We start from the raw sequence: 121,896 nt of genomic DNA on the forward strand, positions 1-121,896 counted from the left end.
TGTGTGTGTGTGTGTGTGTGTGTGTGTGTGTATACACACATATATATGTATGTATTATTATATTATATTATATTATATATTATATATTATATTATATTTTTCTTTTTTATCTTATCATAATTCATTTGAAGAAATCAATACTTTTCTATATATACATTTTGATACAGATCACTGACAACAGCACAGGCAGCTCTACACAGGAAGTCATTTGAGAAAAATTTAAAGTAAAAATATCTTCTTGTTGAAAAATAAAATAAATTACACTTTGACCCCAAACATGTAAGTCAGGGCGTTATCACCGCGACAGCGTGGACACATTTTTCCTATTCCAGCTCATGCTGTTGTGTTAAGCTGCTGCTGTTCTGTAAGAGGCACTCGGAGCAAAGATTTATAGCACAATAAAATGTCAGCAAACATCAGGTTGCCAAGAAACTGAGCCAAGGCTTCTGCAAAGGGGATCTATCACTCATATCTACCTTCCTCCAGTGGCGTCTCTTGATGGTGTCCCTGGTTATCATCATCACTGCCCAGAACTGGTTGATGGACTGCCTCAGACGCTTGTAGTACTTTCTAGAGGAAGAGAGAGGGGCAGCAGCACACACGCACATAGAGCTGTAGTTAGCACATTACTCTCACACCTCATTTTAACCTGCTGGGTTAAACCTAACTGTGAGTTAACCGGTTTAGCAGCAAATGGAGTCTCTCCATCTCTCAGTCCAAGTAAGTGAATGTGGTAGCATCCAGAGATAACAAACTGGTAGCAGAGGCATTCAGGTATTGTACTTTGTTACTGCTTTAAGGCACAGTGCTTTATTTGAATTTTCCATTCCTTTTGACTCTACTTCTCCTAATGTTAGAGGGACATCCTGTCTCCAGTTATTAGAAACTTAGCCCTACATTTTAACATCCACTTTTAAGAAAAAAAAAATCTAACCAATTTGCTCAGAGTCCAAAGGTGTAAATACTTGGGAAAGTAGTCTCAACCACAGCACAAAAAAGTGAAGGGGCTGAAGGGACAGTTCAATCCAAAGTCAAAAATACATATTTTTCCTGTTAACTGCAGTGCTGTTTGTTCATATAGATTCGTCTGGTGTGAGTTGCAGAGTGTTGGAGATAACAACCGTAGAAAATGTCTGTCTTCTTTTTAATATAAGCAAAGTAGATGGCATTCGGCTTGTAGTGCTCAAGGTACCGAAAAAATACATTTGAAAACTGAATGGTAATGTCTGTTTTCAGAAATCATGACTTGGTTACTCAAGATAATCCACAGAGCTTGTTGTGAGCAGTTTCAAGGAAGCACTCAGCTAGTTAACGTTACAGTTCAGCTGTGGAGGAAACCAATAATATTTATATCTCCCTCTGTCACAAGTGCAAACCTCTTGACAATGAGAGGATCAGAGATACTCAACTAAGGCCTGCACCCAAATCTGGACACCAACAAGATGCCAGGTGGCCCCCCAACCATTTTCTAATTTACAATACAAATAGAATGTTTTTTTTTAAAAATATAACATAGTTTTTTTTACTTCTAGTACACATAAGGTTCCAGAGTGCATAACAGCACCAAAATAGAGCTTGTTTATCAAGACACATTGGAGGATCCCCTACACCCCCTGACAGGGTCCTAGCTAAGTTCCTCATGTCATAAAATCCTAGAAATGTCCTTAAATCCTACAAATGTTCTTAAATCCTACAAATGTTCTTAAATCCTAAAAATATCCTGAAATCGAAATGTCCTAAAATCCTAGAAATGTCCCAAAATCTTAGAAATGTCCTAAATTCCTAAAACATCCTAAAATCCTAGAAATGTCCTAATCTCATAGAATGTCCTAAAATCAGAAGAATGTCCTTTAATCTTAGAAATGTCCTAAAATCCTAGAAATGTCCCAAATCTTAGAAATATCCTAAAATCTTAAGAAACATCCTAAAATCCTAAAACGTCCTGTAATCCTAGAAATGTGCTCAAACCCGAGAAATGTCCTAAAATCTTAAATAAATTCTGTAATCCTAAAAATGTCCTAAATTTATAGCATGTCCTAAAATCGGAGTAATGTCCTGTTATCCCAGAAATGTCCTAAAATCTTTTAAACTTCCTATGATTCTAGAAAATGTCCGTAAATCCTAGAAACAATCTCAAATCCTAGAAACACGTCCTACTGGTAGGAAGCCCTGGGGCAGACCCAGAACACGCTGGAGGGGTTACATATCTCGACTGGTCTGGGAACAGCTTGGGGTCCGCCAGGAGGAACTAGAAAGAGTTGCTGGGGAGAGGGGTGCCTGGAGTGCTCTGCCTAGCCTGTTGCCCCCGTAACCCAGCCCCAGATAAGTGAACCAAAATGGATGGATGGAAATCGGAGAAACATCCTATAATCCTACAAATATCCTAAAATCCAAGAAACATCATAATATACTAGAACCATGTATGGAGCTGCTGCGACTGGCCCCTGGCATCCTGTCATTTTACAAAAGTGCCCCCCAAGCGAAGCAAGTTGAGTATGCCTGGAGTAGATGCACACTTCCTTCTGCGAGATGATTGGGTTGTGGGGTGTAGTTCAGTAAAACGAAAAAAGTCCCTTCTTGAAACTGTTCTCAGCAAGGTCTGTAGATTATCTTCAGTTATCTTGTCTGGTCAAAAAATGGATTTTAAAAAGGTATCTTTCATCTGCTGTGTTCTGAGCTGTCCAGACCTCTGAAATCATCTGAAACAGGTCTGTTCAAACTAAACACGTTTCAGTTTCCATGCACAACATGTCTGGGACACATATCACCACATTTTAAACAAGTGGCATTTGCAACATTATTTTCCTGTTAAAATGGAAAGAGACAGCTTTTTTAAACATTTCCTCTGCAGCATTTCCAAGTGGTATTGCTGTTGGCGCAACTGTCACAAAGACAATCAGATCGCTTTCACTAACCTCGGAGCCGAGCAACATGTCCACACAAGTCACACTGCATTTTGTTTGCCACAGTTAGTGCAGTTGTTCCACCTTCTGCCATGTCCACTACAGGGGACAGTAACTGCAAATAACTACAAAAGTGCTGTCCTCTTCCTGTTTTGGTCGCGCAATGTTTGACAAACTTCCTTAACCCTCAGAGCTGCTTTAATATTACAGGCACTGGTATCACTCCATGCATTAAATGTGCTTTTCAAAATCAAGCTTTAAAAAATATTATACATTAGTATTATATTATACTTTCTTTTTCTTTTTTTTTGATTATCACAGCCTGGGATATGTCATATGGTAAAAAGGATGTCATCAGGTGGAAACTAGTACAAATTCCAAGGCAAAGGCCAGAGTGCTTTGCATGTTTTTATGCTTTAATGGCTGTGGGATCAAAAATTGCAGTTTGAATGGGTTTCAATAGAGCTTTTTTTTAACCTTAACAGTGTTAATGTAACAATTTAGTTTCCACAGTGTATTTTAGACTTATTGTAGGAGCTGAGCTAGAAATTCCAGTTTTAACAAAATACACAATCTTGCCAAAATGTATGCCATATGCATGAACACAGCCAAAATAATCAAAAAATGAAGAATGAAAAGCACATAAAATAAGTGAAACACTCCCTAAGGGTTAATCACAAAAAAAAAACAGCTAAAGAGCTAAAATTAAAATTCTGAAAATGAAAATGAATGAATGTTTGATATTTATGATTAGGACTGATGTTGGTTTAAAAAATCAAATAACTGAAAATAGAAAATATTATTAACGTATGATATTTTTTAAAGCTTGATTTTGAAAACCACATTTTGTGTGCAGAGTGATACAATGTAATATTAAAGCGCGCCCTAAGGGTTAAAGAGGTGAAGAGTATAAAGAACAGTACTCCCTACTGATCTTCCTCCTGTCACTACCTGGCCTGGTGTCCTCGGATGTGGCTCTGGATGACGATCGCTTTCTGTTTGAAGAACCTGAAGTTCCTCCTGCAGAGGAAGCCTCTGATGTTCCTCTGGATGGTGATGGCTGCCCACGTCTGTGTGCTGCTCCACTTCTCCTCCAGCTGCTGGTACAGAAGCTCCTTGAGGAACAGCTAACACACACACACACACACACACACACACACACACACACACATACACACACACACCTCAGAACATGTTGATATGTACAGTGAAATCTTCTCATCAGTGTCATGAGAGGGCAGTGTGGCACCTTGGTGAGTCCCAGCTGGTACTGTCCCTCCTCTGCACCAATCATGTCAAGCAGAGCCACTGACTGCTCTTTGTCTGACACGCCGGTCAGCCGCTGGCTCAGCAGCACCCCATACCTGTTAGACACAACACATGCTTTTCTCAGAAACTCCTGAGTCCGAATTACACAAGAAAATACACAGTCCTTAGCAGTGGTATTCAACTAAGGCCCATGGGCCAAATCCGGCCCGTGATAGGGTGCCGTGTGGCACCCCAGCCATTTTCTAATTTACAATAAAAACTAAAGTCATTCACACTGGGAACTGTTGTTGTATTTTTAGTATACAGAAGGTGCCAGAGTCCACAAAACAGCATCAAAATACAGCATGTTTATCGAAAAAAAGTGCCAGTGGAGGATACCCTGCACCCTGACAGAGGTCCTAGCTAAAACCCTAATGGCTTAAAATCCTAGAAATGACCTAAAATCTTTGAAATGTCCTGAGATTCTAGAAATGTCCAAAAATCATTTAAATGTCCTAAAATCCCAGAAAAATCCTAGAAAATTCCTTGATATATCCTCAAATGCTAGAAACATCCTAAATCCCAGAAAAATTCTAAAATCCTAGAAATGTGCTAAAATCCTTGATATGTATGTCCTTGATTTGTCCTTAAATCCTAGAAATACCCTATTATCGTAGCAGCGTCTAAAAATCCCAGAAACAATCTCAAATTCAAGAAATGCTTCAAAATCCTAGAAACATCCTTTTATGCTAAAAACCTCGAAACATCCTAACATCCTAAACATGTATGGGGCCTCTCAGACTGGCCCCTGGTCTCCTGTCATTTTTTAAAAGGATAAAATATTCTGACCACCAACAGATTGGGGGCATGACGCTACATGAGTCTGAATCAATCTGAACGAATTCTGTGTTCGAATTTCCATTTTTTTGATCAAGTCAGGTATCACTTAAATTGCCGCAGCTCAGTACTGAACATCCTTCAGTCATGCAGCAGCTGATAAGAAGCAGTATGCAAAAAAAGGCAAGGTGAGGATACCAGATCAGGAAAGTAAAAATAAGACACTGGTGTCACCTAAAGAAGAGAAAGCATCATGAACATTAAAGCACTGTAGTAGTGTGTATGTGTGCAGTACCTCTCCATGAAGTACGAGTACTGTATCCGAACAGGGAAACCTTCTTTCCTAATGTGGATGGTCTCCAACATCCCAGCATGCCTTAACTGGGCTGACACATAGTCCACATCAAAGATCCCAGGAAGCTGACAGATGACATGTGAGACAGGGTACATGGTCAGACACTGTCAGCTGTTGTCAGGATACCAGTTAACATCAGTTTGAAGTATCTGCCGTTACCTTGACGTAGTTTGGCTTCAGGCAACGAATAAAAGTGGTTTTGCATCTAAGAATGAAAGAAAATGACATTGACAAAGGTTATTCATCAAGAATATTAACAAAACAACAACAACAAAAACCCACTGACTTTGAGATAAGGGAGCCAGAGATGAAAACATGCCGACTCATTTCCAGGTTTTCGGACTAATTCTTTTGGAAACTCTGTGTTTCCTGTATTAGACAGAGATTGGCTTTTGTAACACTGACTTACTTTATCTATCTGCACTGCGTACATTTGAATCTGAGATTTTAGGGAAGCACACAGACATCTCCCCCTAACTTTGCACAAATATAAGTCAATATAGTCAAGGTCAGACATTTTCGGGTACATAAATAAAGAAAAACATATATTTAAGTAGGTATGCACGAAAATTATCGGGACTGCTAATTATTGGCCCAATAATGGGACTTATGACGTTATACCCATAATTCCGATAATAAAATTTTTGCCCGATAAATAGAACCAATAATAATAAGCATCAATTGCTTTGATTTTGCCCGCGTTGCCATGGTTTCGCTCTGCAAGTACTACACACACTGCATTATGTTGCGTGTCAAACTGCTGTGCTGCTAGATCAGTCAGATCACAGTCAGCAGTGTATGGCACACTGTTACAGAAGTTATGCAATAAAACAACATTTCCATGTTCCATTATGCAATGATAAAAATTGTGATCACGCTGACGCGAAAGGCGGAACAAATGCGTGTGGCATTTGTTTGCAGTCGGATCCCTATGAGCGCTGCCACTTACTGGCTGAAGTACGGATGACTCAAAAAATAGGCTACTACACTGACGAGAGGCAGACGCAAGAATAAAAAAAACGGTTTGCCAGAAATCACCAAAACTGTAGAATACAGTTGCTGTAATGTGAAATCCTATAAAGGAAAATAGACTGGGTTGCAGAGACCCTCTAGAGTAGCCTTATAAAGGCTTTAGCTGATGCTCTTATTGTTTTATTTTGTTTTCATTTTCAGTATTGTTACTGAAACAAATACAAATAATGGTATTTTTGTTGTTATTGTTCTTAATACTGAACTAAAAATGTTGAAGGCTTGAACACTACTTTGTTGCTGAAGCCAATGAGAATGTTTTATTTGTTTGTTTTATTTTTATTTTTTTGCAATAATGTAGAAAATTGTAAATAACATATTCAAACAAAGCTCAACTGTAACTGGAATACTGTTACTGTACGGCAGTATTTTATATTACTTTATTCTTATTTAAACTAAAAATTCTGAATGCTTGAACACTTGTCTTTATCTCTTTTGTCCAGGTTAGATGTGTCCCTTTGACAAAACCCTTGGCCCCAAATTTTAAAGTCTATCTAAAAGAATTAAGTGGTCCATCAGTATCAAAGGCAGCACTTAAGTCAGGTTGGACCAATACAGAAACTTTTTCATGTCCATATTTGATAAAAACAAAGGTTCTGGGGTGTTAAAATTCATAGGCTGGGTTTTACGTAAATTTAATCGGATGGTTTCTATTTTATTGTTGAGGTGGGCTACAAACTCTTCACATATAGTGTCAGTTAGACTTGGTAAAATTAGGGTTGATTAAATGATCAATAGTTGAGAAGATTATTATTGGGTTGTTCTGGTTATCATTTATCGGTTTCGAGAAGTGTGCTTGTCTTGCTTGTTTAAATGCTTTGTTGTAGATAATCAGTTTGTCATGGAAAATCTGATAACTTATTGTTAGTTTATTTTTTCTCTATTTTCTCTCAGCTATATGACAATTTCTCTTTATTTTTTATTTTCTTCATTCCTCCAGGGAGGTGTTGTCTTAGTAGACTTTTTTTTTTCAATTTTAAAGGGGCCACTGTATCAATGGTTGATCTAAGTTTATTGTTAAAACTGTCCACAATAAAATCACAAGAGGAGGGTAACAAGTCTGCAGAGTGTCACTTAAAAATTTACAGTCATTTCAGCAGTAAGGTAGCATCTCCTGACAGTTTGCTCTGAAATATCCTGTTGTATAAAAGAATTGACAGTAAAAAACACACAGAAATGACTGGAGATGCCCACATCCACAAGTGAAGATATCTGTGCAGACAGGCTGGAAGTTATTATGGGATCTAACGTGTGGCCTTTTTTATGTGTGGGCTGAGTTACGTGTTGGATAAAATTCATGCAATGAAGCAAAAATCACTCTGTTGTAATTGGTGTGGATAACTGACAGAAGATCTGAAAAATCTAAGATAAAAGAAGAGCATTGTTTTGGTGGCCTGTAGACACACATACACGGTATTGGAGGGCTGCTAAAAAAAAAAAAAATTAAAAAAGAGGAATGAAAAGTGCAAAAAATATACTGTTCTTAAGGGTTAAAGTTGGCCCATTGTATGATGTGTCTGATCTTGCGAATTCTTGCAGAATTTATTTTGCTGATAATTCATGCCAAATGGAAACATTATAAACTCAGACCAACTATCATAATTCTCATATTTCTTTCCATGACATTCAGTAACCCACGTTCCACAAACCGCAGCACAGTGAAAGTGTATCCGTTCAAGTGACACTCAGTTGGCTTTACGCTGATCCACAGCTTTGGTGAAGACAGCTCAGCAGCACCCAGCATGCTCAGTGGGTTAGTACCTCTCCAGGCGGGTGGTGAGTTCACTCAGGGACTGAAGGAAGTGTGAAGCGGCAGTAGAAGGCTGCTGACGGAGGCCCCTCCCTCTCCAGCCCAGCTCTCTCTGCTGGATGTAAGCATCCTGAACCTTCCGGAACAACTCCGACACCATCTGACAAACACATTTACAGGTTTCCTGTCAACTTATTTTATGAGTTCACATGTGTACGTGTGTTTTAAAGCCTACAAAAATGTTTTAGATGTTTTTTGATATCACGTGCCTCACACTAGTTCAGAACGCAGGAGCTCGGCTTCTGACTGGTTTTATCATTATTCCAATCCTGGCTTCCCGCCATTGGCTCCTTGTTCATTTTAGAATTGAAGATTTTATTGATCACTTTTAAAGCTCGTCTGGGCCTGGCCTCAAGCTACTTAACAGAAATGTTAATCCCTTATGATCCAGTTTGCAGCCTTAGATCCTCTGGTGGGGCCCTTCTGTCCATTGCAAAGTTGAGGCTTAAATCTAAAGGTGCCTTCACAATCAGGATTTGAAACTCCATGTCCAGGGAAATAAGGCTGGCAGAATCACTGACTTCTTATAAATCACTTCTTAAATCCCATTTAGGAAACATTTGCTTTTATGTGATGTCATCTATTTCAATTTTTCTTTTAATTGATTATTTTATTCTGTCCGAGTCATTCTAAATTCAATTATTTTTTTTTATTTCTCTTTTTTTTAAAATTATTTTTATTATCATCAAAAAAACTATGTAAACACACTACATTCAGCGAAGCAAAAGAGATTTTCTTGTTAGTTGATTTTTTTTCTATCTTGCAACTCTGCAGCCAAGTTGCCAGAATGAAATTGCACATTTCTGCGAACCTCGGATATGTTACATTTGTTCGTTTCAGACCTAGGATGTAGTTCAGGTTAAATGTATATGAGCTGAATTTCTATAAAGGAAGAGGACAGGACGGTGGATATTGTGTTACCTACTGCCAAGCAGCAGATCACTGTTTGAGACCAACAAAAGTGGGTATTTTTTAACCAAAGTCCTGCATGTTTTCAGTTTAGTTTGTTACAACCAAACCAGGTATTTTATGTAAAAATAGGTTATTTTCCTAAACTTAACCCTTAAACCTGGGCAAATTGGCTTTATCTATTTCTTTATTTATTTCTTTCAAAAACAAGTCAGTAGGAACATAAGAAGGAAGGACCCAAAAATTTGCTGAAGTGTTTGAAAGAAAAAAAAAAAAAAAAACAAAAAAAAAAATACATTCAACAACAAAACAAGTAAAAAGAAAAGAAAAACAAGAAAATGACCTAAAAATTGAAAATTGAAATGTAAAGTTATATCGTATCCGCATCATACGAAATGTACAAAGGTAACATATCTGTGGTTTGCAGAAACTAACAATGCTGACATTTATTCTGGTGATTCACCTTTAATCGGCTCCTGGCAAAAAGCTCCACCACCTCTGTCCTGAACTGGTCATGGTTCTTATTCAGGAAATTGTGCACCTGGAAAAAAGAGTATTTTTTTCAGTGCAAGTGTTCCTGCAGCGATGGCTGCTGTATAACGTGTGCTGTTTGTCGCAGAGTGCTGTGCCTGATACCTGATAGGTGACTGCTCCAGCATAGTGATAGACAGTGAAGACTGGCATTGGGTTCTTGGGCTTGGCATAGTAGGGGCTGTTCCCATGGTGGTAGTGGCACTTCTGGAGGAAGGTGTGGTCAGTGGCCTGATGAAACAACACAGAGGAACGGCATCAACAACATATGCATGTTTACCCTTGAATATTTTACAATTCATCAAAGTCAAATGTAGAACAAAATAAAAAAAACTTTGCCTTTACACTCATGAACCTGCAAATTGGCTTTATTTCTGTCAAAAACATGGCAAGAATGAGCAATGTAAAAAACATTGGCCAAGAAATGATCAGGGTATTAGTAAAACATACAAGAAAATAAATTCATGAATAAAATAATTGTTCAATTTAAAAAGAAACATTAAAAAAGGAAAAGACCTGGAATTTTTTTTTTTTTTAAATTATAATCATTTTGAAACATAATTTTAAATATGTAATTTTGAAAATTTTGAATATAGTTTTTTTCATTTTTGCCCTAGATATTTTCCTGAACTTTTTAGGAATAGTTTCTTATTTCTTACAAAGTTGATTGTTTCCCTCTTTCCTGTGTTTTTGAAAGAAACACATCAGTTTGTTTAGGGTTCAAAGGTTTCAACACTTGTAAAAGGCATCTGAAAGCAGCACAAAGAAAGTAATGCTGCTCCGGGTTTCAAAGGGTTAATGATCACAGTTTACTGACATTGTGGTGACCAGTTTTAGTGTGTCTGCAAACGTGCAGGTGTATGAGCATGTATGTGTGTGTGCGTGTGTGTGTGTGTGTAAGTGTGTACCTGGGGGAGACAGGTCTGATCGTCCAGGATGCGGAGGATGCCATGTGGTCTGGAGGAGATCAGCTCCAGACAGGAGTGGAAATTCTTGACTGGCATTGGATACCACTGGATCTGTTCTGCACTGTACTCTTCCTGCATGCAACACACACAGACTACACTAAGTTTACACTAATTTTACATTACATATGGACAACCTTTGGTTTGCCAGGTTGTGAACAACTTCCTATGCAAGTCATTAAAAGCCAAGTCATTAATAAAGCTAAGTCACAAATAGGGTCATTACTTGTTACATTGTACTTCAGTGTAGGGCTGGGCGATAAAATGATAACAATATCAATCTTGAAATAACTTTTCCTCGATTGAAATATGAGACGTAGTAGATATGATGTTGACAGAACACATTCCAGTCATGTTTTGACAGACAACATGAACAGCCAATGATAACAAGAATAGCTCACATGCAAATCAAATGCAGTGAATTACTTTGACTCTAGAATACAGCTGAGTATGTTCTTCCACAGCGTTTCATTATCACAGTTCCTCCTTGTAGAGCCAAAGTGTCTGAAACAGTCAAATTTGCAGAGGTGGAAAGTGACTTATTTAGACATCTATAGACCCCTTTGTGTTAGTTTCAGGTTTAATCAAACTTTGGATGGAATTATTTAGAAACACCAGGATGCATTGCTCCGTTCTCATCCAGCCACTCGCACATAGCTCTCGTTAGTATTACCAGGAGCAGCAAGAGGAGAAGTAGGCCTACTCAAAAGTTTTTTTTTCTTGAGTAAAATGATGAATAGCACAGAAGTTTCACAGAAGTTCAAGTCAGAGTCCTGTAGTCAGAAGAGGTTGGCCTGTTATCAGCCCAATGTGTTTAAATTTACCTGAGGTTTGTTTAAGATGGAGTTTTTAATTTGTATATAATGCCAGAAAGTTTAATAAATTATAATAAATCATATGTTTATTACAACACACCATGGTCAAATGAAACTGTGTTAGTGAACTAAACTAAAAAGCAAGGAAATTTGTGTTTTGTAGATGATTTCTTTGTTATAACAATGCCTCTTGGCAATAAATCTTATACCGTTGGAAAGCCAGTTTATTTTCCTTTTTAAATCGTGCCACGTTTGTAAGGAACATGGATTTGTGGGATGAGCAGCGGAGCTGAGCATGTGGGTTGCACCCATGAAAAATTTGCCAAATCTTCTCTGCCAATGCCAATCAGCTTTTCTTGCTGCTATTGACTCTGGCACCTGATTGTCAGCGCCTGTGAACATCAGCCCTGCCACAGTGGTCAGTTGGTGTCTGTTCCAAGAATTGGCATGCCATGTTTGACTGATCTGGATAGGGCCCGTGCAATAGGGCAGCTTCAAGGTGGTGTTCGGCAAAACCAAGTTGCAGCATTATTTGGATTGAGCCCTAGCACCATCTCCAAACTGAAGGCTGAGTTCCATAAGGTGGTGGATATCAGAGATGGGCCACAAAGTTGGTGTCCCAAGAAGACAACACCCCAAGAAGACTATTTCCTCACCCTGTCAGGAACCATAGGCAGTCTTCTGCAGATTTGCTGTCAAGGTTTGCAGGACGATATGGCCGATGGCTCTCTGCCCAGACAATCCGGAACAGACTGCAAACAGCCAATCTCCGGTCTAATAGGGCTGCCAGGAGGCCTGCCACGACTGCCCTTCACCATCAGGCCCTTTTGCCCTGGTGTCAGCAACAGGTGCACTGGAACCTGAACATGTGGAGGAACTTTATGTTTAGCAGTGAGTCCAGATTCTGTTTATGGCAGTTGGATCATAGAGTCAAAGTGTGGAGAAGACGCGGAGAAGGCTATGCTGATTGCTGCACCGAGAGAGTAACATCTTTTGGTGGAGGCAGTATGATGGTGTAGGGTGGCATCTCTGGAAGCAATCTAAATGCAGAGAGATATCAATATGAGATTCTGCAACCAGTGGCAATCCCATATCTCCACAGTCTGGGACTGAACTCTATCCTCCAAGATGACAACGCCCGCCCCCACAGAGTGGGATTTATCAGAGACAACCTCCAGAATTTGGGAGTGGAGAAGATGGAATGGCCTGCCCGCAGTCCTGACCTCAACCCCATGGAACACTTGTGGGATCAGCTTGGGCGAGCTGTTCGTGCCAGCGTGACCAAAACAACCATGCTGACTGACTTGCGACAAATGCTGGTTGAAGAATGGGATGCCATCCCACAGCAGTGTGTGACCAGGCTGGTGACCAGTGTGAGGAGGAGGTGCCAGGCTGTTGTGGCTGTGTATGGTTCTTCCACACACTGCGGAGGCCCCTGTTGGTAAAATGATTAAATTTTTAAATTGCCAGTATGTCTTGTTTCTTCAGACTTCAACCATCCAATCCACCAAACAACACCAAACAAGAATCAATTGCACAATAAGCCGTTTGGCATTGGCAGAGAAGATTTGGCAAATTTTACATGGGTGCAACCCACATACTAAGCTCTGCTGCTCATCCCACAAATACATGTTCCTTACAAATGTGGCACCATACCAACTGTATAGGATTTATTGCCAAGCATTGTTACAACAAAGAAATAATCTACCAAACACAAATTTCCTTACTTATTGTGCTATGTTTATGAGGGCAAAAATAAAATCACAAAACTATATATATATATATATATATATATATATATATATATACATATATATATATTAGTGCTGGGCATAGATTAATTTTTTTAATCTAGATTAATCTCACTGCAATCCTGTAGTTAATCTAGATTAATCTAGATTAAAATTATAGATTTGAATTTTTGCCAAAGACATTCAAAATAATATCTATCTATCTAAATGATGAAAATGCATCACAAAATGCTTGAGAAAGCTGTTCTACTATAATATTTGGTAAAGAAAAATAATGTTCCATAAGATTTACTTTGGTGTTTAACTTTTTTTTATTTTGTTAAACACAGACATTTAGGAACACAGGTTCTGTCTCCATGTGGAAAAAGCTTTTTCCTGCTAACTGGTATGAACAGCAGAGGGTGCAGCCTCTGATAACATGACCCTAATTGAACTGTGGGCCTACATTAGAGGTCATGAAGAAGACCATTAACAGTCAGTAGCTTTGTGACACGGCTTGAGCCAATCACTCCAGTCTCTGCTTCTCCTTTTTCCACCAGTCACTCAGGCAGACCAGCTTCCGCCTTGTTTCACGCCCCCTCCGCGTAATTCGACCAGGTATACATCCGCGCTTAAACAACAAAGTGCCGCGCCTAAACAACAAAGTGAAATTGGTGCCTTGCTCACTGTATAGACCCAACTTAGTGAATAGTTTATCGCGCGATAAGGAAATTATCGCGCGAAAAGAATCCTGCGTTAACGCCATTAACGGCCCAGCACTAATATATATATATATATATATATACACATAATAGTTCATTTATTGTAATCGACGTAAAATGTTCAATTAATCATGATATTTATTTTAGGTATGAGGTTTGGACCTTTGCTGGGAGGAAATATTCAATGTCTAGCTTTTTTCCTTGGCTTTGAGTCTTTATACTAATGGGTCATTAGTATTGACTTATCACCTTTTGATAAAGCCATTAGTTACAGCTTATAAACCATAATAGGTGACTCATTTAAAAGTGGTTTCTTGAATGTTAGTTCATCTTCATGGATCTAGTATACAGCCCACTGACCTGCTCCTGGGAGATCACTGCCTTGGTAACATAGTGCTGCAGCTGCTCATTAGCAAAGTTGATGCACAGCTGCTCAAAGCTGTTCACTCCCAGGTCCTTCACATGAACACAGAAGCACTGTCACTGCATATCCATCACACAAGCAATTCTTTCTAAATCACAGTCTAGACAAAATACAAACCTCGAACCCGTATATGTCGACTATGCCCACGGTGCTGTCCATCTCTGTGGGGCTCAGCCAGTCATTGATCTGCTCCAACAACCAGTCAAACAGCACTGAGTATAAGGCTTTGGCAATGGCATCTCTGCAAAAGAGGACAAGGAGCAGACATGTCAAATAGCAAAATGCAGATTCTGTCCTGGTACTGGAACAGTGGACCAGCTCATCTCTCTTGTAAGGACACCGGGAGTCTATATTTGCTTTGTGGAGAAAGCTTAGACTACATTCCTTTGGCCATGGGACTCTGGTGGAAATTTTGTTGCTCAGTTTGGTGCTGAGTTGCTGCGAGATGCGAAAGACTTCCTGAACCTTGAGGTTTTGTTCAAAAGTGACGGTAAGATGAAAGATAACAGACAACTGGTGAAACATTAAAAGTAATGTAGACGCTGTAGCAGAATGTCGTGGTGAAGAGGGAGCAGAGCCTGAAAATGAAGCTTTCCATTTATCTGCATGTAAACTCTTACCTGTAATCATGAACTATAGGTAATAGCCAAACATTTGAATGGGGTGTCTCCTGGATGCCTCCTTGTGTAGGTTGGTGAGGCATAAACAGCATACATATACAGTTGGGAGCAACTAAGGATCACCCAGGAAGAGCTAGAGGACTTGTTTTGGTAGAGAGACATTTGGCTACTGTCTATGGTCTATGGACTAAAACCAGGCCCCAGATAAGAAGCACAAATGGGTGGATCAGTATATGTATGGACAAATGGCAGGTGATTCATTTAAATATTGGTTGCAGAGACTTCTGCTATTTGTGCTAATATACAATTTGCATCAATTGAGATAATACTCTTACCTGTATTCTATGGCACTTTCCACAGACAGAGGGCAGTATATCCTGTCGTAGGTCGTCTCCTGTAAACAAGAAAGCTAATCAGTTTAAACACAAGCAGAAAAATGAACCATAGCAAGATACATGACTTGAGATATGAGCTTACTGACTGTGACTCTGTGAGTGATGACGGTCTGAAGGGCCTCAGAGGAAATCTGCAACAAGGAGCCAACCCTCCTGGCCTCAGCCTCACTGAAGATACGAGCCACCTCAAACGACTCGCTCTGTAGCAATAACAATAACTGACGTGATATCAGTGTCTGATCTGTTCAATTCTCACACTCTCTGCTACATACACATACCTCATATGAGCTGAAGCAGACGTTGCCGAGCTGCAGGATAGAGGAGAGGATGGCCCAGACAGTGGAAATCTGGTCAGCATGCAGACCAATTGTCTCAAAGCACTGAACCAAAAGCTGAAAGTCCTGCTTGTCCTGCTTTCCCTTCATATCACATGCACCACCCTAGAGAGGGACAGGGAGAAAATAAATGTATAACACATATAACTGGTGAAGGGGAAGGGAAAACATTACAAAAACAGAAATGAAGAATAATTCCATGTTCAATGATGTGTGATGTACTTGGTTTAGGTAGTAATAGGTCTCGGCTCCTTGCAGGTAAAGCTCCTGTTTGTCCCAGTCATTCATACCTGCCAGCAGCTCATAGAACACATGGTAGTTCCTCTCCTCATTGGCCTACAAGCAAAATTAGACAAGCACTAGAAAGCTACATCAACTGATGTCATTACCCATAAACCCAAACATTGAAGCATTGTATATTTCTGCAAACCACAGATGTGTTAAATTTGTGCATTATTATGAAGCGGATCACTGAAACTTTATATTCTCTATATTTCAACATTGTTGTAGTTGACATCTAGTTAAGGTTAGGCTTAAAAACCACTTGGATATGCATCAGAAAAGAGTATGTTTTAGCCTAAAATACCCAGTTTTGGCAGTGCAATCCAGGCCAGAAACACACTGATGTCTCATTAAAAAAAACAAAAACACTTTTCATGGCACTATCCCTGTTGGACACACAGCAACGGGTTGCTACAAAACACCAATGTTTGGTGGCTACAGTTCCTCAGGAAAGACTGCTATAACTTTGCTTCTTGCCTAGGTGTCATCCAACATGTCCTCCAGCTCCCGGTGACAAAGTCAGCTCATGTATTACGTCATTTTAGAATTGCTGATATGATTCATATGCTGTGTACAAATGTAACGTATCCTTGGTTTGCAGAAGCGTCCAATGCCCACATTTTCCTCTGGTGATAAACTAGATTGCCAGAAACAATATCATGATGCACACATACAAATCTGTGGCTGTATTTTTCACTTAGTTACACAAGGAATGTAGAAATTAAGATTAAAAGTAATCAAGAGGCAAGAGCAATTGGTTATGTATTTAAACTACTGCTCACAAAGATGGTAGTAATAGATTTAGCAACTAATTTTTAACAGTTTATTGAGTTAGTGTAGTACTTTAGCATATCAACATTCTCTTCTAAGCAATCGCAGCTGAGGCTGATGGCAATGTATTTCATTTTTCAGGTGTTTGGTCATTGCCCAATGTATTGGAGAAATAACAATTATGACCTATTATGATGGTGCTAAAGGGAAAGTCAGCGAGTCTTTACAGTTATTTAATAGCAATCCATCCAAAAATTGTCAAGACATTTCACCCAAAAACTGCTAGCTAAAGGAAAAGTCAAGGTATCACAACTGGCATTAAGATTCATCTTCTTGGTACCAAATTAAGTGTCAAGCTAATTACTAGATGTTGAGTGGAGCTTCGTGAGACATCAGCAAATCACCAAGTTCACTAGTACAGATTATTTTGGGACCTTGAATATCTAATTTACACAGTGACAATTTGTCCAACACAATTCACGACGTAGGTGCCAAAGCTTATGTGATATGCTGTTTTTATGTTTCTTGACATTTGCTTCCCTGGTAAATTTGACATCATGGTCTCCTCTATGATGTTTTTCTGAGCACACAGAAAAACCACACTCACTGTCCTCACCTGAAAGACAACCCTGGACTTCTCAAGGAGATATTTGGACAACGAGGTCCCTACTACAACCCCACTGTCAACCAAGATGAGAGACAGTTGACAAATAAAACAGCTGCAACCAATCTTGTAAGTGGAAACAACAAAATTGTCAACATGAAAAGATATTTCTAACATCAGATAGACTCACTGGAGAATATGGATGTGGAGGTACTTGCCGAAGCGGCTGGAGTTGTTGTTGAGGATGGTCTTGGCATTCCCGAAACTCTCCAGGATGGGAAAGACCTCCATGGGCTGGAAAAGAAAGTGGACTGAAATGTACATCAACCAAGGCTTTGCAGTGTTGCTAGGTGATGAAAGCATGCTTTGCTTTAATGCTTTCCAAGGTGAATTACCTGTCGCAGGTTGTCGTTTCTGCCCTGATACATGGAGCTGAGGTAGTGGACTATCAGCTTGGTGGCCTCAGTCTTTCCTGAACCACTCTGGCCACTACACAAGAAATACAAATCACCTTATATATGGCACAGTTTTAAACTGAGTTGATTGATTCATTCATTGATGATTTTGTTACTTTCATTGTATTTTTTGGCCATTAGAAAAATACATCTAACATCAGTGGTGCCCTGAGAAATTCTTCACAGGTGAGATGGGGCCACTGAAAATTTTTGGGGTGGGACACCATAAACCAAAAGCCACAACTACAGGAATTCAACATATAACCAAGTTTCATTCTGAAACCTTATGGTAAATTTGGAGTGGTAATTACCCCCCTTCCCAACAAACAATGCCAACATGGTTGGTACCAATGGATGCCTTAGGTTGCCTATAGTTTCCTAAGGTGCCACTACTGCATTACCTTGTAAAATGAGCACCTCAAAGCCTCTTAAAGACTATAATGTCAGCCTCCTATTATTCTTGGTGGAGAAGGGGGCGCAGGTGGAAAGGCCAGCAATTGTATTCGTCCCCCACACCGCTGTTGAACATAAGCAACCATATCATTTAAAGCCTCTGGAAATGTGGCTGGAAATATCAATTTATTTAATTTTATTTAACCTTTATTTAACCAGGAGTGGTCCCATTGAGATTCTCTTTTCCAAGGGAAATAGTAAGAATGCACCTGATATGCACCTATAATATCAAAGTTGTGTGACTTGATGTGGTTTGATTAAGTATCTACAAAAATCTGAGTGAAAAGAAATGTTCCCAACTATTAGAAAATCAAGTTCAAAACAGCTCATTTTGGGGATAATAGCATTTGTCCAGACTGTGTACGCATGCCAGATCATCTCTGATTAACAACTCCATGGATACCACCTCTGTCAACTGTCTCTCATCTCCATGACGATAGCCATGGACCAAAGCAGAGTTGGCGTGGTACAGCCTCTGTCCCAGCCCTCTGACTCTGGTTGTTTTCCTAAATCCAATCTGATGCTCTACACTAAAATGAGGGAGCCTTTGTTGGAAGCACAGCACAGCAGAATTTACGAATGGTCCAATTTGTGCCAGAGTGCGCTCCAGCACTCAGAGTGAGTGTTTCTCCCTACTGAAAGGAGCATTGAGGGATTTCAATTTGGCATTCAATTAGCATCAACTGACAGCTGACTTTGAATTTCTGATTGGCTTTATCAATATTACATGATATGGATCAGGATCAGGATCAGGAATAACCACGCTCAAATCAACCTAGCTCAGGAATCAGCGAAACAAACTAAAGTGACAATCTTTCAAATTTGGATTGTCTGATCATTTTGATGCTTTTTTATTATGCATGTGAGCTCATATGAGGTATGTGTGTGTGTAGCAGAGAATGTGAGAATTGAACAGATCATACATTGATACCACATGCATGTAGGAGCTTAATTAAGGGTTTTGCACCAAAATAGATTGTACATGATAAAATTGGTGTTGTTGTTAGTACCTTATGATGATGCACTGCTCCTGTGTGGAGATTTGAGACTGACTGAAAGCAGCGTCAGCTATGGCATACACATGGCTGAAGCAGAAAACAACAGCAAGTCACACATTAGCATTAAAAATAAGAAAAGAAAAAAGGCAAGGTAGACAGATGTTGTGAAGGGATTAAAACCTTTGGTAAAACACATACTGCCAGTTGTAATTAAAAGTATAATAGGAGAAAACAAAGGTAACATATTTCTGTGTGAGAATGATTTGCTCACGGTGGGTTTCTCTGCTGCTCTTTGCCCTGGTATTTCTGTCTCAGCTCCTCTGTGTAGATGTTGAGGGGCTTGAAGGGGTTAATGGACAGCAGCATGTTTCCAATGTAAGTCTGGGAATCAAGAAAATGACAGACATTCAGTGAATAAGCACACAGACTATTTATATTTTACTTTTGGAAGAAAAAACAAGTCTGAAAATGCAATTAACAGGTCTTACTAGGTGTAGCTGCTGAGATGTGGGAGTGCACTTTTTATCTGTGATTTCATTTTTATCGTTCTTTATTTTCCAAGATGATCACTATGATAAGACTATCATGAATGCATCTCGTGGTCTTTTCTCACTGGATGGAGTCTGCTTACTTTTGCCTTATTTCTTTTTACAGGTTAGTTGTTTCCAAAACATGTTTTAACATAAAATCCCAGTTGCAGCATGGAAGTATTTCATTCAAATGATAGATCATTTTTTGTGCTTTAAAATGCTTCTATCATAGTGTGAGGTTAGTTATGAAACTTACATAAATACAGTCACGCTGGAACCTCTTCTTCAGATTGAGAAGCACGGAGCTCTCGCACACCTCTCTGAGAACATTAAGCAAACAGGTTAAAAAAGTGAATATTTGTGCTGGACTGCAGGTACAACGTATGTGGGGGTGGGAAGTTTTCAAAATGTCACATTGCAAAGTTGCACTGCCAGCTACTGGCCTGGCATGCATACTACAGCGATTTCAGTTGTTTTTGTGGATCCATGTACACGAGGATCATTCTCATAATGTTATCATATGAACACAGATTTTTTTTTCAAAATGCAAAGGAAAGACTTTCAGTTTTAGTAGGGCCGTTCCTGTTGAAACATGGCTTAAGTCTACATCATTTGTCAAAAAATGAACAAAGTAACATGTGTGGACTCACTCCAGCTGCGACAGATCCTCCACCTCATCCACTTCTACAGCTCTTTTGCTGCCAGGCATCACCACCTGAAAAGGGCAGAGAGATAAGCAGCTATGGAGACATAAGTCAACATCACACAACATCCCTTTCAGTCAGGACCATTAACTCCAGAAAACTTTGCCCTTACCTGCTCTGCGCTCTGGCTTCCTTAGAAAGTAAATGTTCCACAGCCCTTCAGGGTTTAAGCTGTGTTTTGTTTCTGCACTTCCCTGCTGCTAATAGTCCACTCCACTCGTAACCTTTACACAGCAGGTAACCAATCCACTTGCAGTGGTGTGATAGCTGATATACTGCAATCTCATAGCAGTGTGCTGCGGTGTGTTGTATGCTCTATTGTATCTGCACAGACCAGGAAATAAATAAACCAGTAAGTCTTTTATTTCCCATTGTCTTGTGTGTGCACTGGCCATAAGTGAGGAAGTAGAATTGATATGCTAATATGCCAGCCCCTAGACCTTAGACAATGATACCTTGACTTTTCTATATTTAAGGTAATGTTTGTCTCTTACTTGGTAATAAAGTAAAATAAAGTGAAGTCAGAGATGAGTGAAATGGCCATCACTAAGGCTCACCAGTAACCGAATGTTGTATAACATAGAGGATGGCCAATGCGCAAAGTGGTCTTTTGCTGCCGATTACAGAGCCAAAGCATGGGGACATACGCAAGTCAGTTGGTCAGTAATATGTACTCGTACATTCTGTCTGTCCAACACTTTGTTCCAGAGCAAGTTATCTGGATAAGTAGTAACCATTTTGCTATGTATGAATACCAATGAAGATGATACTCTGAGTCTAGTGTTGTCATCAGGCCAACATCAAGATCTCCTAATCTGATGCGCCGGATGGTTTGTTGCACAGAATCATCTGTGAAGTCATCCTATGAAACTGTTTGGAAAAGGACAGGCACTTCTAAAAACTATTGGCAGCTGAATAGAGTATCTGTCTATCAGCATCTGTCATGGGCCAGTCAGGTGAAGAGCAAAAACACCTTTTTCATCAAGAAAAGCCTTTGGTGTCATTTTTTGCTCTTATTCCAATGAAGAAATACTCTCCAGTTCTGATATAATTGTTGCTACAGCAGCATCTACATTTACATTTTTAGGAACCACCATTGTTGTTTTAAATGAACAGTCAGAAATCTCTTCATTTTAACCAAATCCATTGTCCTTTTCTTAATCCTAACCATTAAAGGACTTAACAGCAGAAAGCCTTGAGAGCAAACCTCTCTCAACAGCAATGAACTGTAACCTCACTGTGTTACCACACACACCTAAACCATGTAGACATTAGCTGTCAGTCACTCCTCAGAGGATGCTGACTGGCTTAACCACCGCTTGTTCAGACACAAACACATTACTTGAAGCCTAGCAAGATTTTTGTATGATCTTGTGACATTACAAGTATCCATTTTCAGACTTTTTGGTAACACAAGGTGTATCCATTGCCACTGGTTTTGTTATGCGTCCACTGTTCACTGCCTGCTTTGGAGACAGGCTCCTGGAACTACATTTAGGCACTGCTCAGGAGCTGATACTAATTGCAAGTTCCAGGCACTTACAGGGGTTGATGGCAGTGATGTAAATTCTGATTCCTCAAACAGATATATTGTCATGTCACAACAATGTAAACAAAGCAGACACAACTACAAGGATCACTATTTTACTACTGCATCTGTATCAACATCACATTGTCATCCCAAGATGTCACATACTGCTGCTTTGCAGTGGACCTCCATGTCATCGTATTACATTTTAGGTATCCTTCTGTGTCTGCTATTTACTTTCCAGGATGGCGCAACCATGATGTCAACAAACGCACATGATGGGATGATGTGGCACATGGTTAAGTTTAGACAATGCAAGCACATAGCAACCAACAGCAAGATGTCAACAAACACACATGCTGGTAGTAAACTACCTAATACTACATTTTTACCCACAGTGTTGCAACCTGACACCGTCCTGCTGTGTTTCTATGTGCACACAACAGGTTCCATACGGCTGTGTTTCAAGTGACACCACCCGTTCACATATCAAACGGATGCGGCAGGTGCCATCCGGCCATCCACCGGTGTATACTAACACAACGATCACTTCTGCCCTGCCATGTTCTCACCTAACACAATCCAGCGACGTTGCATGCACATGGGTTTTGCCGTTGAGCTCTTACGCCAAAAGCACTGTCAAAGCAGCAGCAGTGTTTTTCGAGTTTGGAATGAGAATGGGTTGGTATCAATTCCGACAACTAATTCTTCAAGTGGCCTGCATAGTCATGCATACCCATAGTCCACACACATTTTTTTGACCTCATTCGATCTTCTCTGTGGGGGAAAATGCACACTCGTTGATTAGTTTTATTGCCCTTGAAAACCAAATACAGACACCCAAGATGCATTGTGATCCAATCACTCACACTAATTTACAAAAAATGTGGTCAAATGCATCCCAGACAACCTGAGCCAGTGGTTTAAGTACCAATGCATTCTGAGCTTCCCCAAGAAGGACTTCAATGCAGGACATGGTGGTTGTTTTGATTACATTGCATTAACTTGCCCCATTTTTACAACAAATTGGACAAAGTGTTGTGTGACTGGCCATCATTTTGCACTATGGAAAGAGACATATTGAATTCTGCTAACAGTGACATCTCCAGATGACTAGCAAACATACTAGTGAGCAGCTAGTGACAGTGTGGCTATAATAAATATGAGCAGGGTCCTTTGACCTTTCTAGCATAAGTGACATAGGTAGTAACAAAATCTGAACTCAAGTGGTCAGTTGGAGACCCATGATAAAAAATAGGTATGCACTATGATGTGTCTTGACTCCAATTGTGTTTAGACCATCAAACGCATGTTGATATCAGATGTGAACATTGCTCGCCAGCTACACATTATGTCTGCACAGTCAAGAGACATTGGCTCTTTGTGGTGAATAAACATGGACTACACATCAATGCAGTGGCCAAAGGTGATGAGTAAAACTAGGTTGAAATTTTAACCTGAACGTTGATTTCATTGTACCTTAAGAATAGATTAGCTGTTGTCTGATTTTTCTTGTATCCTCTAGGCTAGGGGCGCTAACAAGGCTTCTTCATGATGCAGTATCGATACCTGTGTGCTGACCAATCGACTCTCCAGCATGTCCTGGGTTGGGTCCTCTGATTCCCAGGGGCCCCTGCCATTGTGTGCAGGAATGGTCCTTGCCTGGCCCTCATCATCATAGACTGTCCACTTGGTTAGTTTCTCCACTGTCTGATGGGGCAGCAAGTTCTCAGCACGCAGCCAGTCCTGATCCCACACACAACAAAGAAAGAATTGTTGAATTACACTAATTTAACAAAAATTCAGCAAATTTTTGTCACACTTCTTGTAGTCAGACTCATTTTACAGCTTTCCTATCAAACAGAAACAGAAGAGGAAATGGCTGCTGATAAGATAAGCCACAATTCTAAAACAAATGAAGAAAACCAAAGTTTTAGCGTTACTGTTAACTTTAGCTAACATTAACTGCTAACTGTCAATGCTAACCGTTACCTGTTAACTGAAATCACTCGCAAAAGCTAAAATCAATCTCTGCGAATATCCTCGATAAAAGCTAGAGGCTTTACACTGTGGTTTTCAGTCCTTACCGAGCAAGAGCACAGTTGATATCACTGTCTACAGCCAGTTAACCTTACCTGTTAACATTCATTCATTATATGTCAACTTCCCTAACGTTACCAAAACTCAAAAACATGACTGATGACATACTAGTTTCATCTTGATTTAAGTCCAAAGTCTACGCAGTCCTGTACGGTTTGTTAAAAAATGCCTCATTCAGAACACGTAATACCTTAATAGCCTTAACAGTAGATGTCAACTAGCTAGCTAGCTTATTGCTAACTTCCAACTCACCTTAAGGTCGAAACGACCCTCTCAAAATCTCTTACCTATGTGACTGCTTATCTGAATATGTTCCTACTGCTCTGATCTCTCAGGTCCTCTGCTGCTGGTCTGCTTAATGTACCAAAAGTGAATTACAAAAATTATGGTAAAGCAGCGTTTATGTTTTTAATGGCCTGGAAACAGACTGTCCATACAAATTAGAGAAGCAACCTCTGTAGATAGTTTTAAGAAGCAGCTCAAGAACCTCAAGAATTTAATTAATTAATTTATTTATTAATTAACTCCACCTTCTATTTATTTTTTTATCACATAATTATGGTTGTTATTTTTTTACAGACTTGTTATATTCTTTGTATGCGATTTTACGTTTTGACTTATGTTGTTTGATATGTCTTATATTCATATTTTTTTTTCCACCTCTGGTCTGTCTGCAGCTTATTCCCAGAGTTATTGTATCCATGTGCTATATAATGATTTTGTTTTATTTTATTTTCATATTTATAAATATATATATATTTCTATATATTGTTAGGTTTTAATTTAGCATTCTTGCACTTTGAGCTGCATTTTATGTATGAAAGGCAGAACAGCTACACTGACTACCCCTTTGGCCTCAAAAGTATTTAAATCTTTTTAAAAAATGTTTTAAATTGAAGTCTCCCAGGTGTCTCACAGAAAAAAATGCAGTTGACAGAGGGTTTGGACCTGGAAATAGTATTTTCAAAGGATGTTATGACAGACTTAAAGACCAGATTATTATTTCTCTAAGATTTGTATTAGTGACAATGCAGTTTCATATCAGTGTGTTTTAATATAGCATCTACCGCCAAATATGTAACACATACCTGAGGGTCTCCACTCATCCGTGGGTTCCCAGCCCAGTGCACCTCTGGTTGGGTGATTGCATACATTCCCCCTTCACCCATCAGCTGGGCTACTTCTCTGTCTGCCTCCTCTTCATACTGGGACCTGACACCTGACATCACAGCATTTGCCTCCCCATTTGGAAAGGGCTGAGTGGTGGACCTGGGTATCCCAGCTGCAGCCTCTCTCTCAAGGTCTGGTCTGTTGGCCTGCGTAGGCCCACAGTTTTTTGCTCCCCCTGCAAAGGTCATCTTGGTCAAGTTGATTTTGGAGGGGTCCAGTTTTCCTCTTGCAGCCTGGAGCACACTGGCTCCATCTTGATTGTCAAGGACAGCTCTCTTGTTTCTATCTTCAGTGCTGGATGATCCCTCTGGCGCACCACTGGAACCAGGACTCCTCTCTGCCACATCTGCACCTGTTGTTAACCCTGCTGGCAAGGACTTCTTAATGGACTTCAGTAGGCTGAGATCTGGTTTGACAGGAAGCACAAGCCTGGCACCTGGTTTAGGGGGTTTGGGCTGTGATGTAGTGGGGTCTCCTGGTGGTCCAATGGTACTTGATGGAGGTGAAGGTCCAGGAGCTGCCTGGGGCATCTCGGCAGTCTTTCCCCTCCCCAGTTTGTTCATCCTGGGGAGCACCACAGCATATTTGGCCTCTACCTCTTTCTCCCCAGCTGGGACTATATCCTCCCCTCCCTTTCCCGCCTTGCCCTGGAGGCTAGTGTTCTCTTTACCCATTTTGTCTGCAGTGTTACTTTTACTGGCCATGCTGCTTTTACTGGCAACTCTCATGGCCATCCTCTGTTTGAAGATATTGCCCTTAGATTTTCTGGGGCTTTGCTTCTGTGTAATTGACCGAAGGGAGAGCCAGTGGGAGATCCCAATAGCTTTGGTCCAAGCAGAAAGCTTCTTTCTCATGTTCAACCCCCGTGGCATGTTTTTATTAATCCAACCAGACACTCGGCGAAGAGTGGTCATACCTTTTCTCCGTGCTATCAAACGTTCCTTGGGTTGGCTGGACCCCCCATCGGCAGCCTCACTCACTGATGTTTCCTCATCAGGCTTTGGTAACATCTTATTTGCTTTGTTCCGGAGAGATGCCATCTTCACCTTCCCCAAGAGCAAGCCCTTTGGCCGCCCTTTGACAGCACTTCCCACATCTTGCTGCTCCTGAGGCTCCAGAATGCCCTTGAGATCCTTACCTTTGGCTTTAAGAAGTATAATTCGATTTTGCCCTTTGATGGCTTTGGTTAGTATTGGTTCATCCTCTCTCTCTTCCTCATCTGGATCAACTTCTGGAGGAGCATCTTTCTCATCGATAGTGTCTGCCTTGTTGATGGGAAGACCTTTTGGTGGTTGAATCTCTTCTGCTGGAGAACAGGGTTTGTCCTCTTTTTGTTGTTTCTTTTTGTTCTTTTTTTCTTCTTTTGCTTTTTGTTTGGCTTCCTTTTCTAACCTCTGCTTCTCTGCTTTAGCTCTCTGTTTTTCAGCCTTCTCTGCCTGCTTCTCCGCCTGCTTCTCAGCCTTTGTTTTTTTAAACATCTTGTACTTCGGTCCTTGGGTAGACTTTGTGGAGTGTGGAGTCTCTCTGCGTCTTCTGCAGGCTTTATTGGCTGTTGGCTTTTCAGACGTGTCCTCTTTGGTTATCTCATTTTCTTTGTCTTCATCACTAATGACCGCCTCAGATACTTCCACCTTGTTCTCCTCTTCTTCTTCACTGGAAGTGACTTGTTCGCTTCTAGATTTGGCTTCCACTGAAAGCTCTTTGTCCGATTCTTCACTTGCCGTCTGTTCTGTCTCTCTTTGAGTATCTGATGCCTCAGCGTCCTCCTCACTACTCTCCTCACTCCCTTGTGTCTCAGATGGCTCTGCATTACTGCCCCGCTCCTCCTCTTTCTCATCATTACTAGTTTCCTCCTCCGTCACCTCCGCTGAGCTTCCTGCATCGCTCTCTGATTCCTCCTCCTCACTCTCTGTCACTTTGTCACTTCTCTTGTTTACAGGTTTGCTGGGGAGCTTATTGTTGGTCCTCCCTTGTGTGGTTGAAGCTGCTTTTGGTGGAGTTTTGAGTTTGTTGGTCTTGTTTATGCCCATCTTACTATCTTTGTCATGTTGAGGTGATGATCCACCACTTACAGGTGCTCCATTTCCTCGTGCGATCCCCACTTGTTTCTGTGCTTCTTTTGGTTCTGTATCTCTAATTTTACTTCGATCTGCTCTGTTCCTTCTATGGCTCTTCACCTCACCTGCCCTTCTGTCCTTTGGACTTGATGAGTTTCCTCTACCTTTTTGTTTCCCATTAGGGACTTTAGAGAGCGACTGAGATGCTTTGGAACCATTCTGTCTCACATTTTTTGGTTGATTTCCTTTTTTTTCGGCCTCTGCCCTCTGCTTTGTGGCATTTACTCTACCTTGGGACTTGACTGGTGACATGGCTAACAATTCTTCAGGGATGAAATTACCTAGAGAATAACAACACTCTTTAAGATAATAAAATAAATATCAACAACACATGTTGATAGGGAAGTCAGCCACTCAGTTAATACTTTGAAACCTGAATAAATTGGATTAATTTCTTTCAAAACACGGGAGAAAGGCAAAGATCAACTTAAGAAGAAATCACCCAAAAAATTTAAATCACTATTTTAGTGATTTAAATTACAAGAAGAAGTACAAGAAAATTACCTGAAAACAAGATCAGATCTGCTAAAAATTATAATAAAATTATGGGAAAAAGCGATGAAAGAAGAAATTACCTAAAATTAGCAAGAAATTAGTAAAAAGTACACGAAAATTACCTGAAAATATAATTTAATAAAAAACAAACAAAACAGAACAACCAAGAAAAAAAGAAAGTAAAAAAACAATCAAGCAAGACAAACAGGATTGTGCTTAAGTGCTTAAAAATTATAATGATTCTGTAACACTATTTTAAATGTGTTTTTATAAAAATGATATAACATTTTATAAAGTTTTTTTCTGAGACATTTTTCCCTATCTTTAAAAAACAAAATTTTTCTAAATCTACTATTTTCTTGCAATTTATTGAACATTTCTTACTAATTGTCTGGTTACTAATTGCCCTTTTTTGCCATGTTTTTAAATGGAATTGCACCAGGTGCAAAGGTTTGAATGCTTGTGAAAGGCATCTGAAAGCAGCATAAGAAAAGTGAGGTCGCTCCAAGTTTCAAGGGGTTAAATGACTAATTCTGGGCTGTAAATCGAGTAACATGTCTGTCAAACTCAGTGAAACCAGGTCCTTGGCCTAATCAGTCAGCATCTATACCAGGTTTCACGCTTTAAGTCCCTGATCCTTGTTCCAGGCTAAAGACACACTCAGGCCAGACCTCGTTTTGCCACAACTGACCTGGTTTGCTATCTAACAGTTGCTAAGGTTAAGTTTGAGGGCTGCAGTGCATCCATCAAAACAATCAAGCAATATAACAATGCAAAAATGCAGCAAAAATGATGTATTTAAGCTGGATGAAAAGGACTCCTCTTTTCCTGTTGTAACACCTAACTGCTATTATCTGCAGGTCAAATCTAAACAGCAGTGAAAGGCTATCTTTAGATCTGCCTAAATGCAGTTGTATAGCCTGTGCGCCCTGGGGGGAGCGCAGTGAGAGCTCATTTCAGTGTAATATAACTTACCAGGCTTCTCAGGTGAAACCCAGGCATGTCTGGGGGGCTGCAAAGTACTCCGGCTTGGTCCTCAAGAGCTGGTGTCACTAATACAAACATGCACCCATTCTTAGAGAACTGAGAGGGATGTTACACACCAATATCCCACCCACTGACATTATACAGGACGGCACATGGCCAAATATGCAACACACACCCACCAAATGTGTGTGTGCACTTTATGCATGAGCACAATGTCCCTGTGGACAAAGGTGAGCTGGCGTGCACCGATGTATGCACCCACAAACACAAGGTGCCTTCTGAATAATACAGCTGGAGCTGGCAGGTCACACAGCTTTGCGGCCGTTCATGTGGCCAGCTGGTGAATGCGCGGGAGGAAAGGTGAGAGGTGCAACTCTGAGTGATCAACAATGCGTGTTGATGGATGAGAGAGGGAGAGGAAGATGGAGGAGAGAGAACAGGGGTTCATTAACTGGCTTTGTCCTCTGGGACAAGGAGATTCCATCAGTGTGTGATGGAATGCTGGACAGGCCTTAAATCCAAAATGTCAATATTTCAGTGCAGATCATATACACAGTCAAATCTGAGAAGATAATTTCACTTAAAACAATTGTGGAAATTGATTGCCTTAAAAAAAAAAAAGTACATAAAACTATAAGTATTTATTAGGGCTGGGCAATATACACAATACATACAGTTATCATGATACTGTTTTCTTTTTCTGATTTTAAAGTGGGGGGGGGGGGCTTTTTCCTATCAAGGGTCACTTCAATTTTTTGAAGTCCTCCAAGGGCCATATTAAATTTATGAATTTTGATAGTATGAAAAACAATGATTATTACAAGTAAATTACACACTCTCACCAACTCCTTCTGCATGAGGTTTTAGCGTCTTAGCCATTAATTCACTCACCACAAAACTTGTCTGACATTGTCTCTGTCAGTCTGTGCTTTTGTGAAACTGATTGTTGGGCACCTCAACTCCGACAAAGAGTGTTTGATCAAAATGCATTTGTCCTTTCAACTCATCCAGGTTAACGTGTTTCGAGTTGTAATGACAAACAACACAAACTAGGCAAAGAGTAATTGTTTGTCCATTTTAACTGGAAAAACGCAGTATTTTGCATTTTCCTTTTTTTGGAAACACATGAAGAAGAAGATGGCAGAGCATATGAATCGAGCTAGAAAGGAGACATTTGCCATATCACACTCAGTAGCTTCTGCAGTACGAATGCAACACTGTAATCCGCCATTGTTGTTGTTGTTGTTGTTAGCAGGGTTAGTGTGTGCGGGTTAAGGGAGAGGTGGGGAAAAGATGCGTATGGGTTGTAAACACAGAAACACAAGGGTGGCATCTTCAGATTTGTTCACTGTAGGACCTGGTTTCAAAAATAGCGTATTCGGGCTCCCAAAACGCCAGTACCGTGTGGACGAAACGTCCATACCATAGAAAGCTTTGGCGGATACACCTAAACTGGTCTCCGTATGGACATGGCCTGAAAGAAAGTGGCTTTTACTGGCCAGAGGTACTGTTCGCAGCACAGAGCATCATCATCATCAGTGAAGTACCAAGCATTTGCAAATGTGTCCAGAGACAGCAGTCATTGACTGCAGAGAATTTGAAGGCAAATATAACGAAAAGATTATGTGAAAGGTATATTTCAACCTTTTCAGAAATAAATTTTTTAACTTTTTGTCAGAGAATGAGATGAGGTTGATCTCAGTTTTAAATGCGTCTAATTAGCCCAGTGCAAATCTATCTAACACTAAGCTCAACACCAAAGTCCCAGGTATCCAGGCTCCATTTTATAGCTCATTTAACGTCTTCAGGTTGCAAGAGACAAAGACTCAACTTCTAACAGAGCTGCTGCTGTTAGCCGGTCTCAGCCGGGTCCTTAGAGAGCTCAGGTTGCAGCGAAGCCACAGCGGCTCGAGGCAATTAGCGGACAAAGCGCCTCATTCTATAATGGATGATCAAAACTCTTGGCTGTGCATGTATGACAACCGATCCCTCTTTTATCCACTTCACCAGAGATGGCCCGGGCCGCTGCGGCTCACAAAGACCAAGATTATAAACTGGGCTTTAGGAAGAAAGCAGAAACTTTTGGAATACTCATATGGGCCAAAATTATATGTTGTGCTTTTTTGGGGTTTCAATGAAGCACACAAAGACTGTAACTGCATGCAGACATTGTCGGAGATGTCTTTGTGTACACAGTCTTTTTGTGTCACTCCTGCATTCTACAAGCTGGGGAAGGTGCTGACTAACAAGAGGACTCTGAAGGATGTGGCAAAACTGAGTCCCCACCACCAGACATCATCTTTGGAGGCCTTTCACAGCGTCATCCTTCGTTTTGCACCAAAGAAAAGTAGTGTCCCCTTTTCTTGGAATGTTGTGCAGGTAATGAAGCTGTGATTAATTATAACTTGTGAAAATGTAGAAATTTTGTCATTATTTTAATCTTTCATTTTCTGTGACCTAAACCTCAAGGCTCTACCTGGCTGCCATGTATTACAATGAAAATGCAGACCGACCACAGACCAGAACAGCTGGTTAAGACCCTCTCTTCAAAGTGCATTTTCCTAAGGCCATGAAGGGAGAATGCAAAGCAAAACCAGTAAAAACTGAGCCGACATTCCGTTAGTATTAGTCTACCACAAAAAATGGTTTAGCTTTTGTATAAAGTTATGTACATGTTATATTGCTCTGTAACAGTTGTTATGGTAACAGTTAAATTTACATCTTCTTGGGGCTGAGTAGATGAAGCAGGTGCCCCATGAATAAAGGCAGTATCCTTGCTGCAGTGGCCTTGGGTCGACTCCCGCTCAAGGCACTTTGCTGCAAATCGTCCCCACTCTCTCTCCCTCTTCACACTATTGATCTTTCCTATCTAATAAAGTAAAATATGACCTTAAAAAAATTACAACTTCAATTTAAACTTGTAGTGTGTCAAATGTGCAAAATCTGTAAAGGAAAAGAGTTTCAGTCATAATACACACTGATCTAAAAAAATGTAAATGAGGTATTTTTGTGATATTGCACAGGGTATGTGGCTGACTTGATGTTGTCAATAAATCCTTCACTGTATCAGTAAAAATTGTTTCCTGTGAATTCATGTTTAACATGCACCGTGTATGCTTATTTAGGGGTATGTTACTTCATTAATGGTGTGACAAATGCAGTGTTATGTCCACTGAAGTAATGTAAAGCAAGACATAGAATCTTAAATAATTTTTTTATCATAATAACTATTACATGTAGCTATAAAGATAGAGGTTATGGATATTATATACAGTACCAGTCAAAAGTTTGGACACACCTACTCATCCAATGGTTTTTCTTTATTTTTCTTATTTTCTACATTGTAAATTAATACTGAAGACATCAAAACTATGAAAGAACACATATGGGATTAAGTAGAAAACAAAAAAGTGTCAAACAAACCAGAATATGTTTTATATTTTAGATTCTTCAAAGTAGCCACCTTTTGCTCTTATGACAGCTTTGCAAACTTCTGGCATTGTCTCGATCAGACTCATGAGATAGTCACCTGGAATGGTTTTTCAACAGTCTTGAAGGAGTTCCCAGAGGTGCTGAGCACTTGTTGGCTGCTTCGCCGCATCTCAAACCATCTCAATTGAGTTTAGGTTGGGTGATTGTGAAGGCCAGGTCATCTCACGCAGTACTCCATCACTCTCCTTCTTGGTCAAACAGCCCTTACATAGCCTGTAGGTGTGATTCAGGTCATTGTCCTGTTGAAAAACAAATGATGGTCCCACTATGTGGAAACGAGATGGGATGGCAGGTCACTGCAGAATGCTGTGGTAGCCATGCTGGTTAAGTGTGCCTTGAATTTTAAAGAAATCACCAACAGTGTCACCGGCAAAGCACCTCCACACCATCACACTTCCTCCTCCATGCTTCACAGTGGGAACCACATGTGTAGAAACCATCCACTCACCTTTTCTGCGTCTCACAAAGACATGGCGGGTGGAACCTAAAATCTCAAATTCGGACCCATCAGACCAAATTACAGATTTTCAGTGTACTAATGTCCATCCCTTGTGTTTCTTGGCCCAAATCAGTCTCTTCTTGTTGTTGTTCTTCCTCAGTAGTGGCTTCTTTGCAGCAATTTGACCATAAAGGCCAGATTCACGCAGTCTCCTCTTAACAGTTGATGCTGAGATGTGTCTGTTACTTGAACTCTGTGATGCATTGATGTGGGCTCTAATCTGAGGTGCTTATAATTTGCGGTTTCTGAGGCTTGTAACTCTATCATCAACTATCAACTCTATTATCCTCTGCAGCACAGGTAACTCTTGGTCTTCCTTTCCTGGGGCGGTCCTCATGAGAGCCAGTTTCATCATGGTTTGTTGGGGGTTTTCACGACTGCACTTGAGGATACATTCAAAGTTCTTGAAATTTTCCGGATTGACTAACCTCCATGTCTTAAAATACTAATGGACTGTCGTTTCTCTTTACTTAGCTGAGTGGTTCTTGCCACAATATAGATTAGAACAGTAGTCAGATAGGACTATTCGCTGTATAGAACTGTGTGCCAACTGTACCTCTGCACAATACAACTGATGGTCTCAAACACATTAAGAAGGCAAGGAATTCCACAAATTAGCTCTTAAGAAGGGACACCTGTCAACTGAAAACCATTCCAGGTGACTACCTCATGAGTCTGATCGAGACAATGCCAGAAGTGTGCAAAGCTCTCATAAGAGCAAAACGTGGCTACTTTGAAGAATCTAAAATATAAAACATATTCTGGTTTGTTTGACATTTTTTTGTTCACTACATAATCCCATATGTGTTTTTTCATAGTTTTGATGTCTTCAGTATTAATTTACAATGTAGAAAATGATAAAAATAAAGTAAAACCACTGGATGAGAAGGTGTGTCCAAACTTTTGACTGGTACTGTATATATATATATATATATGAATACTTACTGTTCTATTCATCTGAGCTGTAAAGCTGTAAAGGACCATAGTCAGCTCGGTATACATTGAATACATTCTGGAGGGAGTACACACACAAACTTTTTTTCAACAAAATATGCGAAGGTTATGAGATTAAAAACCTGAGACATCAGACAAGCTGTAAATGAACAATAAGCAATGCCAAATTTCAAAGATATATAATACTGAAACTTTGTAAACACCAACTTGTTGCACTATGTGTGTAAACTGCACTTTTTGTATTTTACGCAACACTGCACTCAGCCCTGAACTGGGAAAACATGATAAAAATAAATCAATAAACTGATGATACTAAAAGACTGTCAAGTTGTTTGTGTACCATAAAACTTATTATTATATGAAAGAACAGGAAAACACAATTTTGCTCAGCATATCTGGGAAAATATGGGAGAGCAACCTTGTCTGTGCAGTGATAAATAAAAATGTCCTACCAGACTTTAAAACATTTTGATAATTTATTCATTTATTTTTTTGCCAATTAACATTCTTAGATTGTGGGAGAAGCAGAGCACCTGGAGAAATCCCACATAAAGGTAAAAGTGTACTCCACACAGAAAGGTCTGGCCTGAACCAGAACCTCACTGCGAGGCCTCAGTGGAAAAGAGCAGGATAATGCTGTGTTCGCACCAAATGTGATATGTTTAGTGCATCAAGAACGCAAAGTAAATGTAAAGTCGCAAATATAGCCATGATGCACTGATGTGACAGTTTAAAAGTGTTACTGTCACTGTGGGTTTACGCTGTTTAAGGGTGTGCAGCCTCCTTTTTTTAACATCTTGCTATCTTTTTTCTTCACTGCAAACTAAATGAGCTGTTAGCCTTCCCCAGTTAGTTAGGTTAGTTTGTTAGATTTTGAATTGAATCAATCTTATTTTTATATCCCTGGAGACTTGTTGTCAATTGTATCCCAATCATTTTCTTCAAATGTTATGTTCAGATCCCTCTTCCATAAGGTTTTCAGAGCTGTGTTGGACGGATAACCAGAATTGCTCATAAACATAGAGTAGTAATGGGAGGTCCCATGTCCAATCCCTGCAACCCGCAAAATCTCTTTAATGAGGTCCATGTCATGAACTGTGGCACACTCAGACCAGGTAAAGGTAGCGAAACAAGGTTTACTCCAGGCAGAGGTATCCAAAACGAGAGGCAAAAAACAAGGTCGATGACAAACGAGATTTAAACACAAGAAAGCTATGACGAGGCTGTGAACAAGAGCTGGAGCGTGGGCAAGGAGAATCGATGAACTGGCAACAAGACAAGACACAAAGGGGGAATATATGCAGGACTAATGGGGCATGATTAGGAACAGGTGCGGGAGACACAATCAGGGATCAGGTGCACACCGACGAGGAGGGGGCAGGGCAGACAGGAACCTGGAACAGATACAGAGGTGAGTGACCCCAAAATAAAACAGGAAGACAAGACATGAAACATGAGGGAGAAAATAAAATACTTAACAGACAGCAGATCATGACAGTCCATGTCTTGGGGTGGTGTGTGTATAGAGCCAAAAGTAGTGACAAGGAGGTGTCTCAGCTGAAGATATCTCCAAAATAGATTGTTGGCTAACTTGAATTGTTCAAGCAGATTGTCAAATGATTTGAGGACACCATCTTTATACAGATCACCCAGAGTATTTACCCCCTTAATCATCCATTCCGTCCATATAGGTGATGATTTTCCAATAGGAGTTTTGGGTTGTCCCACAGACCAGAGGATAAACTTAAAAAGGGGTTGATTTTAAATATACAAGACACTTTTTTTCCATAGTGCCTGTAAATGAGAGATAACAGATGGGATCGAGCATTTGGAGGCATTCTGGCCGATATGAATAGCAGTGGAGGTAAGGAAATACACATTGACCACTCTATTGCGTACCAAGGTGGCGCTCTTAGATTCGGGAGTCCTAGGCCACCTTTCACTACAGGCTTCTGCAATTTACCCAGATGTATTCTTGGCATTTTACCATTCCAAAAAAACTTGTTACAAAGTGCATCAAATTGTTTGACGTATTTTATAGGGATATTCAGTGGGAGAGACTGAAGTAGATAACTGACTCTGGCAGAACAGTTCATTTTTATAATATTGACTTTCCCCCATAATGAGAGATAAAGTGAAGACCACCTTTCCAAATCTGTGCTATTTTTTTCCTCAGAGCGGTCAAAATTACATTGCACTATTTTGTCTAATTGCCTAGGGAATAATATTCCAAGATATTTTATTCCGTTAGGGGGCCGCTGGAATGATCCGGCTAGAAATAATGTTTTTGGGCAATACGTCATCAGAGGAAGAGTCTCAGATTTCGTGCAATTCACTCTATAGCCTGAAAAACTAGAGAAAGATTTTACAATTTTAAGCAATGCGGGAACAGATTTGCCGGGGTCCGTAATGAATATTAAAATATCATCAGCATATAGCATAAGTTTATATGTGGTCCCTGCAATAGGGACTCTGGGGATATTAGGGTCTTTACAAATTGCCGCAGCTAAAGGTTCCAATGATAGACAAAACAGTAATGGGGAGAGAGGTGAACCTTGTTGTGTTCCACGACCTAGCTTGAAATATGAATAAATTATACCATTAGTCTGTACAGCTGCTTAAGGTTCATTATATAACAGTTTCACCCACTTTAGAAATGTCTGCCCAAAACCATAAATCTCCAGCACTTTAAAAAGGTATTGCCACTCTACACAGTCGAATGCTTTTTCAGCATCGAGTGAGATGGCTGCAGTAGGTGTATTATTGTTCCTAAAAACCCACATAATATTAATCAGATGACGAATGTTAGGCAAATCTATTACATATAAACCCAACCTGATCTGTATGTATTAGTGTACTGAGACGATTTGCAAGGATTTTGGAAAGTATTTTAGTGTCTATTGATATTTTAAAAATTGGGCAATAGTTTTTACAATCAGTGGGCTCTTTTCCCATATTTAAGACTAGAGATATTAGAGCCTGAGACAAAGTGGGGGTGACACTCCTCTTTCAAAAGCTTCATTATATGTTTGTAACAAAAGCAGAGCGAGCTCATCTGTAAAGCACTTATAAAATTCTGCCGTCAACCTGTCGGGTCTGGGTGATTTCCCAGATCACAACATTCAAATAGCTTCCTTTATTTCTTCTGCCGTGATTGCAGCATCCAGCATCTCATGGTGTTCTATATTCAAAGCTGGGAGGTCCAACCCTACCAAAAATGAAAGAATATCTTTATTTTGGCAAGACAACGTGAAGGTGTACAGTTCCATGTAAAAAATTCTAAAGGCCTCATGTATTATTGTTTTTATTTGTTTATTTAATAAATAAAGTGCTGAGGTTAGGCTATAATATTCAAATGTACATTAATGTTCGATAATGTTTAGTTAATTTGTGGTACATTCATTTCCACAGTGTATTTTATTGTATTTTTGTTTCACTTTATTTCAAGTCCCTCATTTAGATAGATAGAAAGATAGAAAGGAGACAGAAGATACTTTATTGATCCCCGCAAGGAAAATCATGTATCCAGCAGCTCAAAAAACATATAACAGTTAATAAATAAATAAAATCAGAGATTATAAAAAAAAACCCAAGAACAAGTTAAGAGCAGCATTCATACATCATAAAAAGCAGCACAATTATTGCACTCGACCCAGTCCTGATGGGGGTGGGGGGGTTAAGAGGTGTTAAAAAGCCTAATGGCTGTGGGGACAAAGGACCTTATCAGCCTCTCCATCCTGCAGCGCAGTGAGGTGAGCTGCTCACTGTGCCTACTCCTGTGTCCAGGATGTTGTGGAGAGGGTGGTTGTTATTACCCATTATGACTTGCAGTTTCTTTAAAAAGTGTGGCTGCAGCAGCAGCGGAAGTGTAGCTGCATAAAGGAGACAATGGAGAAGATGCAGCAGCCGAACCCGGACGAGGCAGGGCAGACCCCGGCCACTCTGTCAGACCTGGTGTAAAACTGGCTAAAGTCACTGGCTTTGTCAGCATCCCTCTCCACAGCCTGGCAGTTCTTTCTACAGCCTGTGATGTTCCTCATCCCCTTCCACACCTCTTTGATGTTGTTATGTTGCAGCTTTCTATGCACTTCGTCTTTATAATCCACCTTTGCCTGCTTCAGTCTCCTCCTCAGCTCGTGTTGAACACATCTGAGCTTCTCCTTGTGTCCATTTCTTCTTCTCATTCAGGAGCCCCTTGATGTCACTTGTGATCCACGGTTTATTATTAGGAAAGCAGCGCACGGTCTCTACAGGAATCACAGTGTCCCTGCAGAAGTTAATGTGGACAGACATAGTGTCCACCCTCCCATCAGTGTCCATGTTCATACTGCTTCCCTGCAACTCCCACAGCACATCCCGCTCTGTGCATCCAAAACAGTCCCTCAGAGACTCACTGGCCTCCGGTGACCATTTCAAGGTACGGGTGGTAACAGGCAGCTTCAGGCAGGCAGGCACAAGGTTTGCATGTGGGCTGTAAAAAAAACTTGATCTGATCTGCCAAGTGGTGGTAGAGGTACAGCACTGTAAGCCTCCTTGACATTTGCATAGAACAGATCCAGTGTCTTATTCTCACATGTGGGACAGTCCACATATTGCACAAAACCAGTCAGATGGGAGGTGAGAGTGACATGATTAAAATCCCCTGTGATTGCAATAAACACCGTAGGCTGCTGGGTCTGCGGCCTAGCGACGGTCTTGTAGATAACATCACACACAACTGCGTCACTCACCCTTGGTTGGATGTAAACAATAGTGCCGACTACATGCGAACACTTGCCTTTGCGTCCCTGTCAGCTTGCACTGCAGAGAAGCCAGGTAGGTCCACACATGAGTCAGGCGCGCTGTTGTTCAGCCGGGTCTCCGTGAAACACATCAAACTGCACTTATTTCTTTTCCCAATGCTTTTGAAAGAAATTAAACCAGTTCTCTCAGGGTACCAAGGTTAAAAAACATGTAAAAGGCATCTGAAAGCAGCACAGGGAAGGCGATGTCATTCCAGTTTTCAAAGAATTAAGAAAAGCTGTAAACTCCAGTGCTATCATTAAAGCAATATTAAGCCTGAACAAGTGAAACCATCTTTCCAAGGGAAAAGGCAGTTGTTTTTTTAAATGCTGAAATAGAGTTGGGGTTCCCTTACAGGTACCTTTAATGAATGTGTAAAAACTTCAAGAACAAGTCTCAAAATCTCTTGGTGTGAATGGAAGTGACAGCAAAGCATCAGACAGCTGTGGGAGACAGCTCTTTGTAACACTTTTTAAAAAAGAAATAAGACTTTTTTTACCAACTGTTTTCCTTGAACCTTGGCAACAATTATACCCCAAACTTCATCAAGTAATTGTTATTTTAAAAATGACAGGGATGGTTCCTTCAGATTAACAGAGAGTAAACTGTGTCATGTGTTCTGAATTTCATCAACTCTTATGGGGTCACCCAAACTACAAATTATTATTCAATTTATCTTTCATTTGGGCTTTTTACCCCTGAAAATAAATGTATTTTTTTCTGATTTGAAGGAATGTCTAAAAAACTGGAGAAAATAAGCAGGATGAAGGACTGTGAAAAGATACTGAAGCCGATGCTGTGCATCAAAACTCACATCTACCGGACTGCAGCCGCATCAACCACTGGGCCGGAGGGAGTGGCAAAATGGACCTCCATCCTAAAACATGTTCAAGATAAACACACCCACGAAGACGCCTTTTCCCCCCAGTGCACACATCCACCACGCAAATCAAGGGAAAAAATAAATGGCCGGCACCAGGTGTGTTATTCATATACAGACCAAAACCTTGTACCGACTACTCGTTTTATAATAATTGACAAAAACAAATTCTTTGAAGTTAATCAGAGTTACTGCCTTAATTTATTCGACCTAATTATTAATCACAGATAATTTCATTTTTTGATCTGTACTGTGTACTGTCTTTTTGCTGTGATGTGAAAAACCATTGAAATAAAGACATCCGACAAATTCATTCTTGGGAAAAACGTGTAATAATTATCCACAAGAAATCTGTAGTGTGAAGTTACAAATAAAAACAAAAACAAATTAGGGTTCTTAATCAGTTCACTACAAAAATATATTCTAGGCTGATGCTAAATACCCAGCATTCTGAGACACAGTACCAAAATATTTCCTTGTGCGATCTAAATAGCAGCCAACCCCAGTTACAGGTGTAGAACAGGCCCACAGGTACAGACTGACTCACATACATACTGTATATATTAAAAACATTTCACTACAATAGCTTACAATTACATTCCTAAATTACATTATTCATTGCTGGCATAAAAAAATGGTTTACATAAAAATAATTAAAAACCAAACCCTATAGAAAGCCGTTTCCCCCAAAAAAAGTACAGCACTGTGAGCTCCACAGCAGTGGAGAAGTACCTATGGCCGGTATATGAAGTCTAGAGTGGACGGGAAGGGAGAGGGCTTTGTTAGCAGTATACAGGGGTACATAACTGTTTGTAATTCTATGACTAATTTAATAAACGAAGTCTGAGAAATAAAAAAAACAAGAACAAGTTAACATCAACGTGGTTCACATTACATAAGACAACTTTTGGATTTTTTTTTCTCTTCTTGGGAACCACTTAAAACATCTTCCTTGATAGTTCATCTGAATTGTATGGAAGCTCATTTAACCAAAATAAAAGAAGGGAAAATAAAAAATAAAACTAACGAAAAACTAAAAGCCAAAAATATATATTTTTTAAAAAAAACATTCATAGTAAGTCTAAGGGGCCATTTACACAGAAATGGTTCTTGCATGAAACGTGAAACTTTTGTTGCGGGTGGGCTTTTCTTGTTTGTTTTAGGCATTTTTTTCAGTTGTTTGTGTGGATCAGTGTACGCGAGGACGGTTCACACAGTGTTATTATATAAACATGGATTTTCTTGAAAAAGCAAAGTAAAGAATTTTCTGGGGTTTTTTTTGTGACTAAATCTGGCCAAGTGTTGACCAAAAAAGATGCTATAATTTCATAATCTAGCTTTGTTTTAACTGGCATAAAAAAGCTTTGATTTACCAAGGCAAGACTATGAAATTGTACCATTTTGTCTTACAAGGACTTACTATGTATGTTTTTGTTATAAAAAAACAAAACTATTTAATTTTATTTTATTTCCCCTTAACTGAACCTTTTTTTAACATCAAAATTACAAGTCTCAAAAATGGGTTAAATAAAAAAAAATTCAAGTCAAAATTACAGCATACCAGGTAAAAATAATGACTTGCGAGTCAAAATTACAACAGTGAGTCAAATATAGTCAAGTAGTAAGCATGAAATTTACCACATAGAAATATTTAAAAATAATAATGTTTGTAAAACAGTTGAGTCCAAATTGCAAGACGTAAAAAGTATGAGATTCTAAACCAAAATTATGACTTAAATTATGGCTCTAAAGTAAAAATAATGATGCTACCTCAAAATTAAGATTAAGACTAAATAGTTGAAAGAGCAGCTTTATGACTTACTATCTTACCGTTTCAACAAAATCGACACGTTATAATAATAATTTATGACATAATTTTGATTTACCGCAAGTCAATTATTTCGTTTGTAAATTATCTGGGGGAAGGGGTTTCTGGCAGAAATGGGCTTCCATAGTATAAATCTGAAAATTCTTTAACTTAAATAAAAAGTCAGGCACAAATCAGATGAAATTTAAGGTACAAAATATTTTCGTCAACATTATTCGAACCGTCCCCAGCGTTCCTCGCAGCTGTGTGTCCATGTGGGGAGAGGAAGGCCAGTGAGACTGCACAGCAGAGAGCGTGGTGATTGGACGAGCAGTTTCCGCTGGCAGAGTCCACATGAGAAGGCTGGTGGCGGTGATAAAGGCTCTCAGAGTTAAGTGGGTACGGCTACTTTTTAAGTCGAACAGCTTCCACGAGTGGCGTATATGGCAGATGTGAGATGCTGGTGTGATGCTGGCGTTGATCTGGATGTGATGAATCATGGCGTTGGTCACGTGAGGAATGTGCTTCATGCAGCTTTGGGTTAAATGGTTTGTGACCGTGCTGCGATCGTGTGTGTACAGCGTGTGGTCTTTAGGCACAGGTGGTGTCTCTTCCTTCAGCCTCCGTCTGCACCGTGAGGGAGCCTTCAAACAGCCTCGCGGCGCTCAGAAAGCACGACAGCCGAGAAGCCGCTTGGTGTCTCTGCACGAGGGGTCGTTGTGAGCTGAGAGCGGGGAGGTCAGTCACGCGAGGGGTCGGGGGTCAGTAGTGGTTGTGTCAGCCGAGCAGGAGGCGAGTGCTGCTACAGGACTGCAGTACGCTTCATACACATCAACGTGTCAGTTCACTCTGCGGAGACACAATGAAAAACAATTGGTGTGGTTTTTTTTTGTGGTTTTTTTTAAATAAGACTATGGTCAAGCTACAAATAGAAAAACGTGACGGAATTTATATTTCATTTTCGTTGACAAGATGCGATGAGATGAAAATGTCAACAGCCATTCAAAATGAGATGACAGGAGAGGAGAATTATTTTCTAACGCCATCTGAGCAGCAGTATGAGACAGGGGCGCTGACTGGCTGTCAACTCCAGCAAACAGTTTGGCAACAGGATGTTTCACGAGTCTGCGGAACACAGACCGGCGTCTCCTGTTGGTGTGCGTTGTGGCTGTGGTTGAAATAAGCAGCATGTGTCAGACTGTGCATGGCGGAAATGTCGATGGATCAGAAGAGCGTGTTAGTGGTGGCGGTTTGTTAGCGGAGCGAGCAGCCTTCGGCACCTGTCTGTCCTTCACATCTGTTTCCTGTAGGACTGCACTCAGATACAGCCTGTCCAGAGCAGGGTTATAGTTTGATGCTGTTTGACAGGCAGGTCGGAGCCTCTGATCTGTGACAGGAATTGTGCAGGATGGAAACAGCGTGAAGTCAGCGCAGTTTTCATTTACAGCCTAGAGTTTAGACTGAAACACTGTGAGAGGAGCCGAGTTTCAACCTCCAGTATAATGTGTCGCAGATTCAGCGAGAATTCAAGCTGAAATTGTTATTTTTCTGCTTCTTCACAGCGAGATCAATAAGTCAGAGTTCACAGTGAACCTGGGTACAAACCCCAGTTGTCTCAAATGAGTTACTTGTGGTGTTTGAGATTCTAAATAGAGATATTTTGAGCATTGCAAATTAAATTTTTAAGACCTTTTTTCCCCAAAAAAGTTCTTTAAATGAATTTTATATACCTTCATTCTAATCTCTGGGATCTGTATTAGCCCTAAAAAAACATCTTGACGAAAATGTCATGATTTTTCTTCAGCTGAAGTGTTTCGAGTTTTCATCGACTAAAACTAGACAAAAACTATGAAGGATAAAAATGACTAAAACGTGAGAAAAACTAATAAGCATTTTTGTCTCTAGACTAAGACTAAATCTAAAATCGCTGCCAAAATTAACACTGCCTGGCACACTGATCTGGTACTAAAAGGTGGAGCTAGAAACACTGCAGTCCATTGACTGGTCAGCAAAGAATCAACACTCTGTGGCCGCTTTAACCACTGTTCATACCTCGAAAAGTTTTTTAGAAATTAGTAAACTGTAAAATGAAAGGATGTTTACTCAATGCATGAGTTGTGAATCCATCAGCACACCTTAAATTTCAATACAACTTTGACCCTTCCATCTGTTTTTATTGTCTCTCTTGAATGACATACACTTCTGGAATTAAGTGGATCTTCAAGCATTTAAAAATGTATATGAGTTTCAACTAGATTATGTAAACTGCATATATTCTACTCCGCACTTGGAGAGAAAAACACTTGGAGCGATGCTCTGGAGTGCTCAGGGAGCACTAAACCCCTGCTCTTGCCTGAAAATGAGTCACTGCACAAATGCGCTATTTTTAAATATCCCACAAAGAGAGACTCACTGCAGCCTGCTCTTTTTTGTTCTGAAAATACTGCCGTGCAGCCCTGTTCTGTGAATAACAAATAGGGTGCGGACACTCTGTATCACTGGTGAACAAGGAAATACAGCACGAGCTGCTGGACAGAGCAGTGAGTGACAACAACTCCACTCATGTGTAAGAGTACCTTCTGCAGTGGAAATGCTGCACAGATCTAGACTCTAAGTACATACGTGTTAGAAAGTGTTCGTTTGGTTCAAAAGCCTTTGATAGAAACGCTGCTAAAAGGTTGATAAAAAACAGTCAATGGCGTGTCAGTTTTTAGTGCCAAAGGTAAAACTCTGCCACTACCGTAGTCTTACCTCAACTGTCCAGAGATGTCTCTCAAGCTACAGCACTCTTCACATTATTCTCCACGAATGACCTGCGGCAAACACACAACAGCTTCCATTAGCATGACTGGTACCAGTTGCAAGGCGGTAACTTTACCCTCAGATTACAGTATCACCAAAACGTCATGCCGAGACATTACGCTGCATGCATGTCATATGGGAAATTACATTTTTCATATTTTCTAAAAGTGACATAATACAAGAAAAGTTGTACTTCTAAAAGGATTTATTAGTACATTGGTAATAACTTAATAAAAAAAAGCCTAAATTTCTAAATTTAATTTTTTTTCAAAAATTGAACCCTCTGGGACTATTAGACACATTTTACGCACTTTCCATTATTCATTTTTGATCATTTTGGCTGCATTCATGCATATAGTATACATTTTGGCAAAACTGTATTTTTGTTTCATCTGTGAATTTCCAGCTCAGCTCCTAAAATAAGTCTAAAATACACTGTGGAAACTAAATTGTTTCATTCAGACTGTTAAGAGCAAAAAATGCTCCACTGAAACCCATTCAAAATGACATTTTTGATCCCACAGCCATCAAAGCATAAAAACATGCATTGTATTATTTCTGGGTGTCATTCTTGGGTTTTGGCTTGGAATTTGTCAGTTTTACTATTTCCCACCTGATGACATCATTTTTAACCATATTTGACATATGGAGAAAAACATGCTGTTTCCACTAGGTGCACTGTCATAATCAATATTGCTGGTAATCATTGACATATCCCAGGCTTTCATCATCAAAATGAATAAATAAATCAGCATGTAGCATATTGAAAATAATTCTTTTTTTTCATCTAATAACATAGTGGCATCATGACAGAAAACTGGCATTTAAATGGTTAAAATTCCGAAAATAAATGAATATTTGATATTTATGATTAGGACTGATGTTGGTTAAAAAATAAACTCAATCAAAGTAAAAAATAATGTTAATGTATGAAGTTTTTTTAAAGCTTGATTTTGAAAAGTGCATTTTATGCGCAGAGTCTTATCAGTGTACGTAACATTAAAGCGGCCCAAAAGAGTTAAAATCCAGTGGTAACATTTGTTTTTTTAACTGACTTAATTAGCAATGGCTGATACTTACGTCTGGTCTGCTTCTAGTGACTTCTGGATCTCTTGAAGAACTTCTGCAAGACAATAAAACATGGCTGTAACTAACCAACACAACATTAACTATGCGTCATGACTATGCGTCATGGAGCAGCAGCTGAGTCACATCAGGACACGGCTTGCTGGCATCAAAGGGACGTTATACGACTCATGCGTTGGGGTGATGTTGGGTAAACACTGTGATGCTTCAGGTTTCCAACCTGCTGATGAAGGTGTGCCTGAGGACAATGGGACTAGCAAGCTGACATACCAGTTAGCAGGCAGCACACGGTACTATTACAGCTGACTTTAAAGGGTCAAATACGGTTACAGAGGGACTTCCTGGATTACATTTCTACTACAGAGTTCTCCGTCTCTGTTCCTCGAGTACTCACTCTCGTCATTCAGCAAAGCATGCTCCATAACACGTCTAGCTGCGCTTTCTGGAACACACAGGCAGCAGGCAGAGGACACGTCAGTACAGTCAGCCACAAACGAGTGTGTAAAAACAGACAGCACAAGCACAGGGTTTAACAGCATCACACACAACGCTACATTTGGAAATGTAGCGTTCCCTCAGCCAATGACACATGCATGTTTATGTATGATGCTGGGCTTTTAGCATTTAGAGGTCTCTGACAGACAAGCTTACCTGCATCCTCACTGTCCTGTCTGGTGTTTCTAGAGGGACAAAGACGACAAAAACTCATGAAACTGAAATAAATAGTGTGTCTCCACAGTGAAACATGGAAACACAGAGTGGACTGTGTGTACCTGTAAGCAGATGAAGCTCCATCAGTCTGCGGCCTGTGGTGGGTGGGGGAATGAAGAGGAACCTCCACCAGACAGCGAGGCTCCACCAGGTGGCGGGTGGACAGAGAGAAGCGTTCAAACTCAGATGGAGAGATCAGGTAGAAGCCTGAAGGAGGTCAACAGCAAGGAAAGGGTTTCAAAACACAACGATTTGTTAAGAAAACACAGATGCTAATGAAGAGCCATTTTAACCCTAAAGACACAGCAACAGAAAGTGGACGTGTACAGTAGGACAGATGGTCCATGACTTAAATCGCTGTTTTATGTGGACCTGAAGGTAAAATCAGAACAACAAACTTTCATTTTTGGAAGAATAACCTCTTATTGTTATTGTTTTCGAAGAACAAATTATGGTATATTATGATATTCAACTTACAGCCGGGAATTGTTTTTGTACTTTTAGTATACATAAGGTGCCAGATTACATAAAACAGCATAAAAATAGAGCTTGCTGATCAAAAAAAGTGCCAGTGGAGGATCCCCCACACTCCCCCCAGCAGTCTTAGCTAAGCCCCTTATGTCCGAAAATTGGAGAAATGTCCTGACATCCTAAAAACGTCCTAAAATCCTGGAAATTTCCTAAAATCTTAGAAAGGTCCTAAAACCCCCAAAATGTCCTAAAATCCCTGAAACATGCTAAAATCGTTGAAATGACCCAAAGTTCTAGAAATGGCCTAATATCCTAGAATCGTGCAAAACTCCTAGAAATGTCCTAAAATCCTAGAAATGTCTGACAACCTCCTGCAATCTTAGAACTGTCCTTAAATCCTAAAAACATTCTAAAATCCAAGAAATGTCCTTAAATTCTAGAAACATCCTAAAATACCAGAAATGTCTTTATATCCTAAAAAATGACCTAAAATCCTAGAATTGTGAAAAAAAATCCTAGATATGTCCCAAAATACTATTAAACCTCTTAAAATCCAAGAAAAGTACTAGAAACATGTTCGGAGTTACTGCAACTGGCCCCTGGCAGAACGCACAGCAGCAGTATCGAGACTGTGTCATGTGTCGCTAAGTAAAGGCTTGAAATAGATGGAAAAGGCTGAGGGCCAAAGAATGCATTTTTATCCCTGAGGGTCCTCACAGATATAAAAGAATAAACAGGTGTCTGTGTGCACGTCTTTACCCTGGCCATGCTTGGTGAAGACACAGGAAGCGATGCCGCTGACGTCCTCTCGGCGTATGCAGGGGTACTGAACCTGCATCTTGACTGTGGGCAGAGACACCACATGGACGTCGCCCTGATTGGTCAGGACCACCAGGCCGCTCTCGCCGTAGTCCTCCGACCGACTGCTGCCGAACCAGGCCACACCCACCCTCCGGACTCTGGAGCCATCCATGGCCGTCAGCTTCAGCTTCATCTTGGCGCTCACCTTTGGCAGCGTGAAAACCTGGACGCACAGAAACAGGCTCAGCTCAACAACCGTCGGACAGCTCAGCGTAAAGATATTTTATTCCAAAACAAATCACGTGTATTGACATCTTCATTTTTAATAATCAGAATCTCTGAAGTCTAAAATAATATATAAATTTAAGGCATTCATTGCTCTCAAAAAATGGTTCTAGTTATGTGTGCGCGTGTGTGTGATCCTGACCTTAAACTGCTCCTCAGATATAACCAGCAGGTGGTGTGAGCCGTGCATGTCAGGTGAGCGAGCCAGGTCGTGGGCCACCTCGAGAGGCTCCGGGAGAGGGGCCCCGTGACCGTCCAGCACCACGATGCCGACAACAGGAGCCCGATGCATCAGCTGGATCTCCTTAGCTGGAGTAAAGGAAGAGGAGAAAGACGTAAGAAGAGGACATAGATGAGACAGTAGTCCAGCCCAAATGTCAGAAACTGTGTGTCTCACCCTGCTGTGCGGTGACTGGTTCATCTGCTCTGTGCTCGACGGGAGGGAGGCGGAGCATGTACGCAAACACACAGCCGCCATTGGTCCCTGCCCATAGGGAGGGGGTGTTATGTGAACCTGAAAGAAAATGAGGAGAGATGTCAAAAAACAGAGGTACAATAACAGTGTTTCCCCTGTATTATAATTCATCATATTTATATGCAAAAATGGCAAATAAAAAAATTTTTAAGCTAAAAAATAACACCAAATTTCAATTCCAATGTCTCTATAATCATTCTGGTGCAGTGAATCGCAGCTTCACACACACATGCACAAATCAGACCTGAGGAGAGACAGGTGCAGTGAAGACAACATATTTGCTTCCAGTTACAAACAGGCTCGGTGTGACGGATAAATATTTAAATCTTTGAAACCTGGCCAAATAGGCCTGATTTCTTTCAAAACCATGGGAAAAAGGCAAAGAGCAACTTGAGAAAAAATGACCAAGAAATTAGTTAAAAGTGCCAGAAAATTACAACAAACAGAAAGTAAAAAAACTGCAATAACAACAACATAAAATCAGGTAGTGACCTGAAAAAAACCTACTTAAAAATTTAAATGATCTGTAAATCTGTATTATTACGGTACTATTTATCTGTAAAATAATTTTAAATATAGAATTATGATAATTAGAAACAACGCTCTGAAAATTTTTCCCAATCTTTGTACTAAATAATTTTCTAAATTTACCGATATCTTGCCATTTGCTGGCCATTGCTTGTCTTGCACCAATTTGCTCCAGCTTCTGAGGTTTAAATACTTGTGAAAGGCATCAGTATGTAGCACGAGAACAGTGTTGTCGCTTCAGGTTTTAAACGGTTAAAGAATCTTTTGAGTGCGGTAAGATGAGTGGCTCTCTCGCTACCCAAAAACCAGTCAACCTAAGAGAAACACTTAGAGTTCAGTAAATGTAAACATATGAAGTAACATTCAGTGTTCAATGATGTAACTCACTGTCTGAGAGGAAGGTGTCGGCAAAGTAGATCGTCCGCACGAGGCCGGTGAACGAGTCGTCTGAGGAGCGAGCCTCGATCTTCCTTTGGACGGGAGCAAGCTCCATCTCAGCCAGTTCAGCCTCCAGGCGAGCGTTCGCCTCCTGGAGCTACTCCCACAGAAAACAGAAATGAATGTTTGAAAGAAATAAAGATTTTAGGAGGTGACAGAGAGGTGAGGAGTATCCCTAGTAGCATTGATATTGACCCTTTTGAACCTCAGCAAATTTGATTTCTTTCAAAAACATAGAAAAGAAAGCAATGACCACCTTGCCAAAACATGGCCCAAAAATTAGCAGCAAATTACAAAATTGCTTTACTAAATTGTTTTACACACACACACACACACACATATATACACTTCCGTTCAAAAGTTTGGGGTCACTTAGAAATTTCCTTATTTTTGAAAGAAAAGCACTGTTTTTTTCAATGAAGATAACTTTAAACTAATCAGAAATACACTCTATACATTGCTAATGTGGTAAATGACTATTCTAGCTGCAAATGTCTGGTTTTTGGTGCAATATCTACATAGGTATATAGAGGCCCATTCCCAGCAACTATCACTCCAGTGTTCTAATGGTACAATGTGTTTGCTCATTGCGTCAGAAGGCTAATGGATGATTAGAAAACCCTTGTGCAATCATGTTAGCTGAAAACAGTTTAGCTGGTTAGAGAAGCTATAAAACTGACCTTCCTTTGAGCAGGTTGAGTATCTGGAGCATCACATTTGTGGGGTCGATTAAACTCTCAAAATGGCCAGAAAAAGAGAACTTTCATGTGAAACTCGACAGTCTATTCTTGTTCTTAGAAATGAAGGCTATTGCATGCAAGAAATTGCCAAGAAACTGGATATTTCCTACAACGGTGTGTACTACTCCCTTCAGAGAACAGCACAAACAGGCTCTAACCAGAGTAGAAAGAGAAGTGGGAGGCCCCGCTGCACAACTGAGCAAGAAGATAAGTACAATAGAGTCTCTAGTTTGAGAAATAGACGCCTCACAGGTCCTCAACTGGCAGCTTCATTAAATAGTACCCGCAAAACGCCAGTGTCAACATGTCTACAGTGAAGAGGCGTCTCTGGGATGCTGGCCTTCAGGGCAGAGTGGCAAAGAAAAAGCCATATCTGAGACTGGCCAATAAAAGAAAAAGATTAATAGGGGAAAAGAACACAGACATTGGACAGAGGAAGATTGGAAAAAAGTGTTATGGACGGACGCATCGAAGTTTGAGGTGTTTGGATCACACAGTAGAACATTTGTGAGATGCAGAACAACTGAAAAGATGCTGGAAGAGTGCCTGACGCCATCTGTCAAGCATGGTGGGGGTAACGTGATGGTCTGGGGTTACTTTGGTGCTGGAAAGGTGGGAGATTTGTTCAGGGTAAAAGGGATTTTGAATAAGGAAGGCTATCACTCCATTTTGCAACGCCATGCCATACCCTGTGGACAGTGCTTGATTGGAGCCAATTTCATCCTACAACAGGACAATGACCCAAAGCACACCTCCAAATTGTGCAAGAACTATTTAGAGAAGAAGCAGGCAGCTGGTATTCTATCTGTAAAGGAGTGGCCAGCGCAGTCGCTGTTGTGGGAGCAGCTTGACCGTACGGTACGCAAGAAGTGCCCATCCAGCCAATCCAACTTGTGGGAGGGGCTTCTAGAAGCGTGGGGTGAAATTTCTCCAGATTACCTCAACAAATTTAACAGCTAGAATGCCAAAGGTCTGCAATGCTGTAATTGCTGCAAATGGAGGATTCTTTGACGAAAGCAAAGTTTGAAGGAAAAAATTATTATTTTAAATACAAATCACATTTTCCCTAGTTTTTGGATATCGTTCTAACATTTCTTACCAAGTTGGTCATTTTTTTCCAAAGAAATCAAATCGACTTGGGTTTCAAAGGGTTAAACAGATACTGAAAGGTGAACGCGGCACAAGAAAAGTGATGTATATCTAGGTTTCACAGAGTTAGTTGATGCACTTTGTGTCGCCTGCATAATGTCTCAGCTTACCTTGGCGGCGTTGGTGACATGATGTTTCCTTAGCGAGACTCGGCTGCGTCTGATTCTCCTGAAGGACTGTCGGAGGGATTTCTTGATGCTCTTCACCCTGGACAGAGGGCCCTCCATGGCCAGCTGGTCACTGGGGTTTAGGGTGCATCTGCAGTTGGACAAATAGTGAGTTAACACATAAATGCACTGTTTTTGTACAAAATAATTACTACAGACAATAACATAATATTTTTTTTTTTCTTTTAGAGAACATGTATCACTTTTCTTGTGCTGCTTTCAGACGCCTTTCACGAGTATTTTACCTTTGAACTGAAAAGAAAAAAGCTAGGGAAAAACTATATTTATAAAAGGTAGAAGGTAGATTTATTAGTCATTTTTTTAAACAAAGTTTAAAAAAAGGAAATTATATTTGTCCTTGATCCTGCTACATAATCATGAGTTGATTGAATCATAATTACAAATTAAAATTATGTTACAACATTATCAGCACTTTCCCCCAGGTAACTGTAATTAAAAATGTTCTTTTTTTAATTAATTAATTATTTTTTTATTTAAGTATTTTTATTGAACTTTTCACTATTTTTAAATCCTAGAAACATCCAAAAAAAGAAAAGTCCTAAAATCCTAAAAATGTCCTGATATCCTAGAAATTACTTAAAATCCTAGAAACTCCAGAAATCCAAGGAGCTTGGTAAGAAATGTTCTACATATTGTAAGAAGCTAGTAGATTTATACAATGATTTTACTATAGCTAAGAAAAATGTCTACGTAAAAAAAGAGAAGTCAGGGAAAAACTATATCTATAATGATCATAATGACATATATAAAATTATGTTTAAAAAATCATAAGATTTTTTTTTTTTTGTATTTTTCCAGGTCATTTCCCTGTTCTTTTTTTGAAACTTTCTTCTTTTTATTTCATTTATTTTGAGTGTGAGGGATGAAAAATTCTTTTGCTGACCTGTCTGTCTCACCTCTATAGTGCTATATTTTGACATAGTGCAATCTCTCAGGTCACTTTGCATGTGAAAAATATGAGTTCCTATGTTTAGTCTCAAGGGGACTGTATCATGGAGCAGCTTTAAGGGTCTCAGAGTTGAGGAGAAGGCTTGTGGCCAAAATAGTGAATCCACAAACCACCAAAGAAAACTTGTGGCGGTACAAGGATGCAGTTATGCAACTGCTAAAGTATGAAGCAGAGAATGTCCTTGAGGGTGTAAACTTTCTTTGCAAATTTACAGTTTAAATTTCTTACTTGACAAGGACGTTGTTCTTCTGCTGGTAATCATACAGGCCAAAGCCGTGGCTGGTGCCGAAAGCCACCAGCTTCCACTCTGAGTGTAGGGTGAGGGCGGTGACCACGGCAGGAGGCTGACACTGCACCAGAGCAAAGGGCTGGAAGCCTGGAGGAAACAGCACCGGCTCCTCTCGCACGTCCAGCTGAGTGTGGCCCTGAGAAACAACAGCACCAACAATAAACTTTAACGCTGTGGTGCTGGCATAGTTCAAACCAGTTTAAAACCTGCCTGTTTGGAAGGGGTCAACTGTTTTTTTTCTAATTGTTAATAAAATACAGATATTCACACAGGGAATTGTTATTGTTCTTTTATTATACATAAGGTCACAGAGTGCATAAAACAGCACCAAAATAGAGCTGATAAAAAAAGTGCGAGTGGAGGACCACCACACCTCCAGACAGAGGTCCTAGCTAAGACCCTAATGTCCTAAAATCCAAGAATTGTCATGAAATCCCAGAAACATTTTTAAAGCTTAGATGGGTGCTAAAATCTTAGAAACACTCTTAAATCTGAGAATTTTCCTAAAATTCTAGAAAGATTTTGGAAATGTCCTAAAATCTGAGAAATTTCCTAAAATCCTAGAAAGATCCTAAAATCCCATAAATGTCCACAAATCCTCAAAAAAAAAAATCCCCAAAATGTACTGAAATTGTACAAACGTCCTTAAATCAAAGAAACTGTCCTCAAAGTTGTAGAAACATCCCAAAATCCTAGAAACGTCCTAAAATCTAGAAATTTCCTAAAATCCTACAAATTTCCTAAAAACCTAGAGACATGTATGGGGTTGCTGCAACTGGCCCCTGCCCCCTGTCATATTCCAAAATTGGTTCCCAAGCACACATTCCTGATGGCCAGATCTATGCTGTCCCGATCATGCTGTTTAGCAGTGTAACAGTTAACAGGTCCCCTCTAAATACACTGCACAGTGTGTACAGAACACACAACTCAGAAAAATGTCCCGTAGCTCTCAAGAGCTCGTACAACTTTGCATTTCTTTGGCCCTGCAGCAATACACAATGCAAGTGTGAGGTCAATCTGATGAGCACTTGTTCAAAAAATAAACAGAAAGACAGACTCTTTCCACTTAATTAGATGATACAAGGGCTGTAACAGTAAAGTAAACAACTGTAACTTGCACCGATATATCTTACAGCTCTCAGGGAGCAATGGGTAAAGCACCGAAACAGTTCGGTCATGAGCAGTGTATTAGTTTTTGTAATAACCAGTTTATTACCTTCCAGCGGAAGCCCTCTTGGCCCTGCAGCAAATCCACAACTTTAGCCTCCACCGTCTGCTCTGCTGCCTCATCGTTCAGCTCCAGCACCAGGATCTGCAGAGACAGACATAAAACACAGCTGAGTACAAGAAAATAAGCAGAACATAGCATCTTTGAAAACTGCTTAAAAAATTATCGCAACACTTTATTGTCACAGTATAACCCCAAGTCAGTTAACCCTTTGAAACCCGAATAAATTGAATTAATTTCTTTCATAAACACGTAAAGAAGGCAAAGAGCAACGTCAAAAGAAATAACCCAAAAAAATTAACAAGAAATTATTTTTTTCTTAAATGTGCAAGAAAATTCAAATCAAAAAAATTTAGCAAAAATGAAAAACAAAAGAGTTTTATCCAGTGGAGAAGGCACTTAAGATGGTCATTCCCATGCTCACTTATGTCTCATAAGTAGTTGCAGCAGTTTTTGGGTAAACCTTTTGAAGCCTGAGCAAATTGGCTTGATTTATTTTGAAAACATGGGAGGAAGGTTATGAGTAAAGGAAGAAGTAATGACCAAAAACTTGACAAGAAATTAGGAAAAGTAAAAGTAAAGAAAAGTAAGTAAAATTACCAGAAAAATAGTAAAAATTAACATTAACAACAACAACAACAACAAATAGATGATCTGGAAAAAGTGCTTGAAAAAATACGATTTAGAAAATAAGTAAAATAAATGAATACATACATTTTAAAAGAAAGTAAAAAAAAAAAAAAAACAACAACAACAAGAAAATGACCAGGGGAAAATTCTGTAACCTAATTTCAAATATATAACTATGAAAAAAATAATATAGTTTTTCCTATATTTTTTCTTTTTTTTCCCCTTGCATTTGAAAATGTAAGAAAATGTAAGCATGTTACCTATGTTTTAATGTTGATGCACAGTTAATGTTCAGTAGTGGTCTCACCTGTCCAGCTGTGCCAGCTACAGTCAGATAACCACTGTATTTACAAAGGTGGATCTTCTGAATGCCGAGCCTCGGGTCATCGCTGTAGGGGTCAAAACAGCCCACCTGAACAACAGAACAAAGTCAACGTAATAATAGTTCAAAGTCAAAGCAGCATAAGCAGAGATATCTTGACTTTTATGAATCAGGCTCTAAAAGCTTAACCCTTAAGGCCTGCTTTAATAGTACACACAGTCATATCATTCTGTGCACAAAACGCGCCATAGTTAGGCTGACATAGGTTTAACCTGCCGGGGGACTTCCCCTGATGCGCTGAGCTCCTTTCCTTCTCTCAATGCCGCCATCAGAAATCATGCATGTCTGTTAACTGCATTTCCATGTGCAAGCTTAGCTTAGCTCTGTGATAGCCATGTGGTACTCTCACTACCTGGGGCTCGGGATTACAGAGCCTGGGTCTGTTGAACTGCACTACGCTAATCCTGCTGCCTCTCGGGAGCGTTCCTGCTCCCTTGTTTCCTAGTTTTCCTGGATCCTGGCCGTAACCTTGACTGTGCCTGACCGTGGTGATAGCTGTGCTGATGCTGCGACCCTGCCTTTGGTTGTGCTCGTGCTGTGGCTGTACTGATTCTGTGCCCCCCGCTCGCCCTGATCGTGGTCTGGTCCTGGTTGCGCCGATGCTGTGATCTTGCCTTTGGACAACTCCCTTTCACATATGCATGAGACTGTTATCATCTCTATCAACATCATCATAGAGAGCAATTACTAATTTCACACCTACCATTATTGTAATATGACATGCATCTGTTTCTATTATTGCTGTGCCCCTCTCCCCCTCTCTCCCCCTCTCTCTTTCTCTTTCCTTTTTTGCCATGATTGTATTTCATTTGCTATTTACGACATCTATTGCTCGTCTGTCCGTCCTGGAAGAGGGATCCCTCACTATCCTCTACCGCTCTTCCTGAGGTTTCTTCCTCTTTTTTTTCCCCGTTACAGGGGTTCTTTTTGGGGAGTTTTTCCTTGGGTGATGTGAGGGTCTAAGGGCAGAGGGATGTCGTACACTGTAAAGCCCTCTGAGGCAAACCATGTTTTGTGATAATGGGCTATATAAATAAAACTGACTTGACTTGACTAATAAGTATACATATTAATAATAATTTCTAGTTTGTTTTTTTAACCAACATCAGGCCTAATCATTAATATAGAATATTCATTAATTTTCAGAATTTAAAACATATAAATGTCAGGTTTGTGTCATGCTGCTACTATGTTTTTAGATGTAAAAAAAAAAAGAAAATGTCAATATACTACATGCTAAGTAGATTTTTAGGATTATCGCAGCCCAGCATATGTCAATGATTAGCAGCAACATTGATTTTTAGACAATACTATTTTTTTTGGCAGTGTCAAATACTCACACTCATACTTGCTTTTCACAATCAGGCTATTAAAAATATTATACATTAATATGCTTTTCTACTTTAATTGATTTTTTTAACCAACATTATTCGTAATCATAAATATCAAATATTCATTAATTGTCAGAAAACACTTTAAATGCCAAGCTTTTGTCACGGTGCCACTATGTTTTTAGATGGAAAAAACAAAAAAAGGGAATTATTTTCAATATACTACATGCAAAGTACTGTTTTTATGATCACAGTCTGGGATATGTCAGTGATTAGCAGCAACATTGATTGTGACAGTGTAACTTGTCGAAAATGATGTCATGACATTCAAAATGATAAAAATGACAACTTTCAAGGCAAAAGCCCAGAATGACACCCAGAAATAATATAATGCATGTTTTTATGCTTTGATTGCTGTGGGATCAAACATGTCAGTCTGAATGGGTTTAAATGGTGTATATTTTGCCCTTAACAGTATGAATGTAACAGTTTTGTTTCCACTGTGTAATTTAGACTTAATGTAGTAGCTAAGCTGGAAATTCCAAGATTAAACAAAAATACACAATATTTACAAAATTGATGCCGTATGCATGAACACAGCCAAAACTATCAAAGCATGAAGAACAAAAAGTGCATAAAATGCCCCGAACAGTCCCTACTTGAGTTTAATGTGGTCTTTGTGTGGTCATAAAAGGTAGTGTTATCAATACCTTTTCAATGTTGATCCACTTAAAGAGCCACTTTTTTCCAACTGTTGTATAAGAGACACACACCTTTCTGAATGGCGGCCACTCTCCTTCCGTGCCTTGGTTCATGTTATCGTTGGGGTCGGCGTCTGTGTGGAACACTCCAGCTGTGCTTAACTTATACATGGGATACAGACAGACTCCTGATGCATCCCAGAAACGCACGGTCCCATCCTCGTGCCTACACACACAAATAAACATAACACTGTTAATGTGTCAAAGGAATTTTCAGTAGATATTTGTTATGAGTTTTGAACTGACCCTGTGAGCAGCAGGTCTCTCTGTGGAGGGTCTGGGGCCATACTCTGGCCTCCTGTTATTGGCCATTGCTGCACGGAGAGAGGGGAAATGAAAGTTTAATGATAGTCATACCTACATAATGCCTTTGTTCAACCAGAAGTCAACAAATGTGTCCATTTTCAGAACACAGCATACCATATATAATGAGCAAGTTTAGGGTCTGAGGAGAGTCACATACAGGTATTGCATCTGGGTAAATCCTACAGACAGAGCTCTCTCACCAGAGATACCATTATACTGTTTTGGGCTCGACTGTTCAAACATACTGGTTAAGGTTATTATAGCTTTACACCTAGTTGAAAAATGTCTTTATATTTACACCTATGGTACATGGTACCCATGATTCTCGTCAAAAAGGACTAAACTTAGTGCCAAAGTTTAAAACAAAAAAGTACTAAACTTAGTGTCAAAGTTTAAAACAAAAAAGTACTGAAATTAGTGTCAAAGTTTAAAACAAAAAAGTACTGACATTAGTGTCAAAGTTTAAAACAAAAAAGAACTGAAATTAGTGTCAAAGTTTAAGCCTGTGCTTGGGTTTGAATGCAGTGCCACCCTCTTTAGCTCATGATGATAATGCTGATGATGATCATGCTAAAGCTGCTGATTCTGCTGATGATGATTCTGCTGATCATGATGATGAGAATGATCATGATGATCATCATATTGATACTGATAGTGATGCTGATCATCAACAACAGCAGCAGCAGCAGCATTACGATCAGCATCTGCAGCTTCATCATCATGATAGGCATTATTATCATGATCTGCATCATAATCCTGAAGACTCTGAATAGAATGCTGATCATGATGATGCCAGTGATCATGATGATTATGATATTGATGCTGATTATCACCAGCAGCAACATTATGATGATGATCATCAGCTGCAGCAGCATGATCATCATCATCAGCATCATGATAATCATCACGATCAGCATCCACAGCATTATCATCATCATCATAATTATGATCATCCGCAGCATCATGATAATCAATAGCAGTAGATTCATCATGATCCGCTGTATCATCATCATCATCTACAGGATATACAGGATCATCATTATAATGATCATCATCAAAATTCTCTATGTCATAATGATGATCATGATGATCCTTATGATAACGATAATGATGCTGTCGTCGTCATCATCAGTCATCATAATCATCATTGTGGTGTTATGAATCTGGCAGACCTTTCTTAAGAACAAATTAAAGAGCAAATTTTGGAAGATATTGGCTAATGAGACCTATTAATATTTGAAGAACAGCTTCCGTTGACATCTGCTCAAGGCTCACCTTTTTGGAGTAGTGTGTGTTCTGCAGGTCTCCAGCAGCCATGACCCTCTCCCACAGTTTGAGGGGGATGGCGGAGACGTGGTGGGAGCAGGTGATGGCTGAGCTGTGGAGGGGGACCAGGTATGGTGTCTGAATGACCGGCCAGCCCTCTGTCTGCAGGTCAATCACTACGAGCTCCTCCTCAACCAGAACCACCAGCGCACTGGGATCTCCTGTGCATGGACAGAAAAAAAGCACCTTAGACCTTTCTCTACACTGCTGTACAAGTGTCTGAGAAGATCTGAAAAAGATGTGGGGTGTCAACATTTCTAATAAAATCACACTGAAACAAAGACACAGTTGAAAAAAATAATGTAAGCCACTTTTTTTTTTTTTTAAAGCAAAACCAAAACTGAGCACACGCCTGTTATGAGCAAAACTGGCTGTATGGTCTATGTTAAAGATTATCCACTTTCTTTGCTCAGGGGCCACTTTTGCAAAATAAAATGAGGCCAGGGGCCAGTCGTAGCAGCACCATACATTTCTAGGATTTTAGGACATTTTTAGGATTTCAGGAACTTTCTAGTACTTCATAAAGCTAACAGTAATCAGGTTACTTACATGCAAATAAATGCAATGGATCACAGAGTTTCTTTCAAAATTGAGGGAAAAGGTTGGAATACATAGGAAACAAGAGTTTTAAAAGAAAGAAAAGAAAATATGGATCAGACCTCTTTGGAGATATATTGCTCATCCACTTTTTTTTTTAACTCCACCTTTTTTTTAAAACTTTTTTTAAAAACATACAAGGAAATTACCTGTAAATTAGCAAGATAAAAAGTTAAGAAAAACAATAGTTTACAAAATAGTTTTACAAATGTACTTAGTTCTTGCAATTTTTGGAGAACTTCTTTCTAAGTTGCTCATTGCCGTTTCCCCCATGTTTTTGAAAGAAATCACCTCAACTTGATCAGAGTTCAAAGGTTTAAATACTTATAAAAGGACATCTTAAAGCAGCACAAGAAAAGTGATGCTGATCTGGTGTTCAAAGGGTTAAACCTTGATTAGTTTCTTACTTGTGTTTTTATTTTGCTGACTTGTGAATCACATTGTAACACTGTTTTTGAAAAGTGCTCTGTAAATAAAGATTCTCATCATTATGACAAAAATTGTACAAAATCCAAATCTAAGAAATTTAGTCTGTCAAGCTTTTCCAAACAGCCTCCTCTGCATCGCTGTGTGTGCAGTGTGTGTATGCCATACTGGGTGGTTTGTGTTGGTGTGTGTGTGGCCTGCCTGTGTGCTGTGGTCCCTCTCTGATGACGAAGAAGTCGATGATCCTGGAGGTGAAGTCCAGAGCCACGTGTGTTTTACCGTGGATTGCTGTGATGCAGTGTCTGTCCCCATAGCTGGCCCTGGGCATGCCACCACTGAACAGAAGGAATGGAGGGCTACACACACACACACACACACACACACACACACACACACAGACACACACAGACAGACACACACACACACACACACACACACACACACACACACACACACACACACACACAGGTTCAAGTTCAGTTCAGTTTGCACAGTGATTAATATGTAACAGTAGGTCATGTAACATCTAGGAATTTAAGTTAAACATTGGAAAAAGTGAGGCTGTTACAGCCACTTTCACTGAGGGAGGACAGGGAACAGGTGTCACAAATTAAATTCACTGGTGAGAAAAGTGAACTCACCCTTCTTCTGTCGGTAGCTGAACTATTTTAGAAATGGCCTTGCAGGGGAAATGTCCTACAGCAATGAAAAAAAGAGTCATTATTAGCCTATAAAAAAGCATTTTTCATTCAGAAAAGAACAATCAGCAGTGGACATCTCTTCATCCTCACCATAAGGGATGTCTGATTTCTCCTCTTCATCGTTCACGTCCTCGACGCCAACCATCCATCGACAGTAACTTCCATCACTGTGTGAGCTGAGAATGTAGCTTCCATCCTCCGTCCACCATACGCTCTCCAGTTGCTATAGTTACATGAAAAATACAGGGGTTAATACCAAGATTAACCCTTTGAAACCTAGAGCTGCATCACGTTTACTGTGCTGCTTTAAGACATCTTTTTAAAGTATTTAACCCTTTAAACCCTGGGCATATTGGGGCGATCTCTTTCAAAAACATGCAAAAAAGGCAATGAGCAACATGGTAATAAATGTTTCAGAAATGATAAAAAATAGAAGATTTAGAATTTTAAAAAAATTTAAAAAGCTAGGGAAAAATGTAAAATGTCATTATGTTATAAAATTATTCAAATTTTTTAACCCCCAGGTTTTTATTTTTATTCATCTTCATTTGTTTTATTCATTTTTAAAAGTTCATTATTATTATTCCATATTCAGCTATTTTTTGAGTAATTCTCTTGAACTTCTTACGAATTAGTGAGATTTCTTTCAAAAATGTGGAAAAAGGGCAATGAGCACCTCGGTAATAAATGCTTCACAAATTATATGAAATTAGTAGATTTTTTTAATGCTAGGGAAAAAATGTCTGGGGAAAAAAGAAAGATCCTAGGGAAAAAGTATATTATAATTATTATAACTACATATTTAAAATTCTGTTACAAAATTATCTTAATTATTTTGACACATAGGATTTTTTAAATTCATTTTTAAATCTATTTAATCAATTTTTATTCATTTTATTAAATTTTCAAAAGTTATTTTTTTTAACTCATTTTTTAAAGAATTTTCTTATATTTTTTACTACTTGGTGTAATTACTTTCAAAAACATGGAAAAAACAGCAATGTGCAACTTGGTGATCAATGTTTCACAAAACGAATAGATTTAATTTTTTTTTAATCTAGGGGGAAAATGTCTAGGGGAAAAAAGACTAAAGCTAGGGAAAACTATATTTATGATTATCATAGTCACATATTTAGAATTATGTTGTAACATTTATTTTATTGTTTAACCCCTACATTTTTATTTTATTTAACCTTTTTAAAATATGTTTTAAATCATTTTATTCTTTTTTGGAAAAATATGATTTGATTTTTTATTTTTACAATTTTCTTTTACTTTTTACTAATTTCTTGCTGATTTTTTGGGTCACTTCTTCTTGAGTATATTGGTTATGGCCACAGCTTATCCAGGACTGGCTGCTATTCTCTTCAGGTCACACTGAGCTGCAGGACAGTCACCTGTGTGGCTGGGATGTGCTGGATGGCACACTGTTTTTCCAGATCCCAGATGACCATGAGACCTCGTCCGTAGCCGATTACAACCTGGTTTGGGTTGACTGGGTTCTCCTGTAAGGCCTCCACGTGTTCCAGATTCCTGCGGCCGATGTAGTCGTCTGGGACACTGGAGGAAACAGGAGAGAGAGGACAGGAGAAAGGAAAGAATGAGTGAGCGAGACACAACAGAAAGAACAGAGACAATATCAGCCTGGTTATTGATCTGTTGGGTGTGAGCGGCCGTGTACACAGAGCTGCTTTGTTGATGACAGAGATGTATTATATTGTGTGTGTGTGTGTGACAGCAGTTTACTCTGAGCGATCGATACACATTTACGTTGTTTATGGTCAATCCATTTGAAATACGTGGAACTGCTGTGCTGTGTGTTTCCACAGGGAGAAGAAAAAAATCACCAGAGAATCTGAAAAAGGCAAAGTACTGAGTATTTGTGTAAATTTGTGTTCTTGTTTTTTCAAGCCCATGCACTTCTATTGATCCCTGTCTTGTAAGTCAAACAATTTAAAGTCAGGGAGACACCAAGGTTACATTAATAAGGGCCCCAGACACCAAGATGGTCAACACTGCTAAGAGCCCAGCCATTAATCCTCATGGAAAGACAGTCTACATCAGTGAGACTCAATTTACAACCCATGGGCCACATGTGGCCCTAAATAGGACTCTGGGTGACTCCCAACCATTTTTTAATTCACAATAAAAGTAAAGTGATTCGCACTGGGAATTTGTTTTTAGGTGCTAGAGTGCATAAAACAGCATCAAAATAGAGCTTGTTTATCAAAACACTGAAAAGCAAAGATTCTACAGACAAAGACTCTCTGCAACATCATTAAACACGCTTGAGCATAAAAAACCCCAAAACGTACCATCAGAGGATCCCAGACACCCCAGACCGAGGTCCTAACTAAGCCCTTAATGTCCTAAAATCCTAGAAATGTCAAAAATTTCTAGAAATGTTCTAAAATCCTAGAAACATCCTGAAATCCTAGAAGCGTCCTAAAATGCTGGAAATGTCTTAAAATCCTAGAGACGTGCAAATATCCTGGAAACATCGTAAAATCCTAGAAAGGTCCGAAAGTGCTAGAAACATCGTAAAATCCTAGAAATGTCCTAAAATCATGGAAATGAACTGAAATCCTGGAAATGGCCAATAATCCTCGAAATGTCTCAAACCCAAGTAATGTCCTAAAATCCTAGACACACATGTATGGGGCTGGTGAGACTGGCCTCTGGGCTCCTGTCATTCTGCAAAAGTGGCCTCCAAGCAAAGCGAGCAGAGTATCTCTGCTCTACATCATAAGCACTGTGTCGGTTGTGTTGCAGTTACTGACCTGCTGGCCACTTGGTCGAGACTAATGTTCCTCTCTTCCAGCTCTCTGAACCCTGGGACTTCAACTATAAAGACATGTCCTCCTTCTGTCCCCAGGAGCAGCAGCTCTCCTGAGGAGTGAGCCAACACTGCAGTCACTCTGGTCACACTGGGAGGTGCACTGAGGAAGAGGACAAGAGGAAGGTGAGATTTACTGTTCACAATGTAGCATCATCTGGGTGACTACACCTTTTGTCTGACTGGAAATGTTGGTATTGCCAGTGACAGAAGTAGTAGCCCACTTAAATTTTTTTTCAGAATTAAAACTATTAACTAATGATGGAAAAATCATTAGAACAACACAGTAAAAGTCCTGCACTCATTTTTTTTTACTGAAAGTGATGAGTGAAAAACAGGCAATATCAACACAACATACTTAATTTTACTTCACTTCCATTTAAGGTGAAGTTTTCATTTCTTATATAATGCTGAACAGTACCATGAATGATAATATCATTGACATTATACATATTTTTTCATTTTACTACTTTTTGTGAGCCATCCTGAATTTGCAGGATAACCGGTAACATGTCTTTGTCAGGTAAATGTAGTGGGCTACACTGGTTTTCTATAAATTACAAGAACACGGTAAATAAGTATACCGCTAAGATTCTTTTGGAGCCTTTTGTTATTTTGCAGTACAAATCAGAATAGCAATATGATTTGTTAGTTTTTACATGTAAACCTCATAATAAATCTATAGCTGTTTGGGCCCTGCGGTATTGCTCGGGAGCCAGGGATCAGCAGTGTTGACTGCAAAGTTGTTTGTATGAAGGTTTCTCTAGAAAACCACAGCCAAGCAATCAGCCCGTTCCTAAAAGGCATATTTGAACAGACACTGCACTAGTACTGCAGATAAAATTCAGACTTAAAGAACTAATCGCACTAAAAGGACTGTGAAAGAGGAAAACGTGTATGTGTATGTAAATGTGTTTATTGATACTTAATTGCACTGTTAAATCTGTATTATTTTTATCCTTGCTTAGCCTTTGGCAAAATTTGTTGATTTTCACAGCAATATAAAAGAGATATTAGTATATTTTATATTACAGTAAAGAGGCTTTTGAAGTTCTTACATGTGAAAAAGTTAATTTAGAGTTGTTTTTTATTAATTAGTATTATTGATTTTGTGCTCATTCAAAGACAGTGCATTGTGCATTGTCTATTGTTTGTTTTTGTTGCTTGCTAGATTTAATGCCCTATTTCACTGCTGCTTTTACAGGCACCTCAGTGCTTATCTTCACTCCCTCTCATCAACATCATGTTCTGGAATGACAATAAACCTTCTTGAATCTTGAATGAGTGTATCTGCGTGTTTTACCCCGGAGGCCCTGTGAGTGTGAAGCGTCCTATCTCCAGAAGTTCAGAGAGTCCTTTGTGAGCTCTTAAAGTCCACATGTGCAGACTGTTGTCATCCAGCAGAGTCACCAGTTCAACCTGAACACACACCACAATCAATCAATCAATCGTGTTGAAAGGTTTTTAAAAAGGCATCGACTGGTTTCTAGCAGTGATAACAGTTCCACATTATAGACCGTCTCCTCTATGATAACAAGGACAGGACACTTTAAAAAGCAGAACTGCTGCCGGGAGTGTGTTACACTGTGCAGGTACCTACCTGGTGGGGGAGGAAGTGCACCTGTGTGACGGCAGCATTCTCATCATGTAAACCCATGAACTCCACACCTGGAGCTCCATATCTGAACACTGGTCAAGGACAGACTGGATTTGTCATAGACACAGCCCTATTGGACAAACACACTCACAAAATACACCAGTAGTGTGTATGCTGGTGGTTGACTCTAGCTGAGCTCTCCATTGCAAACAACACAACACATTAAAGCAGTGTGACAAAATGATGCGACACTTGCAGTATATACTGAGGTGAAGTATTCACAACTCAAATCCACTGCAGAATGAGAACCTGAAGAAACTGTAGGTGCAATATTTAAATATAACAAGTAAGGCTGTTTGGTGTGCCTTTAAACCCTTAGGGACTGTTTGATGCATTTTACGCACTTTTCCTTCTTTTTTGACATTTTGGCTGTCTTCATGCATATGGCGTACATTTTGGCAAGATTGTGTATTTTTGTTCAATTTTGGAATTTCATTCTTAGCTCCTATAGTAAGTCTAAAATACACTGTGGAAACTAAATTGTTACATTCAGACTGCTAAGTGCAAAACAATGCTCCATTGAAACCCATTCAAACTGCAAATTTTGATCCCATAGCCATCAAAGCATTAAAACATGTATTATATTATTTCTGCAATAACAGCTCTAGCAGCGCCTGCTGCATCATGCCCGAGGGAGCCAGTTCATGTGACCTAGAAAAGCCAAAAAAGTGTTTCCACTGCAGTTTTGACAAATATGGCTTTTTAGCATCTCGTGAAATCCAAACTCAAGCAAGCATAATAACTTTTTTTTTTTGAGTGTTTTTTTTTTTTTAATTGACATGTTTCATTAGGCATATTTTATATTAACTATTTCAATTTGAGCAATTTGGGTATTAAACACCTGCCTATTTTTTATTTTGGTGTGAAGCACCAACCAGCTCTTATTTTAGTGAGAAATTTTAATTTCTGAAACAGACCACCTTTCGTTCCCACAGTCACCTCCCACTGGATTGTGTCCAGTTAATCAACAAGTCTACATGAAAATGGAAATATAGTTTACCTTTATTTAATACACTGATGCTGATATAACAAAAAACTGTCAACATATGATGTCTTTTATCTTGTGTTTGTAGACTTATGTGTTTCTGCTGACATATACAGTACTGTTAATATGTCATACTTCAAAAAGGGGGTTTGGTGTAGGTGTAATATTTTCCACCAGGAGCAGGATGGGAAATAATCTTAAAAAGGAATCTAGTTGTAGTCTTGGAAATAGTGACTCTGCAAGATCCCCAGTCTTTTTGAAATGTTATAGTTTTTAACAAAACTCCCAGTGTCTCAAGATGTCAGACTTCAGTCTCTGAAATGTTTTCTCATGTCCTCTAATGTACGGACAGCATACCTGTTATCTTAAGCACATCTGGTAGACAGATGCGCTGGAAAATAAAAACATATCAAAGAAAAGCACTGAGTTTCTGCGCACTGTGAGCAGAGTCTATAAGAGACATAACACTGGTCAAAGACTTTTGCCAGGTAACGTTATCACAGTAAAAAGTAAAGGAAGGCTGCTGTAAGAGCAAAGGAGAAAACTACAGACTCTCAGGCTGAAGAATGGAAATGACAGTCTGATTAGGTTTATCTGACCTAAATGTTGCATTTACAATATACTGAGGTCATAGGCAGTGTGGACTTTTTAGGATTTAAAGGGTAAGTGGATATGCTTTTGCACGTTTCAAGTCTCTTTTTGTTTTCCTGAGCGGCAGTGTTGAAGGTAATCCTTGGTGTTTCTGATCTCTTGTAGTTCAGAGCAGGTTTTTTTCAATAGTACCTCATTGTGTTTGACTTATGCATGTGTACCCTCGTGCATAAATCAGTTGAGGTAATATGCATCTTTTGTCAATATTTATTGAATGTAAATTACTGATGGTGAGAAGCTTTGTTGTAAAAAGTGGACACACAGCTGTGTGAGAATGTTTTCTTCCATCCTTGCTTTCCATAATAAGTCAAAGTGATTTTATTAAGTTAACAAAAAGGTTTCTGCTGCTCTTTATCTCTTTTGACCTTATTATGACCTCATTAGTTTTGTCCATCTCAGGATGACGGATGACTTCATGCTGATGGATGTAAAGTAAGGCTGACAATTAACTGTTTTTATATCAAAATCACAATTTGAGGCAATTTTCAAATCACAAGAGCTGTGAGTTTAGGTAAAACTTATTACCACCCAACAACAGTATAAATGCTGCCACACAGGAGAAAGTTTGAGCAGGGGACAGGTCATTTCACCAGTCATTAAGACAACTGTTGCTGGCAGATTTGGCCCACAGCTGGTCAACATAAACGTATTTATTATAAACAAAATGTTTATACTGAATTGTTTATTACACTTAAGTTTTAGCAAAAAGGCAGATATTTGGGGAGAACAGAGCACTATGGCTGGATAAGTAAGACTAGGATTTAATTGCATACATTCTGTGAGATTTTGTAAATAGATGTTTTAGTATAGTCTTGTTAAATGTGGACCCCTAAGACTTCAATTCATTCATAATTTGTGCAGTTTTTGGATTCTTCGCACCCACAGGTATATAAGAAAACAAAGGTAAATTAAATGAAATCTTTTATATTATTTTCTACTTTCATTGAGTTCTTTTTTTACCCAACATCAGTCCTAATCATAATCTTTATTTTAACCCTTTAAATGCCAGGTTTTTGTCATGATGCCACAATGTTTACAGGTGAAACAAAATAACACAAAAAATGAATTATTTTCAATATATTACATGCAAAGTAGATTATTTTTTTGATGATGACAGCCTGGGATATGACAGTGATTAGCAGAAACATTGATTGTGACAGTGCACCTAGTGGAAGTAGCATGTCTGTTCTCCATATGTCAAATATGGTTAAAATTGTCATCATCAGGTAGAAAATAGTAAAAATGACAAATTTCAAGACAAAAGCCCAGAATGACACCCAGAAATAATACAAGTAACAGTTTTGTTTACATAGTGTATTTTAGACTTACTGTAGGTGCAGAGCTGGAAATTCACAGATGAAACAAAAATATACAATCTAGCCAAAATTTACAGCGCGTAAAATGTGCCAAACATTCCCCAAGGGTTAACGTCCCATGCTGCTCAAGTGTCACTGAGCAAACCATTTACCCAGTTGAGCTGCTGCTGTGTATCTGACCCTGACCTCAGTGTGGAGAAACAGCATCATCCCCATGAAGGAATGACATTATGAAAGGAATTGAGTGGCACATAAAAAGAACAGAAGCTGCTCTGTTCTTTGACTCATAATAATCACTCAGAGATTTTCCTTCATCTGTGCCGTCTAGCAGTTTGATCCAGAACAATCTGCTGTATTGTACGAATGGATTACCCTAATGAGAGAAGGTACTGCCGTTATCTAAACCAGTGTGTGTCTCTGTGTCAATGGGGAGAGTGTACTGACTGGCTCCGCAGGGCTCTCAATGAGCAGAATTGTGCTAAAGGCGACACAGACTTCACTGTCTGAGACTGCCAGGCGGCGTTGAGCAACAGCGTGGGAAAAATGAAGCACCTGAAGCAGGTACCCATGTGAACCGCAGACGAGGATTTAGCAGCGTCACAGCCGCTCATTAGCTCTGCCTGCCTCATGTTCAAACTTGATGCTCTGTTTCCTCCCTGACAGCTATGAACACACAGGTGAGGTGAAGGATACAGTTTGATGGCCCCGGAGCGGGTGCCGATGGCCAGCAGCTGCAGGGAGGGACTGTAGCCCAGAGCGCTGGGCTGATGGGGGAATCCATGCTCCACAGTCTGAGGAAGAGACAGAGTGGACAGACGGGGGAGGGTGAGACCAAGCTAAGAGGGCAGAAACAATGTCAGGACAGGATAGAGACAAGAGACTGCAGATAACACCGTGTGGACAAGAAATAGGAAGGACTGCAGATAACACGGAAATATGAATCCTGCCGTCTCAAACCCACCCTCTGTCACTTCCTCTGTCCTGACTGGAAAATGTGTAGCATCTTGCGGGAGAACTTCTTGTTTAGTTAACTGCTAAATAATAAATCGGGATAAAAATGCCGTAACCCTTTGAAATCTGGATCGACATCACTTTTCTTGTGCTGCTTTCAGATGCTGTTCACAAGTATTTAAACCTTTGAACTTTGAGCAAATAGGTGCACTTTCTTTCAAAAACATGGGTAAAAGGCAATTAGCAATTTGGTTCCACAAACTGGAAGAAATCAGTACATTTAGAAAAAGCTTTTTAAAAGGTAGGGAAAACATCTAAGGAAAAGGGAAAGCTAGGGAAAAAACTGATTCTAATTTTCATAGTTACATAATTAAAATTTTGTTACAGAGTTATTATATATTTTTAATAAGCTTTCACCAGGGCATTTCCTTGTTTTGTTTTGTCTTGAATACATTTTCTCATTCTCTTTTAATTAACTTATTATTATTTTATTTTTCTAGGGAAAAAAAAAACAATATTTCATATCACAAGCACATCACACTCACAAGCTAAGGAAAAAAAACTATATTTCTAATTCTCAAAGTTACATGTTTGACATTAGGGTACAGAATTATTATACATTTTTACGAACTTTCCCCGGGTCATTTTCTTTTTTTTTTTCATTCTTTAAATAATTTAGTGATTTTTTATTTATTTAGAGAAAATAAAAAAGGCACAAAAAAACAGTTCTAATTGTCATTATGACATATTTAGAATTATGTTACAGAATTACTTTTTTTTAAAAAAAAAAACTTTTTCCTGTTGTTTTTCTTTTTAAATTTGGAGATTTTTTGGACTTTTTACTAGTTTGTACATCTTGGGTTCATTTCTCCTTTTGCCTTCTTCTCATGCCAATTTACTCAGGTTTCAAAGGGTTAAGTGAACACCTGAGTGTGTCTTTTTTTGGAACATCTGAAGTACACTCCTTCTATACATATGGCATTCTCCAGGGACCAGAATGTATTAAACTTTCTGTATACACAACAACAGAAATATGCTTTGTCACCTTTTGTCAGATTCATAAAGCCCTGTATAAATCCACTCCAGCAAAATATCACATATGGATCTACTATACTACTCTCTTGTTGTGTTGTGTCCTGTTCTGTGCTTTGAGTTATGGGTTCACTTGCCTTGTTGAACTGGAAGAGCTCCTGTTTGAGTCGGTCTCTGTGGGACTCCTGGCCGTGTCGCTTGAACCTCTTCATCCTGTCTCAGCACCAGCGTGGAGCCTGCGGGCCCACTGACACACGCTGCAGGGAGCACAGACACAGGATGTGAGGACAGTCACTCATTATCATCATTTGCACGGTCAAAAGTTTAAAAACATGTCTGTAAGATGATTGATTGTGACTTCACGTGTGTCTTCTATTAATTTCTCTCTTTATCTGACACACAAACTTAAGGCCCTCACACACCAAGTCCTGATTTTTGTCCAGAGTTGCTGCAGATTTTAAAAAGAATACAGCCTCATATTTTTTTTGCATTTTTGTTTAATTTTCTGCATTTCTCCACATCAATCAAAAGCCTTCAGAATCTTTTGGACCAAGAACCAGACAAGATGAAAATGTGGTGTAACGTGCAGGACATATACATACACAACAACGAACAAGACAGAGGTGGAAAGGGGGCCAGAACAAAAAAAAGTGAAAATAAATGGAGGTCATGTCCTCCTCTTTCATGACAAAAAGAAAGTAATGTTAGCCTAACCAGAAACACACAGCATACATAATGACGCTTATAGCAGAGTGCACTTTAATTGCTGCACAGTATCATTGCATACTTTAGGTAGCTGTGGTACCAAATGCAAAACAGGCAAAGTCTGGTGACAGCCAGGGAAATATGTCCTATAACATACATCAAAAAAGAAAAATACAGATTTAGTTTGCAAAGTTCTGTCATTTTGCCAGTATGAAGAGAGGGAAAGTGGCTGAGCTGGAAATGTATTGCATGCAATCCTTATTTCATGAAGATGATTTAAGCCCATTTCAGAGATGCATTTCATTACATAAACAAGGTTTCCAACACATTAATTTATTCCTGGCGGCCTGCCACGATTAAAACATCTGCCACAACAAAAAGATTTTGCCATTTTTGGAGCTGGACCATTCATTAGGAGCACTGTTGATATATATATTGTTCAGTTAAGTATTGCACCTCTTGGAGCACAGAGTGTACTCTTGGCACAGTTGGAGCAGAAGAATATCAGGCACAATGAAAGTGACACAACAGTTTATTCTGCTAGGTCTGAAATTTTGCATTCACTTGCAGCAGCTGCTCCTCTCATCTATTAATCCTTACTGATCGGCTCCTCTCATTTATCATTTCTAACTGATTGGCTCTTAGATCAACAGATACATTTTCCACCACACAACTCACAAACTGCTGCAGAGGGGGAAAAAAAGCTCCCTAAAGCTGTATAACTTCTGTAACACTTCAAACACAGAGAGAATCTAAATTGAACTGGGCACATTTACACACGAGTAAATCATTAATGGAGATGTCAGTAAATAAATAAGCTATAATATTTAAGTTTTCTTGATTGGTTAGTAATAGGAGCTGCAGGGAGGGGAAACACACCAAACACAAACATGAACCACAGCCAAGCGTATCACTAGCAGAGCTGACATACTCTCACAATGACATTAGTGCACATTAGAAAAGCTACAGACTTGGCTTGAGTCTGCCTCCAATGTGACCCCAACCAGAGTGAACACTCTTTGTGGATAGCTGTGTGGCCTTTTTCATTGGTTGAGTGTTAGCAGAGTGGTAACTTCAGGAAGAGTTTGTAAACCTTGAAGTGCATATGTGTGTGTCGCAGTTTATGAACGCTACCATTCTAAATATGTACCTTTGAAAATCAAATATAACAGAATTGCTGTCATTCAGAATGAGATTGCAAGCATGCCTGATTAATTGTGCAGCCCTAACACACACACACACACACACACACACACACACACACACACACACACACACACACACACACACACACACACACACACACACACACACATACATGCGAACATGAATAATAGGGGACTATCTAAGTGTACTATCCAAGAGGGAACCTTTATTAGCAGTCATTTTAAAAATACAAAACTAGAATTGAAAATTTACTTTTGAGGTCTTCTTTCACAATATTACTGCAAATGTGATTTTTACAATTTTTTAAAGAAATTGCCAAGAGGGGACCTGAAGCCTTGAGCGACGTCTGCCTATCAAAGGGGGGACATCCATATACTGCAGTCAAACTAGTTTATCCTGGTTCTCTCACCTATAGAGTGCTTCTTTTTCACTAAAACTTCATTTGTATCTTTAAAAATGGGTATGTAAACTTTATTGCTTGCAATATATCAACATTTTTTGTGATAATAAATATTACAGAAATAATACTTGCCAAAGCAAAGTATATCTTTTAAAGAAGGCTCCCATAATCCTGTGAATTCAGTTTTATCTTACTATTTACTGTTAATAACTTTATTGTTGTCTTTGTTTTATATATGTATATATATATATATATATATATATATATATGTATATTTAGACCAGACCAATTGTAACTACCAATGTATCACCAAAAATTCAGAAAAATAAATCTATAAACGAGTAACATTATACATAAAATGATCAGCAATATAATTACTTATTTTAATAAATAAATATATATTTATTTTAATTAGTTAATCACTATAAAATGATTTAACACAAGTCTGTGACTAATCCTTAAAAGCTGTTTGCTTCCAAAAGAAAGAAATCAAACTGTGACATGACAGATGAGCTCAGGTCCAGAGAGTCAGTGGCGTTTCTGGATTTTGTTGAATCTGGCTTTCACTTAGCATAGTAAGTCTTAAATTGCATTTATAGATGCAGTGATGAACTGTGTTCACTGTCAGTGGTTTTCAGTGTCCCCAAGCTCATTTTGTGATATCATGTTGGTATTTAATGCAGTGCAGCTTTATGGGTCAAAGGTCATGGCCATTCATTTTTGGTTTTTAGCCTTGTCCCTTTTATGCAGAGATTTCTCAAGGTTCTCTAAATCTTTTCATGCTATTATGGCAGATAGTTAATGGATTTGAACAGCAAATATCTTGTTTTGTAATGTATTCCTTTGTGTTCACAATAGTTTTTCAGTGATGGATGAAACACCTGTGTTTGTTAGTGTATTTTAGCATTATCTAATCTAGACCCCATTCAAAGATGTTTGTTTTTTTAATGACTACAGTCTGTAACACATACTACACACACTGGCATGCAGCATTGTCACAGTGCACAGAGAGTGTGCGTGAAGTGAAAGGCACATAATAAATGTTACGATAAGTTCACAATGACACTCAGCTTTAAGGACTTTACATTCCAGTATTGTAAACTGAAACTTTTCTTTAGCACTTAAAGTTTAACTGGTATGTTAGTGTTTTTGATGGGCATTGAAATGGTGATGAGCCACCAACAACTCATCTCAAAACCATCACAACAGGATACACATCTATGAATGGGCCTTCATAAGTCGACTTCTGTTTGTACTCTTTGAACTTTGCACTCTAAAAAGAAAAAAAAAATGTCCACACTCCATTTCCTTTTGTAAGAAAACTAAAAAAGGAGTTTTAAATTAAAATTATGTAACATCAAACTTTGACTTGACCTTTAAAATTGTTCAAATACTTACCTGACCAGTTTTCACAAGTAGTGAATGTCAATCAAGTTTTCAATATACTTGTGTTCTCAGTCTGTACTTAAAGAAATGCAACTTGTTTGTTGGTGCACATTACAGAAGAAGGTCCACCCTTGAGTAGGATATAATGACATGAGTCCACTGTTGGCTGGTACATAATGTCACAAGTTCCTTCTTAGATAGCACGGAGTGACATTCACACTCAACCATGTAAAGCACATACAAACATATTTAATAATACTTGTGAAAAAAAAATCTCATCTGAATAATGTTACATTTCTTCTTCAAATATGATTTGTTAGTATGTTTGTGTAACAGAATATAAAGGCTCAACTTTAGTGGCTGGCTTAACCTTTTTATGGCTTGATACTGTATTAATGGGAAATTATGCCCATTTCTAAAATACATACATATTATTTCTATGATCTAAGGCAGTCTAAAAACATTAGTAAACATGGGCAACTCGCTCCCATATCCAAAAACTGGAGTGCTTGTGATGTCATGTGATATAAAGTGTAGAGTTGCTCCATTGATATGAAATTGTGAAAGATTTTCTAGATGACACTGAGAACAGCCAGAACAATGTTATAAGTATATGGGAACATTTTCTGTTACAGAACTGACAACACCAATATAATAAAGTTCATTGGGTTTAAGGGATAACAAACATTCTGTTGGTCCCCAAAATTAGGCTCTCGATGAGCAGAAGGAGCAGCTCCAGACTTTATACTTCATGACATTACAAGTCTGAGACTTCTTTCTCTAGTGTCTAGATCAGAGATATCACACATACTGGCTGATCCCTTGGCCATGGAAAAAACATACTGGAATTCCTACTTTAGATGTTCACCTTTACAATGAAGGGTTTCCCAGAAAGGACCAAAACGATATAAAGGTCAGCAACAGTATTTGCTGATTAATCATAAAAATAGATTTATTATCAGACTTTTACTGGAAATTCCCATTAAGAGTTATTACAAGCACAGGATCTCTTTTACAATGTATGTGTGTGCTTTCAATTTATATGCATAAGAATGCATTTTCTTTGTTGATCAACATTACAGAAAAAAGGGCCACACATATAGAATAAAGCGACGGTGGTCCCAAGTTGGCTGGTACATAATGACACAAGTTCCCTTTTGGATAGGACAGAGTGATATTCACACTCCACCATAGATTAATGAAAAAGAAATAGAAAGGTGCATTTTGTAAAGAGAAAAATATCTAATACAAAAATGTATCTATTCAGTAAAGCTTCTCATTGTTTAGTAAATTGGCACCAGAAATGTTGCCATTGTAGCTTTTTAAAATAAAGGCTATAATGTGAACACAATTATAACTTGTCTTAATATTCACTGTGACGTGACAGATGAGCTCAGGTCCGGCGGAAGTTGGCAGTGTTTCTGGATTTTGCTGATATCTGGCTTTCACTTTGCATAGTTAAGTCTTAATTTGCATTTATAGATACAGTGATAAACTGTGTCCACTGTCAGTGGTTTTTAGTGTCCCCGAGCTCATTTTGTGATATCCTTCAGTCATGTTGGTATTTAATGCAGTGCAGCTTTATGGGTCAAAGGTCATGGCCATTCATTTTTGGTTTTTAGCCTTGTCTCTTTTATGTATTTCTCAAGGCTCCTTTTCATGCTATTATGCTAGGTAATGGATTTGAACACCAAATATCTTGTTTTGTAATGTGTTCCATTGTGTTCAAAATGAATAGTTTTTTAGTGATGGATGAAACACCTGTGTTTGTAAGTGTATTTTAGCATTATCTAATCTAGACCCCATTCAAAGATGTTTGTTTTTTAATGACTACAGTCTATAACATATACTACACACACTGGCATGCAGCATTGTCACAGTGCACAAAGAGTGTGCATGAAGTGAAAGGCACATAATAAATAATATAATAATACGATAAGTTCACAATGACACTCAGCTTTACAGGACTTTAAATTCCAGTATTGTGAACTAAAACCTTTCTTTAGCACTTAAAGTTTAACTGGTATGTTAGTGTTTTTGATGGGCATTGAAATGGTGATGAGCCACCAACACCTCATCTCAAAACCATCACAGCAGGATACACATCTATGAATGGGCCTTCACTAGTTATCTTCTGTTGACCCCATTCAAAGAGGTTTGTGCAACCCAGAACTAAGTTTTTATTATTGTTATATCTATTTTTTGGTTGTTTTTGATAACTATAGTTGGTAACACATAGAGTTGTAAATTAGTTGGCAAATACAGGGCTGGTATACAGCATTGTCACTGCGGCACAGAGAGTGTGCATGAAGGCATGTGAGATTGCTAAAATAAGTTTACATTGACACTCAGCTTTACAGGTCTTTACATTCCAGTGTTGTCAACTGAAACAACTCTTTAGCACTTAAAGTTTAACTAATGTTAATGTGTTTCTGATGGCCATTGCGTTAAAAATTCAGACAAACAGAGCCACTGAGAGCCAAGATGCCCTACTGCTTTAGAGGGCCACTTAATAAATAATTACCTTTCAATTATTTCAGTGATATTACATACATGTGGTTATTATGTCACTTCCCAGCAGATGTTTCTTCATGTGAAAAACATGTTTAACTCCTTTTTTTGAATAGCTTGTAGTCAATTGTGCAATTGACGACAAATGTGGAATTCTGCTTGTATTTCTACTCTTTACAGTTTAACATTATCTTACCCAACATCCACTTGTTTAACACAGGAAAGAGGAAAAAGCCATGTTTCAGTCAGATCAGATTACAACATCTAGGATATGAGAAGTAAGCAACCCTGAAGCCCAATGTGTAATGTCCTCACGCCCATAACGACCATCGTCAGCTAGAAGAAACCATCCCCCGCACTGCAGGGAATCAAGGCCTGACAGATTTTCACAGGCTGACTTGCAGAGAATCAAACCCCTCACCCACTGCAGGTCACTCACTTCTTAGTGGCAGCAGTCTCCACTGTTCAACACTCAAAGTTAGGATCTGAGAATCATATGGGTGCTGGTCACTCCACCTCTTCAGTGTAGAAGAAATTACATATTTTTGTCCACTTCATCAACTGAAGGCCAAGTAAATATAAAAATATATCTATAAAACTGTGTGTGAATGTAATAAAGACAGATTGCTTTCTAAAGAATGCACAAAGCCATTGAATCAAATGTACATAGATCATACAGAGATGAATAACATTTTTTTTCACACATATGAATACTCAGCCTCTTTTAGGGATGCATCTTACTCCATAAATGTGGTAATTTTACGTGTCGGTATCATCTTTCTGAAGCTGGCATTACTGTATTATAGGCATCATTAATAATTTGTTAACTGACTGTTAATTATACTTTTGTCAATACTCCTTGATAACCAATGAAGAAATGATAACTAATTAACTTTACCCATTATAAGTAATGTTATAGATTGTTATTTTATTAGTCAAATACCAAGACTTATACAGTCTTGTATAAATACATAAACTAAGTATTAATGGTTTCCAACTAATTTGTAAACCTTTGTAAAAACAAAAAAAGTAAATTATACAATATAAATATCTCTTGGATAGATAGACCAAATATTTATAACACTTTGTTAACTATTAATAGTTGGTTTGAAAACTGTTTATAAACATTGTTTGGGATGGTTTCTATAAAGTTGCAACTGCTAATGGTAATAAACTGTTAAACTGTTAACAAATACCATGTAGCAGATCTTGAAATACTATTTGGAAGACCATTATAAAGTTGCAGTTGCTATTTAAATCTTTTGAGTCACTTAATAAATAATGTCTTTCTAAGCACTTTGTAAGGTATACATACATGTTTGCCCTTCATTAAATTTTTAATAGGTTACAAAAGTTGCAAAACAACAATAACCCACTACATTTATCTTTGGCTCAAAGTTGCATGTCAACATTGACTTTCTGTTCATATATGTGTTTAAAATGATAATCACACAATCAGGACACAAACATGTACTCTTTATGTAGCTCACCTATAAAACATTTAAAAGGGCCAAATTAGTTTTACTCCATACAATCAATAACCATTGACAACATTTTAACTATCTAAATAATGTTTGTAGATGCTTTACAGAGTATCTAATTCTGTAGTATTGTTTTACCTCTTTAGTTAAAACAGAACCTTTTATTATTATTAGAATAATGAAATGTAAACTTGAGGCAATAACCTGTGCAACATCAAAATGGTATGTCATGAAATAACAGATGTAATCATTAGGTAACTGAATATGTTCAACTACTTAAATATCCATAATAGTACAAGTTTTGAAAAAAAAAAAAACAGTATTTAAAATGGGAATTAAAGTGGAGAATTGTATGCCTACTCCGTACAATTTCAGGGTGTTCTTCCCAATAATCCAGGGATGTTGTACTAACCAAGATAAGCAGTGTGTGCTACTTGTTAAACCCAGGATGGGGGAATAAGTCACGTTTCAGTCAGTCTAAATCAGATACAGCATCTTGGATATGAGAAGTTAGCAACCCCTTAGCTCAATGTGTCGTGTGCTAATGACCATCGTCAGCTAGAAGAAACCATCCCCCGCACTGCAGGGAATCAAGGCCTGACAGATTTTCACAGACTGACTTGCACAGAGTCAACCCCCTCACTCACTGCAGGTCACTCACTTCTCAGTGGCAGCAGTCTCCACTGTTCAACATTCAAAGTTAGGATCTGAGAATCATATGGGTGCTGGTCACTCCACCTCTTCAGTGTAGAGGAAATTACATATTTTTGTCAGCTTCATCAACTGAAGGCTCATAAATCTAACAATATATCTATAACACCATGTGATTGCTTACTTAATAATGCAGAGCACCACTGAATAAAATGTTTAACATCTTAGAGAGATGAACAACAATTTTTTCAAACAAATGAATATTTAACCTCCTTTAGGGATGCATTTCGCTCCATAAATGTGCTGGTAATTTTACATGTCAGTGTCATCTTTCCTAAGCTGGCTGTTAACAGACTGTTAATTTCACTTTTGTCAATACTACTTGATAACTAATAAATAAATTGCAACTACTGATGGTACGCTGATACACTGATACACTACTGATGGTATATTGTTAAACTGTTAAAAAATACCATGTAGTGGATCTTGACATATTATTTGGGAGGCCATTTTAAAGTTGCATTTGCTGTTTTAAATCTTACAGTCACTTAAAAAATGCTTTGTTTCTCAGCGCTGTGTTAAGCATGCATACACGTTTGCCCCCATTAAATGTTTTATAGGTTAGAAAACTATTTATTTTCATATATAAGTTCAAACTGATTTATGACCAAACCTTTTAAATTTATATCACTGCAGCTCAAATGAAAAGGGTTCAGGAGGTGAAAAATGGACTACATAAATTCAACATTACAGATCAATAACAAAACCTATGTTACAAAACTACAATAATCCACCATGTTTTTTCTTTGGCTCAACGTTGCATTCTGACATTTTATTTCTGTTTCCTGAATATGTTTAACATGATGATCAGACGATCACTCTTACTCTTTAGTTTTGTTTTACTCCTATAGTTGAAACCAAACCTTTTATTATGATTAGAACAATTAAATGTTAACTTGGCACAATAAACTATGTAACATCACAATGGTTTGCCATGAAATTCATGTAATTATTAGGTGATTAAATATGTTCAAATATTTAACTATCCAGTAAAAAAAAGTACTACTTTTGTATCAGTATTCAAGCTAGTGGGAATTTGAGTGGAGAATTATATGCCCAATCTGTAAACTTTTAGGATGTTCTTCCCAATAATCCAGAGATGTTGTACCAGCTAAAATAAGCACTGTGTGCCACTTGCTTAACCCAGGACAGGGGACAGACCCATGTCTCAGGCAGTCAGAGTTGGATGTAACATTCTAGCTAATATAAATTAGCATCTCTGAAGCTTAATGTGGAATGGCCTATTGACCATCGTCAACAACAAAGAAACCAACCCCCACACTGCAGAGAATCAAGGCCTGGCACAGAGCTGCACACGCTGACCCCTCACCCTCTCCAAGTCACTCATTTCTCAGAGGCAACCTTAAAGGCACATGGGTGCTGGACACTCCACTCAGTCAATGTGGAGGATTGTTTAATGCTTACATCATAAACTAAAAACCCTTTAAGGAATTTGAAATTCTTCATATAAACCAAAACTGTGTTGAATAATAATAAGTCCCTCTGGGCACTGCAGCATGCACACAGAGAGATGGCAAATCATTTAATCCAATACAAAATGAGTAGTCAGCCTCTGTTAAAGACACAATCCATAAATGTGCTGGTAATTTTGCATGCCAGTACACCCATTTAAAAACTCTCAGTTCCCTCTCCTACAACAGAAGACTTCAAAGGTCGTACACAGCAGACAATCCAATCCAAATCTCTCAGCGTTATTTTTTATTTTACTTGAAAGTGAATCCTATTTTGATCCTAGTTCTGCAGTTTTTGTATTGTTGGCTGTTTTATATTTCTTTAGTTGTTTTAGTAGTTGTAGTTGTTTTGGTTTTCTTGAGATCTAGTAATGTGTATATACAATTTTATCTGTCTAATGCAGATTTAAGATTAATTTAAAACATTGGAGAAAATATAAAACAAAACAAAACAAAACAAAACAAAACAAAACAAGAAGTGTCATTTTGTACAGGCCAAGAGGGGACAAAGTGTGGACTGACTTTCCTTTTTTAGAATTTAAAGTTAAAGTACAGCCAAAAGTACAGCCAAAAACCTATAGAATTTGAAATAGTTCATCTCAGCAGTTGAACAGAGGGTTTCAGAGGTTAATCATTCCTCTAACTGACTTATCCCTGTAACTGAGACAAACTGATTGCTCACAAAACCTCCCATATTATAAATACCATTAAAGATTGCTCTAGTCATTTATATCATGATGGGTTGTCAATGTGTTTTCAACACAAGGTAAAAAGGAGCACACTCTTAAACAGCAACTCAAAAACTTATTCAGGTGCACGATTCAAAAAGCAATGTACGAAAAAACTAAAATGATATTTCTATCTCCAATTTCCTAAAAAAATAAATAATTTTATTATTACATTTTTGTAAGATTATTTTCTTTGAACAATAATAATGCATCTAACTTCTTTTTTTCCTATTCTTTGTCATTTATCCATGTTGAAATGGGAATGTCACTCTATACTATATATCTAAGATGGAACTTGTGTCATTATATACCAGCCAACAGTGGACTCATGTCACTTTATACAACTCAAGTGTGGACCTCTTTTCTGTAATGTGGAGCGACAAATAAAATGGATTCCTATAGATGGGCACACATACATTGGATTTCAACCATAACAATAAATGCCAAATTCAGCTGATTCCTGTGAATTCTGGGAGACCCTGCAATTTTGTCAAATCACTGCAACTATACAGAATTCTTAACTATTTAAACCGGTTAAAATCTGATTTTCACTGTATGTCTGCCCACAACTAATCCACTCAGTTCCTCAGTTGCCCTCTAAGTATTTCTGAGTGGCTCTGATGTTTTACAAAGAAGACTTTGGACCAGCAAAGCTATTTTTAAATTATTTGCTTCATTTTATGCAAATATTGGCTCTGAAAAAGGCATCATTCAATGATGATGAAACTTTATTCCTTTTTTTTAAAAAAAAATAACATTTTTGTTTTAATATTCTTTTCCCAATAGAAAAAAAAACTTTAAATCCTCAAAAATAAAACCTAAAACTTGCATGGCATTTTTTTTGCTTGTAAAAACTGTTAAATGGAAGTTTTGAGTATGTCCATCCATATTCTCAAGTGATGCTAGCCACGCAAGATGTATGCAGATGTGCCTCGTGCTGTCTGGCTGTCTACTGACGTATAATAACAATGCCGCTGGCTCTGTCCAGCTATGTTCTCATCTCACATCATCCTGCCATGATCCAGATTGATGCAGGTATGCCAAAAGCACTGACAGAGGGAATGTATTTGAAAAGTTAACAATGAGAATGGACTGGGGTAGCTCCCTTTTTAAACACAGTGTCAAGCTATAAAATGGTAAAGACATCCACAACGGCTGAGCCTTTATATTCAGTTACAAAAATACATACTTACAGATCCTTTTAGAAGCAAAAAAAAATTACATGATTTAGTTTAGATATATTTACAAGTAACTTGTGTCATTATGTACCAGCCAACTGTGGACCCCTGTTGCTTTATACTACACAAGTGTGGACCTCTTTTGCCTGTAGAGTAGATCAGCAAATAAAATGCATTCCTGTGATTATAGAGAAAAAAAAACATATGTACATTGTAAGATTGACAGAAATCTAGTGCTTCTAGTGCATCTAAAAACTCAAAGGGAGTTTTGGAGGATTGAGCTAATCTCAAGGTTAAGTTAAATTCTGATAATAAACTAATTTAAGCAATTCATTAAAATTAGTAAAGATCTTGCTGGTATTTTCTCTCCACATTTTCTTCCTACCCTTATTATTATTATTATTATTATTATTGTTGTTATTGTTATTTCTCCTTTCTTTAGATTTAAAAATATTTCCTTGCCCTCTGGGGAAGCCGTATTGTAAAACAGTGTCAAGCTAGATGGTTAAGCCATCCACTAAAACTGAGCCTTTATAGTTTGTTATAAAATATTAGTTATAATTATAATAATCACAGTCATTGTAATCATAGTTGAGGAATAATTTTTGAATTATTGAGGTGAGATTCTTTTTGTGTAAGTCTTATCTATCTCATTTTATTTATTCTTTACATGGTGGAGTGTGAACGTCACTCCATGCTATCCAAGAGGGAACTAATTGTCATTATGTACCAGCCAACAGTGGACTCATGTTGCATTATCCTATGTTTGGACATGTTTTCTATAATGTGCACCCACAAACAAATTACATTTCTATGCGTACAGACTGAGAGTGTATTTTGAAGTATATTGAAAAACTGATTGACATTCAGTGCTCGTGAAAACTGGTCAGGTCAGTATCGTCAGGGACTGAACAACTTTAAAGGTCTAGTCAAGGTCTGATGTTACATCATTTTACATAATTAAACCTAAAAAGAAAAAATCTTACTGCTGATCATTTTATGTAAAGGTTTATTCTGCTTGGATTATAGTTTTCTTGCTTTTTTTAAGGCTCTAAAATACTGATTTCTCTCCTGCCTTCTGGGTAGCCCTTTATTTTAATACAGTATAGAGCTTAAAACTTATGAAATCACCTAAAGCCAAGCCTTGAATTTTAATGCAAAGACTAATAACAAATCACTTTTCAGGAGACTGGTGTCTTTATTAACCCTATCATGCTATTTGTATCATATTTGATACATTACATTCTGTGGTCTTCATGTCACCCACATTAACATTACTAAAGCCTGTTTAACGGCCCATCTGCAGTCTGAAAGGCTGCTGGGGAGAGGAGTGTTAAAAGCGACGTGTGTGAATGGGTCGTTCAAATACCAGCTCCAACCAGGAGGGAGAGCTCTGAATATGGATATAAACACTCACACACACTTTGGTCCCCTCTTGGCAAAATCTGAAAAATTTCACCAGAGGCCATAACACATGATTTTATGATGATTTTGAGCATGTCCAAGTGGGGACTTAAAAAATGTCCCCTGTTAGTTTTGCCGTTCCCTGTTGGTGACTGTGTAACGATGAGTATGTTCCCTGTTATATATATGCGCGAGTGCACACACACACACACACACACACACACACACACACACACACACACACCAGAGTGGGTTGGGCTTTCTTCCCCCATCTTAACAAAAAAAAAACAAAAGATAAGGGCCAGAAGTCAGTCAGGGCACAACTACGAAGCCATTGTTTGGCCACTACACACACACACACACACACACACACACACACACACACACACACACACACACACACACACACACACACACACACACACACACACACACACACACACACACACACACACACACACACACACACACACACACACACACACACACACACACAGCTGCTGTTGAAAACACCTGTGACACACAAAGGCGGTTTCCACACAGGCCACTTCAGAGAAAGAAGGAACGGAAAGGGGAAGCAGGGAGACAAAAAAAGGAAAAAAATATATATCATCCTTGCATTCTTTCCTGAAGTAACACAGAGGAAAACTGAGCGTTGTAAAAGACCACGTGCATCAGTAGTAAACTGGCGGCAAAAAGCTCCACAATATCTGAGAGAAAGAGAGAGAGAGAGAGATTTTAAACTCCATCACGTGAAGGAAAGGTTCAACCACAGAGCAGCATGAGGGCCTCTAAGCCTCACATCTTGTGCTGTGTGGGGCCGGGCCCTCGCCTCTCTGGCTCCTTCACTTACTGACACTCAACTATGCAAAAGAAAGCAGCTCGGGGCAGAATGTTTCTGACAGAGGCACAGGAAAACCCAGAACTGCGGTCAGACATATGATCCACGGTGTCATAAGTCTGTGACAAAGGCCTGCGCCATGACTCACAGTTTTCCGTCCGAACCAGCTCACTCTCCTCGGTCCAAATTCAGACATAGTTCTGCTAGGCTCATATCAGCGGCTGCCTTGACTCACTGCAGCGCTGTGTCACACATTCCCAGCTTCCTCAAAGAAGTCACCACACCTCTGGTGCAGCAGGCTGACTGGGCTCACTTACTGTGGCAGATTAAATTTCACAACTAGACAAATACTTGCTTTCTCCTGGTGAATATTTGTTGCATCACTCTTGACTGTAACAGTGCTTAGATCAACCAACAGTCCACAACACAAAGATATGTCATTAAATTATGTTTAGACAAGAAAAGCTGCAAATCTTTACATTTGAGAAGCTTAAACTATAAAAATGTTTGTATTTTTTAAGGAATTCATCTTATATTAAATGAGTTGCAAATTAATTAACTGTAGACTGACATATCAATTATTTAACTTATTATTTTATGTACTGTATGTATATTGTATGCATTATTATTAGACGTAGCAGGATTTAAGATCAGCCTCAATTTCATTTCTTTAACCACATTTAAGAAAAATGACAATAAATCTACCTTGTATCTTGTACCTTATTACAGCAGCATCACTCAGTATGTTTACATGATGTTAGAAAAAGTTGAATTATTGTGTATTATTATGTTAGTCCAACTGAAATCAGACTAAATTGAATGTCTTGAAATCGGACTACCACACCTTATAATGTGATTGGAAGTTATTCAGTCATGTAAACACCGCAGTTGGACTTAAACTGGACTGTGTGTTCTGCGTGTGCTCCTAGTTGCTGCACCAGCCTCCCTCTGTGGTTATGGACAGGGACTGTTACTTACTTAAGAGGGGCAAAGGGGTGCTGTGAAACGGCACTAGTGTTTAAAAAAAATGGATAAACTGAGGAGGGACTTGTGTTTTAAATTTTGGCTTAGGTGAGGGGCATACATTTTTTAAAGGTAGTATTGATATTTATTTTAAATTTAAAAAGTAACATTCCAGCCAACCCCCCCTCCTCTGATAAATAAAGTACAGTCTCACAACACCAGCACGGAAGCTAAGCGATGTCCTGGGACCACAGCAGGACGATTTCAGTTTGAGTATTCACTATATTGAGTATTGTCTCCTCTTTAGCTTTTACAACAGCTGATGGAGGCAGCAGTAGAGCAGCAGCTCCGTCGTTCAGTGGAGTAATTTTTTTTTTCAGTGGAATCTGGTGTTTTTGATATTAACGGCTTCAAATCCCTGACGGTAAGCGCTGTCTTATGGCAAGGTAAAGTGGTAAAACTATTCTTAATATAGCATACATTTAAACTGATATAGTTTTTTTAGGTAGCTTAAAACTAATCAATGAAGGCAGAGTTTGCTCAGCATTGTTTGATATTATGCACATGACGCTGTGGTTTTCTACCCCGAAGTTACTGTAAATAAACAGTTGTGATTGTGATTCAATCTATATCATAGAGTGTATAAATAATATAGGTTTATAGCAACTAGCTGAAAGAGGGCATATCTCCACCTGCTGTGGCAGAGTCGGACATACTTCCATCACTGAATCTATTGTCCCCCGGTGCTTGTATACTAGGACAAGGACAGTATTCAAATTAAATGGCCTAATAACTTAGGTGTTTTCAATTTAGTTTGGATTCACTAAAGTCGCACAATCAAAAAACAAACTACTTAGGGAAGTGATAGACTATCAGTGTTCAGCGAGGTAAAATTACTGTTTTTAATAGATGGAGTCTGTTTTTTTTTGTTGTTTTTTTTAAGAGAGAAGAGGGATATGTTTCACTTCAAATTAGGAATATTTTAGCAACAATGAATATGTTGAGGAAATACTGAGCATCCCACTAGATAAATGAAACCTGGTTCATAATGCACATGTTGTGTGGGAGTTTATAAACCGGTGATTTTATAAAGCTTTGCTGTGTTGATAGATGTGGACCCCCCAAATGACATCAGTTCATCAAGGATTTTCTTAGTTTTTAGATTCTTACTTCAGACACATGCAAGCTTATTTTGTGAATTAATTATAAACTTGGTATACAAGTTGTCATAATGGAGGTGCGACTTCTTTTTTAAAAAAACAAAAAAGGATTTACATTTATAACATAATATAAAAAAAGGCAAGAAATCAAAATTTAAAAAAAAAAAACAGAAAACTAAATCTATATTATTTGTTTTTTAATTTGATGTCTCTTTTCTCTCTTTGCCTTTTCTTTTAAATAATATAAGGTTTGCTGTGAAAAAATATATTTTGTTTAATGTGCTAAACATACATGACAACTTACCCTTTAGGTAACTTATTTTTTTATTGCTCAATAAATATAACAACGAATTTAGTTGAGTTGAGGTAAAACAAACATTTCCTCATCTCTGTGACAGAGAGAGACTGTAAAGTACGGTATAAATTGGTACAGAGTCAACAAATGTGAGCGCCAATGGTGCGCCGCATCAACGCACGTTACGTGAAACGAGGCATTCACGTAATCGATTACATCGAATACGTCAACGTGTCGCCCCAGCCCTGATTTTTATTATTTCAAACAACGTTTTCTATACATTAGTGTAAGAAATTCTATGTTCACTCCATGCCTTTTCCATTTGTATTTTAACTTTGAAAACCAGAATAACAAGATTTGAGAAAAAAATGATTTCAGTTGAACTTAAATGCTGGCATACCCTTCAGGGCTCTGTCGCTCTTGCTACTTCTGAGCTAGCAAAAATATTCAGCTATAATTTAGACTGCTGAGTCTGCAAGTACATCTGAGCAACCACCTAAAACTGTCACTGTCACCTGTTTTCGTGACAAAATTAGAGGTTGATCAACAGCTAATATGCTTGTTGTTACAGCAGGTTACAAGCTTGTAGTCCTTTCAGACACCATTTGTGTGTGTGTGTGTGTGTGTGTGTGTGTGTGTGTGTGTGTGTGTGTGGAGACGGTCCCAGGAGAGGCAACGGAGCAGAAAGAGGGAGCTCAAAGCCATAAGCTCTGCTGACAATGGCAGAGTGGGAGGTCTGCTTCACAAACACCACGGCTTCTAAGGGCTACGAGAAGAATCTGCTGATAGAAAACAAGGAGGGACACAACCCTCACACATGCACACATGTAAACAGTGACGCCAACAACCAGTATGGAAAGCTCAGGTTGATGCTGTTAAAACAGCCGTCCACACATGCTACATGTCAGCAGGGACTTTCTCTGTGCAGTCTGCAGACATCCTAATCCCACTGTAGTTTCTCTCTGACCAGATTAATTGTGGCCTTTCAACTAACCTGACAGACATTAGAGCACAAATTACCCATTCATTAAAACGCACTCAAGTGTTATTTCTACACCAGCTACTTATCATGGGCCACGGCTGGGAATGAACATCACAATTATGGGAAGTTCAGTTATGTTTAAGGCTGTCGACTCAGACAGTAGATTAACCTCCTCTTCTGCCCTCTCTCTCTCTAGTCAGTCTGGCCGCAACCAGAGAAAACTACAAACAATTCAACAAAATAAACTACTGAGGCAGCACAAATGCACTTTTAAATGATGTAGACTACAGAGATCGCATAACAATTTGCATGGAATGGGTGTTTTTGAGTATCGTCTATGAGACACACTTACAACTTAATTTAAGCCTTTGAAACCTGAGCAAATTGCTTTGATTTCTTTCAAAAGCATGGGGAGAAGGCAAAGCGTAACTTAACAAGACATGGCCCAAACACAGCAAGGTCTAGTCAAAAGTTCTAAGTAATTACAAAAAACAATAATACAAATATATAAAATATAATTTTAAAAAAGCAAACAAGAAAATGATGTGAAAAAATTGCGGGAAAACAAAAAAAAAACATGACAAGACATGATATCCCTAGTTTTTTTTGATAATTTTCAAATTTTCTAATCATTCTCCCCCGTTATTAAAAACTAGTTTTCAGGTCAGCTTCTTCTTTACCTGTTACTAATGTTTTGCATTTTGTGGAACATTTCTTAGCAAGTTGGTCAGAGCATTTGTATCCAATGTTTTTGAAAAAAGTCAAACCTGTTTTTACAGGTTAAAAAGCTTGCGAAAGGTGTCTGAATAAAGTACAAAAAAAACTGATGTTTAACCTGGTTATAAAGTAAGTTATAAAGTGCAGATCACAGAGCACTAGGGGCCAGGAGTGGTGCCTCTGGAGCAGGAAGTGAACCTGTGTTGTGCTTTTAGGTATATAGACAGGGACAGACACACTTCCTGTGTTACTTTGCTTGCTTTAGGAAATTATCCTCTATTCATCTGACCAGAGTATCCTTACTGCAGTACTTCTGACTGAAGTGCACCTGTGTGTCTGCTACCATCCACAGTCTGAATTTCAGCGCAGACTTGCAGGTATTGCCCATAATTCCATTAATTCCTGCATATCCGGCACTTGCAAAGCAGGAAATTACTGCTCACATTTATAACAATGTTGGAGAAAATTGGCTTGATTTCCTTCACAAACATGGGAAGAAGGCAATAAGAAATGAAAGAGAAAATGACCCAAAAATTTGCAGGAGATTATTAGAAAGTACAAGAAAATTACCTGAAAATTAGTAATGTTTTCATGGTTTAAATACTTATAAACGGCATCTGAGAGCGGCACTAGAAAAGTGATGTCGCTCCAGGTTTCAAAGGGTTAATGATGTCCAGTCAACACACAGATGTGACAGTTAAAGATCCTCATATCAACCTCTCAGTGAGAAAACAAAAAGATGTATTTCACAAAATCTCTCTCTTTTCCTTTAAGGATTCACATCTTTGTTGAGAACCAGTGAGGCTTGGCCTGTGAGGCACAGACATGGAAGGGAGGTTAAAAAAAAGTAGGCTGCTGAGAAGCGAACAAAACACATTGTTGGTTGTTCACTGGATTTGTTTTTACAATGAGAACTAGAATTACCACGTTGCAGTTGTGCGTCTTCGCCAACCAGTCAAGTTGCAGTTACAGTTCACATCTGTGTCTGTCCAGATTAAAATGTATCCATGATGGCAATGCTGACAGACAATGCTTCAGAAAAGGATGTTGCTGCTAAGACGCTACACCTTCAACCCAACAGCACAGAAGATCTATACAATCAGACACCCGAGGTCAGTGTGACCTTTTCATTACCTGCCCCAATGTCTTCCCTTCTGTTTCTGAGCTGTTTCACTGTAAAATGGCCCAAATGTGTTTTTGCAGAACATTATGATGTCACAGTGAAGTTGACCTTTGACTTTTTGGATCTAAAAGGTCATCACTACATCACTTTATTCTATTAGATATTTGTATGAAATTCTGTCATAACTGCATTAGAATTATTGAGTTATGGTCAAAAACATGTTTTGTGAGGTCACAGTGACCTTTGACCAGCAAAATCTTATTCAAGGTGGATGTTTGTACTGAATTTGAGGAAATTCCCTCTAGGCATTCTTGAGATATTGTCTTCACAAGAATAAGACGGATGGACGGACAGACAGACAAACAAAAAGCCTCCTGCCCCTGCTGTCACCAGCACTGAGGCATGGAAATATAGCTCTTATTACAATGCCAGATTTATCTTTTTACATGACATGACAATTTGCTTTCTTTTGTAAAATACATAAGGTTATCTGAGAAAAAAAATCTCAGAAACCAACAGCATTGAAACTACAATATGAATGTAAACATAATTATTAGTTTTAAGTTATGTTAGTTTCCATATAATTAAGATACTTTAAAATTGAGTTGTGTATACTAAATTCTGTTAAGTTGTTTAACCTCAAAATGACTTAAACCTGTGCAATTTCAATATCACAATGTGCTATTTAATTATCATAATATGCAATTAATTACAATGTGCAATTATCCATGTGTAAAGGGCGTATTTTATTTTTTTTTAACTGAGGAGTTTAGCGTCTTGTTTATACTGTTTATATTGTTCTTTTTGCTTTATTTATCTTGTACAAACCTTGCTTTGATATCCTCGCTGCTGTAATAATGCAAATGTTCCTGTTGTGGGAGTAATAAATGATTATATTATCTTAAAAATGACAAGTACAATTAACTTTAAGTGTAAACAACTTATGTAAATAAAGTTACTCCGACTTAACTGAAGAGTTAAGTTTCCTCAGCAGAATTTAAGGAACTGATTTGCTTCGATAAATACGCATGTAAAATAAGTATTTAGTGTCATGACAAAGAAGTATTTGCATGTGGTGCAGTAAAGGGAATCTGCACATTCTGATTTATTGATTATTTATTGTTTAAGAACAAATGTGACTGACTAGATTGCAACTATACTGATAAATGGAACAATGTTAATACTTACAGTGCTGTTTTTTTATTACCGTTTAGAGCATATGCATAATATGCATAGTTTGATAGAATTATTTGTGTATTTTACATATACCTTTGGCAATCATTTTGGTCAAATAAGTCAGACTCACTTGGCTTACTTGATTTACTAAAACATATAAAGAACAAGTTAATTGCACTCACCATTTTTACATTTCAACAAGCTTGCAAAATTAAGTATGTTCAACTAAATTTAAGGTAAATTTAACAATTAGATAAAAAGTCAACTTCTCAGATATTAATGTAGCCCACCTCAACAGTTGCTATATGTAAAAAATGTTTTCATTCCAAAATGCTTCATGATTTATATTAGAAAAAAATATTCATAACTACATAAATAATGACACTGTCCTACAAACATAGCCTTTTGCAAGACATTATACATTGCACATTAAAAACAATCCAGAACTGTGTTTTGTTTGCATAAAAAGTCCATCTCCAGCTGCAGTGTTTTTAAAAGGTACCACCTAATATTATCCTGGGTTTAAAGAAACTTCCTCAAATTATGATTCATTCATTCATTCATGGGTATTATTACACTGATGTACAAGTTTTCCATTTTGTTAGGGGGAAAACAGTCAGTTTGACAGCAATTTACATCTTTCCAGGGAGACTTGTTTGGCAGCACTCAGTTGATTTTCACACACCATAAACAAAAGGTTCATTTACACTGACTGGGCTGTGGGCAAGGTTGTTTCTGTGACAGGGAAGTACCTGCTAGTTTCAGGTTAATCGGAGGAACAATGGCAGGTCAGAAGTGACAAACACAGAAACACAACACATGAGGCCAGTTCCAGCAGAGCACTGCAGTGATGAGCCCCAGTTTTACCGTCACACAGGGAATTCAACTGGAATTTCACTTGGCACCACGTTAGTTATAAACTTCTGTTGAGAAACAAGCTAACAGTAATTGACAGTGAACAGTGTGTCTTTCTCCACATAGGTATCAGTCTGATCTATAGTGAGCTCATCTCTCAGTAGGATAACAGACAGTATTTACCTTTGATAGCACATTACACTGGCTTATTGACTCTTCTCAGAGCCACATTCAGCAGCACAATCTGCTCTTCTGTCACTCCCAAACGTCCTTCACTTCAAACATGCTCGCTCTCATTTAGCAAGATTCCATTTGTCATCTTCCACCCAACACTTGGATGATGTCATCAAATTCCCAGCATATCAACCGAGGCATCTAAGCCGAGAATGGAGTCAATGGAGGCAAAAAAATGTGAGTAAACATGCCTGGACACGGCAATAACAAGCTGGAGAGAAGGCGACTCAACCAGCAGAGCTGCTACATGGATTGCGTCTGTCAGCGACATAGCTAGCATAGTGCTTTAGAGTAACGAGGAACGGCCAGGAAATGCCTGGCATCCAAAACATTCTTCTTAAGGACTGCAATCAGTAGCTCTGCTTACACTGGCGGCAAGACAGGAAAAAAGGTGCAGATAATCAGCCCTTTTCTGAGTGATATCAAGTCACAAACTTGAGGTTTAGGACTTAAATCAGTACAACAGAGTGTTAGGGCCGCATTGAGGAAAAATTCAAGAATACAGATGTAATATTGTGAAAAAACAGTCATAATATTACAAGAATAAAGTCCTCGTTTTACGAGAACAAAAGTTGTAATTTTATGAGAATAAACTTGTAATATTACAAAATAAAATCATAGTTTTACCCAAAAAAAACAACAAAAAAAATCCCTCCAAATTTCATGAGAATAAAGTTGTAATATTACAAGAATAAAGTTTAAATTTTACAAGGATAAAGTCATATTTTTATGAGCAAGGGTATATTATCTGACGGAAATAAACATATTGCTAGCAAACCATAAAACAGGTGAAAGCACAGGTCAGCACCTGCTGACTGTGTGTGGCACAGCACGACACCGGGGACAGTGGTTGTCAAGAAAGCTGCCTGTGCTCTCACCTGTTTTCTAGTTTGCTGGCTATGTGTTTACGTCTGTGATATAATATCCCATTTCTCATAAAAATACAAGTTAATTCTCTTAATTACAACTTTTTTTCTTGTAAAATTATGACATCATTCCCGTAATATTACGATTTCATTCTCATAAAATTGTGACTTTTTCTCGTAAAATTACACCTTTTTTTCAAAAAATTCCCCGATTCTCATAATATTACATGCTAATTCTCATAAGACTTTTTTCTTGTAAAACTACGACTTCATTCACGTAATATTATGGCTTTTTCTCATAATATTGCACCTTTATTCTTGAAATTACCCCTTTATTCTCATAATATTATGACTTCATTCTCAAAATCTAACTTTTTTTCCCTTTGACATGGCCCTAATCTTCCACTGTATATTAGTATACATAGTGCTAAAAAAACATAACCACACAGGTGGAGCAGAACCTGTTTGACAGCTGCAGCCTGAGAGAACTGGCTTGCACACGTGGTCTGTTCACAAAAACCCTCTCCCATGCACGTATGCAGTTGATAAGACACTAAATAAAACACAAAGTGCATGGCCTGACACCTCTCTGTGATTCCCAGCTGGACATCACTGAGCTATTCTTGGTTGTGGTGATGGAAATGAGTCCTCTCCGGTCAGCATTGGCAGCGGGTTAGTGTGTGATTTGTGTCAGGACAGTGTAGAGAGAGAGAGACAGAGAGAGCAGGGAGGGGGTGTGTGAAGAGCGTGAAACTGAAACCATCAGGTGTGTTACTCTGACACTTGGCTGAGAGCGAGGAGCATCGGTGAGTGCATGTGCTTTCCTGTGCATCTAGACACAAGAATGCAGCAAACAGAGCAGTGGGAGGAGTGTGTCGTACAGCAAACATTACAAGAAGTGCTTCCTTCCACTGAAATGAAATGAGATCTTATCAATTTTGGGTGTGGCTGGCAGGATATCATATCCCCCCCAACCGACTCAGTCTCTCATTCCTGTAATCAGAACCAGAGGGACAGAGAGAAGACGATCAGGACAACGTTCATGTTAGTCAAGCTTGGATCGCCACTGACAGCGGGGAAAACTGGGCAATTCCCGCACATAATCCTCATGACAGAGACTTCTCACAGCGAGTTTAAGGTGCTCAATTTCTGTGATTCCAAAACATGTCCATGTGGGCAAATATATAACCTACTTCAAGTGTTGTGTTTTACCCTTTTAAACGTGAGCAAATTCGCTTCACTTCTTTCAAAAACACCAAGAGGAAACCAATGAAACCAATGAAAATAAATGAATAAATAACTTTCAAAAAGAATGCACAGAATGTTAAATAACAGCAACTACAAGGAAATTACCTGGGGAAAGATCTTAAAGAATAATAATTCTGTAACCTAATTTCAAATATGTAACGGTAAAAATTGAAAATTGTGTGTCTTAGGTTTTTTTTCTTTATTTCCCTAGACGTTGTTCCCTATTTTTAAAAAATAATTGTTAGTTCTTACAAAAATATAATAATTCTGTAACCTAATTTCAAATATGTAACTATGATTATTACAGTTTTCCCTAGCTTTTTCCCCATGGACATTTTCCCCTGCTTTTTTTTTTTTTTAAATCTATTAGTTATTATATAATGTTTCTGTAACCAAATTTCAAATATGTAACTATGAAAATTATAAATATAGAGTTCCCTTGCTTTTTTCTTTTTACCTAGACATTTTCCCCTTGACTTTTAATAATATTCTTTAAATCTACTACTTTCTTGTAAAATTTGTGGAACATTTCTTCAGGTGCTCATTGGATTTTCCCCACCATAGTTTGGGGGAAAAAAAATCACACCAAATTGCTCAAGGTTCAAAAGGTTTCAATACTTGTAAAATGTTGCTGACAAACAACACAAACAGCACAATTCACATCATCAACTAGATGTGGTACACTCTAGGTGTGACAAATACGAGTGTAAGAAAATATTGATACACACGACTATAGCGATATTATGTTTTGTCATACAGTATCAATGATCAAAAACACTGTTTTTTGGATTTGCTGCAGTGCTTCATTTTGTGTTGTGTCTAAACCCCTGATCGCGAGACTGCAGCTTTGTTATCTATCTTTGGCCATCTGACTCCTCCACTCCAACATAACAACAACATACTGCTAGTGTAAACACAAACAACACACACATAAATCAGCCAGAGTCATCAAGCGGGCACCACTCGCTCCTATGATTAGATTTTAAAACCTGCAATATATCACCTTGCTAACAGTATTGCAGTACCATAAGATATTGATATCACCAGATTTGTGCCAATATGCAGCCCCACTGAGAGCAATACAGAATAACTGCTGCAGCAGTTAAGAACTGATGATGAGGTGAGAGTCAGAACACTGATAGAACAGATCAGACAGAATCCAAATTAGCTGCTGACTTGTGTCTCAATGTGTCAGTGTTAGCTTATAGAGATGGTCATGTTCAGAGCACAGCCGATGCCAATATTAGGCAGTTAAAAATGCTGATATTGATATATCAGCCGTTATTATACAGTATATGTAAATGCAATCATGCAATGCAAATATCCATCAGATTTTGTTATCAAGTACTTGATATTTTACAGTTTAACAATAAACTTTGTTGTCAAAAATGACATCAGTGCACTGAAACAGTAATAATGATTTAAAACTTGAATTTAATCATTCTAAATTACTCTCAGCATCTTTTCCTGCATTATTTTCTCTCAAGAAATGTATAGGCCGATACAGATATACCTTTAATAGGCCGATAAAACCGTGTGACTGATGCATCAGTTGGGCTCTAGTCATGTTGGAAGCATGAGGGTAATATTTAGCCATATTTCTGATTATTGTTGTCTCTTCTTATCAAAAATATAACTATAATTTTAGTGTGTCCACAAAGAAAAGATTTTGAAAATGGAAAAATACACTTGAAACTATACCATTATCAAAAACAAAATACTAGTCAAAAGTACTAAATATTTTTGCTACCACTAGGACTGGGAAATATATCAATATTATGTAAATATTTTTGTATGAGTTTGAATATCATCTTAGATTTTAAACTTCTTTGGCTGTTCTAGCTATTATTTGTCTGAACCCACAGTCATTATATTAACATTACTAATGGTTATTTCTTAAAAATTTCACTGTGTAAATATATTGTGAAAGCAACAATCGTCAACCATACAATATTGTTGCAATATTAATATGCAGGTACTTGGTCAGAAATACTGTAATATTTAATTTCCTCCACATCACCAACCCCCGGGCTCCATATTTAAGGGCTCGACACATAATTAGCCTGGCTGATTAGTGGGACCGATTATTCATCTGTAGCAGCATTTTATTTTAATGATCGCAGATAAAAATCAATTAATTAAAAAGTGCAAAAAATTCCTGGGAACTTGCTGTAGATTCTACAACAATACAACAATTTCATTTAGCAGACGCTTTTATCCAAAGCGACGTACAACACAAGCAAGAATTTAGACTTAAGGAAAAAACCCTTAGTAAGTGCAAAAAGTGCTTCAGGTGTGATTGGTCACAGGTATTGCCGTCTAGTGGCAGAAGAAGTGCCGCACAGCCCCCCCCCCCCCTTTTTTTTTTTTTGGAAACCAAAGTAATAACCAGTAGCGATCTCAGCATCTGAGATTCAACAATCTCAGTATCACTACTTACGATGACAGTCAACATACAACATCACACAACTTTGTCAGTGCTAGATAATCAATAGGTGCTGGGTTTTGGACATTCTGACTTAATTTACCCCAAAGGGCAAAGAGGAGAAGAGTCAGGTTAAGTGCCTAGGTGTTCTCGGAACAAATGAGTTTTCAATTGTCTCTTAAAAGTAGAAAGATGATGCTGAACATTTCAGTTTTGATTAAATATTTGCTAAAGGCATTTAAACACAGTAAAGTTTTAAGTTTTGTGTTGGAGTTTGTTAAACTCCAAACTCTTAATGTTGACAGATAGATTTTCATTTTTTTTGTAAATGCATATCGGTTCCAAATATCATCGGTTTCATTAACCACTAATAATTGGTATCGCCCTGTAAAACGAATATTGGCCGACTCTACAATATATACAAAACCAAGAGTCCCTATCTTGTAGAAATACAGCCATATTAATTTGAAACATTCAAAAAAGGTGTCTTTGTAATATTTTACTGGCCATTGAAAATGATCCCTGGAATGTGGGAGCAAATCACTGTCATTTAACTTTAGCTCAAGAAGCTACAGTGCACAGCTATCAAAAGTAGCATTAGGTGGCATTAAAACATTGTCTTACATGACTGCCCAACTGTTTGTTCATCATACCATAATGGGTCAGCTATAGTGCTGTTTAGGGAAGTCCCTATCAGATTCAAAGAGTCGTAATCAATGCATTTTTAAATTTATCAGGATGGGTTATTTTGATCACACAACCCGCCCAGATCCTTTGTTTACGTTCACCATCACATAGGTGTGGTAAACGGAGAGAACGATTTGCGGCAGATATTCAGGTTTTATTCTAATGCTGCTACTCCAATAAGTAGAGACTGATTATGTATTTCATGCTCAACTGAAGCTGCTACACCACTTAAAAGCTGAATTGACATTTTTGCTGTTCATTATAGTGAACTAGTTTTACTATAATGCTGTAATAAGCAGAACTGTGAACATTTCTTATTTGTTGTGACTGGGAATTTTAGAAGTTCAGCTACAACACTACTTTGAAATGGAACTGTGATTATATTACTCATTTATAGTGTTCTGTACTTCTATTACAATGCTACACTTAGTAGATTTGAGAGCAATTTCTGAAGACACATTTTAGTATGTTTACTTTGTTATTTTGAAGAGACAAATGCTGCACTGAATGGAATTTAAAGATATTTTTAAGTTTTTTTACTTGATAATTTTCTATATTTTTTAAAAAGCTGTAGTAAGGGGCATTGAGAGCAATTTAAAGACATTTTAGGTTTTTTTTACGTGGTTATTTTATATTTAAAAAAGCTGCACTAAGTGGAATTGTGATAAGAGTCAAATAAATTATTTTTTGTTTTTTTGATTTGTTATTTAGTAAAAATAAAATAAAAACCCTTAAGGAACTGCTTGGATACAGACATGTTTTCTTGTATTGCATTGCAGAGCTATTAAAACTGTCACACACATATACTGGGTTGATTTGAATAACTTGAAAGTACTTTAAGTGTGCATTGTGCACTTGTATTATCCAGGCAAATACTTTTAAATATCATGATTAAGTTTAAATAATATATATAGTCAAGTTCAGAATTTAAACTAATATCAACATGCAAAGACAAAAATATAATAAACTTGAAAGCTTACTCCAATCATATCTTAATATTAAGTAGATTACAAATACACACTTGTTGACTTGTAGATAGGCTACAACTGGTGATTCATTTTATCAATTGAAAATTCATCTAACAGCTATTTTCTCAATGAATTGTTCAATGGTTTTACAATAAAATGTAATATAACATATATATATATATATATATATATATATATATATATATTCAACTGCAAACCACAGAAAGTGCTACATTCATATGACAAAAAAAAGGTCAAATCCTCACGTGGGAAGCTGGAAGCATCAAATGTAATCACTGCATCATGAATTAAATATATTAAATAGATGCAACTATGCACTAGGACAATTGGATATTTTCCTCAAATTATTCAGCTGTACCTTACATGTACAATGGGGAGAAATAAAGAAAAATCATTGCCAAAGAGAAATACACTGGAAATGCACATGCACATTAGACTCTCTGCAGTCTGTGAGTTTTTAATGTGGACTTTAATATGCGAATCATACTTTCTGTTTTGATTTTTCCTCAGTTGTTGTGGACCTTTTTTCAATTAAACAACTCATCTATTACTTGTCTAAGTCATTTCATGCATAGCACGCATTCTCACAATGAGTTATGTTCCTGGCAAATTTGCTGGAAAGCCTGATGAACAAGACAGCATTTCTGCTTCATATGCCATCCCATTAGCAAACCACAGAAAGTGCTTCATTTCCTGCCAGATAATGTGTTGCACATTGGGAGCGGTAAAACGGGAATTAAGTTAACAGTTAACAGTGCTAAACACAGCGTGACAGCCTGAGCCAAGTGCTCTGTTTGAAGTTTACGAGCAAGGTACACCTCTTGGACATGTCGCCCGTGTGAGGTTAGATAAATAATTTTCCTGTTCAAAGTTGAAAAAACAAAAACCTTTGTATATAACACTGCAACAGTCTACCCTGTTTATCTGCATCATTTTTACGACTAAGATAGCTGAAAACTTATTTTTGTTTTTGCTCTGGTCTACTCCTACCTATATTTGGGAGGGGCCCTTTATTTTGCCTCCATGATAGTTACAGGTGGACTTTACCATGCAGGCGGAATCTTGAGTCTACTCAGAACAAAGGCTTTTTGTTTGGCTAGTCTTGGGCCGTTGCAGGTGGAGTTGGAAGGACGCAGCCTGTGTCCTTCAGCAGTATCCTGTCCAGATTACGGAAATTTTGAAACTATGACTTAATCCTTTGAAACCTGGAGCAACATCACTTTTTTGTGCTACTGTCAGACACCTTTCACTAATATTTAAATACTTGAACCCCATACAAATCTGTGCAATTTGTTTCAAAAACATGGGGGGGAGAAGGCAATTAACAACTAGGTAACAAATGCTCCACAAATTGCAAGAAAGTAGTTGATTTAGGAAATTATTTTTAAAGAATGCAAGGGGAAAAAGAAAAAAACTAATGAAATAAAACATGTATATACTAAATACATATTCCTTGTTTGTTTCTTTTTTGTTTTGTTTTTTTCCATTTGTTTGCTGTATTTTTATTTTTTCATTTTTTGGCATTTTAATTCAGTTATTTATTCATTTGGTGTCACTGCTACCCATAAGTCTTATCATGTTTGTTGTCTTTAGTGTTATTTTCATTATTGCCCTGATTTTTGCTATTGTCTCTCTTTGAGGGTAAAGGGAGACAATGTGAATAAAAATAAAATTATTTTTGTACTTCACTTTTAGCCACTGTTGTGAACCTCAAATCTAATACTTTTTCCTGGTAATTTCCTCTTTGTTGTTTTTAACCTTTTGATGACTTTTTTAAATCTAATTTTCAGATAATGTACATATACATCTACACATTTTATTAATTTTCTGCGAGTTTTTGGTTTTGTCCATCTTTTATCGCTCAGTGCCTTCTTTCTGTGTTTTCAAAAGAAATCAAAGCGTTGAAGAGGCAGGACAAGGTTATATTTATAGATTTTGGACGTAGTTGACACAGGAAGACTCACATGTATCAATCACACAGATAAGCACCACAACAGAGCTAATCAATGGTTAGATTTGTATGGATGGAGGTGAGTAGAGCTGTGTAATGTCATACAATTGATTCTGATGTCATTTTGTTGTGAATCTGACTGAAACTAGCCAAACCGGCTTCTTGCTCTCACACACACCCCCCTCCCCAAACACACCAGTTACTCATGCTTGAAACCAGACCGTTGACTCAAAGGGCTTACTAACATACCTGCTTGAGAGACACGCCTTGCTCAGGTTAGACGTTTCCGTAATTATGCAACACCATCTTCAGCTACAGCACACCTGGCTGCACGGTGAGGTTAACGAGAAACGTCACGGTTTCTTCGGTACGACCGGCATAATAGGTTAAACCACTAATAAATGTCGTGATAATCTTCTGTTCTGGATTCGCGTTTTGACAATTAAAGGGCTCCAAGCTGCCATTAATACGCCCAGGTGTGTGCTAACGCCTAATTAAGCTAGGTAGTTTAGCATGGAGGCATTGTTTACTGTTGGTTTACAATGAGCCAGTGGTTTGCAAACAACCAGATTTGATTAAAACTAATTCTTATCTACCTTTGTACAAAAAATTGTACACAGAACTTCTTATTTCACAGAACATGACGAGTTTTTTCCAAGTCACAAGGTACAGTCGGCGTTCAGCAACTATTAAAGCGAAATAAAAGCTCTAAAACATAAAATAGCAATGTCAATAGATAACATTTTTGAGAGATAGCGGGTAACTTAAACCAATTCCCGTTCCTGTCTTTCAACCTTTTGTTGACGGTTAACTTAAAGAGTAATGTAACGAAATGTGTTAATTGGCTGATATATACGGTAAGAACACTATTTTCTGAGGGGAATATCAGCAGCACAGATTAGCCAGCTAGCCAGTGAGCATTTTGAAGAATGATGTCTGGCTAAACTAGCAACTTTGTTAGCTTGAGTTAGAGCCGTACGTCTAGGTGCTGAACAAAAATACCGGTGGCTGTGATGGACACGGTAACTTAGTTCAGTTGTTAGCCAACTGCAAGCAAACACCTGTGGGCACCAGCCCCCTACCCACCTGATTCCAAACAGCCGTTGCTCAGCCGATGGTCACCGTGTAGAGCCGCTGGTAAAGATTCCACCTCCGGCCAATGTCTGCTGATTTAGTTGGCTAGGAGCTCAGTCCTCATGTAAAGTCGGGGGAAAATGCGTCCGCACAGTAAGCGAGTACTCCCAGGGTCCAAGCGACAGCGTATTTGCCGAGGAAATATAACAACTGAGGCCAGGTTAAAGACTAAAACTGTGACTGCTGCTCTTTCTTTTTCCACCGCTGCGGTGGTAGCCTCGGTGTTTCCTGCTAGGCTAAACTTCACTGTTTGCTAACTCCTCCCTTGTGATGCGTTCAAGAGCACCTCGTTAAAAGTCCCGCCCCACTTCCGCGTTAGCTTCTGTTCAAAAAGCCCTCATGTAGGTCAATGCAGATTTGCAGGAAGGGCCTCTTATATCACCCTTTCTAAAATTAAAAAAATGTGATACTGTCCGTATTCTTAACAAAATAGGTATATCATTCTGTATGAGTTAAATTCAACCCCCAAGGCCTGCTTTAATATAATACAAGCGCCATTCAAAATCAAGCTTTAAAAAAATATTATACATAAGGATTTTCTACTTTCATTGAGTTTATTTTTTTAATCAACATCAGTCCTAATTTATCATTGTTAGAAATTGTAATGATACATTCAGAATGCTGCTTTGGTCCAAGGTGGCAAAGTTCCAGTCAACTGTTTGTGTCCTCTGGTATTTCTACATGCAAGGCTCTTTTAAGACATTTGATGTTTAGTTTTATGTGTTGCCTGGATGAATCTGAAAACAGCATCATAGAAGCTTTGACAAATCCCAGAAAGAGCTTCACATGCTACACATCAAGACTTAGGAAACACTGGCGAGATAGCTTGCATTGAAACTGTTATTAATTATTATCTGTGGTGTTTTCTTTTTGTTTGTTTTGTTTCATTTTTTTCCTCTTTTCTTTTTAATGCTATGGACCCTTCTGTGTGTCTGTAATAAAGTTTGAATTGAACTGAATTGCAAAATATGGTTATTTATGGTAGAGGGAGGGTCATGCATTTCCCCCCAGTCACTCAGGGAGGCTCAAGGAAAAATATTTGTTGTTCCTCAGAGGTTCATGACATAATTAAAAAACAAAACAAAACAAAACAAAACAAAACAAAACAAAACAAAACACAAAGCCACATCCAGCAAACTCATTCTCTAATTAAAAAAGTTCTTATCACTTTGTAGGTAGTCTAACCATCCCCCTGTTTTGGTGTTTTGGACTCCACTCTTTGAAATCTGGGGTGACATCTCTTGTGCTGCTTTCAGATTCCTTCACAAGTATTAAACCTTTGAACCCTGAGCAAATTGGTGCAATTTCATTTTTTTTTCTTTTTACTTTTTCTTTCTTTATTAAAAACTTATTTTCAGGTAATTTTCTTGTACTTTCCACTGATTTCCTGCTAATTTGGGGGTAATTTCTTCTTCTGTTGCTCATCATTTTCTTCCTGTGTTTTTGAAAGAAATCAGGCCAATTTGCTCACATTTCAAAGTGTCAAAGCAGCAAACTGGCAGCATCAACAATGACAGACAACATGCGCTACCTTTACATGCACACACACACACATAAAAATGAAGATATTACATTAAAGTTACATATAAAATACATATTTACAGAACATGTGAGCAAGCAAACTATTGACCAAACAAAAGTCACATTCATAAAGCCAACAATTTTATTTGACCTTTCCTTTCAGTCAAAAGGAAGGTCTTTGAAAATGTTTATGGATATGAGAACATCTGTAGAGCATCCTTACAGCAGACACAAGACATGGAGCTTGTTTTTTTTTTTTTTTTAAATCAAGAACCCAAAAGCAAAATATAATTTGAAATGTTGTTTATTCCATCCAAAATACAGCATATCTTTTCATTTTGAACAAGGGCAGGCTGAAATAACAGAATATATTGAAAATAAGACTTCCAGTGTGCATTTTAAAGGAAAAGTGCAAAATTTGTCATGTTATTTAGTTGAAAACAACAAAAAGAGCTTAATTGAAATAAACTTCAGTAAAACTACTTAAAGGCCCCTACATACACATGGCTTATCTCACACGTGTTTTCCCTCATCACCTGGGGCAGGTGGAGCAAGGACACCTTCATTTTAAGCTGCAGCATAATTTTTATTGGTATGTTGAATTTACTGACATCCCACAGTTCTTATATCAAGCAGAGCTCTAATTAGCCTAATAATTAAAGACACCTGTGTGAGCGTGCAGGGCCTTTTAAGCATCAATTTTTACTTCACTTTTAGCCACTGTTGAGAACCTCAAATCAACTACTATTTTATTGCCTTACAAAACCGTTAATACTAATTTGTTCACAGGCATTTACACATCCAGCAGACAATGAACAATGTTATCATCACGTGTTTGTGTCCACCAGAGGAATGTTAATAAAATATTCCTTTTAGCTTCGTTTTTGGTCTTCACCAACCCCACAGAAATATGTCTGGTTCGTTAGCTGCTTAATACCCCACTATGTTCACTAAATGTGCTAGTCAGAAGACATTAAATGAAAAAATATTAAGAAATGTCATATTTAAAATGTTTCAAATTTTTTAAAACATGATTTATTTCACAGGGGCCTATATTTTCACTGTATATGTAAGTCCTCATTATGGAAACAGTTGCTGCGAGTTATTTGGGTGATTATTATGGCATTAAATAACTGAAAAAATCAAATAAAGAGAAGGCATTGTTACAGTGAAGGCACTTTTGTTTACCACACATTAACTTTTTGAAAACTGGGCCGACAAATCTTTTCTTGTGCTGCTTTCAGACACCTTTTACAAGTATTTAAACCTTTGAACTCCAAGCAAATTGGTGATGAATTACCCAGTTAAAAAAGAAAAAATATAGGGGAAAATGTATTGATAATTATCATAATTACATATTTAAGATTATTTTTACTTTTTTAAGCACTTTTTCTAAGTCTTGGTTGCCTTGTTTTTTATATATATATATATATATATATATATAATATTTTACTAATTTTTTTTAGGTAAATTCTTGAACTTTTTACTAATTTCTTGCCATTTTTTTTATCACTTCTTTTGTCGTTGCTAAGTGCTCTCTTCCTATGTTTATTAAATAAATCAAGCCAATTTGCTCAGGTTTCAAAAAATGTGTTTTAATCAGTCTGCATAACAGCGTATCATTCTATTTTTGTAGTTAAAATTGAGCAGAAAAATCAAATAGAAACGCCTATAAAGAGAAACAAATGCTTTACGTAGCTGAGATGTGTTGACAAAGGTCAGGACAGACTGAGGGCTCGAGCTCCTTCTGACGGAGTTGTGACATAGAAAGTCGGCGTTCCACTGTATCGCTCCTGTTTTGGAAAAAATAAACACACATACAAACACACACAATGAGTACATTAAATCATGGTAACCTTCGATCAATAATGCATCTCAAAGAAAATTGAAAAACTGAGCTAAGCATTACACAGCAGCTATACGCTAGCAGCTATCCACTGTGCATAATGTGAACAATAACACCAGACCGTCCATCCAGAAGGGCTGCAGAGCCATTCATTGCTCCTCACGTCTCTCACAGTCCGAGGAAGGAAGGAAGTTTAAAAAGGGAGCAAGAGGAAAGAACTGCTGGGTTTGTTTTCACAACGAGACACCTTCCCTTTTCAGTCAAGACGCATCCTTTACCCCTCCAGACAACAATCGTGCTCATAACTCATCCAACTGCCCCTGTAAGTCATTGAAAGGGCAAACAGACAAAGCCCCTCCACAAGGAAATACACAGTTTAATTGAAAATAAGCTAATTTTACTGAGTTGGTGCAGGTTGGGTTTTTTTGTAGTTTGCAAAAGAGTAAAAATCTCAAAAACCTATTCAGTAAGTTTACAGGATTAAAAAAAAAAGTCAAATTGCTGTATTAGTAAAACTAAAATTGGACTTTTAAAATACATGTAAGCATGTTAATCCGACTGCAATCGTACTAAATTGAATTTCTCAAAGATGGACTAACACATCTGGATAAAGTTCATCCTCTTGAAAAAAATGTGAGTTTTTGTTACTCTTAATAAAGTCGTCTTTTCCTTGCCCCATGTGCTACCTCAATTTGTGCTATTGTTCACAGACAAATTAAACTGTACAATTACTTCTTCTTGACAGCTTAACTGCTCATTTCCTCTCTGCTCCAACTGCCAACGCCTGTCTGCTATGACTGCAGCCACCCTCACTCTCTCTGTGGCGAAACCACACACTAGGCTTGGCTAGTGTATCTGTATCCTGTAATTTTACCACGGTATAGGGTTTATGATGGCTAGTGTGCAGATCTAAGTGCATTACTTAATTTCAGCTTTTGAGACTAATAAATACACAACAGAACCACACAAAATGTTACAATAGGTAATATTTTCACACCTATTTTCCCTATAAAACTGAGAAATACAAATGTACACCGTTTAAATTCAACTTTCTTTCTGTGCCTCATTAACTCATTAAACACCACCACAAAAACAAAATAAAACAAACCATCTTGGTTACTCTTGTTAGTAATCTCGTTAGTTAATCCACTGTTCAAACAATCACCAGCTCAGGTTTGGTCGAAATAAATCCTTAATTCACAGAGTTAGATGTAAAAACATGCCATTGTTCTACACAGTCTCTCTCTCTGTGTGCTGTCCACCAGCTGTTTACAGTCCTGTAACTTCTCCCTGCACTACTAGGTGTCGCTGTTGTTTTTCCAGCTCAATTGCCCATTCCACTAATAGAGACCAGAGCCTGAGCTCCGGTGGTGCATGCTGTGCACTACATACAATGAGTTAAATAGAAATAAGAGTGCTTAGATTTATGATGGTATTGAAAATAATACCTTCAGGATTTTTAAATGACCATGTACCATAATACCGTGATACCACCCAAGCTAAGGAGAACGTGGGCATGGTCGCGGCTGGGCAAAAGAGGCCAACTTGGCATACCAATTTTGCAATGAGAAGTTGAATTAAGTACTTATTAGCATCTACTAGCATTTAGCAGTGTTACACTGGCAAATGTGTCATTTCATGCTGCATTTCTATTGGTTGGTTTGTGGACGTATGTTGTAGCAGCAGTCACACAGTGAGATGCTCATCCAAAAAAACACTATGCACTGAGGCTCAACACGACTCTTATCACTTGATGATAGCCTCCCACTACTTTTTGTAACTGATCCAAACCAGCACGTTTACACACCAGAACCAAACTGAACCGTAGTACAGTTTGATTGAGACCACCTCTTTTGGTCGGATCAAGGTTCAACTGTTTGAAGGTTTCACACCTGTAATGTTGGTTCGGATCCAACTGAAAAGTCCAAAAGTCCAGACCAAAAGAGCTAGGTGTGAAAGGGCCCTTATTTGAACACTGCACTATTACTTACTATTTTGCTAAACTCTATGATTGAAGAACAGATACCAATACCACAGAGACATTTTCAATGACCTCAAAGACACAATTTGCATCCTATCTCCACTTTAAAAGGTTAATCCTAACTCTAACCAGTATAGCTATCATTAAAGATAATGAACCACAGTTCATCAGCTTGGCATCTTCTGGTGCTTTCAGTTCATGTTCTCTGCCCGGAGCTCAGCACTTGACAAGCCGAAGTGAGGTGCAGTTAAGAATTTCCGCCGGGTCGGGAATGACCAAGTCAACCTTGAACCCTTCAGCCAGAGACACCTTCAGCAGCTCCTCCACAAACCCCTGCATGTCTGTGATATCACAAGGGCTGCTGTGCATGTTCATGATGTCATCAAACTGCATGACCTCAGGGTTAGAGATGGTCAGCCCCCGGTAGCACTGCTTGTCATACTGCTCCTGCGGGAGTTCATCAGGCTTCGGCACCCACTCCAGTTTGAGCCTGTTGTACCTCGGGTTGCATGGACGGGGGATTGTGAGACCCTGGGATGTTCTGTAGGAGAAGTGCTCGCAAAGAAGGGTCAGGAAGGCTCTCCAAGTACAAAAGAGGTCAACTGTGAAGGCTCGCACTGAGCATGTGCGAAGCTCATAGTTTTCCGGCCCGTGGCGTAAGTTAAAGTGGAGAACGCGGACCTGGAATGAGAGGGCAGATTATGCTGACGACACATTCTCCAGGGTGTACACAAACAAAGAACCGGTCTGTCCATGTCTCTGAATGTGCAAACACACACATCCTCTACTCGTATACTGTAGATATGGTAAACACAGACTGACTACCAAAAGGTTAATAAAGGCCATTTTTCTATAGTTTTGGAATTCTCCACAAAAAAACAGGCTGATAGACACTAAAACATGCTTATGCATTAAGAAAAAAGAGAGATGACTGGTTGCTTGTATCAAGGTGCTCTTAGAAAATGGGAACCAACAGGATTTAAACAGTCGGAAAATCCATGCACTCCAAAAGTGTGCAAAACATGCAGAACGAGGTGGAATTGCATTAAATAACCTTTACTGTAGTGGCTAAATCATTAAAAACGTCAACATGGTTCTCAGGGCTTCAGATATGTTGGCTTTTTTAATGATTTAGCTCGTGTTTTACATTTTTCACACTTTTGGAGTGCCTGGATTTCCCTCCCGTATAATTCATATGCATTTATCCCTCCTGTATAATTAACATGCATTTGTTTGTTATATCCAATCAAAACTTTAATTCAGGTCAAAGGAAAAGTTTGACATTTTGAGAAATGTACTTATTGACTTTCTCACCAAGACTTAGTTGAGAGGATGGATAGTACTCATGCCCGTACATTTTTTTATGAAGCTACTGTCAGCAGCTAGCTAACTTAGCTAAACACAAAGACTTAAACCAGGGAAAAACAGCTAGCCAGGTTCTGTCCAAAAGTAACAAAAAATAGCCTTTCAAGCCTCAAATCACTGTTGTATGCGACTTCATGTGTTTGACTGTTTCTAACACTTGTTTATAGACTAAAGATACAAGGTATAAAATATTCATTAGTAAGCATCAGAAATGCTAGAAGGTGGATTTTGTTAGGTTTAAACAGAACCAGGCAAGCCAATTCCAGCTTTGTGCACATTTTGTGTATGGGAGTACAATGTACAAAACTCTCTAAATTTTCCATGACTTTTCAAGGGCTGAATACACTTTTACCCTTGCTCTATTTGTCCAGGGTTTTTCAAACATATTAGATTCAAACTCTATTCAAACATAATTTCAACATCCCCAATGATGTGTTGAAGGACTGACGAAGATTTAAAAATCCAATAATAATTTCTGTTTTTACAGTTTCTGGCTATGATAAGCGGTGTAATTTTGGTGATGTTTAAAGAAGACATCTATTCTAAAGCCATTTTCAAAAAAAAAATCTTTTTTTTTAGTTTTCTATAAAAATTGCTAAATATATATTTCTATAAAAATAACAGGGGAGGTGGGGGGTTATATATCATATATAAATAAAAAGTATATCAAACATTTTCAAGAAAACATGCTTTCCAAACCCCTGTTTTTCTATAAAAAAAAAAAAAATCAAAAATTGGTAGGAAAATAAATAGAAAATACAGCCAACTGCAGCTGTATGTCCTACCGCTCAGCCAAAAGTCCTTAAAAAATTATTTGAAATGCCTACTGAGCATATATGAAGGGAGATATGGGAACGCAGAGAGAAAATGAAGAAAATTTCATGATAGACAAATAAATAAAAACGATCAATGCGTCACACATCGACACATATTAAACCTACATTACATCGTAAACTATTGAACATACATTCACCCATATAATACATGAATGTTATTCATGTTTGGTTGTTTTTCAAAATTTTTCCAATGACTTTTACTAATTCTATGACTTTTTCATGCCTGTAAATTGTGACTGTGAAATTCCGTGACTTTTCTAGTTTTTCCATGACTGTGAGAAATCTGTATTAAGTGTACTGACATGCAGAAAGAGGCGTCAATCTTCTCATCTAACACACAGCAAGAAAACTAATAAATGTGTTACCCAAAATGTTGAACCGTTCCTTTAAGCTCTCCCGAGTTTCACAAAAACAGACCCGATATGACTCTTAAAAACAATGTCAGCAGTCAGTACTCTGTTGCTTTAGCTTACAGCAGTTCAGAGCCTCCAGATCTCTAACTGATTCTCAGCAATGAGCTGTATGAATAAGCTTCTCTTTAGATATACTACATTTTGTGAAAATTAATTTAGAAACCCATTATTTCTGGATATAGTATTTACTCAAATTCAATTGAAGGTGCGCTTGGACATTAATGGAGACACAGATGTTCCATGGGATTTTTTAAGTGAAGGCATATCTTAATGATGACAATATACATCGATGCTTTCCATGGGGCCCACTGATTTCATTATCTAAAACAAATTTTGAAAAGCATACCTTGGAGTGAACATTCACCACAATCATGGCTCCTAGGGGCCCTCCTCTCAGGCTGAGAGGCACTGACGCCTCATAGTGGCAAATCTCCTCCAGCAGGGGGCGTATCTGGAAGAAATCCACCTCCCTCCGCAGCAGTGCCAACTCGGAGAAGCCATCAGGCAGGTCCAGGGAGCTGGAGCGCAGGTAGTTCAGAATGTACCTGAACACTTTACCGTCGCGGTCTATGAAAACGTTTCCTCTGTTATCTCGCAACACGGGGATTTGTCCCGTGAACATGGCGCCTAGCATGGAGTCACGGCAGCGTGTCAGGGTGTCCAGGGTCGTTGTGTAAATTTCTCCACCAACGTTTAGTGACACGGGGTCCCGGAGAGAGTTCCTGTTGCTGTTGTCGTCTGGTGAGTTGAGATTCAGCATTTTGGAGGCAAAGCTGTCGTTTTTTCTCTGAATTTTGCGATGTTGTTTTTGGGAAGACAAGAATCCTTGTGCTCCAGGCAGGAATGCTGAGGACTGAGGGATGTAGAAGTTTCAAGTGCTTCCTTTGTGTCCAAGAAAGACTTCTGTCCTTTGACAGTCAGCGCGCCACAGTAGTAGCCAGGATACGAGTCAGGAAAGATGCGAGGGAATCTGCCAAGTCTGTTTCCAAAGCCGGAAAAAATGTACCAAACCCCAGATTCAGACACGTAAAAGTCTGCAGCTCTTTTCCTTCATTGCTTTTTCAAAGAAGCATGCTATAAATGCAGGTGTTGCCCTGATTTTCTGCAGTTAAATGTGTGTCTTTGTTGATCTCCTTTGTGTCTCCTGTAGGATTGTGGGTGGTGTCAGCTAACAGCGGGCCCTCAGTCTGACTGGGCTCCAGCAGAAAGGCGGCAGGGCCACAGTGACCAGACCAGCATGCTAATAACTGGACACTTCTGGCTCCACGAAGCTCGCTTTTATTCTCAGCTCATACCCCCGGATCTCTCTCTCCCTCTCTCAAACACACACACACACACTGGAGCTGTCTGAGCAAGACACGGGGGACTGGACAATTTGTCTGAAATGCACCCCTTAAAGTGACAGACTGAAAGTGCTTTTATCTCTTGTGAACAAATGAGCAATGTCCTCCTCAGACACTTTTCTATTTCAAACACCTTTCAGAATGCAAAGATTTCCAAAATATAGAATCACAATAGAAAAAAGTTAAATTTCCAATCTGATTAACAGCAAGAATGACTTTGGTGCAGCCCTGTATTTTGTTGGGATGGATGAAAATAATGAAGCAAGAAACAAGACAAACACAGAGTTTGGGAGGATGTCACCTGGCGAATACTCCCAGAGAGCTTCTAGCCTAAAAATTGTTATTTAGGAGACCAAGCTTAGGAATGATTTAGGAAAGGTCACAGAGCAACTCTGAGCAGGAAGAGACAGAAACGTTTATCTTAGTGAAGAGCTGTGGTTGACCTCCACTGCTAAGAATGACACTCAGATGTCACTGGCTAACTTTCTAACTAGAAGACAACATGTAGAAAAGGAGGAGAAGAAGCTAGTTTCCTTTTAGTAGTATGTGTGCAGTCCTGGAACAGTTTTCCAACTGAATACATATAGATGAAGTTTGTATTCTTTGTTTAGGATGAAGGTGATGAGTATTTGCTGCTGCAAAATCTCGAATAAGCTTTGGTTTTGCATCCTTTCTGGTTTATTTCACAACCTTAAATTACATTTTGACTGAAGCATATTAAGGCCAGCATGGAGTTCAGATATTCTGAAGCCCTTTGTTAAAGGCCAGATATGAGTGAAAACTCGCCCTGATCAGCCCTGAACTGCTGACATGATGGCATGACATGGTTTGTACCAATTTATGCCTTAGTTAGTGTGCCAATCACACCAAGACACATTGCTAAAGAAGCATTGCAAGCAAAACCATTGTTTCCCTATGGTGCAGCGTGCCTGTTTGGCGTATTTCTCTTTCTGCTGCAGAACTCATTTTTTGGGCAGTTTTTGGGCGCACGTAAAAGTTTTGAACTTTTTCGCTCAAGGTGTGGAGTTGCACCACTCATTAATGTCACTGTTGGTGACAAAGCAGCCCCACTCCACAGGCATTCCCAGCTGTTTTTCCAGATGCATTTCGGTGTGAAAGCTGAGAAAGTTGTCTACTTTTGGATAATAACACTATCTTTATGCATCTTGAAAAACTACCCACGTAAAAAAGTGTACTAAAGTTTACTTAATTTAAGGGCAATTAGTATCCCGCCATTACTAATGTACTAGAAGTGTGCAATTTTCAACTTTACTAATAATATACTTAATATACTAAATACATGTTATAGTGCTAACATGTATATACATTTCTAAAAAAGCAAGATTAAAGTGCATTTTAATAATTTATACTAATAGGTACAAATGACTTGCAAAAGGTGTACTTCTCACAAGTACTCAAAATTATTACTTCAAGTTTTTGTACTCTAATTATACTTTTTTAGAGTAAACTGATATAAAACTTAAAATGAGCTTACATTAAAGTGTGGGCTGCACCTAACGATTATTTTTTTATTGATTAATCTAGCGATTATTTTTTCGATTAATCTATCGATTATTTTTTAAATTTATCTAACTATTATTTTTTTATTACTCAATAAATATAACAACAAATTTACTGAAAATAACATTTTAAAACTTGACATACACTGCAGGGCGTTATTTCCCAACAAAAAATAGCCCAGTCTTAACTGCTAATCTGTGTTTTACAGTCTGATATAAAGTCTCTCCAAAATGCATCAAAACAGTCCAGCCTTAACTGGGCCTTATGGCATACCACTTCCTGCTGATATGAGTGCTGTATTTTCATATTTATAAGCACATAATTCACTCATTTATGAAGTTATACAAGCTCCTGCACAGCTGACAACCCCATCCTGTAATTGTTTCAAAATAAAATGCATTGTATCAGCAACTGATGGCATTCTGTCCACAGAGACACAGTCAGATAGCTTTTGTTTTGAAAGGGAAGCAAGGAAGTTGAAGTAAAACAAACACCTTCTGTGGCAAAGGAGACTTTAAACTACGGTATAAATTGGTTGGTCCATGGTATAGAGTCAACAAATGCAAGCGTCACACGTAAAAAAAACAGTGCGCCACCGTTTCTCTAGATGTGCTGCGGCTGACACGCAGCTCAGACGCGCCTGACAGGCACTGCTCAGGCTATCAACCCGTTTCTATCAACCAACTTTCCACATATGGATTCAAAACAAAAATCATTTGTTGATAACAATTCTGATCATTTACATATAGTATAAATGTATACAGTGTATGCATGTATCAAAGTTTGTGTGTGTGTGTGTGTGTGTCCTAACCTGTATGTGGAGTATAGTCCTGTCAATGGCGTGGGCCTGCAGCAAAGTCACGGTGCATCCACCAAATCCTCCGCCAGTCATCCGACTGCCAAACACGCCGTCCACCTCCATGGCTGCAGACACCAACTCATCCAGCTCCCTGCAGCTCACCTCATACAGGTCCCTGACACAGGAACGACACGTTACCACACACCTCCCTGAAATCCTACAAATGTCCTAAAGGTCTAGAAAACGTCCTAAAAGAGAAATGTCCTAAAATTCGAAAAATGTTCTAAAATCCGAGAAATGTCCTTAAATCCTTGAAACATCCCGAAATCTTACGCATAGCCTTAAGTTCTAGAAATGTCCTAAAATCTAAAATGTACTGAAATCCAAGCTACATCATAAAATCTGAGATTTCCTATTATCTGAAAAACTTCCTAAAATCCTCAAATCCTTGAAAGGTCCCGAAACCTGAGCACTGTCCTGAAATCTTAGAAACGTCCAAAAATCCTACAAATGTCCTAAAGTTCTAGAAAGAGTCCTAAAATTCCAGAAATGTCAAAAAATTTGAGATTTACTTGAATCTGAAAAATGTCCTAAAATCCTAGAAATGTTGTAAAATTCTAGAAACATCTTAAAATCCTTTAAACTTCCTAAAATCCCAGAAATGTCCTTAAACCATAGAAAAAACATCCTAAAATCCTATAAATGTCGTAAAGTTCTAAAAACGACCTAAAATCCTACAGATGTCCTAAAGTTCTAGAAAAAGTCCTAAAATTCCAGAAATTTCCAAAAATTCGAGATTTACTTGAATCTGAAAAAATGTCCAAAAATTCTAGAAACGTCCTCAAATCCTTGACATGTCCTAAAATCCTTGAAACTTCCTAATATCCTAGAAGTATCCTTAAACCATGGAAAAAACAAACCCCAAATCCTACAAATGTCCTAAAGTTCTAAAAACGTCCTAAAATCCGAGATGTACTTATATCCAAGAAAATCCCAGAAATCCTTGAAACATCTTAAATGCTAAAAAAAACTCTAGAAACGCCCAAAATTCCTAATAATGTCCCAAAATTCTTGAAAAATTCTAAAATTCTAGAAACATCCTAAATTACAAGAAATGTCCTTAAATCCTTGAAATGTCCAAAAATCCTAGAAACACACTGCAACAGGCCCCTGGCGTCCTGTCATTTTGTAAAAGTGGCCCCCAAGCAAAGCCAGTTAAGTATCCCTGCTCTATACATTGATGGGATACAGCTGCTGTCAGTGTACCTGAGGGAGTTGTGGCTCTCCACCATCAGCTTGCCAAACTCTTTGTAGACTCCTCTCTTCAGGGCTTCAGCAGCTCGGGCAGTTCTCTCTATTTCCTTGATCACATGCCGAGCTCTTCGATAGGTTACATCATCCAGTCTGTCCTTTGCCTCTGAAATGATCCGGAAGGCCAAAACATCACACCACATCAGGCCAAGTGTGCTCAGGAAGTGTAGAATGTGTAAGGGAAAGTTTGGTATTTTCTAACCTGGACCATATTTTCCCATGTTTTTCTGTCTAAGTTACTAATGGGAACAACGATTTTTGAAATTGGTCCAGTATTAAGCCTTAGACAAAAAGCACCCCTTAAAACTAGAAAACCAACTGGTGAGTGTTTAGAAGAAGTGTCTGTTACCATAGCAGCTAATAAAAGCACTGCGAGAGTCGTATGGATCAGGGACCATATTCACAGAATACTCTCACAGAGCTCCTAACTTAGCCTTAAAGTTTCTAGCAAGTAGGAGTTATGTGAGGATGTGTGGTTGACCCCGCTGCCAGGTGTGATATTCCTGTAAACGGTGTGATTGGTTGTCACAGACACATTCTTGTAAAATGTGTGATTGGTTGTCACAGACACACCCTTTTGTGAGCCTGTGTGGCGTGGACATCCAGGGGAAATGAAATGAACTGCTGTACACTGTAACTGTTTGCCAATGGAAGGTTCAAGTCACCACTGCAGCACTGTTTTCCAGTTGCCAAATATCTTAGTGGTGTGATCACTTTCATGATGTGTTAAAGTCTTATTGCACAGGTTTGGAGATAGGAGAGTATCTCTATTAAAATTGCCCATAAACATCTAACCTGTGGTCATTCAGCGTTACCTCTCCTACCTCTTTGCTATGCCTAAAGAAGAACTTCACTGCTGTAAAGATGGTCTTTTCACAAAACTGGGCTGTCTATGCAGCAGAAAGATCCCAATACTGTTAAAATTGGTGCTACATGAACAGAGGGAAAAAAGAGAGAAAGGGCTTTTGCTGCTGCCACTTTGCAGACTGTAGCTCAACTAAGCAGCTTAAAATGTTCCTGGAAATGTCAATTTAAATGAAGGTAAGGTCTTTTTTTAATTTCTATTAAAGAGCTAGGGATTTATAATTATCACACATTTACACATATTTAACATTATGCTAAAATCATTACAATATTTAAGCACTCTTTCCAGGTAATTTCCTTATTTTTTTAAAAAAGTTTATTTTCTTTTCTTGTACTTTTTATTTATTTATTCAGCATTTTTTGGGTAATTTCTTGTTACACTACTCATTGCCTTCTCTCCATGTTTTTGAAAGACATCAAGCGGATTTGCTCAGGTTTTAAAGGGTTGAAGGGGAACTTTTGGCTGCAAATCAAAAATCATTAAAAGTTTTTAATCAGGTGTTTCTGGGTGTGTTTTTGAACTTTGAACAGGGCCAGGCTCACACCACATCACTGGGAAAGAACAGGCAGCACGAGAGACAGGGAGACAGGGCAGTGGAAGAAAGGACAAGACAGAATCACATCAACAGAATGGAAAAGTCGAAGAATTCGGACAGCAACATAGTTGTGGATAAAGCTAGACAGAATGTAATAAAGTAAGGGACAGAAAGAATCAAAATGTACTTCACACCCTCCAGGTCCTTCATGGTAGCGTCTCTGAGACTGTCCTTTCCCAGGACGGAGGCAGCCTCCTCACACTGTCTGCGTCTCGTGGGGTACTCGCTGCCGGTCAGAGAGTGCTTCACATTGGAGTTGGTGATGAGAATGACCAGACCTGGATCTGCCAGGGGGACAGGAGTGGCCTCCAGGGACCTAAGCCAAACCACAAACAAGTACATGTGTGACAGTGCTGGATGCAGATGTGATGTTTTTCTCAGCCTCTGAAAGCATTTGGCTGCAACATAAGAAGATACACACCCGGATGTTACCTAAAATGTTGTACTGTTCTACCCTCACTGGCAGTTTACACTGACCTGCAGTCAATGAGCAAAGCGTGGCCCTCCCTGCCCAGGACAGACACAAACTGATCCATGATGCCACAGGGGACACCAGCATGAGTGTGTTCTGCCTTCTGACAGGCCAATGCTTTGGACACTTTGTCTCCATCATCTGAAAGATAAACAAAGATATAGAACAGTGATACAAATCTGGCCCCCAACAAGGTGCCAGGTGCCCCCCCAACTATTTTCTAATTTAATAAAAATAAAGTGATTTACACTAGGAATTGTTTTTGTAAGTGTGTTATACATAAAGTGCCAGAGTGCATAAAACAGCATCAAAATAGAGCTTGTTGATCACTACTTTCCTAAAAACCAGGAAAAATCCTAAAATCCTTGAAATGCCCTAGAATCCTAGAAATGTGCTAAAATCCGTAAAATGTACTAGAGTCCTAGAAATGTCCTAAAATACTTGAAACATCCTAAAATCCTAGAATTGCCTCCAATGCTAGAAATTTCTAAAAAAAAAAAAAAAATCTAGAAATTTTCTTAAAAATGTTTTGAAAAGGCTATAAATAAGGAGGGGAAGATGTGTTAATCGCTGGTCTTTGCAACTGAATAACGATACAATCCTCACTCTTCAATGTCCCTGAACAATATTCTAGCCTGCTAACATACTTGTTGGCATAGTCTACCTAGTTAGTTAACCCTGTCGTAGCTCAGAGGGTTTTAGTTTAGTATTACTGAGGATTTTGTTAAATATCTCCAACTTCAATTTGAAAAACCTAGTTTAGCTCTGCAGATGCACAAAGGAATTATGAAAGAAGCACTGTTGCAGCACACTGATGATGTCAGAGGGCTGTGATTGGTTAATTGCATGTTGGTCCAGGATTGCAATGTGGGATGTTGTTCCAGGAACATGTCCTGCTTGGTATAATCCACTTGTTTCTACCTTACGCCTGAACATCACAGTGACACTGGTATGAGGGTGTGATCAGACTCTGACCTGGCTTGAGCTGCTGCAGGAATGTGTAGACAGCCACCTCCAGAGAGGCAGAGCTGGACAGACCTCCTCCAAGGGGGACACTGCTGGCTATCACGGCCCTGAAACCTGGGACAGGAGCAGCTGATGTGCACACGCATGCACGCACACAGACACACACACACAGAAAGAACACAGTCAGTATACGTCCTGTGCTGTCCAACCGAGACAGGAGGAGATGACATGTGAGATTAACAAGCTTCTACTGTGTTTCTGCTCTCATTCACTCAGCCTAATGATGATACCCAATAATGATAAATCCCAAGTGATGTTTCTGCAGCAGTGGACCAGTCATTGCTCATGTGTTTACCCCTGTAATGCTGGATGACACCCTTCACATAGTTTGCCCAGCTGGGTGACCCTGGAGACAGCGGCGATCCATCACTGGGCAGGCTGAAGTCCACCCTCCAAGGCTCATCGGCGTCCTCAGTCGCTGTTACCACGGTAACATCCCTGCTAGAGGTTTGACTCCCCACCACCACCGTCACCAGGGGCAGCGCCTGGCTCACCAAACACACACAAACATAGCGGGGTGCTCATCTTCCTCTTTGTCAGAGGGGAAATATCATGCCAGACTCCATTTAAAAAATGAGGAAATATAACGTTTCCTGCTTATTACTGATAGACATGCGGAACTAGTCTGTGTGCCAAATTTTTCTGGAGGCTCAGCCCTTTTGTTAATCTCTTGAAACCTGAGCAAAGTGGCTTTTTTTTTCTCTTCAAAAAAATGGGAAGAGGGCAATGAGCAACAAAAGAAGAAATTACCCAAAAATCTTCAAGAAATTAGTCAAAAGTACAAGAAAATTACCTGAAAATAATTATGATTTAAAAAAAATGCAGAACAAAGCGAAAAATAAATAACAAATGAAAATAAAGAGAAAGTAAAAAAACCAAACAAAAAAACAAAGCAAAAAATATTCGGAGAAAGTGCTTTAAAATTATAAAACTTCTGTAACACAATTTCAAATATGTAATAAGGATAATTATAAATAATTGTTTTTTTGCTAGATATTTTTCTCTACCTTTTTTAAAAATATAAATGAAGAAAAATGACCAAAAATTTAGCAATAAATTGGTGAAAAAAACAAGAATTATACCACAAAAATGTATTAAAAGAAATTAATATAAAATAAATAAACAGAATGAATAAAATAAAAAAAAGAATAATTAAAATAAAATAACAAATACATAATGTTAATGGAAAATAATTGTAGCAAAATTATTAATAATATTAATAAAACTAATTAAAAACAGGAATACAAATTAAACCTGGAGTTAAAATATGTGACTATGAAAATTATACATATAGTTTTTCCCTACCTTTTTTTTTTATTTAATTATAAATTTACAAATTTCTTGCAATATGTAGAACATTTTACCAAGTTGCTCATGCCTTTTTTAATGTTTTTGAAAGAAAGTGCACCAATTTGCTGAGAGTTCAAAGGTTAAATACTTGATAAAGGTGTCTGAAAGCAGCTCAAGAAAAGTGATGGTGCACCTTTAACCTTTGAAACCTTGAATGACATCACTTTGTGCTGCTTTCAGGGGCCCTGAACAAGTATTTCAACCTTTGAACTTTGAGCAAATTGGTGCAATTTCTTTCAAAAAACATACAAAGGAAACACACTCAGCAACTTGGTAAAAAAAAAAAAAAAAAAAGTTCCATGAATTGCCAGATACTGGTTTATTTAGAATTTATTTATTTTTTTAAACTTAGAATAAACATCCAGGGAAAAGAAAAAAAATTGGGAAAAAATTCATTTTTCTAATTATCATAATGACATGTTTAAAATTATGTAATCGACTTATAATTATTATAATTACTTAATAATGTTAGCATTTTGGGTTTTTTTTAAAAATAATGTTCAGGTAATTTTCTAGATTTAGAAAATTATTCTTAAAAGCTAGGCAAAACAATTTTAAATGACGATAATTACGTATTAAAAATGTTTTTAAAATTATTACATGTTAAGGCAATTTTTCAGGCCTTTTAATTCATTTTCAGGTAATTTTTATGTACTGTTTTACTACTTACTTGCTAATTTTTGGGTCATTTCTTTTTTTTGCTGTTAATTGCCTTCTTCCTATATTTTTGAAAGAGATCAAGGTTTCAAACTGTTAAATTCAATATGCAAGTGACACACCAAACAGGACATAAAATTTTGATACTTTGAACCACAATAATGCTGTGCTCATGCACACTGGTTTTATTCCTCTCAAAAACATGGGCAGAAGGCCACGAGCAACTTAAAAAGCAATGGCCCAAAAATTTTTACCAAAAAAATTTGGTAAAAATTAATTTGAAAATAAGCATAAAAAGTGAAAAAAAAACATAACAAAACAAAAAAAACATGCAAAATTCCTGAAAATGAGAATATATACACATTTATTTTAATGTTTTATTATATTTACATCTTTGACATAATTCTAAATTTATTCTATTTATAAATATAAAAACATTTCTCCTTATTTTTGTACTTTTTTATTTATTTATTTTTTTTGTGGGGGGGGGGGGGGGGGGGGGTTGGGGGTAATATTCTAGTAATCCTCCCCTTAAAAATATATATATAAAGAAAAAAAATTCAGGTAATTTTCTTGTCACCTTTTGCGTATTTCTTGCAATTGGTAAGACATTTCTTGCATTGCCTTTTTCTGCCATGTTTTAGAAACCAATTTGCTCAGGTTTTAAGAACTGATGTCAACCCAAGTTTCAAAGAGCTGACACATTACCACAGAGCAGGTCAGTCAGTGAATTGTTGTTGGGTACACAGCAGCATGCCGAACAGCAGAATGACTCTTTAAAATTGTTATTTTAAGAGGCACGGTTATGTCAGGATTACACGTGTCCGCCAATCACCACTCAAACATTAATTTGTCAGATTATTAAATGACATTTGGTGTGACAGGAGCAGTGTGTCACTAACTAAATCGCAGGGGTCTGCTGTTTGCCACCGAGTGAATGAGTCATGATTTTACCATCGGAAGCACAAATCCCTGGTTGTAGTCGGTGTGCTCGCCGATCAGGTTGACTCTTCCGGGAGCACACGCCGCGATCTGAGGAGCCTCTCCCCCGAACTCCTGAGCGAAGAGCCGGCGGGCAGCCGCCAGCAGCTCCGGCACACCGGGACACGAGCCGTCCATCTCCGCCGCGACTTCAAACACCGATTATATCACCGGAACAAGCTTACACACTGACAGGATGCTACGTGGCGGTGATGGTCTATGCAAACAGAAACATGTATGTGTTTGACATGGAAAAATCTTCATGTGCTCTTTACTTCCTGGTGGTGTGACCAAACAGTTGATTGTGAGGCTGTGAATGGTGGGAAAAAGTCACATGACACAGAAAAAAAGTTTTAAAAACAGAAAGAGAAAGAAAATAATAATAATAATAATAATAATAATAATAATAAATAATAATAATAATAATAATAATAATAATAATATGATGATATGATGATGATGATTTGACATATATTATTTAATCATTTTAAATAAGCTGTATCCTTTTGACATTTTTGCCGAGGTTCCTTTAAAATTATTTTCCAAATCTACTAATTTCCTTCTTCCGCTGCTTCTTGCATCGTGTTATTTAAAAAATAGTCAAATAGCCTACGAATGACACACGCCACTGATTCATCTTTAAGTGTAAAATATTCATGCTTCTAGTTAACTGTATGGCTGTCCTGCCATCGTGAGGGCAATGTAAAAAATGTAAGGTGAGTTTGCCTGATTAACTCATATTGTGTTAATACAGCAAAGGGAGAATTAACTTGCTTTGCATGGGGGTCACTTTTGCAAAATTTGGCCAGGGGCCAGTAGCAGCAGCCTCAAAAGGATTTTTGGACATTTCTAGGACTTGGGGACATTTCTACTGTTTAATGATAGAACTTGAAATTTTAGCACATTTCTCGGATTTTCTGACATTTCTCTGATTTTAGGATGTTTCTGTAATTTTAGGATGTTTCTAGGATTTGGGAACATTTCTTTGATTTTAGGACATTACCCTGATTTTAGGATGTTTCTAGGATTTAAGGACATTTACAGATTTTAGGACATTTCTCAGATTTTAGGACATTTCTCAGATTTTAGGATGTTTCTAGGATTTTAGGACATTTCTCAGATTTTAGGATGTTTCTAGAATTTTAGGACATTTCTCAGATTTTAGGAATTTTTTCAGATTCCATCACATTTCTTAGATTTTAGGATCTTTCTGGGAATTAAACACGTTTCTAGGATTGTTAAAATGTTTATATTTGTTGTCAACAAGCTCTATTTTGATGCTGTTTTTTATTAGCACTTTGGCACCTTATGTATACCAAAAGTACAAAAACAATTCCCAGTGTGAATCGCTTTATTTTAATTGTAAATTAGAAAATGATTGGGCGGCCAGATTTGTAGGTTGAGTATCACTAATAGAGTATATTTGAAATGCAAGCTGTAATATTCAGTCTGAGGGCCACAATTAGTCACCAGGCTGGACTTTGGACAGGACTGTTATAGGCTGAGACAAATTGTGGGGCAGAAGCAGAAAAGTAGATGCTGCCACCAGGTGGTAACAAGCTGCTCAGCCATGGATTGGGTCTGTTGGGTCTACGTGTTTCACTTTAAGGCATTTTGTAGAGAGGATAAAACAACCAGCCACAGACAGTGGAGACTCTTCTGCAAACAACAGCAACAATTTAGGGACTGTTCATTATTTATTAAAGTAGGGGTGTGGCTGGGGTGTGATGACCCTTCATTGAGCTGAGTGACCATATTTCACAGTTTATGGCTGTGATAAATGGTGGGATTTTAATTTTTTTTTTTAAGTAACCATGCCTTTAAAAACCCTGTGAGTTTTGGGACTCTGGGGGTGTTTACCATAAATAAAAACAGCCATTTAGATTTTAAAGTTCCTCCCCTGAGCCAAATTTAAAAAACATAACTTCCTCCCTCATTCTTAAAAAAATATATGAAGTGCCTCAACCATTTTGCACCGCTCCCTTCTCTCTTATGAATAATTAAGAATCCCCTATCCAATCATACAGATACATTTAGGCTGAAATCAACATTTCACCTTAGACAAGAAGCATAAGCGAAACATCCAGAGGGCCCATTGGTCACAATTGGGCCCCCAAAGGAAATTATAATTGTATTGATTCATCAGTGAGGAATGTTCAATCATCAGCAGCTGTCCATGAAGTCAGTCAGAACTGAAGCCAGTGAAAAGCCAAAATCATTTCTATAATCACTTTGTGTCAGGTTGGTTTTGAGTTTTAAAATTCTCAGTCAATCTGAATTCTTTCCTTGATAGTCACAGTGCAGCTCATGCACATGAAGGTAAGAGACATTAAGTTTTCATGCAAACAGTTTTGGATATTCTCTTTGCTATAACATTCAATCTGACCACTTCAGAGCAGCACCAGAATACGTTCCTCAGCAAGATCCCACATTAACATGGCCGGCTGCTTCAAAGCGTCAGAAAGGAGCACACTGACATTTGTCTGCTTTGGTGTGACAGTGTTATTCCACTGGAAAAATATTTGACGTCATTAAATAGGCAAATAAGCTGCAGTTAACTGCCAAAAAAATATTCAAACCTATTCAAACTGACATTTTTGATTCCTCAGCCATTAACGCATAAAAACATGGACTGTATTATTTCTGGGTGTTATTCACACTTGCCTTGGAATTTTACAATATTTGTCATGCAGAGAAAATACATGCTATTTCAACTAGGTGCACTGTCGCAATCAATGTTGCTACTAATCAATGACATATCTCAGTCTGTAATTATTTTAAAAATCTACTTAACATGGAATATATTGAACATAATTCTTTATGTCTTTATGTATTGTGTTGGTTTTTTTTTAAAACACTGAAAATTAAAGAGTATTTGATATTTATGGTTAGGATTGATGTTGGTTAAAAAAATAAACTCAATGGAAATGGAAAAGAAACTGAGAAACTGGTGATGGAGAT

At 38.3% G+C, this 121,896-nt stretch overlaps 3 protein-coding genes across 4 annotated transcripts; all 3 read right to left on the bottom strand.

Moving 5' to 3' along the window:
• Nucleotides 1–39,742: 39,742 nt before the first annotated feature.
• llgl2 (LLGL scribble cell polarity complex component 2) lies at nt 39,743–100,322 on the bottom strand. 2 transcript variants are annotated; one of them, XM_042508331.1, is made up of 27 exons: nt 100,006–100,322; nt 69,402–69,521; nt 67,975–68,072; nt 64,273–64,354; nt 63,976–64,091; nt 62,617–62,775; nt 61,234–61,396; nt 59,927–60,059; nt 59,777–59,831; nt 59,337–59,491; nt 58,062–58,273; nt 56,727–56,794; nt 56,493–56,646; nt 54,314–54,418; nt 53,365–53,460; nt 52,088–52,284; nt 50,833–50,980; nt 48,783–48,930; nt 47,790–47,906; nt 47,535–47,701; nt 47,066–47,330; nt 45,898–46,042; nt 45,776–45,804; nt 45,519–45,566; nt 45,119–45,161; nt 43,988–44,049; nt 39,743–42,085 (listed from the first exon to the last, which is right to left on the bottom strand). In XM_042508331.1, the coding sequence occupies exons 2-26, from the start codon at nt 69,474–69,476 to the stop codon at nt 44,010–44,012; spliced, it is 3,018 nt and encodes a 1,005-aa protein (XP_042364265.1). In that variant the 5' UTR covers nt 69,477–69,521; nt 100,006–100,322; the 3' UTR covers nt 39,743–42,085; nt 43,988–44,009. The 2 variants fall into 2 exon arrangements, with proteins under 2 accessions (XP_042364265.1, XP_042364266.1); XM_042508332.1 differs by lacking the exon at nt 45,519–45,566.
• A 2,826-nt stretch (nt 100,323–103,148) lies between these two features.
• On the bottom strand, nt 103,149–119,248 carry galk1 (galactokinase 1). Its single transcript, XM_042508140.1, has 8 exons — nt 118,909–119,248; nt 116,243–116,432; nt 115,897–116,016; nt 114,927–115,062; nt 114,584–114,765; nt 112,945–113,095; nt 111,691–111,853; nt 103,149–103,367 (listed from the first exon to the last, which is right to left on the bottom strand). Exons 1-8 carry the CDS (start codon nt 119,071–119,073, stop codon nt 103,293–103,295), a joined length of 1,182 nt encoding a protein of 393 aa, XP_042364074.1. The 5' UTR covers nt 119,074–119,248; the 3' UTR covers nt 103,149–103,292.
• LOC121958953 (BTB/POZ domain-containing protein KCTD21-like) lies at nt 103,375–109,787 on the bottom strand. Its single transcript, XM_042508141.1, has 2 exons — nt 108,362–109,787; nt 103,375–106,082 (listed from the first exon to the last, which is right to left on the bottom strand). Exons 1-2 carry the CDS (start codon nt 108,773–108,775, stop codon nt 105,618–105,620), a joined length of 879 nt encoding a protein of 292 aa, XP_042364075.1. The 5' UTR covers nt 108,776–109,787; the 3' UTR covers nt 103,375–105,617.
• Nucleotides 119,249–121,896: the final 2,648 nt, after the last annotated feature.

The sequence above is a fragment of the Plectropomus leopardus genome, chromosome 19 (genome assembly GCF_008729295.1).
Source record: "Plectropomus leopardus isolate mb chromosome 19, YSFRI_Pleo_2.0, whole genome shotgun sequence".
NCBI lineage: Eukaryota > Metazoa > Chordata > Actinopteri > Perciformes > Serranidae > Plectropomus > Plectropomus leopardus.

Excerpts from the sequence above, each read along its gene's own strand:
- llgl2 (XM_042508331.1), bottom strand. The coding sequence starts at position 69,476 with ATGAAGAGGTTCAAGCGACACGGCCAGGAGTCCCACAGAGACCGACTC. Across the intron at positions 56,795-58,061 it reads ACACACACTACTCCAAAAAG|CAATGGCCAATAACAGGAGG; the intron begins GTGAGCCTTGAG and ends CTCTCCGTGCAG. Across the intron at positions 54,419-56,492 it reads AGTGGCCGCCATTCAGAAAG|GTGGGCTGTTTTGACCCCTA; the intron begins GTGTGTGTCTCT and ends TCTGTTGTTCAG.
- LOC121958953 (XM_042508141.1), bottom strand. The coding sequence starts at position 108,775 with ATGCTGAATCTCAACTCACCAGACGACAACAGCAACAGGAACTCTCTC. Across the intron at positions 106,083-108,361 it reads TGGTGAATGTTCACTCCAAG|GTCCGCGTTCTCCACTTTAA; the intron begins GTATGCTTTTCA and ends CTCTCATTCCAG.
- galk1 (XM_042508140.1), bottom strand. The coding sequence starts at position 119,073 with ATGGACGGCTCGTGTCCCGGTGTGCCGGAGCTGCTGGCGGCTGCCCGC. Across the intron at positions 114,766-114,926 it reads GCTTTGCTCATTGACTGCAG|GTCCCTGGAGGCCACTCCTG; the intron begins GTCAGTGTAAAC and ends GGTTTGGCTTAG. Across the intron at positions 113,096-114,583 it reads TACCATGAAGGACCTGGAGG|AGGCAAAGGACAGACTGGAT; the intron begins GTGTGAAGTACA and ends GGATCATTTCAG.